General features: G+C 45.3%; 7 protein-coding genes across 11 annotated transcripts in view; 2 read left to right on the top strand and 5 right to left on the bottom strand.

Moving 5' to 3' along the window:
• The window catches only part of SYT17 (synaptotagmin 17), a gene marked incomplete at both ends in the record, with an annotated part of 24,019 nt that extends 13,367 nt beyond the window's left edge, over nt 1-10,652 (bottom strand). Inside the window, 2 exons of one of the 2 annotated variants that reach the window (XM_081337921.1) lie at nt 2,525-2,542; nt 10,623-10,652. In XM_081337921.1, coding sequence (XP_081194047.1) covers nt 2,525-2,542; nt 10,623-10,652 — 48 coding nt within the window. Of the gene's footprint in view, nt 1-2,524; nt 2,543-8,800; nt 8,816-10,622 lie in introns of those variants that run through there. The other variant, XM_081337922.1, reaches the window with a different exon arrangement.
• Nucleotides 10,653-25,431: 14,779 nt separating this feature from the next.
• On the bottom strand, nt 25,432-28,159 carry ITPRIPL2 (ITPRIP like 2). Its single transcript, XM_081337920.1, has one exon. It carries the CDS (start codon nt 27,780-27,782, stop codon nt 26,274-26,276), a length of 1,509 nt encoding a protein of 502 aa, XP_081194046.1. The 5' UTR covers nt 27,783-28,159; the 3' UTR covers nt 25,432-26,273.
• Nucleotides 28,160-30,315: 2,156 nt separating this feature from the next.
• COQ7 (coenzyme Q7, hydroxylase) lies at nt 30,316-37,576 on the bottom strand. Of its 2 annotated transcripts, XM_081338323.1 has the most exons (6): nt 36,401-37,576; nt 34,738-34,937; nt 33,745-33,859; nt 33,519-33,658; nt 32,037-32,105; nt 30,316-30,856 (listed from the first exon to the last, which is right to left on the bottom strand). In XM_081338323.1, exons 1-6 carry the CDS (start codon nt 36,471-36,473, stop codon nt 30,779-30,781), a joined length of 675 nt encoding a protein of 224 aa, XP_081194449.1. In that variant the 5' UTR covers nt 36,474-37,576; the 3' UTR covers nt 30,316-30,778. The 2 variants fall into 2 exon arrangements, with proteins under 2 accessions (XP_081194449.1, XP_081194448.1); XM_081338322.1 differs by lacking the exon at nt 36,401-37,576 and having other exon boundaries at nt 34,738-35,207.
• Nucleotides 36,772-44,736, top strand: LOC308674110 (uncharacterized protein). 2 transcript variants are annotated; one of them, XM_081338324.1, is made up of 4 exons: nt 36,772-36,846; nt 37,649-37,733; nt 38,540-38,744; nt 44,617-44,736. In XM_081338324.1, exons 1-4 carry the CDS (start codon nt 36,779-36,781, stop codon nt 44,619-44,621), a joined length of 363 nt encoding a protein of 120 aa, XP_081194450.1. In that variant the 5' UTR covers nt 36,772-36,778; the 3' UTR covers nt 44,622-44,736. The 2 variants fall into 2 exon arrangements, 1 of the variants encoding a protein (XP_081194450.1); XR_014027806.1 differs by lacking the exons at nt 36,772-36,846; nt 37,649-37,733; nt 38,540-38,744 and adding an exon at nt 42,733-43,379.
• A 794-nt stretch (nt 44,737-45,530) lies between these two features.
• On the bottom strand, nt 45,531-67,679 carry TMC7 (transmembrane channel like 7). 2 transcript variants are annotated; one of them, XM_081338321.1, is made up of 16 exons: nt 67,549-67,679; nt 64,667-64,904; nt 62,694-62,842; nt 60,846-61,010; nt 60,106-60,191; nt 57,715-57,860; nt 55,534-55,681; nt 54,959-55,132; nt 54,545-54,696; nt 53,726-53,840; nt 53,378-53,475; nt 51,327-51,510; nt 50,583-50,713; nt 49,432-49,587; nt 48,192-48,270; nt 45,531-47,431 (listed from the first exon to the last, which is right to left on the bottom strand). In XM_081338321.1, exons 1-16 carry the CDS (start codon nt 67,598-67,600, stop codon nt 47,303-47,305), a joined length of 2,202 nt encoding a protein of 733 aa, XP_081194447.1. In that variant the 5' UTR covers nt 67,601-67,679; the 3' UTR covers nt 45,531-47,302. The 2 variants fall into 2 exon arrangements, 1 of the variants encoding a protein (XP_081194447.1); XR_014027805.1 differs by lacking the exon at nt 45,531-47,431 and adding an exon at nt 50,091-50,161 and having other exon boundaries at nt 48,252-48,270.
• An 8,439-nt stretch (nt 67,680-76,118) lies between these two features.
• Nucleotides 76,119-99,410, top strand: TMC5 (transmembrane channel like 5). The gene is made up of 22 exons (XM_081338402.1): nt 76,119-76,275; nt 76,450-76,649; nt 77,027-77,134; nt 78,145-78,249; nt 78,481-78,580; nt 79,217-79,307; nt 80,676-80,924; nt 82,809-82,960; nt 84,935-85,079; nt 86,455-86,610; nt 88,045-88,211; nt 88,692-88,770; nt 89,202-89,299; nt 90,043-90,138; nt 90,316-90,391; nt 92,190-92,323; nt 93,820-93,993; nt 94,952-95,030; nt 95,995-96,078; nt 96,761-96,856; nt 97,770-97,806; nt 98,827-99,410. The coding sequence occupies exons 1-22, from the start codon at nt 76,202-76,204 to the stop codon at nt 98,940-98,942; spliced, it is 2,616 nt and encodes an 871-aa protein (XP_081194528.1). The 5' UTR covers nt 76,119-76,201; the 3' UTR covers nt 98,943-99,410.
• A 236-nt stretch (nt 99,411-99,646) lies between these two features.
• On the bottom strand, nt 99,647-108,092 carry GDE1 (glycerophosphodiester phosphodiesterase 1). The gene is made up of 6 exons (XM_081338408.1): nt 107,723-108,092; nt 104,891-105,066; nt 103,928-104,033; nt 102,781-102,873; nt 101,355-101,566; nt 99,647-101,015 (listed from the first exon to the last, which is right to left on the bottom strand). Exons 1-6 carry the CDS (start codon nt 107,975-107,977, stop codon nt 100,868-100,870), a joined length of 990 nt encoding a protein of 329 aa, XP_081194534.1. The 5' UTR covers nt 107,978-108,092; the 3' UTR covers nt 99,647-100,867.
• Nucleotides 108,093-108,629: the final 537 nt, after the last annotated feature.

Raw genomic sequence — 108,629 nt, 5'->3', positions numbered from 1 at the left:
CATTCATGATAACTGGAAACTATATCAGCCGGTGTCCAAAATTTCCAGCAAGAGCCAAGTAGAGGGAGATGGATATGAAAACTACAATAGGATTCTTTTTTAAAATTATTTTATCTGGCTCCTAAACCATGGCTTATGGGTCAGCATGACCCCAGCCCCTGTGGCTCATCCCAACCTTGGCTAAAAAACCGTGGTTTGGCATAATGTTTCTTCAAGCTGTAGTCCAAGTTCAAACAACCTGCTAAACTAGGGATGTCCAACCTTGGCAAATTAAAAACTTGTAGACTTCATCTCCCAGAATTCCCCAGCCATCCATGCTGGTCCTTGAGTTTACCTGCAAGCTTACATTCTTGTAAAATTGTAATGCACAAAGCAACATGTTTTCCAAACCCCCTGCTAAGAATGGGAAGATGTAGAAGAGGAATAAAGGGCCATAAATTAAAACAAATCCTAATTATCCAGGATTTGCCCACAAAGAAAAACGTATCGTTTCCACTACACTAACCCAAGCTAATAAAATATATGCCAAGCTGGAAGAATTTCAGTGCTTTACCATGGGCGGAATGGAGGGGATTTCAACCTTGCTGTACATTTTTATAATCCATCGTCTTCAGGGAATGGAACAAGCATTTAAAAAAATGAGGAAAGCTTTCGTGCTTTGAAAGGCAATAGAAGCCGTGCAAGTGAATCAGATCATGAAGGAAAGGTCAACCACTTCTGGACTTTTCAGAGCAAGCACCACATCGGGTAGCGGGGAGGGGAGTAGGGTGTGAGCATCATGCGTCAAGGGATGGTAAAGCAAAGGTGAAGTCCAGGTTTCAAGGAAGCAAATCACAATTGGCCAAACCAGTGTGTGTGTGTGTGTAGGGGGGGGGGGTTTCCAATATTTTTGTTTAATTTTGTTCTGTCTCTGTTCAATTGTCTTCTTTTGGATTTGGGGTGTTAATCTATTGAATAAAAGAAGAAGAAATTGAATAATTCCAATTGGCCAAACCAAATCTGTGAGAGCAGTTGATAATGATTCAGGACCCTGGACAGCTCCAAGAGGACCTCCTCTCTCCCCCCCCCCCCAAATGGAGCCCTGTGGGAGCCACTGAAATAAATGTTGATTCAGCCCCAAACTAAAATTTTAAATTGAGTTGCACCTTAGGGCTCCATTGGTGTTGTTTTTTTTTCCCCAGAAGAAACCTTATCAAGTAAAAGGATGGTACTCGTTCCAAAGCCTTTGGCATCCACAAGACCAAAAACATAACACCTCTCTAGGACAGGGGTCTTCCAACGTGGCCCTTTGATGAGTTGTGGACTTCAACTCCCAGAATTCCTCAGCCAGCATGCCTGGCTGAGGAATTCTGGGAGTTGAAGTCCACAAGTCATCAAAGGGCCAAGTTGGAAGACCCCCTTCTCTAGGACTTCTCCAGTTTGAAGTCAGAGAAGATCAAGAGATCAGAGACGGAAAGATGTATACCAGGGGTGGGTAACTATGTCAGCTTTACAACCTGTGGACTTCAGTTCCCAGAATTCCAGAGCCAGCCATGCTAAGGAATTCTGGGTCTGGACCGTGCTGGCTCAGGAGTTCTGGGAGTTGAAGTCAAGCTGTAAACTTGACTTAGTTGCCCATCCCGATGTACAGTATACTATAATGGTGAAGAAGAAAAACAACTGGACCCAGTGTTAGTTCCTTACTGTCGCAGGGAATAAGCTGAAAATATAAACACAAACCTCTGCTTTATATACAAAATCACTTCCAGTTTATATCTTACATCTACAGCTGGTCAGCTGCAGTTGTGAAATGTAGCCCTTGACTTACAATACAGGCCAGAATTTCCATTGCTAAGCAAGGCAGTTAACTAAGCCATGCCCTGTTTAGCGACCTGTTTTCCCATGATTGTTAATCATGTAGCCACTAAGTGTGTCTGGCATCCCCCATTGACTTTGCCTATTCGGAAGCGGGCTGGGAAGATCGCAGATGGCAATCACGTACGTCTGGGACACCGCAAACATTTTAAATACGTGACAGTTGCCAAACACCCCCATGTTGATCACACGACCTGTGACGGTCATGAGTGCGAGGATTGTCACATTTCCCGGTACTGTTGTAAGTCCGAAATAAGTCAATGATCCTACGAGAGTACGTCAAAGAGATCGTCCCAGCAGAGCAACTGTGGGATTCCCAATTCTCTCCCATAACATGAGGACTAGAAATTTTGTACACCAGTGGACTGACAGCATAGGTAATTATCTGTAGCCAAACCAATAATAATAATAATAATAATAATAAAAAATCCGCCAGCCACAGTTCTCCTTGTTAAAGGAAAAAAAAAGAAAAAGAAAAACCTCGCGCTGTTTAGCCACAGGAAACCAAGGTGTATTTTTACTCACACAATTTTACACCACCAAGCGTAGGAAGCCAGACGAAGGGGCGAAGGGGAAAAACACACACACACACACACACACACACAGAGACACCACCTGATGGTCTCGTTCTGTGTGTCAAGAGAAAGGATGACTCATCAGATTAACTCACCTCATTTATCGGCTCCAACTGTCCTTTTAGATATCCATGATGAAGCAAAGGGACAGAAAATGAAAAAAGACAAGACCAGTTTGGTAAAGGTTTACTGATTTATTTATTTTTTTGACTCCCCACCTGCAAGGCCAAATATGTAACTGTGGGCCTTAGCTTTCCTTTCTAGTGGGGGGAGGGGGGAGCCATACTGAGTTCTATTTTAGGGAAGGTAAAAGAAGGATCTCCAGGAGGGATATTCAACTGCTATTGTGAATTTTCCTCAATTGCTTACTATTTTTGTCCTTTTGCAAAAAAACAGCAACGAAAGAAACAAAGGGGGGTGGGGTGGGGTGGGGGGGAAAGCCTCTTTATAAATCTCTCTGTATTTCGGGCTATTGTATAGGGAGTACGGCCATAACCTGAGCCCAACAGTTCTGTCACTAAATGAGACAGCTGCTAAGTGAGTTTTGCCCCAATTTTACCACCTTTCTTGCCCCAGTTGTTAAGCTGAACCACTGCCGTTGTCAAGTTAGTAACACGGTCGTTAACTCAATCTGGCTTCTCTCTTCACTTTGCTGGTCAGAAGGCCGCCGAACAGGGTCGTGGGACCCCCGTTATAAATATGAACCAGTTTGCCCAGCATCTGAATTTTGATCATGTGACCCCCCCAGGGGCTGCTGCAACGGTCATAAGTATGAAAAACAGTCAAAAGTCACTTTGTTCGGCGCCATCGTAACTTCGAACGGCCACCAAACGATTGATCGATTGGTTGTAAGTCGAGAACTACCTATACGCCCTGAGCCCAAAAACGAATGAAAATCGTCCTGCAAAGTAAGAAATATCCCTCTAAACGTGGGAAAGAAACAAAATGTACGGCTTATTCTCCCAAGGTCCAGCTGTAAATAGACTTTGCGATTGCACTCACGTTCCAAAATTCCAAAAGCATAAATTAGGTTTTCAGTACTGGAGCAAATCTTTCTAATATAGGATAAGCAGGAATTTCATAAGGAATGCACAGACTGATATTGCGGAATTACAGAATAACAGAAGGGACCTTGGTGGTCTTCTAGACAAGAGTAGCCCCCTGCTCAAGCCAGCGCATGCTGGCTGAGGAATTCTGGGAGTTGAAGTCCACGAGTCATAAAAGGGCCACGTTTGAAGACCCCTGCCCTATACCATTTTAGACAAATGGTCGTCCAATCTCTTCTTAAAAGTTTCCAGCGTTGGAGCACCCACAACTTCTGGAGACAGGTCATTCCACTGATTAATAGTTCTCACTGTTAGGAAATTTCTTCTTAGTTCTAGGTTGCTTCTCTCCTTAGTTAGTTTCCATCCATTGCTTCTTGCCTTGCCTTCTGGTGCTTTGGGAAAATAGGTTGACCCAGAATAATAGCATAACTGGAGAACACAGTTGGAAGGGACCCTGGAGGTCTTCTAGTCCAACCCCCTGCTCAAGCAGGAAATCCTATACCATTTCAGACAAATGGAAACACACACACCCCTCTTCTTTGTGGCAGCCCCTCAGATATTGGAAGACTGCTATCATGTCACCCCTGGCCCTTCTTTTCATTAAACTAGACGCACCCAATTCCTGCAATCTTTCTTCATATAAGATGTGTGCAGTGCAATAAAATACAGCCCAGGAGTTGCTTCGTTCAGCCACCGTTCAGCTGGCTTATGGACTCTCTCATTCTGCCCTGGAGACAGCCTTTGCCTATTTAGTTATCCAATTTATATTGAGTATTGCTGAAGGCTCCCACGATCCCAAAAAATCAGTGAAGGCAGAGGCAAAAAGGACTCGCTCAGCTGCTGCTAACCACCTAGCAGTCATTTTCAGAAGCCCTAGCAAACCACGGACGTACAAACCGTCTCTTTGGAAAACAAACTCTGCATTCACAACCGGGCTTGTTTGCATAACATTGGACAAGGATGGAAGGGTTCAGAAGCAGGAGTGTAGTATTAACCCAGGCTGTGAGTCAAGAAAACACTTTGCGTAGAAATGACAAGGGCAGAGGTCGTCCTATTAAAATGATCTGCGTTAATTGTCCTTAATAGAGCTAGCCCAGGAGTAAAATTCCTGTTTTGCATGTAGCAAGTTCCAGCTTCTAATCTCCTTAAGAAGAGGGGAGAAAATGACCTCTTGAAATTCCATCCCAGCCAGCCGCTGGTAGTTAAAGTTAGCAATAGAAGACTAAATACTCTACAGGTAGTCCTCGACTTACGACCACAACGGAGCCCAAAGTTTGTTGCTAAGTGAGACATTTCTTAAGTGAGTTTTGCCCCATTATACGACCTTTCCTGCCACAGCTATTGGGTAAATCACTGCAGTTGTAAAGTTAGTAATTAAGACACTCTGGCTTCCCCAATGACTTTGCTTGTCCGAAGGCCGCAGAAGGGGATCACATGACCCTAAGACACTGTAACCGTCATAAATATGAGTCAGTTGCCAAGAGAGCACCAAGAACAACAACTCCTCCTCCTCCTCCCCCCCCCCTGCAAACCTTCTAGCCCTGATGATGTTCCCTAGTTTGGTAATGAAATGTCTGCAAGAAAAACAAGCTCAGACAAGCACCAAGGACCCCACAATCTTCCTCCTCCTCCTCCTCCTCCTCCTCCTCCTCCTCCTCCTCCTCCTCCTCCTCCTTGCAAACCCCACTCCCTTCTAGCCCTGATGATGTTCCCTAGTTTGGTAATGAAATGTCTGCAAGAAAAACAAGCTCAGACAAGCACCAAGGACCCCACAATCTTCCTCCTCCTCCTCCTCCTCCTCCTCCTCCTCCTCCTCCTCCTTGCAAACCCCACTCCCTTCTAGCCCTGATGATGTTCCCTAGTTTGGTAATGAAATGTCTGCAAGAAAAACAAGCTCAGACAAGCACCAAGGACCCCACAATCTTCCTCCTCCTCCTCCTCCTCCTCCTCCTTGCAAACCCCACTCCCTTCTAGCCCTGATGATGTTCCCTAGTTTGGTAATGAAATGTCTGCAAGAAAAACAAGCTCAGACAAGCACCAAGGACCCCACAATCTTCCTCTTCCTCCTCCTCCTCCTCCTCCTCCTCCTCCTCCTCCTCCTCCTTGCAAACCCCACTCCCTTCTAGCCCTGATGATGTTCCCTAGTTTGGTAATGAAATGTCTGCAAGAAAAACAAGCTCAGACAAGCACCAAGGACCCCACAATCTTCCTCCTCCTCCTCCTCCTCCTCCAACCCCATTCCCTTCTAACCCCGATAACGTTACCTAGTTAGGTAATGAAACGTCTGCAAGAAAACCACCAAGCTCAGAGAGCACCAAGGACCCCTCATTTCAACCCTGAGCTCCAAATGTCCTCTTTTAATTGAGATCACACTTTCCTCTTCAAATGAACAAAGTCAAACGATTCCACTGAGGTTAAGACATCCTTTACTTGCAATCCTTACATTTTCAGAAGAAAAAAAAAACACATCACAGCTGTTCTCAAACTTTGTGGCATCATAAAGGTCCCTGCAGGCAAAAACCCTGTGCCTTTCAAGCTTGCACAAACAGAAAGCGCAACCTGGAACGTGTTTTGATAACATCCCTTGTGCTGCAGGTGTGGCACGTATTAACTTAACCACTGACATTTGCAAACAGGGTTTACAAGCGACTGCGGTTAATTCTCCAGGACTGAATAAACCAGGGTTTCCACTTAGGAAATCCCAGCTATTTCGGGGCTTTGGCCCACTGCACCATATCGTCGTATTAATCCATGGTTACTTTTATCGCTTTCCTGGTTTTTTAAGTTAGCATTCTCTCTGGGGTAGAAATTGCTTCTTTTTTTTTTGCTCTGGAAAATGCCACGCAATTCATTTTGCCCTTCCATGAAGATATATAATACTCAAAACGACAAATCTGAAATATCCATCTAGGTTTCCTTTGAAAGGTTTTGCATGAGTCACTTGAGGAGTTTTCAGAGAACAAGCTGTGAGCAGTTGGAGTACAGGTAGCCCTGGACTCACAAACCACAATTCCTCTCTAAACCTTCTGCCGCTAAACGAGACGGCTGTTAAGTGAGTTTTGCACCCATGTTACGACCTTTCTTGCCACAATTAAGTGAATCACTGCAGTTGTTAAGTTAGCATCACGCTTGTGAATACTATTTATATTTACCTGTTACTTATAGGTAAAGGTGTAGGCCTGTGCGTATTTGGTATATAGGATGCTTTAAATGGGTGTTATGTATGTGTACACTTGGAGAGGAAGCCACTAAATTTCATTTTTAAGGGGTGCCGTTGTGCCCACAGGGGAAAAAATGACAATAAAGGTTATCTAATCTAAAAATCTAATGAATCTTTGACTTCTCCCATTGAGTTTGCTGGTCAGAAGGTTTCAAAAGGGGAAATCACGTGACCCTAGGGATGCTGCAACCGGCATAAATACATGCCAGTTGCCAAGCTTCTGAATTTTGATCACATGACCCTGGGGATGCTGCAACGGTCGTAAATTTGAAAAAACAGCCCCACATAACTTTTTCCAGGGCCACTGTAACTTCGGTCAATAAATGAACGGTTTTAAGGTTGTGATTAGTTTACAGTTCACGTGTTGTGCCTCCAGAAAAGTGCGTGCATGCAGTCAATTATTTAATTAACTGGACTAATTAAGCAGCAAACCATCCTACATCATACTTAACACAAGATCTCAGAAACCGTTCCCCAAACCTTACGAAACCCTTAGAAATGGACTCCCAACCCATCCTCTATTTCCTGCTCAGTCTCCGCATTTATCCCTTTTCTCTTCTCTCCAGCCTGGCCTACCTCGCAGGACTGTTGTGAGGACGACAGAAGAAAATCAAGCTTGCAGCCTTAGGTTCGAGGGCATATATATAAAAAAAAAACAGACAGTGCCCTTAAGACAAATTAAGCTACTGGGGAGGCAAGCTTGTTGCCTTAGATGGGGATGATGGGAACTGAAGTCCAACGCACCTCAAAGTTTTCTCCGGAGTAGCAAGCCAGGCTTGGGCTTCCTTTGCCACTGTCCTTCCTTTTCTTCTCCCGATTGGGCAGCCCCCTCCCCAAATGAGCCTCTGGATTCTCTTTCTATTATTATTATTATTACTACGCCAGCTTCTTCAGTCTCAGAATGACCCTTATATCCTTTAATACAATTTTAATCATCGACAGCCTTCAGAGTCTTTGAAAAGGAAAACTCCATTGGAGCAGAGAGAACCAAGCCCGGGGGGAACGAAAATAAAATCAGATCATATCTACCCAGGAAGGGAGATTTTTATTTTTATTTTTATTTTTTTTTGCGAAAGAAACGTTATCAACCCAGCTAAGCGGCTGGCCTCTGGGTGCAAAATTTGCTATTTGCATTTTCCATTCCCCCCCCCTCTCTCTCTCCCTTCCTCCTCTCCTTCCATCTGCCGGCTTCACACAACAGGCGTGCCAACCTTTCCCCCCCCCCCATCACATCGGCGGGGCCCTGCCACCCACCCACTCACTCACTCCCCTGGCCTTAGCCCGCAAGCCCACTCCCATCTGCCCAGGAAAGGTCAGCAGCAGCCACCGCCGTGCATTGTACACGCATCTGTTGCCAGATGGGTGACCCACCTCCCCCTCCTTCCTTCCTTCCCTTCCTTCCTTCCTTCCTTCCTTCCTTCCTTCCTTCCTTCCTTCCTTCCTTCCTTCCTTCCTTCCTCACGCCCTCTTTGGCAGCCTAACATCAGGGCAAGCCCCTTCCACCCACCGCCCCACCGGCGTCCCCTTTGCCCGCCGCGCTCCGGTGCTCCGAAAGCAAGAAGGTCGTGGGAACCCTGCCCGGAGGCGGCTGGGAGACTCAGAAAGACGAAGGAAGGAAGGAAGGAAGGAAGGAAGGAAGGAAGGAAGGAAGGAAGGAAGGAAGGAAGGAAGGAAGGAAGGAAGGAAGGAAGGAAGGAAGGAAGGGCGTCGAGGGGACCCCCCAGCCCCGGGAGATGGGGCCGAAGCAATGGGGGGGGGAGGGACTCCACCTATTCATGCTACAGGTTGCATTTTCCTCCTGGTCGGAGGGAACTCCGGAGCAGCTCCCGAAACTCCAGTCTGCTCACTCAAGTTTGCTGCGGGGGAGGGGGGGGAGAAAAAAAATATCTCGCTTTTTGCAACGCTGGGGATGCTGGTGTGGGGGACCCCCCCCCAACGCGTCTTCCTTTGCCCCCCCCCTCCCTTCTCTTCTCCACTTGCTCGCTCGGTTCCCAGCAAAGGCAGCCTGGAGGGTGGAGGGTGGGGGGTCTCCAGCCCCTCCCCCGTCTCCTCACCCTTCGCCTTTCCTCCCACCCCCACCCCCACCCCCACCCCTTCAGCCCTACCTGTATATACGCCATCTTCCTCGGGCGCTCACTTAAGCCCCCTTGGCAAGGCGAAGCATGGCGTCTGCCCTCCACAATACGAGTCCGTCCGACGTGCTTCGCTTGCTCAATGAGGACTGACGGAATGACCAGCCCGTTGAACTCTTTGCGCTCGGCAGGCTGGGCTGGCCACCAGGGAGAGGAAAGGATGGCAGAGAAGGACCAGCCTGTCCGGCTTCGCGGGACTCTCTTTGCATCGTAGCTGCCCCTCCCTCCCTCCCTTTGGTCATCCCCCTCTCTTGACCAGCCAGATTGGGGGTGGGGATCACTGGTGGTCAAGAGGAAAGCCACCGGCTATAGGCGAAAATGCCGCAGGCGACCGGCGAGGGAGCGGAGCGGGGGCGCGGGGGGGGGTCTTCCCAGCCTCCAGCAGTTTTGAATCATCTGCCATCGGGAAAGGACCCGCCTAAGCAAATCAGCTGTTTTGCTTTTAGAGGGTGGTGTTCCTCGCTTTGGCCTCCAGGGGGCGCTAACCAGCCGGCCCGCGGGCACAACTGGACTGCGGACAGGCCTGCAGGGGGCGCTCAGATGAACCTTACAGCAGGGGTCCTCAAACCTTGGCAACTCGAAGACTTGTGGACTTCAACTCCCAGCATTATAATTATAATATATATATATATATATGTATCTTTGGTCATTCGGGTTTTTTCCCACGTAGAATTGAAGGTAATATATATGTGTCGAATAAGGTAATATATATGTGTCAAATACTTTGTTAGTAATTTACATTATATATATATATATATATATATATATATATATATATATATATATATATATATATATATATATATATATATATATATATATATATATATATATATATATATATATATATAAATTATAATTATATATTCAGAGGCTTGGCAACTGACTCGTACTTATGATGGTTGCGGTGTCCTGGATCGTGTCATCACTCCTGGCGACCTTCTGACAAGCAAACTCAATGGGGAAGCCAGATTCCCTTGACAACCGTGTCACTAACGCTAACTGAACAACTGCAGTGACTCACTTAAGAAAGTATTAAGTGATTCCCTTAACAAGAATGGTGGTAAAATGGGGCAAAACTCACTTAACGACTGTCTTGCTTAGCAACGGAAATTTGGGGATCAAGTATAGTTGTTAAGTTGAGAACTACCAGTGCATGAAAGTTCCTTCTACCAACATGCAAATCCACCCTGTCTCTCTTTTTTAATTCCACTAATGCCCCCCCCACACACACACATGGGTTACACAATCCCTGACTCACTCCCATCCACTGGGCACGATGGGCTCGGTAGTCCAGCCCTTAAAGTAAGCTGGTTCACACCAGGTTGAGTTCCCTACGGCTCACCAAAATACACTACAATCAGTGGGTTCACACAACACATTAAACCAAAACCTGTTAAACCATGTTCTGGTTTAATGCAACGTGCGAACCCAGCGACTTAGGCAGCAGGATGCCGAACCATCTGCGTGCAAATATCGCAGCCGTCAGCTTTTTCTCGGGGGGCAAAAACAGCATCGCTTCTTCCCTTCCAGGCTGCTAAAAGTCAAGGCTTTAACTAGATTCTCCGATAGCAAACAGCCAAAATCTGCTTTAACGGGCTGTTTGCTGGGGGGGGGGGACCTCTGAGCATAAACAGAGCTCCCCTCTTTTGCCCCAGAGAGCCAAAGGCAGGAGAGAAAAGGAAAGGGGATTTTTGAACAGGTAGCCAAGGAGAAAGTGAAAGTAAACAAGAGAGGCATTGCCCAAATCGTTAGATAAATTGAAACTCCAAAGCTTGGCCAAGTTAGTACTCACAATTCCAGCTCCGTCAAACGCAGCAGACATCTAGAGAGAGATGGCTCCCAGGGAGGAAGAGGAGGAGGAGGAGGAAGGAGGAGGAAGAGGAGGAGGAGGAGGAAGGACAGAAATTGTGGATGGATAAAACACACTGTTCTGGCTCAGGCAAACGCCGCTTGCATGAGTGAGCATGCTCATCCCTCTGCCTTTGCATCCTCTCCCATGCGCTCAGAAGCAACAACACCCGTCAAACAATATTTCTGGGGTGCCTCCTCACAATCCCCCCATGGCAGGCGGGGTGGGGGGTGGGGGGTGGGGGTGGAGAGAGGACTCTCCATTCAGATCACACCTACAGAAAGGAAAAAAAATAACCTCTCCTTGGGCCTGTTCTGCCGTAGCCTTTCCAATCCTCGCTTTAAAAGAAAATTACGGTAAAAGAAGGAAGGAGCGGTGATTTTTGCCCCACGGAAAAGATCACAGCCAGCCCTTGGGGGTGGTGCAGATCCCAGGCCAGGGGCGTGGCCACCCTGCTCGTTGGCTTCAGCAGCTGCCCATCTGCTCCCAGATCCCTGTAGATTTACCACCGGATCCCCCTCTATCCCAGCATGGGAATGTATACTCGGCTAGGCTCCGCTGGTGAAAAGCCAGACATCCATCCGTCAAGTGGCTGAGAGAATTCCAGCTGTCTCAAAGCAACAGCCTCTCCCGTTGTAGGCTTGACGGATGGAGGAGAGAATCTAACGATTGACGTTTCCCTAAGCACCTTCGATACCCCCCCCCACCCCCGTCTCTCATTCCCAACCCCAACCTGGGCAAAAAAGGGTAGTGCTCCATTCGCACGCCGCCTTCCCATAACAGGAAAATCAATCAGCAGTTTCTTTAACCAACCCAACACTTACTCAAGATTTCAGTGTATATCCTTTGATGCTGGGAGCATCCTTCATCCCCCCCCCCCCAGAGAGGCTTAAAACTTACCTGGGCGTATTCTCCAGCTCCGTCTTGAGTTCCTTTTGGTCTCCATCACGGCCTCATCATCGTCGTTTCATCTCCCCCCACCCCCCCCGTCTTTTTTTTTTTTAGTTCTCCTTACAAACGTGGTTGGTTTGTTCAAGGAAGAGGTTACTCATGTCCCTGCTGAGTTGCTCTCGCGCACCCAGAGCTAGGATGAAGACGGTGTCATGAGAATGGGGGGACTTCTCTTGTTGACATGGATTCGAATTCACGCTCTGTTCTTCCAAGATGGATTGCATCCCTTTCTGGAAGCTGGAAAAAGTTCCTTGAATAGGTCGCTTATTGCGTTAACGTTCCTCTTTTCCGCTCTTCTTTTTCACTCAGCAAGTGAGGAATTTTGATTAGCCTGGCTAATTATGGTAGCAATCGAGATCTGTTCCCTTTTTTAATAACTTGGTTTCTTTTCTTTTCTTTTCTTGGCGTACTGCATCTTTTCCTCTTTTTTTTTTCCTTTCCTTTTTTTTCTTTCTTTCTTTTTTTTTTATAAAAAAAAATTAGTTTAAACTCCAGGGATTGTATCTGGAGGAAGCATCTCCTGAAGCGGAAGCATCAATCTGTCGATCGGCAGACGGAGCAGTTGCTAAAGAGCAATCTGTAGGAAGGTCACCGCAACAACCAGCGAGAGAAATTTGGAGCGGATTTGCTCAATTAGTGTGCATCAAAGCGGTTTGAAGGAGTCGGGGCTAAAATCTCTGCAGAGGAAAGCCATATATATACCTGTCTGCAGATCAAACCTGTCCGGTCACACTCAATAAAACACTGAATTTGTACTAGAAGACCTGCAGAGGTAAAAATCTACTGATATGGGGGCCAGCTTTAATGGCACGTAGAAAAGGCCTTGGGAGACTGGATGAAAAGACACTGCTGAAGGAATGGTCAGATAAGAGACAGCACAGCCCTCAGCTGGACGGTGGACAGGACAAGGGCTCAGAAGAGACCATCCCTGTAAAGCAGGGCTCTTCAAACTTGGCCCTTTTATGACACGTGGACTTCAACTCCCAGAATTCTCAGCCTGTAAAGCAGGACTCTTCAAACTTGGCCCTTTTATGACTCGTGGACTTCAACTCCCAGAATTCTCAGCCTGTAAAGCAGGGCTCTTCAAACCTGGCCCTTTTATGACACGTGGACTTCAACTCCCAGAATTCTCAGCCTGTAAAGCAGGACTCTTCAAACTTGGCCCTTTTATGACTCGTGGACTTCAACTCCCAGAATTCCTCAGCCAGGCCGGGATGAGGAATTCTGGGAGTTGAAGTCCACGAGTCATAAAAGGGCCAAGTTTGAAGACCCCTGCTGTAAAGGAGACTGGGCCGTGTTGTGGGGGAGAATTATATTTTCAGACTGGCAAGATTCTGTAAATGTAACTTTACAGTAAACTAGAATTAGCTCATCTGGTTACTATCCTATCCTATCCTTTTATTTTATTCTATTTTATTTTGATTTTCCTGCTTTTATTTTTTTTTACAACTAACTCAAGGTGGCAAACATATCCACCACACCTTCCCCCTCCTATTTTTCCCCACAACAACAACATTGTGATTTGAGTTGGGGTGAGAGAGAATGACTAGCCCAAAGTCTCCCAACTGGCTTTCATGCCTAAGGCAGGACTAGAACTCACAGCCTTCCTGGTGATTGGCCCAAAGCCGCCCAGCTGGCTTTCATGGCTAAGCTGGGACTAGAACTCACCGTCTCCTGGTGATTGGCCCAAAGTCACTCAACTGGTTTTCATGGCTAAGGCAGAACTAGAACTCACCGTCTCCCAGTTTTTAGCCTGGTGCCTTAACCACTACACAAAACTATCACCCCTCCTACCAGATTCTTATCTGGTTAGCTCAGCGAAGGCAACATTAGTCTTGCAAATCTGAAAGTGCCTTTCTCCCCCGTCTCCTTAACAGCCTCTTGCCCCACTCGCTATCTAGCTTCAGGCTATGCTGTCTCTTCTCTGACCACCTTCCCCTACATTGCTCTGTTCACCACCTTGCGTTATTTATCAAAATGAATCCAAAGCGACCTTAAACTACAATAATAACCTAAAGTAACTCTCGGGTTAAACTCATCTTTCGTCACCAGGATTAACTTCCTTGCAGTGTTATAAAAGGGTTTCCTAATGCCTTCTTCTGAGATACGTTTGGGGCTTCCGGGTCAAGCCTGCCGTTCTCAAAAATTCCGGGTGGTCCCTGTCTAAACCAAGGACTAACCAGTTCAACTCTCCTTAGCTTTCTAAGATCCAGCAAGATCAGTGAGATGCTGCCACCTACTTGAGAACTGAAGAGAGACACAGTTGTGCTTGAACTGCTTAGGTGAGAAGGTGGTGTCCGTGGACTGAGAAAGGGGATCTCAAAGAAACGAGTATGAGTTTTGGAGCCAAAACAGCAGGAGGCGGAGAAAACGTGGGAGGAAATGCAGGAAGTTCTAGAGGCAGCTGAAGTCAGCTTGAGGCCTCCTCCGAGGAGAGCTTCTCTTTGGAAGGATCCCAAGCAAAGTGACTTCTGCTAAGCCAGGGGTGTCAAACTCAATTTCATTGAGGGCTGCATTAGCATTGCGGTTGCCCTCAGGGGGCCGGGTGGGTGTGGCCTGGGTGGGCGTGGCCTACTGGGTGGGCATGGCTAGAGTGCGTATGGCCTACTGGGTGGGCGTGGCCAGCTCTACATCATTGGCATCAAGGGTGCCTATGGGGGCCTGGGCAGGAGTGGGACAGATCTGAGGGTCTCTGGCAGAAGGAGGGTCTCTGGGCCAGGGCCAAGGCAGTGGGGGCCGTTCCCTCACTGTTTCCAGGATGGCTTCGCGGGCCGCATGAAACCACTTTGCGGGCCGGATGCGGCCCCCGGGCCTTGTGTTTGACATGTCTGTGCTAAGCATTCCCCCCGCTGTAGAAGCTGGAGACGCTTGAAAAAGCTAAATAAATAATGTTCTTCCAGTTGACGAAAGGGGGAAGGGCCCTGTGAGAAATGAAAAGTGGCAACTCTGTCCAGCTATTTGGCATTGCCTATGATGGAAAATAAAATAATAGAATAATAGTTGGAAGGGGGGGGGGCTTGGAGGTCTTCTAGTTCAACCCTCTGCTGAAGCAGGAAAGCCTATTCCATTTCAGACAAATGGTTGTCCATTTAAAAAAAAAACTTCCAGTGTTGGAGCATTCACCGCTTCTGGAGGCAGGTTGTTCCACTGGTTAATTGTTCTGACTGTCAGGAAATTCGTCCTTAATTCTAGGTTGCTTCTCTCCTTGATTAGTTTCCATCCGTTGCTTCTTGTCCTGCCTTCGGGTGCTTTGGGGAATAGCTTGACTCCCTGTTCTTTGGAGGAGCCCCTGAGATATTGGAAGACAGCTATCGTGTCACCCCTCGTCCTTCTCTTCATTAAATTAGACATACCCAATTCCTAGGGACGCGGTGGCTCAGTGGGTTAGGACGCTGAGCTTGTCGATCGGAAGGTCGGCAGTTTGGCGGGTCGAATCCCGAGTGCCGCATAGCAGAGTGAGCGCCTGTTACTCGTCCCAGCCTCTGCCAACCTAGCAGTTCAAAAGCACGTAAAAAATGCAAGTAGAAAAATAGGGACCACTCCGGTGGGAAGGTAACAGCGTTCCGTGCGCCTTTGGCGTCCACTCATGCCGGCTACATGACCACGGAGACGTCCTTCGGCTTTGAAACAGAGATGAGCACCGGCCCCTAGAGTTGGAAATGACCAGCACGTATGTGCGGGGGAAACTTTACCTTTTTACCCAATTCCTGCAACTCTAGGGAGAAGGTGAGTAAGGAAGGAAGGAGTACCTTCCAGAGGAGTAAGAGGCAACTCAACCTAGATATCATGTGTGAGAGAAAGAGGGTGAAGACAGCCTCTCCTCAATAGTTGCCAGAGTATATTGCAGATGCAGATAGTAGCATCCTCGGTCTGACAGGATTTTTGTCCCTAAAGAATTAGCTTGGAAGAATTGTGGTGTGTCAATCTTGGTTTTGGGCCTGGCAGGGTCTGAATTTTCAGGATGGGGGGGGGAACTAATAAGGAAGAGCTTATGAAGACTGCAGAAAACTCTAAAGCTGCTGGAGGAAGCTATGTTTTGATCTTGTTCCTTCTAGAGAATAGTCCGAATCCCCCATGCTTATGTAAATCAGAAATATTATCCATATGTTGACGTTATATTCCTTGGTAGGCTTCCGAGCCGTGATTTGTGATCTTCTCCCCACCCCGTTCCCTTGGGCAAACCACAGTAAAAATAAACCATCTCCCTTCTCTGTTGCTACTCATAATTTTCCAAACCAGCACTACCCATTCAGGATACCGACGGAGGAGAATATTTGTAGCTCAGGGTTGAACTGTGGATTCTTTGGTGCTTTCTGAGCTTGGGGGGGTTTTCTTGCAGACATTTCACTGATGAGGTTGCCTAGTTTGGCAACAAAACATCTGCAAGAAAACCATCACGACTCCACAAATTCAAGATACTAATCAACCAACGCTGCTTGACAGAATGGCTGCAAACTGGACTTGGCAAACTCAGGATCATCGGAGTAAAAAGCCGATTCTGAGTCTGACTCTTATCTTCAAAGCGATGGCCTTCCCCCCCAAAATTTAGACCACGATATACGAGGCACTAGGATTTCAAGTGCCCTTGGCTCGAATATTTCTGTCTTTCTTCCCTTGCATTCCCTTCTGAGCTTCTCCAATGAGCTGAGCTTCATTAACTATCCATTTCACATCCCCTGCGGTGAGAAAGGAAAGCATTATCTGCCTTTTTTTCTCCGTCTCCTCATTCTTTTACGAGTCCTTTCAAATCCCAGCCCCACCTCGCCCCAGACAATATCTCAGCCAGCTTCCCGTGTGGATCCACTCGCTACCTGATCACCCAGAGAGCTGTAATAGCCAGAATCTGCAAAAAGTTAAGTTTCTCTAACTTTGATTCCCCCACCCACCTTTTTTAAAATTTATTTATTTCATCAATGCAGTTGAACGAGGAAAAAAAAACACAAATCCGTTTGGGTTTTAGTTCTCCAGGCCTCATTTTATTGCCCTGCATAAGCTACCGGTTTCAGCTGACCTTTTCTTAATAAGGATTCCACCTGTCAGGATCAGATCAATTGCTTCATGATTCACATAGGAGAGCCAGCGTGAGCTGCCCAAATTAAAAACGCAAGGAGCTCTTAAACGTCTTCATTCCTCTGGGTGTTCAAAAATTCCATCAGGGATTTTTTTACACGGGGAGAGCAGGCACACAGAAGCCACGACGACGGGACCACAGAGTTGGAAGGGACCCGGGAGGTTGTCTAGTCCAGCCCCCTGCTCAAGCAGAAGGCCTGCTCGCCTGGATTGGTTGGATCCAAAACCTTTTGAGAAATCGTTGCAGATGGTATTTGAAGCTCTTCTCCTTCAGAGATGAAAATTGGCTGGGTCTGTTCAGATGGGGGGGGGGAGGAAGGAGGAGGCTGCCTCCCACGTTTTCTCATCCCCGTAGGAAAGTTGGAGTGACTAATGTGCAAAGTTGGCTCCTTGACAGGATTGTGAATTGCAAGACCATCTGTCAGATTGCTCTACGAACAACCCCCCCCCAGGATGGCTGTTTGGGGGGTGGGGTAGGGGGGGGGCTGTCTCCCGATTCTATGCATCCAGCTAACAGTAACGGTCCAGTTGGCTCACCCGGCTTAGAAAAACACACACATCTCATTTACTGATAATTCTGTTTATCCAGGGAATGGGCATCTTTGCATGAATGTATGCGTCGATAGTCCTCGACTTACAATAGGTCGTTTAGTGACCGTTCAAAGTTACAACAGCACTGAACAAAAAGGACTTATGACCGTTTTGTTTTTTTCATACACATGCCGGTTGGGGGATCCCCTCGCTCAGGTGAACAAAATTTGAATGCTTGGCAACTGGTTTATAGTTTTGATGGTGGTGTGATTCCTCGTCAGCCAGTGGACCCGGCAGCTGAGTCTGAGGACTCAGAGGAGGAGGAGGAGGGTCCTGGAGTGACATTAGAGTTAGAGGAAGGCTCTGAGGAGCTCCAGGGCATACAGTCTGACAAGGAGCCTGGCCCTTCTACTCACGCTCAGGCTGAGACACAGCTGTGCTGGGAGTCTGAATTGGACAGCGACGAAGCACAGCTGGGACAAATCCAGGATGCCCGAAAGCGCTGGCAAGAGAAGCGAGTAGGACAGAGGAACGCAACGGGGCGGCTCCAAAGGCAAAGGAGAAGGCATTAGGAAAGCCACGCCTTGGCTGAATAATAAAAGGGACGGTGTGGGAGGTGCTGGTTGCCCAAGGCAACCGTTCGTGTTGAGGATCGAGTTTCTGTGGACTGTGTTTGTTTGCCTTGGGCATTGACTCAGGTCTGTGACAATAAAAGGGGTTGTTTTTTTTCTTGTGGTTCCTGCCTGTTTCTTGGAAGAGGGGTTTCTCCTTGCGAGCATAACAAGGACTCACCTAGGCTGGGACAGAACCTTTGGTTGCAGCTGTAATGTAGTGGGTCCGACGCAAGGAAGAGACGCCAGCCGGAGTACGAGTTCAGCTCTTTATTGTGTGGGGGGGTTCGTACTGGAGAACAAGGGCTACTTGGCCTCTTTATATAGCTGGCCAGGCAGGCGGCTAGCCAATGGGGTTGGCCCTAGGTTTCCTGCCAAAACTGGGTTTCCTGCCAAAACCGTCCAGGCCAACGCCCCCTGGTGGCTGTTGCTATGCAGATGCCTGCACTTGGATACATAGCAGCGTCCTGGGGTCACTTTTTTTTTTTGGACCTTCTGACAAGCCAAGTCAATGGGGGAAGCCGGATTCACTCAACAACCATGTTACCAACTTAACAACTGCAGTGATTTGCTTAACTGTGGCAAGACAGGTCGCAAAATGAGGCAAAGTTCACGTAACAACTCTCTTGCTTAGAAACAAAAATTTTGGCCTGGGTTGTGGTTGTTAAGTCGAGGGTCCCCTGAGGACTATCTGCACCCAGGGACGTTGTGACAGGTAGTCCTCGACTTACGAGCGCAAGACTGAGTCCCAACATTTCCATTGCTAAGCGAGACAGTGCCCTTTTTTTGACTTCTTCGCTCAGTGAATCGCTGCAGTTTTTCAGTGGTTGTTAAGCAAATCCGGCTTTTTCCATTCGGCTTTGCTTGTCAGAAACCCAGCTGGGAAGGTCAAAAAAGGAGGAATCACACGATCCCAAGGACAATGCAACCATCATAAATACATGCCAGTTTCCGAGCATCCGAATTTTGATCAGCTGATCACAACAGTCGCAAGTGTGTGGAAACCTGCCAGAAGTCTTTTTTTTTCCCCAGTGCCGTTGTAACTTCAGATGGTCACTAAGCAAATAGTTGTAAAGTCGAGGACTCTCCGTACAGAACGGCGAAGGAAGAATTTTCCATTTTTGCCGGAGCAAAGGAGGGAGGGGGAAAAAAAAAGCCATCGAGCTCCACCAGAGGCTGGCTAGCCAGCTTTTTACATGGGAAACAGAAAAATGATTCATTTCCTTTCCAACTGTTGAGCTGCGGCTTCACTTATTCCCAAATTGGAATATTCATGGTTTACGCTGGCAAAAACTGAACAGCTGAACATAAAAGGCACCATATTTGGGGGAGGGGGAAGGGAAGAGACGCCATGCGCAAAAAGGGCTGCTTTCAAAATATGAACTTGGCTGGAACGATGGGCTTTGCAGGAAAAAAACCCCACACATTTTCCTAAATAAAAGATAGGAGGGGGAAGGACCTTGGCAGGCAGAAGAAAGAGTCCCAGACTGGACGATGGTCAGAGAAGAGGCAGATGATCCCACAGAAGGAATCGGGGTATGGACGCCCCAGAAAGGATCTTCCCATCATGTGTGTGTGCAGCCACTGTGTCAGGACCCACCCCAAACCACGTCTTAGGAAGACAAAATTCTTGGAGTCAAATCTATTCCAAAAAGAATCTTTACTATGACATGCTTGGTTGTAGGAAACGAGACAGGACTTATATTATTCCACGAAGTAAACCCTTATAAAGAGTTCCTGGTTTAACCCCCCTTAACCCCATTTGGTCAGTCCCCCATCCTTTCTCTCATATCATCCATCTCATGGGAAAAAGGAACTTAGGACCCTTCATGTTTTATTGCTGTCTTCCGTGACAAAAGCCAGTTGCTAGCCCCCCCTTTTGTTTCCCCATTTCAAAAGGCTTCTCCTTTCCTTTGAAATGCCTAATACCGGTTCAATACACATCTATTCTCTTCTCTTCGGGAGATGGCAGAATCCATGGAATAATGTTTGAAACATTCCATTTACGAATATGATATAAATGGATTCTGACACACTGTCTTAAGTAGCAGATATTAGCAGGGGACTGCAAAACGTTGGAGGAGAAACCTTGCAAAGTGCGGACAGGAAGAATTCCACCGTGGAGTGGAACAAAGATGCACTGTGACTCAGGATTGTTGGATGGAAATTCTCACTTACCACTTGACCTTATTGGCCTTCTGGGGCCAGATTTTATCCTTCAGTCTAGCCTGGACACAGAGGATTGTAATGAAGAAGGATCTTGCCGTTTTACCTCCCCTTAGGGCAGGGGTTCCCAACCGGGTGTGTGTGTGTGTGTGTGCGAGATAATATTCCAGAGGGTGCGAAAACTTGGGCTTTTCAAAATTATAGCGTATATGCATAATTCGTTGCCATTCTTTCAACTTTTGTTAAGGGGTGTGAGAATATATCAGAAGCGTTCTAGGGGTACAGAAAAGGTTGGGAGCCGCTGTCTTAGGGTCTTCTGGAGATACCCATGTTTTCCGAAAAATAAGACCAGGTCTTATATTAAATTTTTGCTCCAAAAGACGCACTAGAGCTTATTTTCCAGTTAAGTCTTAATTTTCGGGGAAATACAGCAGTAAATGCATCCATCTGGCTGACAATCTTATCTGGGGTGGGGCTTATATTACAAGCGTCCTGAAAAATGATGCTAGGGCTTATTTATTTATTTATTTATTTATTTAATCCCATTTATATCCCACCCTTCTCCGAAGACTCAGGGCGGCTTACAATCTAAGAAGCACAAACCAATGTGCTTAGCAATAGCCTTCATTCTATGTATATGCCTGCTTATTAGGGCTTTCGCCCCCCCCAGCGGCATTATTACAAACTCAGCTTATTGCCCCCAACAATCTGGGTCCTCATTTTACCTACCTCGGAAGGATGGAAGGCTGAGTCAACCTTGAGCCTGGTGGGACTCGAACCTGCACTAATTGCAGGCAGCTGGTGTTACTTAAGGAGGCATTAGCCTACTGCTCCACCAAGGCTCTTATTATCCGGTTTGGTCTTATTTTCGAGGAAACGTGGTAAGTAGCTGGCTGCTGCAGGGGTCTTTTGATCTGGTCTGGTGTTCCTTATGTTTCCTCCACTGCAGCCTCAACTTGATCGACCGCCTATCAAATGGGTGCTTAGTGGATATTGAACAATTAGACCAAAAATATCCCTGCAGTAACTCCCAACCTCAAAAGCCAACTTCTTCCGAGAGAAGTTAGATTTTAAAAGAACTTTGGCAGTGTGTCGGTCTAGATTAGAAGATGAGTGGGGTTCTTAGCTGCTTTGCAGAAAATAATCGGGCACAGAAGTCTCCAGAGAGTGTTTTTATTATCAGGGACAAATTTCAAATCAATTTTGTCCTTTTACAAAATCAACAGAAGTGCATTTATATGAAAAAAACATGGCTTGGATAAAATTAAATATGAGTTATCTTTTCAACCAAACTTTAGACAACTGGATCAACTGACAGTGAGAACAATTAACTAGTGGAACAACCTGCCTCCAGAAGTTGTGAATGCTCCAACGCTGACAAATGGACAGCCATTTGTCTGAAATGGTATAGGGTTTCCTGCCTGAGCAGGGGGATGGACTAGATGACCTCCAAGGTCCCTTCCAACTTTATTATTATTATTATTCACCTTGCAAGAATCTTAGAAACATTTTTAAAAGTTTTATTCCTCCTTCATCAATTTACTTCTAGTGGCCCCATCAGGAACGCAAAAACAGGGGTTCCAAAAATCTTAAGTGTGAAAGTCCCCCCCCCCAATTACTCAGTTGTGGTAAGATGGGCCTTTGCTTGTTTGTGTGGACCGGTTGCTGGCATGCCATGGCACAATACCGGTCCACGGACCCGGGGCTGGGGACCCCTGATTTAGCCAATGGAATTGATCTGCTGAGAGAATCAGCTTTTGTGAAAACCTTGTACCTCAATAAAAAAAAATAAAAATCCTCCATCGCCATAGGGGAGCAGGCAATGTTTTGCAAGGGATCTTAACAATGCCATTGTGTGCCATTTTGCTCAGAAGCCGCCTTGTGCTAAGTGCATTTGCTCCTAATGAAATATAGTCATCTAAATGTACTTTATGCCGCTTGGTGGCTATTGAGTCAAAGCTTCACTTCTATTTCAATGTTTCAGAAACACACGGTGCGGGATCAGGCGGAATTTTAAAAAGCCGCACAGCAGCCTCAGCGTCTGAAATCTTGCGTTACCTCGGATGGCTCTTCCAATTAAACAGGGATGCTCTTGTTAGACCCCGGGATAGTTGAATAAAATAAGTCTGTCAGCTCAAAGCTTTGGAAACCTAGCCGTCATAACTCCAAATGATTAATTTCTGCAGAGACTGACGGGTGACTCATCCTGATTAAATTAAATCTGGAGGACTGATAGAAGTGTTTTGGTTTTTTAAAAACAAAACCCCAAACCATAAACATCGCTTGCCAAGGATGAAGCGTGCCGTGAACACGTGCTTTTAAATACTCCCTTCAAAAGCGCTTTTTCTATGCGATTTAAACATTTAGTAAAAATTACACACACACACACAGAGTGAAAGAGAATTTCAAAATTTCTCTGAAAGGGATGTAAGGGTTTTGCAGTGACTTAGTGACCAGGCAGCCAAAATGTGTAGAGGTGTTTTTGTTGCACCACTGCTTTTTCTGTGGCTTCCCACACATCCGTTCCGCCCCGAGGGTGTACAATCACAAAGGAACTTTGCCAAATGGAGAACAACACCAAGAACACACCTCAAAAATAGTGCAACTTCAAAAAAAAAAAAAAGCACCTCCGGAAAAATGCAAAATAAATTCTCGACGCATCGAAGCAGCCACCCAGATGATCTCGGAGAAAACAAGATAGAAGCTAATGAAAAAGGCAAATGTAGAAGAAAATATGAATTAAAAGCCAGCTCGGTTTCCTGAACTGGACTAGAGCTAGTCCTTGACATACAACTGTAACATTGCCTGTCCATTAGTCGTACGTCATAAAAGTTGTAAAGTGGGCTGGTTGTATGACCGATCCAATTTCATACCTTCTTTGTGGCGGATTAATTTATTTTATTTTTTTATTTAAATCCCATTTATATCCCGCCCTTCTCCGAAGACTCAGGGCGGCTTACAATCTAAGAAGCACAAATCAATGTGCTTAGCAGTAGCCTTCATTCTATGTATATGCCTGCTTATTAGGGCTTTCGGCCCCCCGCAAGCAGCATTATTACAAAGTCAGCTTATTGCCCCCAACAATCTGGGTCCTCATTTTACCTACCTCGGAAGGATGGAAGGCTGAGTCAACCTTGAGCCTGGTGGGACTCGAACCTGCACTAATTGCAGGCGGCTGGTGTTACTTAAGGAGGCATTAGCCCACTGCTCCACCAAGGCTCTTGATTAAGCCTATCTTAAAATTGAGACGGAGAGAGGCACTTGTTAGGAACGGCGACCCAGAAATGTGTTACTTTTAGCCAATGTTTCACAAACCGTCCTCCAACGGAGATTTCACGTCTGTTTTTCCTCCATGCCCTCCTTCCTTCAACTGTCTCTTCAAACTCGTTTTGCCATCTCTCTCACGCTCAAAACATTTCTTTCCCAGCTTTCCCACCCGTTCAGCCAACAGTCCCCTTCTTCCCAAGGGTGTGGATTTCATGAGTTCATGCATTCCATACACATCTGCCTGCAACAGCTATTCATAATCTGAGTAATGAGGACCAAACCCGAAACTTATGAAGGAAAAAAAAAGTTAGGGCTCTGGAAACGTACTTCAAAGCAAGTTAAGACTTCCTTGAGATTTGCAGCTGCTGAAAGAAAGCCCATTTCAGATGTGTTCAGTCGTTGTTCCAGGTTCAGGAATTCCATGCTTGGGAAAATAATTCCTTCTTAGCACCTGGTGCCTTCTGCCAAATGTTTGGACCCACAATCAGTGCCAACTCTTCTCATTTCATCAACTGTCTTGTCCCACCGAGATATACCCACCTGTGACCCCTTAAACACCACCTTCCACCTTCTCAACCTCAAGTCGTTTGAGATCGCAAAAACTATCTTAACACTGCACACCACTGGCTTTCCGATTCCATTTCCTTGGCTGAAACCAACGGCACCTCATACAAAAGGAGATTTATCTCTGTCTTTTTTTGAATTCCTCCCCCCCTCCCCATATTTCATACCTAAGCAGGAGGCCTTTGAAATAAAGCTAATTTTGAAAGTCCCGTTGTAGTTCTCCTGCAGTGTGGAACAGGCTGCAGGCTGCAGTGTGGAACACACTTTCAAAATGTCTCCTGGCCCTGTGGAATTTGTGTGTGTGTGTGTGTGTGTGTGTGTATGAGGGGGAGGGGATTTAATCTTTTACACATGAGAGAAAGAGAGAGAGAGAGAGAGAGAGGAAGAAAGAGAGAGAGAAAAAGAGAAAGAGGGAGAGAGGAAGAAAGAAAAAAGAGAAAAAAGACAGAGAGAGAGAGGGAGTAAGAAAGAAAGAGAGAGAGATGATTTTCAACATTTGGCAACTAAATGGTGGCACTACACAAACGAGTAATTGGATTTTATTTTTTTTAAAAAAATGTATTTTGGACATCTCCGCCTGCAGTCTACAAGGCATTGTAAAATAGCCTTTAGAGATCTGATTCGCGACACACAAACTGAATGAAATGGAACTTGCAATGCCAGGACAACATTTTTTACCTACTGAGCAATTTTACATCCTTGCATCTTCAATTTGTCACTACCGATCCTATAGGAAGGATTTAAGACTCCTGTTTCCTGGTTTGTCTTGTTTGTTTTTTAATCTGGGAAAGGTATCGGTGTGGCCAAGTGCCAAGGAAATTCACCGGAATAACGAACAACGGAAGCCTGACTGATCTTTTTCTTTCCAAGCCTTTTCACTGACAGGCTCTGGAGCTCAGCTTTTATTGAAAGACAGCTGTCTGTTAAGGGTAATTACTGCTCTGCAATTGACAATATTGCACTGCGTGTGGAATCAGAGTCTTTTAAAGAAGACGGCCTACGAGCAGGCTGAAGGTCTCCGTTTATCATTATTTTAATTCATGTCCGGAGGCTTCAGAAAATTTCACACAGCCTAAGGCAACGCCAAAAAAAAAAAAAGAACTTTTCATGAACATAAAGTGCTATTAATTTTGGTCTCTGAATACATATTGGTATTAAGTCCCTTAGGACAGGAGTGTCCAACCTTGGCAACTTTTAAGATTTTTGGACTTCAACTCCCAGAATTCCCCAAGTGCCAATTTTGATCACGTGACCCTGGGGATGCTGCAACGGTCGTAAATATGAAAAACAGTCCTAAGTCACTTTTTTTCAGCACCGTTGTAACTTCGAACAGTCACTAAACGAATGGTTGTAAGTCAAGGATCACGGGTACATCTAAAGCAGGGGTCTTCAAACTTGGCCCTTTGATGAGTTGTGGACTTCAACTCCCAGAATTCCTCAGCCAGGAACGCATGCCTGGCTGAGGAATTCTGGGAGTTGATGTCCACAACCAAGGGTCTTCAAACTTGGCCCTTTGATGACTTGTGAACTTCAGCTCCCAGAATTCCTCAGCCAGGCCTGGCTGAGGAATTCTGGGAGCTGAAGTCCACAAGTCATCAAAGGGCCAAGTTTGAAGACGCTTGGCCTAAACCCTAACGAGGCTGTGTTTTCTTCTCTTCTGTTCCAGCCCATAATAAGCAGCCACATTCAGGGCCGCAGTCCCATCTTTTCGTTCTTTGACCCTTCACTCCCGCGCTGAAAAAAAAAATCAAGATTGCTTCCAGACACCGGGCAAAATGCCAAAGCAGGCAACGAACGCCCACTCTGATGCCTAACTTGGCTGGGGAAAAAGGAAAAAAAAGAAAAGAAAAGAAACGAAGGAGCAATGAGTCATAACAGCCTAAGATTTCCCAAATAGGACTCTCAACTTTTCCCTGTCAAGAATTGCCCTTCAAACCCACCAAGGCTTGAACCTTTTGCCCGCCATTGTTTGACCAAGGCAGAAACCCTGAGCAAAAATCAGAAGCAGAGTCTGTCAGATCTGCCCTCTTGAACTTTGGTGAACCCCTCCAAGAAGATGCCCTCTTGAACGTAGGTGAACTTTGGCGCTCCCTCCATCTTCCACACCTCCCTCCTTCATGCAAGCCCCTGAGGAGTCCCACCGGCTGGTAAAAACACCCCAAATCTGATCCACACGCCCCCCTCCCCCCAAGTTCCGCACAGCATCAGAAGGGAACCCACGCGTCCAACGCTAAGCCCTAAAATTCCGATGTAGGCAGTCTTCACGATAAGGTCCTTCAGATGTCCTCACCACTGAATGGAGCTCCCCATTTTTCACCCGACTTAGCACCTGCCCCTCAAATCCCAAGGAAATTGCTCTTGGGGAAATGTGCAGAAATTCCACCTTCCATCTCGGATGCCAAATCCAGGCTGGCGGAGGGGCGAAGAGGGAGCCTCAGGTAAGATGCTGTTTTCGGTACCTGTGGCCGCTGTAGACCCGGATGATCCTGGGCGCCTGTTTCCAGACGCTCAGCAGCTGCAAAGCCACCTTCTCCAAGGTGGGCCGGTCAAAATCAGCCAGCAGGTTCACCGGAGGAGCTTCCTTGACGAATTTGGGCAAGCTCAGCATTTCCGGCAGGTGGGGGTTCCCGAGGAAGAGGTGGGCCAGCCTCCCTCGCTGCAAAACCTGCACCAGGAACAGCACCACGTCCTCCAGCCGGGCCACCAGGAAACGGTCCTCCCAAGCCTGCCACGGGCCACGCAGGAGCACCCAGAAGAGCGCCGTCTTGAGGACGTAGGAGGAGAGGACCCGGTCCCACCGGGTGGCCCAGGGGGGCTCCAGAGCGCGCCCCCCCAGCTCCCTCAACCCTTTGAGGATCTGCAGGCATTTCAGGTGGCAGGAGTCGGCCGGCACTTGGTCCCGCAGCCAGGCCAGCAAGCGCTGCTCCGCTTTGGAGAGGTTGAGGGTCCAAAAAGGGCCCAGCTGGGGACCCCCAGAAGGCTGGGGGCAGACCCAGGGGGTGAGGTACAGCCCCTCGCCCAGCGGGATGGCCGGGGTGAGGTGGACGGTCAGCGAGAGGTGGCAGCAGACGTAGTCCGAGCGGGGCGCGATCTGCAAAGCCAGCGGGGAAGGCGGCCCTCCGATGGCCAGCAGCTGCACCCGGCAGCGTTCCTGCAGGCGGGCGCACACGGCGCCCAGGCAGCGCTGCACTTGCGCCTGGAACCAGCGGGCCACCAGCCCCGCCGACAGCAGGGGCGCCCCGGCCTCCTCGCCCTCGCTGGCGGCCACGCAAAGAGCCCGGCTCGGGGAGCCTTGCGCGCCATCGGCCACGCGCAAGGCGCAGAGGAAGGCACCCCGCGAGCCGGCTTGAATCTCAGGGGTGCAAGGCAGGACGCGCAGCTCCAGACGGGGCGGCAGGCGCAGCGGCAGCAGCAGGTCGAAGGTGTCGGGGCTGCCCACCTTGTGCTGCTCGTAGGCGCTGCCCACTTGGATGAAATCCCCGCGCAGGGCCAGCCGGCCGGCCGCCTTGCCGGCGCGCACCAGCTCGCCCACCACCAGGCTGACGTGGGCTTTGCTGTGGCCCAGCACGTGGGGCGAGAGCCGCAGCCGCGTCTCGTAGAAGCCGTCCAGCAGGGCGCGGCGCCGGGGCTGCCGGCCGCTGCAAGCCCAGCCGGGGCTGCCGATCTGGCCGCCGCCGCTGCTGCTTTTCGGCCGCCGCTGCCGCCGCCCCGTCCACCAGGCCCGCCAGCCCAAGCCCAGCGCGGCCAGCGCGAGCAGCAGGAGCAGCAGCAGCTGCAGTGGCGACGGCAGCCGCTTCAGAAGCGACGGCAGCAGCGACCAGTCCGCTGACTCGCCCGTCGGGCCGGCTTTGCCGCGCAGCGCTTGCAGCAGGCAGACGAGGAGGGTGCAGGCGCAGGTCAGCAGCGGCCAGAAGACGCGCAGGTTGAGGCTGTAGACGGCCATGGAGGGGGGGGTCTTCAGAGCCGGCGGGGCGGCCAGGCCCCTCGGGGAAAGCCGGCTTGGCAGCAGCGCCGCAAGTGCATCGCCCGTCGAGCTCAACGCTGCCGCCGGAGCCCCGTTGCCGCTTCGCTCGGGGCCGGCAAACGCTTCAACCCATCGCCGCGCCTCCGACGGGGCAGGGCGGCCTCCTCTTCCTCTTTCCTCGGCCGCCACAGACGGCCGTCTCCCGGGACGGGCTCGCTCGCAGCTCTGCCACCGCTACTGGCTTAGCTCGCTTGGCCGGGCGCCCGCGGGCGCCCGAAGGAGACTTTCCCCGGGACTCAACGGTGGGGAGGAAAGGACGGCGGCGACTCACGGGTGTAGGGTCGTCGCCCTCGTGGGGTGAGGGAGAGGGCTGCGGCTCGGTCGGCCCGGCTGTCCGTCGTCCTGGAGCCGGAGGCCGCCTTGATTCTGCAAGGCACGGCGTGGCTTGCAGAACCAGCCAAGTTCTGCAAAAAACTTTTTCTTTTTTGACGCTTCCTCTTCCGAGTGGCGAGCGCGGCGCGTCACTTAGGGGATGAGCTCAGAGGAAATGCCAAAGTCTGGGATGGAGGAGGAGGAGGAGGAGGAGGAGGAAGGGGCGGTGGGACCCGAGGGGACGGGCGCTGGGTTGACTCCCCTCCGTTCGGCTCCAGCTCTGCCCGGGCGGGAGAAGCGCATGAGAGGCGTGGAAGGCGGTGGCGGCAAGAGGAGGAGGAAGGAGAGCAAACCGACGGGCCCCACGATGGGTCGTGCCAGGGGCGGTGGCTGGAAGGAGGGAGAGAGAAGCCAGGATGTCCCAACAGACCAGGATTGCCAGCCTCTGAATCTGGGGCCACGTCTCGTTTCCCAAAGGCAGAAATCTGCCAGCAATCGGATCAGAAGAAAAGGGATCAGAGAAGGGGGGTGGAAAGAGTGGGAAGAACTGGATTTTATTTTTTGAATCCCATTTATATCCCGCCCTTCTCCGAAGACTCAGGGCTGCTTACAATTTATTTTTTTATTTTAATTCCATTTATTTCCCGCCCTTCTCCGAAGACTCAGGGCGGCTTACAAGCTTAGCAGTATTTAAGCACAAACCAATGTGCTTAGCAATAGCCTTCATTCTATGTATATGCCTGCTTATTAGGGCTTTCGCCGCCCCCCCCCCAGCGGCATTATTACAAAGTCAGCTTAATTGCCCCCAACAATCTGGGTCCTCATTTTACCTACCTTGGAAGGATGGAAGGCTGAGTCAACCTTGAGCCTGGTGGGACTCGAACCTGCACTAATTGCAGGCAGCTGGTGTTACTTAAGGAGGCATTAGCCCACTGCTCCACCAAGGATTAAGAGGTAGTCCCTGATTTATGACCGCTATTGGTCCTCACATTTTTCTTGCTAGGCAAAGACGGCTGTTAAGTGGATTTTGCCCCGTTTTGCAACCTGCCTCGTCACACTTAAGGGAATCCCTGCAGTTCTTAAGTTTGAGCACAGTACTGATTAGTACAGTACAGTTAGCACAGCTGCTAAGTCAACATGCCTTCCCCCTTTTGACTTTGCTTGCCAAAAGGTCGTAAAAAAAGGGATCGTGTGACCCCGGGGGGACACGGCAGCCGTCCTACATGCGAGTCAGTTGCCAAGCGGCTGAAAATTTGGTCCCGTGATCGTGGGGATGTTGCAACGGCCGCATGAAAAAGTCGTCTTTTTTTTTCCCTCTCCAAGGATGTTGACTTTGAACGGTCACTATAAACCAATGGTCTTAAACCGAGGATTATCTGTATTTTGGGGCTCTGATGCTGGCCGTCTCTGCCCAATGCCATCTCTGGGTGGCAGGCACTGCCAAGGGGAGACTGCCACAAGCAGATACAGAGGTTTGTTGCCTCTGGATCGGAAGGAGAGTGCAGTGCCTGCAGCTCCAGCTGTGAATCTGGGGGAGGACCCAGCGGCTAATTCCTAAATAATGTGGATTAAAAATGCCAAATCCAGTCTAAACATCTGGCTGAGTGTGCGACAAACTGCAATAATAAAACGCTAGGTGTAGTATGCTGCTACTTGCAACATTTAGTGATTGAAGTTACAACTGAAAAATTGACTTATGACCATTTGTCACACTTACAACCGTTAACAACATCCCTAGGGTCACATGATCGAAATTCAGACACTCAGCAACTGCTTCATATTTATGGCGGTTGCAGCGTCCCAGGGTCACGCGATCCCCTTATGACAAGCAAAGTCAATGGAGGAAAGCCAGATTCGCTTAACAACCGTGTTACTGACTTAACAACTGCAGTGGCAAGAAAGGTCATAAAGTGAGGCAAAACTCACTTTAACTGCGGCAAGGTAGGTCGTAAAACTCAAAAGTGTCTCACTGAACAACAATAGACGTTTTGGGCTCAATTGTCATAAGTTGAAGGCTATTGGTAATGCACGTTATGTGTCCAACAGGATTTACAACATCTGGCCCCCGCTAAAGCTGCTTCTTTTTTTTAAAGAAAAGTTAAAAAAAAATAATAAAGTTTAAAATAAAACCTTTGGAATGAAGCACCATTTATTTCAACAACATCTACATCCTGAATCTTCCCATTTGAAAAGACACGTGATTGGTTTTTAAGAAGTGTGACCTGCTTTTCAGTACAAACTTTAATAATAAGTTAACATATCTTGGGAGGGAAGGCTAAATGGCTATTCTACAAGGAATCCCTTTCGTTGGAGAAAAAAAAAAGATGTTTGTAGTTGCCCCTCAAAATCGCGGCAAAACTGCGGTCAGTTTTGCAGGCGGAAAGCGTGTGAAAACACTCGTCCGAACACTCTCCAGCAAGTTTCCGGCAATTTCAGATAAGACAAGCCAAAATGGTAACCCTTCGGCTTTCCCCAACTGTCAGGAAGAACAAAGGAAAGAAAAGATTCCCCATCTAGAGACTTTTCCACAAGGTATAAGGATAGTTTCGCTCTACACAGGAGTAATAACCTCTTAATTCGCAATAAATGTACGGCGACCAAATTTAAATTCTTTCCGATAAAAATATGGCTGCTTTACATCCAAGTTGTATAACATTCTTCAGAACTGAGTATCCCGGAGTCTGTGTAAGAAAAGAAAGAACACTGAATATTAGAACTATTTTATCTTTTCCGTTATCTTCAAAACAGCTACCAGCTGCAACTCAAGGTGGAAACTGCTTTCGCTGTTCCAGTTATCCAGGGCAAAGAAGATGGGGACCTACCTATTCTCCAAAACATTTCAGGGCAGGACGAGAAGGGCTGGAAGATTGTTAAAGAAAGATCCAACCTAAACTAAGGAGTTATTTCCTGAGAACAATCAACCAGTGGCACGGCTCGCCTCCAGAAGTTGCGGGTGCTCCATCCCTGGAGGTTTTTGAGGAAAGATTGGATAGCCACTTGCCCAGAATGATACAGAGTCGTCTCTAGTCCAGAGGGTTGGACTGGAAGATCTCCAAAGGTCCCTTCCAACTCTTTTTATTTTGTTAAATGCTATTTTAAGAAATGGTGTCTTAATTGCCCCATCTCTATAAGGGTTCATGAGAGGGACGCGGTGGCTCAGTGGGTTAGGACGCTGAGCTTGTTGATCAGAAGGTCGGCAGTTTGGCGGGTCGAATCCCCCGAGTGCCGCATAGCAGAGTGAGCACCTGTTACTCGTCCCAGCTTCTGCTAACCTAGCAGTTCGAAAGCACATAAAAAGGCAAGTAGAAAAATAGGGACCGCTATGGTGGGAAGGTAACAGCGTTCCGTGCGCCTTTGGCGTCTAGTCATGCCGGCCACATGACCACGGAGACGTCCTCGGACAAGCGTTGGCTCTTTGGCTTTGAAACGGAGATGAGCACCGGCCCCTAGAGTTGGAAACGACTAGCACGCATGTGCGGGGGAACCTTTACGTTTATAGGGGTTCATGAGATGTTTCTGCAAAGAGTTCCTTGAAAACAGTTCCTCTGTTCCCAAGGAAGAGATCTACCAGTTTCTGGATGTCCAGAAAGGGCAGGAAAGAAGAAAATGAAGAAGGTTAAAAAAAAAAAAAGCACCCTCGGATGCTTTGAGATCTATTCCTACGATTCCCATTGGGGAGATGGCTCAGTTGCTGAAATTCTTGCAACTCACAAACTCTTGCAACTCAATGTGTCTTGACAGAGCATGGGCGGGCAACCGTATCAACTTTACGACCCGTGGACTTCAACTCCCAGAATTCCTGAGCCAGCAAGGGTTATGCTTCTGATTATGCAAATTCTGAGGATGTAGTTGCCAGCTTACCAGTTCAGCATCATAGTCAAGTCCGGTGTCGTGATGCTGCATCTCTTCATCCCGAAATTTCTTGATGATCTGGGGGGGGGGAGGGGAAGGGTTGTATCCCAGAGGCAAGTCAGGTGAGAAAACAAAATCTATGTAACTTGTCAAAAAAAAAAGGCAGAAATACCCAAAGCTTTTGGGAGACATTTTAAATGAAACCCTATAAAGTGTCAAGAGTTAGCATATGACTTCCGAGTCCTGCGTCTCCCTCGGACCCAAAACCGGGACTTGTCATCAGTTCTCAAAACAGGCTTTCCAAAGAGCAAAAACAAGGAATATTCTTTTGGGGGGACTGGCAATCTGGCATTTAGCTTGAAAAGTGATCGACATTATATCACACATGGTTAAGAACATCCTTTGCTTCCACTGGAAAGTTAGGAAATTTCATTCACATGGTGAAATGTGGATAAATGCTGAACTTATGAAATTTGGCCCACCAGATTCCTTCTCAAATCAATCAATCAACCTACCTACCTATCTACTAGCTAGCTAACAATATCTAGCTATTATCTATGAAATAATCTATATCCATCTATCATCTATTATCTGTTAAATAATCTCATCTATCAATCTATATCTTTATCATCTATCTATCATCTAGCTAGCTAGCCATCTCTAGCTAGCTATTATCTATGAAATAATCTATATCCATCTAAAATCTATTATCTGTTAAATAATCTCATCTATCAATCTATATCTTTATCATCTATCATCTAGCTAGCTAGCCATCTCTATCTAGCTATTATCTATGAAATAATCTATATCCATCTGGTATCATATATTATCTGTTAAATAATCTCATCTATCAATCTATCTATAGCTAGCTAGCAATATCTAGCTAGCTATTATCTATTAAATAATCTATAACCATCTACTATCATCTATTAGGTTAAATAATATCTATCTATCTATCTATCTATCTATCTATCTATCTCATAGCTAGCTAGCAATACTATTAGGTTAAATAATATCTATCTATCTATCTATCTATCTATCTATCTATCTATCTATCTATCTGTCTGTCTGTCTATCTTTCTATCTATATCTTATAGCTAGCTAGCAATATCTAACTAGCTATTATCTATTAAATAATCTATAACCATCTACTATCATCTATTAGGTTAAATAATTATCTATCTATCTATCTATCTATCTATCTATCTATCTATCTATCTATCTATCTATCTATCTATCCTCTCAGAATTCCCTAGCCATAATGAAGAACTTTTAATATGTGTGGAGTTCAACTCCCAGAATTCCCCAGCCATACTGAGGAACTTTTAAATGTTTTGGACTTCAATTCCCAGAATTCCCCAGCCAGTATGCTGTGGAGCAGAAAGTCCACACATCTTCAATTTGCCAAGTTTGAAATACACTGCTCTAAATTAAACAAAAATAATATCATATGTTACGTTATATTTGAAAATTTTTAACACACACGGATACCTGCAATAACTCCTTGTATTTCTCGGGATCTTCTTCTACGAGGACCCTGATCTGGTTGTTATAATGGTGAGCGATGGTTTCTTCGACGGCTACCGTGCAGGCCATAGCAGCGTTTTTCCCAAGCAAAGCTGTGCCAGCACCTAGAATGAAAACATCATCACGGCTGTGCAAGGAGGATATATGTCGTATATATATATATTAGGAAAATAAGAACACTGATGCTCACCTAACATATAGCCTGCAATGTCCCACAGAGGTAACAAAATGGTTGGACGGACTCTGTACAAAATCATGAAGTCCTTCATTTGTTTCAAATGGTCCTTCTCTTGTTCCCACATTTGCTGGATTAAAGTAAAAAGATAGTTGTGTTCAAGAAATGTTCTATCTGTATGCTGTCTCAATCTGGAGATACTGCAGTCTCTTCGTTCTGCTAACCTGTCATGAAGCCCATATGAGCCGAGTTCATACAATGCTCTGAGCCACAAGCCACGTTTTCAATAAAGAATGGTTAGATGCAAGCAACAGTCCACGCCAGACCTAATCCAATCATATAGGTAGTCCTTGACTTACGATCACAGTTGGGATCTGAATTTCTGTCAGAAGTCAGTCACCGTGAGACACCCTGTGACCACGACCAATTTTATGACTATTTTTGCTGTGGTTGCTAAGCAAATCGCTGCAGTTGTTAAGGAAATTGTTTGGTGTTTTTTTATAAAGTAAATCCATCTTCCCCCAATTGATTTTTTTTTGTCGGAAACTGGCTGGGAAGCTCTCAGATTGTGATCAGATGATTGCAGGATGCTGCAAACCATGATAAATGTGAGCTGGTTGCCAAACACTTGAATTGCAATCGTATGACCACATGACAGTCATAAATGCGAGGACAGGTTGTAAACCCCCTTCCCCCCCTCTTGAAACTTTGAACTGTCATTAAAACAAACAGTTGTAAGTCAAGGACTACTTGTGTTATGGTTTAATACACAAGGGCTGGCTGAGGAATTCTGGGAGTTGAAGTCTACAAGTCTTAAAGTTGCCAAGTTTGAAGACCCCTGGATAACAAAGGACTGCAGCCAACAAGGGTTTACTTCACAAATCATTGTGGACAATTAACTGCATAAAGTAATTGTAATAAAAATCTATTTTGGTTACCAGTTGAACTTAAGGCACAGAAAAAGAATCAGAACAAGGATGATGAAATCAGTGGGGTAAAAACACTTACACGAATGACTGGTCCAACTGAACTTCGGCCTAACACAGCCATCTGACCGGCGTAAATGCGATTTGCCCCATATTCGCCTGCGTGATCCACTCTGATTATTCGGTCAATAACCGGTTTGTTGATGTCATCCAAAGTTATTCTGGTGCTACAAAATCTGTAAGGGGAGCATAGGAATTGCAAGCCCCATCTTCCTTTTGCACCTGTCAAGCAGACAATCATTGCTTTACTATCAAAGAAGATTGCAGTCATTACTTGAACTTTTTCAGAGCTTTCTAAGCATATGGAATTCATTATTTTTTTTAAAAAAATCAACTTTTTCCCTGGTTGTAGAAGGCTTTTTTTGTGTTTTATCTTCTGAGTCCTCACCATCTTATGATTTTCAATCAAGGCCCAAGTGAACCAATATTAACAAAATAATAGTTGGAAGGGACCTTTGAGGTCTTCTAGTCCAACCCCCTGCTTGGGCAGGAGATCCTATAGCATTTTGTAAAAATGGTTGTCCATTCTCAAAAACCTCTGGTGTGGTTAAATAATTACATAATCACGATGGAATGGAATGGAATGGAATGGAATGGAATAGAATAGAATAAGGAATAGAATAGAATAGAATAGAATAGAATAGAATAGAATAGAATAGAATAGAATAGAATAGAATAGAATAGAATAGAATAGAATAGAATAGAATAGAATAAGGAATAGAATAGAATAGAATAACAGGTCTTCTAGTCCAACCCCCTGCTCAGGCAGGAAATGCTTTAATGATTGGTAGGAAGTCTCAATCAGGAGTAGGATGAGACTGAATTAGTTGCTCTGTCAATCCATCCAACTATGCTATTATGATTAAATAAGAAAACTTTGCATACACTAGATTCAGTTAACCATGGTTCCAGGGAGCGACTCAAGATCTTAAGTCAAGATGATGGCTACAACTAACTAACATCACGAAGCATATAAAAAGAGAGTGCAGCTTGTATTACCCACTTATAGCTGCCATCTTGACTTTGTTGACCTCTATGAACTTCCAGCAAGGGCTGACAAAGCACCACAAACAATCCACATTAGGGTTTCCAAACCCCACCTAAGTCTGGCAATGCATGGTGTTGAATTTGGATGACCTGAGTCCACTGTCTGTCCGTCCTACTAACAGGGTTGTTGTAAGGAGAAAATTAGGAGAGGTGGAACATTTATTAAGTTATTGATTGAATAATCAATACGGTGGCCCATCTCATCTAAGTGGCTAAAGACAGCAATCCAATAAAAGCCACTTGAAAAGCAACAGGCAAACCCATAAAACCACCATAACCACTTTAAAAAATAAAATGCAATGAAGAACAGTAGGGACTATTCTAATAGTAGTAATATTACTACTACTGGTAGGAGGAACAGTAATAGCAGCAATAGGAGCGTGCTGGGTGAACTCAATACCGGCACTTCCTTAGACACCTGCTGAGACTCCCATCCAAGCCACCTCCTCCAGCGGGCTGCACCAAAGTCCCCTTCCAACATGGCTGCCTGCTGGGAATTCTGGGAATCGTAGTTAGAAAGCGCCCGGTAGGGCAGTTAATCCAGGAAGGGCAAAAGAGGCATCCGAGTGAGAGTTCTAAGGGCAGAGAATCACGTGGGGATCCCGAGGGAAGAGGGAGATATCCCGCCCGCGCTCTACCTTCCCTGCGGGCGCTGAGCAAGTACCGCTCACGGATCAGCAGAAAGCCATAGCCCGCGGAGGCCCTCGCCATGCTGCTCGGCGCGGATTGATGATGTAACGGGGCGCCCGCTGCCCCAACCGCTTCGTGGCGCCCTGTGACGTAAGACTTAATCTACTCGTTCGATCCTCCACAAACGGAAGCACGCCGCTCTATTTTACGTCTCTACGTTCTCATTAGGGAACCGCCCCCAGATCGGATACTTTCTCCGATTGGAGGAAACCGCCGCCAGTTCCCCGAGAGGTACTTCCTCCGGCGGTTGTCAGGGGAACCGCAGAACGCGGTCCGGGGTCTGGGTTGGGTGGGCGCTCGCGTCGTTTGGGCTGCGAGCCGGCTCGATGGCGGCGGGGCTGCTGGGCGGCTCGGGGTCGGAGCGAAGGCTGGCCCGCTCGGTAGCTCATCTGCTGTAAGGGCTGGGCCGGGGAGAGAAGCGGGGGGTGGGTTCCTGAGAATGTGCAGAGTGCTTTCCATTCCATCCTCCGGGTGGATGAGTTAATTTATATATGTCTTTTTTTTTCTTTGTCCCCATCCTGTTTTTGGGGTTTTTTTTGGCATTTTCCCCCTTGTTTTTTTACATGTTTTTAAATAGTCTATCTTTGATTTTTTAAATAGACTAAATAGGTTCATATTTGATCTTTGCAATTGTGATGTGTTTTTTAACATTATTGCCATAGGATGGATGGATGGATAGATAGATAGATAATGATGGATGGATAGATGGATGGATAGAGAGAGAGATAATGATGGATGGATAGATAGATAGATAGATAGATAGATAGATAGATAGATAGATAATGATGGATGGATAGGTAATGATGGATGGATAGATGGATGGATGGATAGAGAGAGAGATAATGATGGATGGATAGATGATAGATAGATAGATAATGATGGATGGATAGATAATGATGGATGGATAGATAATGATGGATGGATGGATGGATAGATATAGATAGATAGATAGATAAACTCTGGGTTGCTGGGAATTGGGTGGCATATACATTTATGAACTAGATTAAAAAGTTCTCTAAAAGATAGACTAAATCAAGACCCCTCTTCCCTTTTTTTTCCTGCAAATTGATACAGCCATGCTACATTCACAACAAATTTGGAGCACTAGTCTGAACAAGTAAACACTTTCTGGGCATGAGATTTTAACGTTGGTGGTGGGCAATGATCCGTTGAAAAACCTGCTTTTCTTTCCCTAGAAAGTATTACATTGAGGTGCAAAGAAAGGAAAACTCCTTTCAGTCGTCAGGCCTCTTGTGGGATGAGGCTGAAAACTTCTATTTGGTAAGCCTTCCTACCTATCTTGTAGCTCAGGGGTCTTCAAACCTGGCCCTTTGATGACTTGTGGACTTCAACTCCCAGAATTCCTCAGCCAGGCACGTGTGCCTGGCTGAGGATTTCTGGGAGTTGAAGTCCACAAGTCATCAAAGGGCCAAGTTTGAAGAGCCCTGTTGTAGCTGAATCCCAAATTCCAAATACAGGCATGTTTCCTTTGCAGATGTGTCTGCACAGACTATGCAATTGATGTTTTTTTAAAACCAAATTTGGTTACTGGGGGTTTTTTTGTGATTTTTACTGGGCTGAGAGAAAGGACTAGCCCAAAGTTACCAGGTAGCTTTCATGCCTAAGGGAGGGCTAAAACTCAGTTTCCTGGATTCTAGGCCAGCATCTTTACCACAAGATCCAGCTATGGCAAACTGAGGCAGCCAAGCATGTCCTGAAAAGCCCTATTTTGGAGGATAATCTCTCTAATCACAATTACTTGAATCAATCTGTTAAGGTCATTTCCTATTAAATGGTCAGGACCGTGAAATTTCTTGATTTGTGCCATAATTGTGGCAGACGGAAACTATTGGGTGCTAACATAATACACTTATGCTAGTTTCTGCTCTGAATAAACTTTTAAACGTTTATGCTAAGAACACATATTTCAGATAGGCGGCTACGGAAATTGAATAAGATAGATAGATAGATAGATAGATAGATAGATAGATAGATAGATAGATAGATAGATAGATAGATGATAGATAGATATTTGTCTGTATATTCTTTAATACATTTGTGTGTGTTTTTTTAATTTTTTCTTGCAGCACCCTGCTTACCTGACTGAGCAGAGGAGGAAGGAACATAATTTTGCCAAGATTAAGCTGGAAGCATTCCTCCGAGCCTATATTGGCAATGCTGAAGAATGTAATCGGAAAATCCAGGGAAACCTGGCCAAGCAAAAGGAGGTGGAAAAGCTTATTAAAAAGATGGCCCGAGTAATACTCAGATTCATCATTTTATATATTTCATGTAAGGGGAAAAAAATAGGGGCTATATTTTACTCCAGTTCATATTCATTAGACTAGTGTTTCTCAACCTCAGCAAGTGTTAAGATGTGTGGACTTCCAACGCCCAGAATTCCCCAGCCAGCAAGTCCACATATCTTAAAAGCATGCTGGCTAGGGAATTCTGGGAGTTGAAGTCCCCGCATTTTAAAATTGCTGAGGTTGGAAGACATTGCAACACCATGGCACTTCCAGTATCTGTTATTAGTTGAATTTCCTTTCCGATGAAAGAGGACCAGCTTAAATGGGGAAGAGGTGGATCAAAAGGGCAAGATATAAAAGTTCTGACCGATCTGACAAATACTACTACTAATTATTATTATTAGTTGTTGTTATTGTTGTTGTTGATCATCACACAGTCAGCCAGATGTTCAGACTGGATTTGGCATTTTTGTCTACCTATTGAGTCCTTACCAAGGACCTGGGATAGGCAGATGTGGATGTTTGATGGTATTACAGATCTCGTCGCAGGATGGAAGCAGTTCCCAGTAAGGCTGCCTTTTGCAATTGACTAATGGCGAATTTGTCAATGCCGATGATAGTGTTCAAGTGGTGCTCCAGTTGTTTTGTAATTGCACCCAAGGTGCCTGTTACTACTACTACTACTACTACTACTACTACTATTATTATTATCATCATCTCCAAGCTGCATTAATGCCATAATATTCTTACCATCAGTAGTGGCTCTTTCACTCTTCGTTATTATTATTTTTAAATAAGTCAACCAATAGGCAGCAGAGATACCTTATGTTCCTAACTGGATCATATCCTGAAAGAGAAATATCCTATGTTTTTGTTTATATCTCTGTAAGTTTCTTTACTTTCCCAGAACACTCCAGGTTTATAATACCTGGGACATTCTAGGAAAGTAACTTGTGATTGTAAAGCAGCAATTTGAAAGGAGGTGCTTAACTGGGAACGGAGCAAATGCAAGTTTACCAAGAAAGCAATTCAGTTTCTAGAACTAAGGAGAAACCTCCTGACCGTTAGAACAATTAACCAGAGGAACAACCTGCCTCCAGAAGCGGTGAATGCTCCAACACTGGAAGTTTTTAAGAGGAGACTGGACAGCCATTTGCCCGAAATGGTAGGGTTTCCTGCCTGAGCAGGGGGTTGAACTAGATGACCTCCAAGGTCCCTTCCAACTTCTTCTTCTTCTTCTTCTTCTTCTTCTTCTTCTTCTTCTTCTTCTTCTTCTTCTTCTTCTTATTATTATTATTATTATTATTATTATTATTATTATTATTATTATTATTATTCTCACGATGAAAATGAATGGAGTAACGGAAATGAACAAACAACGTTTGTCCACATTAAGTTTATTGACCTGACCTAGTCCGTAGCCTTTCTCTATTGACAAGTTTATCAACATTTATCAGTTTTGGATGGGATTTTCCTGCATGCTTGCCTACTTTCTGAAAAGAATCTGTATTATGTCTTGGCAGCAAGCAAGCCAACGATGCTCTCTGCCTCTCTGTTTGTAGGATTACGTGCCTGACAGAATAAACGAGATGAAAATGAAGAGCAGGACGAGGTAACGAGTGTGATGGATTCTGTCTATGGAGCGGGAAGCGATGGGAGAGACTGCAGCAAAGAGAGAGCATTCCCCAACTTACGACCACAATTGAGCCCAAAAATTTCTGTTGCTAAGCGAGATATTTGTTAAGTGAAATTTGCCCCATTCTGTGACCTTGCTTGCTTGTCTTGTGGGTTTGGAATAAGCGAGACCCATTTTTACCTTTGCGGATATACTCTGATTAATAGCCATGAATTAAAAAAAACCATTTATGGTCCCTTTGAACTAACCATACTTTCCTCCGCCAGGCCGAACAAGGTGCCAGCCAGCTTCTCCAAACTATATTTGAACGCTGTTCCACACATGTCACCAGAAGAAGTGAAAAGATTGGTTTCGTCAGCATCCAAGCTTATCGTTGCCGCGGTACGTGTCCTCTTCCTAACTCAAACCCGATTCTGATCTGATAGCAAACCAAAACGGGGCAAGTACTCTTGGATTTACAACCACAATTTCCGCCGCTTAAAAAAAAAAGGGCCGTTGTTAAAGGACGCCGTGCCTGATTTTTTTACAAACGTCTATTTAACCCCAGTTGTTAATCCAATCACGTTGGTCGCGTTGTGATCGCACGAGCATGGGGATGTTGCAACGGTCATGAGAAGCGGGTTGTCACTTTTTTCCGAGGGCTGCTGTAACTTCAGACGGCCGCTAAACGAATAGTTGTAAGTCGAGGAGCGCCTGTTAATTTTTTGGGCCACCTTTTTAGCTTACTATTTAAACATAAACAGGGCAGTTGATAAACCGTAGTCTGCACTACAAATCCTGAACCAGGAATAGCTGATCGAAACTACAGCTTAGTCCACTTGGTAAACTCATCCCCTGTCTAATTTGTCTGATCTGCGGGAGAGGAGAATTTACCCTTTATGGCTCAACAGGCTGTGCAAACAAATTGTCCTGCGACCGGGCAGACACCCTTACGAGATTTTATTTGTTGACTATAAAGCAGTTTGCGAAAGCGTTTGTTTCAAAAGGAGGCATTGTAAATTCATAAAGGGTTGAACATTCTGCTAAAAGCGGCTCGCTCTTATTAGATTCTTCCTCCGCTTTGACAGTTCTGCTCCTTTCATCCCCCTCTTATTTTATTATTTGCATACTTAACTGTACTTTTGTCCTGTTTCGTAAGCCCAGAGCGGAGAGAGGTGGGAAGGAAGCTGTGGGACCCTATATAAATTTATGTCTTGATGGCTGAATTTGACCCCTTCCCCTTTCCTGGTAATTAAGTTCTTATTGTGAGGGTAAACTCGAAAGCAGTTTACTTCTGATGAGAAGTCAACCTGAGTAATTTATTGTAAGTACTCAGTAAATGTAAACCAGAAGAGGTCGTCTATATATGGCTGGAATCCAACCTTCAGCATCCTGAGGATCAGTTACGACGGGGAGCTACTGAATCGAATAAGAATTTGCATTTTGAGAAGGATACAGCATTTCTGTCACGGTGTCAGCTTCTGGGTAGATTTGAGCTCCCCTGGATGTATGTCTTGCTTGGGAAAGAGTTTTATTTCTGTTGGTTCTTTTCCTAGACTTCTAAAATGGAAGAAGAAATGGAAACAACTCAAGGACTTAAGAGAAGAGAGACGAAGAGCGTTAAGAGTTTCCGCAAGAAGGATTTTTCCATTTGTCATGAGAATCAAGCGAGAAGGTACAAAAGCCTAGGAGTATCAAGGTTGTTGGCATCTTGTTTTAAGATGAGAACAGCACACTCTAAACTCTCAGTTTACTGATTTGGGTTTAGTGGACTTGAGACACAATAAAAAGAAAACGTTCCCTCTCCCGATTTTGCCCATAGATAAAATTCCATTTGCTGTTTCGCAGACCACCTGATTTAACAGACCTCGAAAGCTCAAGCTGATGGCTCTCGTCTTTTGATCTTTCAGAGGCCAACAGAGCCGAACACGACAAAGCGATAAAGAGATAAACGGAAAAGACAAAGCTTCAAACGCTTCCGGCACCTCTCCGGCTAAAACTAAGAGAATTTTGTCCGTGGCTGCTTGGAATACTCAGCCGAAGAACTCTGTGCCCTCTTCGAAAGCTACAGATAATGTCGGCATGCGTTCTCATACATCATTTAAAATCAGAAGACAGGAGTCTTCTTCCAAACCCGGCGGAAACGTTTCAAGCAAGAACTGCCCATCTAGGAAGCCCCTGGCTTCAAAACCAAGCCAGGCCCTTGGATCCAAAACCCGCGAAGATCGGCTTCAACGCTCGGCCGTCTCGAAAACCAAAGAGCAGCAAATGTCGAAAAGGAACCGCGCTCACCCCTCCGCCAGGTCAACGGCTGAGATTTACAGCAGCCAGCCTTCAACGAGCGGGAAAAAGACAGGAAGGCAATTCAGTCCCGAAATGGTTTCCAGGTCTTCTCTCCCGAAAAGGGCCAGAGATCCTAAACCACACCGGAATGATCCCGGAGAAAAGCTTGTGAAGTGCACGCCAAGGAACGGGTTTAAAGACGATTCGCTATCCCGAACCGCTTCCAAATGCCATCAGGCCAACTTTGCAAATTGGGAATCTCTTGGCTTGGAGAGGGTTAAAGGCAGAGGCCCCCGTGATGATGGGGAGGATGGTGGCACCGCTGCATCTCACCCAGAGACATGTGGGCTGGCAGGATCCATCAAAGGAGGATGTAATTCTGCAGCCCAACAAGGGCCGACATTTCTGCACGAGCTTTGCCAGGCGATGACTCAAGGAGTAGCTGCTGATCACACTGGGAGCGAATCCAACCGGTCCTTCTCTTGGAAGGAGCCACGAGTCGCCCATCCAGCAGAGGATCACGTTAATAGCTTGCGTGTGTTAGGAGAGTCCGGTAAACAAAGGGCCATCTGCATCCCACCCAGGGCTCCAGCTGGTTGCAGATGTTCAGAACTACCAAATTACTGCACGTGTGAAATCAAGGAAGAGCTGGAGATCGGATTTCCCGGGAAAACTACAGCACTTTTGAAAAGTCTGGGCGGGGAACAACCCGATGACAAGTTCAGCGGTTTGTCTCTCTCAAGCAGTGCCAGATCGTCAAGCTGGTTATGCGAACAGAGGGTAAATTGTTTGAAACTGAAGCTTCTCCATGCATTTTGGCTACTGCTTCCGGATGTTAATGGGTTGTATTTATATAGACTGTCGCATTCCAAACAACTGGCCAGTAGTTCCCATTATTTCAAAGGACAGGATAGTTGACTTGGCGTTCCCGTTTTATGCTTTTCAGGAAAAAAATTGAGATAGCCCAGGGTTTCATTAATCTTGGCGACTTTTTTAAAGATAGGTGCCAGAATTCCCCAGCCAGTGTCAGGTGCAGGGAACCAAGAACGACAGGATGAGTTGCTCAGAGTAGTTTATTGCTGTTTGGCTGTAGGCAGGAATCTTGCCAGAATAAACCACACACTGCGTAAGGATCAGTTAAATCTTGGGAAGGTTTTAAAGAGGATCCCTTCTGGGTCTCTTTCTGCATACCAACAAGTCAAGGTTGATTTGTGTTTTACTTCCTTCAGAAAAAGCTCTTCTGTCCTGCAAACCAGCGCCCTGTTGTGATTCAGAGTCAGCCTGTGGGTTCGGCAGTTGGGTCGGACGACTCAGAGGAGGAGGGGGGTGTTGAAGACCTTGCTGAGGGGGTTGAAGATCTTGCTGATGATAGCCCTCAGGCAGGCCCCTCCCACTTGGTCACCATGGAGACCCAGCTGTGTGAGCCTGACAGTGTGGATGAAGATGACCCACAGCTGGCCCTGTTCAAGGACGCCCGACGCAGGAGGCAGTCAAGTAGGAGTAAACAGAGGAAGGCAATGGGGCTTCTCGGAAGGAGGCAGAGAGAAGCCACGCCCTGAACTCTTTATAAAGGGAATGTGTGGGGAGGGCTGGTTTGCTGAAAGCAACCGCTCAGATAGTGTTTCAAAGCTCCTGTATCTTGGTTCGTGTCTTGTTTGTTTTTGTAGTAATAAATTTGGCAGACGTAATCCCAGCCTCTTGCCGTTTGTAAAGGGGTTGCCTTTTCTGCAGGGCCGGTAGCAGGCTGGTACAGAACACGCCCGACGCCATCAGATCCAGCCATGCTGGCTGGGGAATTCTGGGAATTGGAAGCCCCCCCCATCTTAAAAATTGCCAAGGATGAGAAAAAGTGGGCTAGATCATAAGCAGAATGATAAGTCTCTTAAGGAGCCCAAGTTATCTATTAACTAGTTCTTATTTGTTGCCTGCCATTCAGTGGAAGGACAGATTTTTTTGCTTTAAATTTCCAGATGGTGACAAAAAAACCCCAATCTCTTCAAAATTTCTTTCATTGTAGGGTGACAACATGACACCGAAGGAGGGCGTCATCCCCAAGATGGTAACGTTTCTTTAGCAACTTCGGGAGGTTCCCGAAAATGGCACCATCCCACAGGAAGTGTCCCATCCGCGTGAAAAACAGAAGCAAAAATCTTTTGTTAATTTTTCCTTGCCAGCGACTGCTTTGCATTTCATTCGACGCTCGAGAAGTTTCTAAGTTGCACACTTTTACATTATTTTGTAATCATCCAGATTTGCTCAAGGATGTCGCAACAATTTGATAGACCATTAGATGATTTATTGCAGATCTCTTTTAAGACTTCTCTCAAGGCTTTTTCCTGCTATACCTGTTGGATTATAGCTTACACTGCTCCGAGCATTATGCTGGTTTTAAGATTCAGTGTTTATGTAACCTTATAATGAAGTTAGAACTAGTACTTCTAGATGTGCTTCATTTCCGGACAATACTGATCATGAAAATAAGGCCATATTTTCCAGACAAGGAGTTTATTTTTTTCTGTTTCCCCAAATTTTCTCAGCTCAGACCCCTGAACCTAAAGCAGCGTATTTTAAAACTGAGTTGCCTCTAATTCTGTTAATGTTATGGCTGCTACTTCATTTATTGCTCAACCTAATCCAATTTAAACACAGTATTTCAGTGTTCATAGCAGTCAAATAATCAGTATTGTGTTTTTGTGATGTTCTCCCCATATTTGAGCCCAATCCTGGCTAAATGATAATTAAATGATAGGAATTTATTGTAGGTATAAATAACTTACGCGCTGATTATGTAACTGACAATGATGCTACGACATTGCAAAAATTTGATTCTGATGAAGCTGCTTTGAGTATCTTTTCTTATAAAGTGTTTTCTTCAGTTAGCCCAACCATCTTTTAAAATTGTCCAAACACAAATAAAAGCATGTTTCTACAAAGATTTGATGGTATATTTATTGCATTTACATCGTTGCTTAGTTTTCCAAATACATTGAGGGACCGGTTTTAACATACCCTTAACAGGTGCAGTTCTCAAATGCAGATGTGACGTTTCAAGTTTATAACATTAAGCCAGATGTTTGTCCTCTCCCCCAAATAGTCTAGAATAGTCCTCATTTAGTGACCGCAATTGGTACCAGCAACTCAGTGGTTAGGTCAGAGTCACTAAGTGAAACTGCCATTGTGCTTATAATCTTATTTCAGCTTTCCTTTTGCGACCCACGAGGGCCATAAATGCGAGAATTGGTCATAAAGTTACTTTTTCATCACCCTCGTAACTGCAAAGCGTTGCTAAACGAGGCAGTTGCTAAACCAAGACTACCTGGGTGATTTCTAGGATTCTATAACAAAAGTTAACGTGGTCAAGTTGCTGACGAAGCTTTTAGACCCCCGCCGTCGTTAACATTTTCAGCTTTTCTGCCTTAAGATTTGTGGCTGTTTTCTGACTTGCCGGCAGCCCAGATTGGTGTGCACTGAACAGGGGGATCAAAGTGGTTTGGACCCAAGGCCAGGGATCCGGAGGCTGGCAGCTCGGAAATCTCAAGGGCTGCGATTATTCAGTGCTGACCGGCAGTCCCTGACCTTTTTAAGCTTTCTTTACTGATTGGGTTTGTAATCTAAGCCAACTCCATAAAATTTTTATCTCCATCAAACAAGAATAGTAATAATACAAAAAACCCAGTAAAACACCATGGAGCTAAATCTGGAAATGACTGTCCCTCTAACAAATTAAATGCCACAGGGGCTCAGTGTCCAAAGGTTGAAAGAATAAGAAGAAACAGAATATTTTCAAACTTGGGACCTCTTTTATCAACGGTTAGAGAAAAGATTTAGGGATTAGGAATTTAATTTGTATTGGTGAATAAGATACTCAGACAACGCGCTTTTGCTGAAGAATTAAAAAAAAAAAACTTTTAAAAAGAAAAGGGATGCTTCCCAAGTCCCAACAGGTAGTCCTCGACTTACGACTACAAGGGAGCCCGCCCGCTACGGTCATAAGTTGTGACGGTTAAAAAGCAGGTCATCATGTGACTGACCCGATTTTACCTTTTATTATTATTTTATTTTTGGGGTAGGTTGGTAAGCAAATTAGCATGGTCATTAAGCAAAACCCTTTGTTTGCTATGGGGTGTTTTTGCCAAAAATAAAATAAAATAATAAAATAAAACAAAATAAAACCTGCAATTAAACGGCAGTTTTCGGCAAAAACAGGGTAAATCAGTCGTGGGACTTCAGGACACTGCAAATGGCCATAAATGCAGGCTGGTTGCCGAGTGCCTGGATTGTGCTCACGAGACCTCGGGGGGGGGGGGGGGCTGTGGGAATTTCAGAACTGGGTTGTAACTACTTTTGGGGGGGTCCGCAGGAACGTTGGAACAGGCAAAGTTCCTAAATCAAGGACTGCCTCTGCAGTTTAAGAAGCACTAAATACCCTTGTGTCCTGATGCTGTACACATCAACGTTAAGTCACAGTTTGTGCTGCAGTGTTCTTCGTCACCATGCACCCCCCCATCTCCCATGACACACACACACACACACCTCTTTTTTAGGAAGAGTTTGTCGTTACTCTTGTGTGGTGCTATCACAGCAGTCGGGCACTCTTAACACGACCGAGGACAGCGCTGCAGACAATCCTCCTTCTACAGCAAACTGAACATGTCCATCCCAGTTTGTGATGATGATGATGATGATGATGATGAAGACTCCAGTTATTTGCTGAAGCCGGCACCTCCTTGCTTGGACTTGACGTTCCCTTCGAGGGGATCGAAAATGTTATCCCAGCGAAGCATCTGGGCTTTTGTCAACTGCTGGATCAGGAAGAGCTTGTCCCGACTCTCCTGTGGACATAAACAGACAGAAACCAAGTCAGCTCTGATTTGGACAGGTCCTGGCTAACAATGGCTTAGCGGATAAACTGCGGTTGGCCTGGACCGCATGCCGAACCAGCCAAACTTAAGCTAACAAACCCATCCGTCAGTGTAGTGAGCCCAAACGAAATAGATCACACTGTCATGTCACAAAGCGTGAATCCAGCACAATACAAACACGCAGTGCTTAGAATCACAAGCCGACCAGATCTAAAATCTAACACAGTTGGAAGATGAATTATTAAGATCTTTTTTCAACAGAAGACGCTTCTGTCAGAGATGACAACCTCCCAAACAAATAAATGCTCAAACTTGTAAGCAGCTAATGAGATCCTAGAACAGGGGTCTTCAAACCTGGCCCTTTGATGACTTGTGGACTTCAACTCCCAGAAGTTGAAGTTGAAGTCCACAAGTCATCAAAGGGCCAAGTTTGAAGACCCTTGCTTCTGGACTTCAACTCCCAGAATTCCTTAGCCAGCATGCCTGGCTGAGGAATTTTGGGAGTTGAAGCCCACAAGTCATCAAAGGGCCAAGTTTGAAGACCCCTGCACTAGAGCCAAAGTTTAAACATAAATTTGACATGTACGAAAATTTGCATGGTATTTCTATCTGTGCTTCCGGGCAAGACAACCAGCAAAGCCACGTCTCACTCAGGTGCGTATCTGATGAATAAAATCATGCATTCATTAAGAGCGAAGCAAGAGGGACAGCATTAAGATTAAAAACTTACCACAGCTAATTGTTCCCTCAGTTGATTAATCACTCTTTTGTGTGCGCCAGCCAAGGCAACGAAACAAAACACAATAAAGCTATAAAACAAGGTGATAAAAAAAATACACATAATGGGAGACTCTGGCATGGCATACGTTTGTAAAAGACCATTTTTTCTGAAGACAGAAGAGCAAATGTGAGACTAGTAATGCATGGAGAACAATCAGGTTTTCTATGTGGCCACCAACAGCTGACACCACTTGATGGAATATTTATCAATCAGTCAAATCGATCAAGGATCATTGGGGTCTGCAGTAAGCCACCAAAATGACACCAAAATGACCTTCCGTACACCATGAAGTCATGAATGTGTAAGGTAAAGGATTCCCCTGCGTAGTAGCGTCCGATTTTAAGGCCTGGTGCTTATCGGTTTCTTAACCGAGGGAGCCAGCATTGTCTGAAGACATTTTCCTGTTCTGTCCCAGCTTACCTGAGTACTTGCACAACTGCTTTTACTCGCGAGAAGAAACCCCTTTTCGTGGAATCAGGCAGGGCCCACGAGAAAAAACAGACCCCTTTTATTTTTACACACCTGACTCAGTGTCCCAAGACTTCAGAGGCAAGCAACACAATCCACAAAGACAGCACACTCCTCAGCACGAATGCTTGCCTTCAGCCACCAGCACCTCCCACGCTTTCCCCCTTTATAATCCAGCTGGGGAGTGGCTTCTTAATGGCTTCTCCTTTGTCTCTGGAGCCGCCCCACTGCCTCCCTCCGTCTTGCTCGTCTCTCCTCTCTGCGCGTCCGCGCCTCCGGGATTGGCCCCAAGCTGTTCCTCTTCGTCGCCCAACTCAGGCTCCCAAAACAGCTGTGTCTCTGCCCGAGCGTGAGTAGAGGGGCCGGGCTCCTCATCCGACTGTGAGTCTTGATGTTCATCAGACCCTTCCTCTGACTCCCAATGTCTCTCCAGGCCCCTCCTCCACCTCCTCTGAGTCCTCAGACTCAACTGCCCGATCCACTGGCTGGCGAGGAATCACAACATTTCCCTAGTTTATGCGGCCAGCCGGGCTACAGGCCAAAGGAGCACGGAATGCCGTCACCTCCCCATCGAAAGGGGTACCTATTGATCTACTCGCATTCTCACGCATTTCCAACTGCTTAGGTGGGCAGGAGGCGAGGCAAGGAACGGGAGCGCAACCCACCCACCCACCCCCGATGTGAATTCCCCCCCCCCATGGGTCTGTCAGCAAAAGCTCACCAGGTAACCATGAAGAAAGGCACGGCGAAAGTTTCAGAAGAGATGCCGTTCAGGATTCTTTGCAACGTGAGGGGGAATCTCTGGATGGTGTGCCCGATAACATCCCACGACCGGTTGAAATTCACGAAAGGCCCGCAGGCTTTAGAGGAAGGGATGCTGTTTGGGAGGGGGCAGACGAGGAAGCACAACGTATGATCAAGCACCTGTTATGTCCTAAAATGGATTCGTTTGCGTAATCTGGTTATTGGTATCCCGCCTTTTCTCGTTTTTTACAAAGAGTTCAAGGTAGCAAATATATCCTACATGCCTTCCTCCTCCTGCTCCTCCTCCCACAACCACCCGGTGAGATGGGTTGGGCTGAGAGAGAGTGACTGGTGGAGAGTGCAACTAGAACTCCCCATCTCCTGGCGATCGGCCCCCCAATCATCCAGCTGGCTTTCATGGCTAAGGCAGGACTTGAACCCATGGCCACTTGCTTTCTAGCCTCCTGCCTTAAGTTTGGCCTCGTAAGGTCAAAACTCTGCTCTGCCATCTAGGACAAACACTACAGCAAATTCCTGCACTCAATGGCTGCTAGATGTAGACTACAACCTTCAAGGTCTCCAGCCTACCGAGGCTGGAGACGTTGGCTGAGATTCAACCCATGCGCAGGAACGTACCTCAGGGAAGGCTACGTGGTTCCTCTGCTTCTCCGAGCAGAGGCCATGCTTTTGGGCTACTTCTCCAAGAGCTGCAATTGAGACATGGGGAGGGGGCAAGGAAGAGCCTTGGTGGAGCAGTGGGCTAATGCCTCCTTAAGGAACACCAGCTGCCTGCAATTAGTGCAGGTTCGCATCCCACCAGGCTCAAGGTTGACTCAGCCTTCCATCCTTCCCAAGTAGGTAAAATGAGGACCCAGATTGTTGGGGGCAATTAAGCTGACTTTGTAATAATGCCGCTGGGGGTGTGTGTGAAAGCCCTAACAAGCAGGCATATACATAGAATGAAGGCTACTGCTAAGCTTGTAAGCTGCCCTGAGTCTTCGGAGAAGGGCGGGATATAAATGGAATTTTAAAAAAACCACAAAAAACTCGACTACACTATGTGGGGTGACAGCCCAAAGGCACGTTAAGGAACGCCTGTCAATCGTCAGCAACATGAAAGCAACTGACCGTGTCATGCTGAGTCCCAGAGGAATGAAGGCCAAAAGGAGACCAATCAGGAGCATCACCAGAAAGAAAAAGGTGGAGCTGGAGGCTCTAAAAGGCCGGGCCGAAGGTTTACACGTGTGCATCAAGCTTAACTGGAAAGTGAAAAAGAGTTCTGTTGACTTCGGTTTACCCTCCCTTAATTCGCTTGTCAGAAAGTTAAGAGCTGCTCCTGAAGCAACTCAGGAGAAAAAAAACACGGACTCTTTGTTTTTTAACTTTATGGAAAGGCAGGTACAGGTAGTCCTCAATTTACGACCACAACCGAGCCCCAACCTTTCTGTTGCTAAGTGAGATGCTTGTTAAGTGAACTCTGCCTCGTTTTGCGACCTTTCCTGTTGTTAAGTGACTCGCTGCACTTGTTCAGTTAGCAACCTGGTTTGTTAAATTTAATCTGGCTTCCCCGGGGACTTGGGCTTATCGGAAAGTCGCAAAGGGTGATGCTGCGACTCTGCAACCGTCGTAAATATGAGTCAAGTTGCCAAGCGCCTGAATTTCGATCGCACGGGATGCTGGAAAGGTCGACAGCGTGAAAAAAAGGCTCCTAAATCACTTTTGGTTACTTCTGACGGTCACTTAAGTGAACTGCTGCTGCGTGTCGTGGACCACCTGTACTTCTCTAAATAGTCACGCCGGATCCAGGACGGAGAAGGACAGAACTTCCTAGACAATTTTAAGGCACACACAAAAAAAGGACCATCCAGTTACCTTTTTAACATAAAAGACAATGAAGTATTTTACGGCTGCAATTGCCGGGAGAAGGGGACAGTAGAAAGTTCCGATCCAGCAGATGGTTTGTCCGTAAACTATTTCCAAGACGTTGTCCGGGATGGCAAACTCCTGCAGTCCAAGCCACCGGAAGGCCTTGACGGGACAATGAGTGACCATCAACCTAAGAGCACAAACATCTGTTGGCTTTGAACCCTGACCGTGTCTCCAGAGAAACCCCAAAGTTGTGCTGTTTAAGTTCTCCCTGTAGCAGCTTAATAACAAGGCTAACTAGGGTTATTATTAATGATGGGGATTAAAAAAATAAAAAAAACCCTGATGGACAGCTACCGTAGAGAAAGCCGACTGAATATGGAATTCCAGAAGGATCTCTCGCAAAAGGCAGAAATGGCCCTGCAACGGCAAAGGGGCTTGGACGTTAGCAAGTGGAGTGGACTCAAAGTCAAAATGATCTTTGCCACTTCGCACCAAGCGCTTGACACAAAGGCAGTTTCTTCTTCCTTTTTTTCCCATCTACAGGCCTTCCAAAGTTTGGAAGGCTGAGTAAAAATGATTGCCGGTTTTATTTATTTATTTATATTTAAATTTATATACCGCCCTATTCCCGTAGGACTCAGGGCGGTTTACAGGGAAAATTAAAAGTTAAAATACATCATATACAATTAAAAACGATTAAAACTAAGATTAAATTAATCCCTGAACTTAGCTAAAACCCCATTAATTAAAAATTAAAACCCCTCAGTCTGGGCCAGACAACTCAACCAACTTTTCAAGTCCCTACGAAATGAGCGAAGGTTGGGGGCGGTCCTAAGCTCCGTGGGAAGCTGGTTCCAAAGGGCCGGCGCGCCCACAGAGAACGCCCTTCCCCTGGGGATAACCCGCCGGCATTCCTTAACCCGCGGTACCCTAAGAAGGCCCTCCCTGTGGGAGCGCATAGGACGATGGGAAGTTGATGCCGGCAGCAGGTGTTCCCTTAGATTATCCGGACCCAAGCCATTTAGAGCTTTATAGGTCATTACCAGCACCTTGAATCTCACCCGGAGGGCAACCGGAAGCCAATGCAGCTCACGGAGTAGAGGTGTTACATGGGAGTATCGGGAAACTCCCGTAACAACTCGCGCAGCTGCATTCTGCACCAGCTGAAGCCTCCGAGTGGTCCTCAAGGGCAGCCCCATGTAGAGAGCGTTACAGTAATCTAGCCGGGAGGTCACAAGCGCATGGGTGACTGTGCGTAGGGCATCTCGGTCCAGATAGGGCCGCAACTGGCGCACCAGACGAAGCTGGGCAAAAGCCCCCCTGGTCACGGCTCCTATATGATCTTCAAAATTGAGCCGTGAATCCAAGAGGACGCCCAAGTTGCGAGCCCTATCGACGGGGGGGGGGGGGGTAACACCTCACCCCCCATCATTAGTGGTGGAACAACCTGGTTTATCCGAGATGCCGATATGCACAGCCACTCAGTCTTGGATTAACAGCGTACAGCGGTATTTGTCAACCTTAATGATTTTTAAGGTGGCCGTTATAAGTTTTAAACTGGTCCGGGGAATTCTGGGACTTGGAAGGCCAGCCATCGGATAGTTGCCAAGGTTGAGTAACACAGAGCCGTGGTATTCTAGCTCTTGACTGCTCAAAATTGGGTGGGTTTGTATGCGGTGTTCTCCTGACTAGGAAAGCTTGGGCGGCATTGTCATGATCAACAACGAGGTGTTGGGAAAAAGCAAGCAGAAAGTTCCTCTCCTTGGTTGCAACACAGGGTTGACAGCAATGATCTAATCTGAACCTGAGGGTGAGACAGAAGTAAGATTGTGACTTTACAAGCGGTGGTAAGTAAAAGTAAAAGCTTCGGATGAGTTGATTTATTCATTCAATTCTTAAATCTGTCTTTCTTCAATGCCTGGGCTGCCCATCTCACTATCCAGCGGCCCTCCAGCTTGGAGTCAAGTATGTGACAGATTATAGCTTGTTGCGACTCTCCGATCCTCAGTCCGAAAAAAAGCCACTTTGACCCCCTCCTGGAATTTTATACTCACTTCCTAGGAAAGTCGATGAAGACGATAATAGCACAGATGATGATCAAGTCAAAGATCATCAGCTTGTACATTTCCTGGCCAACTCGAGATTCCCAGCACTTGAAAGAAGAGACAAGAGGATTCTCAGATTATAGACAGCAACGGTTGAACAAAAAAAAAAATCACCAAAGCAGCCTAAAACAAAAGTTTAAACTATTGTCATCTTGGTGAATTATTTATATCAAGACAAAGCATCTCAGTGAAGGAGCCGAAATTCTTCACCGTTGAGTATTGTTCAAGGAGAGCCACAGAGACAGACATTTTTGGTTCATGTGCCTCATTTTATGACTTGTAGGTAAATCTACTTACTGGATAAAGGTTGTAATTATATCCACACGTCTTGCACTTGTCAGGACAGGACGTGATCCGAGTCCACAGCGAAAACAAAAGGACAACGATGTTGGCCAAGCGTACAAAGACACACCTTCAAGACACAATGGAGGTACAGGAAGGGTTATCGCACTGCTAAGTGGTTTGTTCTCTGTTCACATATAGTGGCTTGCCCTGTCAATGTCGCTGGGAGTGTTCTTGGTGGTTCCTTGAATATAAACAGACCATATAAACACAGACCAAAACCCCGCTATCTTCTAGCATTAGTTGGGTAATGAAACGACTGCAAGAAAACTACGAAGCTCGGAGATCATCAAGGACCTCATAGTTTCTTCCTCCTCCTCTTCCTCCCCACTCCACAAACTCCGTTCCCTTCTAACACTGATGATGTTACCTAGTTGGGTAGTGAAATGTCTGCAAGAAAACTACGAAACTCGGAGATTACCAAGGACCTCATAGTTTCCTCCTCCTCCTCCTCCTCCTCCTCCCAGCACTGATGATGTTAGCTAGTTGGGTAATGAAATGTCTGCAAGAAAACCAAGCTGAGAGAGGACCAAGGACCACACAGTTCTACCTAGAGCTACAAACATTCTCGTTTATTGGGACCACATGACCCTGGGTCCCATTTCCTAGGTGCAAAATTAAGCTCCTCTAATTATTTTCCTGCTGAAAACTGCTCCTTCTGAATCCTATTTAATTTCAGGACCCACAAAAGGAGCTTAGGCGGTTTCCTTGGCTCTAGAGACAGTCCCACCCATTCACCCCACGAGAAAAGAAAGCAAACAAGCCACCAGTTACCTGATCAGAGTTAACCGTATCTCAAAGACGGGCGAATAGTCTTCATATTTGATGAGAAATGAAAAAATCAGCGGGGCAAAAAAGTTGGCGACCGTGATCACCATAGAAGGCAAATACTGCACAAAGAGGTCATCCAATTTGACGTTGTTTTCCTGCAGGGGAAAAACGTTATTTCAATTGGTTCAGGATTCCTAGTTTATATACACACAAAGACAATGGCTGGATTCAACAAATCGTGGTTAAAAGAAGAACCAGTGTAGCCCAATGTGTGAAGCAACTATCATTCTAAAGCCAATTCCCCCCCCCCCCAGAGCTGTTGAGAAAATACAACTGATTGAAAGAATAAAATGACACAGGCTTTCCCAGAGATAAGTCAGGATCAGAACGTAATTTCAAACCTTGCTTGCTACTCACGGGGAAAGCGTGTTCTTGTGAATAGACAGTGACTCTATAGATGGAATAAAAACAAGCCGACAGGACAGCCAAAACGACACAGTTTAAGAAGATCCTCAAACAATAAATACGGGTTTTCTCTTTGAGGCTTCTGCTTGCTGCCCTCTGTCTGGATCTTTCATCTTCCAAATCCGTCTGTGAACAGAAATATATTTATAGGCTAAACGTTTAAATCAATCAATCGAAATAATTTTTAAACAAGTCTCTGGGTCGAAAGAAGAGACCACTATCATCTGAGACAAAGCAGTTACTTATTCCTGGTGAGAAGACAAGAGAAATGTTGTGTAATTTAACAATCAAGTTCTCTCTCCAGTTGACTGGTCTCTCTCTCTCTCTCTTTTTTTTTTTTTTACCTTTACTGCTGATTTTTCTAACGGAATTTCTGACAAATGCCAGGAGGGAGGGAAAACCCACGTGTATTTTTCTGCCGCTATTGTCTTGTACTTATTGCAAGATTACTCAGTTGTTTGCTACGAGGGATGTTTGGTTAAGACAGCAGGGTTCAGTACATTCTTGGGGAAAAAATATATACATACTTTAAGTTCATAAAGTAAATTTCTGTGTTTCAGCCGCGCAGCGTTTACGTCCGTAATGCAAAAATCCCAGCCAGCAAGAATTTTGTTGCAGTAGCTCTGAAACGGATCTTCATTGTATATCAAGCTTCGCTTAAAACCTTCCACTGAGCTGTTAATAACATTGCCAGGGTTTGTTTGTTTGTTTAAAAAAAGAGAAAAAAAGCAGTGTTAGAAATTTCAGGCTGCGGTGTAAAAATTCTACACAAACTTCCATGCTGGCTGGGGAACTCTGGGATTTGAAATCCACCCATCTTAAAAGTCACCATAGTTGAGAACCCCTGCCTCTAGAAGATAATAAAAGTTACTGTTCAAACGAATACCGGAACGACGAGATAACGCTGGTCGGAATAACGCGAGATGTCAGATTTGGGGAATTGACATTACAGCCACAGCTGAGCCCAAAATGAGACAGTCGTTCGGTGACATTTTGCCCCATTTTACAAACTTTCTTGGGGCCATCAAGTAATTCATGGTTAAATTCCCTTTTCTGACTTTGTCAGGTCGCAAAAGGGGATCAGGTGACGCCGGGACCCCCGCAACTGTCAGAAATATGAACCAGTTGCCAAGCATCCGAATTGTGATCACGTGACCACGGGGATGAGGCAATGGCTGAAACTGTGAACAACAGTCATAATGTTGACCCGGAATTAGCAGACAGCACAGGAAGTATCAATTGTGAATACGTGCAGATGGCCCTACTGTGTTTGGACACCCAAGAAAAACACCCCATGTCCTAACCCACCTGGGAACGTACGATGTTCCCCCAAAGGGAACATTTTTAGCTACTTCTGCTTTCTCCCTTCTTACCTACAAGTGTGCCAGGCTTACTGGGTGAAATCTTTATCTTACTTGTGGCCAGCTTTGCTGGGTGGATTGCTTATTTAATCGGAAGGAAGAAATACAAGGATTTCTTGCCATTCGGGGATTCTATCAGAGGAGCCCGTCTTTGTTCAGCTGAATAAAAACATTAAAAAGCTTAAAAGGCAACTTCTGGTTTACTGTATTTTTTTTTTATCAAGCAAAACCTCAGAACCTGCCCAGCAATCAGTCACTTTTTTTTCAGTGCCTCGGTAACTTCGAAGAGTCACTCCATGAACTGTTGTAATTCGAGTAGCTGTGCCCTCGTGCGGTCAGGCTATCTAGGTACTCCCATGTTACACCACTCTTGCGCGAGCTTGCATTGGCTTCCGGTTGCTCTCCGGGTGCGTTTCAAGGTGCTGGTAATTACCTTTAAAGCCCTACGTGGCTTAGGCCCGGGGTACTTGCGAGACCACCTGCTGCCATTGTCAACCTCCCTTCGCCCGGTTCGCTCCCACAGAGTCGGCCTCCTCAGGGTGCCGTCGGCCAGGCAATGCCGGCCGGCGACCCCCAGGAGGAGAGCCTTCTCTGTGGGCGCGCCGACCCTCTGGAATGAACTGCCTCCGGAGCTGCGGATGGCCCCTGACCTTCGGTCCTTCCACCGTGACCTGAAGACCTGGATGTTCCAACAAGCGGGCCTGGACTGACTACGGTTTTTAATTAGGCTTTTTACTGGGTTAAATTGTCTTGTATTTATTGCATCTATTGTTTAATTCTTTTTCAAAAAATTTACTTTATGTTTTTTTAATTTTTATGGTTGTGAGCCGCCCTGAGTCCTCAGCGAGAAGGGCGGCATATAAATTTAATCAAATCAAATCAAATCAAATCTACCCATGTCTTTTAAGTTCACAAAGGCCCGTAAGAGTTCTTCAACCCCCAACTCAGAAGGGTCCTTTTGTATGGCCCTGGCTTGGCAAAGGGAAGGTCCATTTTCACAGTGGGATTTACCGTTTGATAATCCAGACGAAGCTCACCGAAAGGTAAGCCAGCGTGATCAGCAAATATGCCAGGGGCACGTGGTATTCCGGCAGACCCAAAGGCACGTTCTCCACTGAGTAATAGCCATAAAAGAGACTGGTCATTTCAAGAATGGTTGTGAGCCGCCCTGAGTCCTCAGCGAGAAGGGCGGCATATAAATTTAATCAAATCAAATCAAATCAAATCTACCCATGTCTTTTAAGTTCACAAAGGCCCGTAAGAGTTCTTCAACCCCCAACTCAGAAGGGTCCTTTTGTATGGCCCTGGCTTGGCAAAGGGAAGGTCCATTTTCACAGTGGGATTTACCGTTTGATAATCCAGACGAAGCTCACCGAAAGGTAAGCCAGCGTGATCAGCAAATATGCCAGGGGCACGTGGTATTCCGGCAGACCCAAAGGCACGTTCTCCACTGAGTAATAGCCATAAAAGAGACTGGTCATTTCAAGAAAACCCTGCAAACAAGAATTCAACAAAGGAAGGTCAATCTAGTTCAGACATGTCAAACACAAGGCCCGGGGGGGCCAGATCCGGCCCGCGAAGTGGTTTCATGTGGCCCGCAAAGCCATCCTGGAAACAGTGAGGGAACGGCCTCCACTGCCTTGGCCCTCAATGCTTATTAGGTTGCAGCCAACACAAGCCATTTTTGCTCCCCCTCTACCTTTGCCTTATTCAGAAATCCAACAGCAACAGATTGTTTGTGCATTGAATTAAGCCAGTAGTGTCAAACTCCCAACCCGCAGGCCGGTCATGTCACATGGAAGCCGCCCCCACCCCCGCCCCCATTGCTGGCAATGGCAAAACTGTCCTGATATGTTGCGCGACGTCACGTGACATCGCGAGTTTGACATGTCTGAATTAAGCCATAGTCTGATTTCTTAGCATGTTGTCTGGAAAAAACAACAACCACCGCTGGCTGCAAACTTAGTGGCTAGTCAATATAACTGTATTACGATCACCGACCAGCCTACAGGCATAAAATCCATCTTAATTCTTATATACAACCACAGCGAAGGATCCAAGAGGAAGAAGGAGTGATCTGTAAGCTAATGGCTTATAAACTAGGGTTAGTATAGCACGTTGTGCAAATCCAGCGTTTGGCCACGCTGAAAACAGCAGGTTCTTTAGGATTCAGAGACGGCAGGCTCAATCTAGGATGAAATGTGTAAAAGGAAGAAATTAAAGAGTTACAGAGGAAAAAAAGATCTACAAATTCGCATCTTTCTAGCTTGCCAAGAACTCTTAAGAAGATCAGCCATCGACCACTGGCTGTGCAGCATCTTCCTAGGATTTGGGGCCTACGCCAAGATTGAAATTCTGTTAGGAGCTTCTATCACCTTTCAATATATATTTTTTTCATTCTTAAGCACAAAGTATAAATTCTTTTCTTTCTTAAATAAATAAATAAAAAATAACACCTGGTCATAACTTCAGATGGCAGACCATCTGCCACAGGCATTTTTTCTTTTTCTTTTTTTTAATATGATAGGGTCCCTAGCAAATTATACTTCAGGATGATCTGATGATCTCGGGTTAAAAAAAAATGGGGTTGCAGAGAAGTGATCTATCTTTTACAATTTATCTATCAGAAGACTGCTTGTGGTGTGCTGTCATTGCCCCGTGCCTTTCGCAGGGGTTAAGATTAGGGAGCTGGCGTCATCCTCTTTATCTTAAGGACTTCAGGCAGGAATCAAGATAAAAGATTCGCAAGTGAAGCCTGACGCGATTCACTTTTTCTACCTGCAGGAGGAATTGACAAAAAATTTAGCCAGGTGGCTAAATACCACTTTTGACACACTCTAGTGGCGCAATCATGTGTTAATCTCTGAAAGCAAAAAAAAAAAATGAGTGTGATTGCATCTTTTCCGACTCCCAACGTTTACTAGTAAAATGTTTCACGAGCTGCAAGTTTCTGTTTGCTAATTTTGCAAATTGGTTACAGAGAAAAGACACCACGGAACCCGATTTTTTTTTCCCCTCCTCTGATTTGTGGAAAGGGAAAAAGGATTCCCGATCCCTGTTGTCCCACAATCTTACGATGGCAAGACACTTAGCTGAGAGTGGTTCATGAACTAAGTCCCAATATGGTTTAATGTCTATTCATGTGAGCCAGACCGGAGAAGGTCAAAGAATGTCGCAGAGATGTGGAGAAGAATTGGGGCTGGTCCCTGCCTCAATGAAAACCGATCTCTCTTTGTTTTAGCAATAGAGGTAGAGGTAGAATTTTTTTTCCAACCCTGGAAATGAAAGGGATAACACACATAGATATGCTACCACAAACAGACTTCTGAAAAGGAATGCCTTTTTCATCAGAATGGACTAGGAACTTGGCTAGAGAGAAGTTCCCTGAAGTTGGGCTCCAGCACAAATCTGAAACCGCAGAAGACCAAAACTCTGGTCCCAGTGACCCACCCAGATTGGATCCAGGGTTGTTTTTTTTAAAAAAGCAAAAAGTTGTAGAAAAGTTATATTTATATATTTATATTTATATTTATATTTATTAGATTTTTATACCGCCCTTCTCCTGAAGGACTCAGGGCGGTGTACAGGCAATAAATATCAAAATACGAAATACAAAAGTTAAAAAACATTAAATAATTATGCCCGATGTAGTACATTGGTTAAAATCCATGTTAAAACCCCAGACCCAAAACCCATCAGACCAGGCCGGCTTGTTCAAATAAATAGTCAAGTACTCACTGTGCCAGACAGCAGATCTATAATATAACTGTAGAAGTAGACCAGTCCCTTGGTGTTGCTGATCGCATAAACGGTACACCCTGGCTCTAAAGAACGACACGCGGAGCAAAAATAGAAACATCAGAAGGAACAAAAAACTTGAAATATTCTGCCTGAGAGCTTTTATCGAGCATCGCCTGTTTCTCCACAGTCAAGTACAGGCAGTCCTCGACTTACGACAACTGGGATCGGAAATGTCCATTGCTAAGCAAGACAGTTGTTAAGTGATTTTGCTCCCTTTTTTTTTTTGGCCCCAGTTGTTAAGCAAGTCAGTGAAGTGATTATCTGGCTTGATTTTGCTTCGTCGGAAGCTGGCTGGGAAGGTCGCAAACGGGGGATAACATGGACCTGGGACGCTGCAACCTTCAAATTTGATCACATGGCCATGGAGATGCTGCGACGGTCGTAACGCGAGGACCAATCCTAAGTCGTCCTTTTTGTGTGTTTTTTTGTATTGCTGTTCTTAAGTTCAAATGGTCGCTAAATGAATGCTTGTAAATTGAGGACTACGGCTAATCATGTGTTGGAAAGGGGTTCAGACAGTGGTGGGATTCAGCCGGTTTGCACCAGTTTGGCAAAACCGGTAGCTGATTTTTTTGATGCCCAGGCCCAAAATGGACTTCCGGAAGCGGCATCCACGCAGACAACCGGTTGTTCACCTATCTGAATCCCACCACTGGGTTCAGAGAAGGGTGAGTTACCTGTTGCTGCGGGAACCTTCACGTAGCTGCCGTTAACAACTCCGTGCCTAACGAGAGCAGTGGGGAGGGTGATAAAGATGAACAGGAGAAGGAAAATGACAACATTTAACACCACCAGGAAACGCAGGAAAGAGAAATAGGACTTGATCCCAGTGCCAAATTTCTCTAAGAGAGAGACAGAGAGAAAGATTTTAGCTTTGCACAAATTAATCATTTAAGGACAGCATTCAGTGGGAAGACAGTCAACCGTTCACTTCACGTGACTCTCGTAGCCTCCCTTAGTTGATTTGCCTTTTGGGGCAGCTTTGCCTGCCAATTGTGGCCTGCCCCATCACGGTTTGTGCCTTAACCTAACTCCACGAACCAACTGATTACGGTTAATTAAATAAATGTTGGTCAAACCAGCCCTCTTTTAGGGTTGTCTCCTCTAAATTTTATTTATTTTTTATTTATTTTAATTCCATTTATATCCCGCCCTTCTCCGAAGACTCAGGGCGGCTTGCAAGCTTAGCAGTAGCCTTCATTCTATGTATATGCCTGCTTATTAGGGCTTTCACACACACCCCAAGCGGCATTATTACAAAGTCAGCTTAATTGCCCCCAACAATCTGGGTCCTCATTTTACCTACCTCGGAAGGATGGAAGGCTGAGTCAACCTTGAGCCTGGTGGGATGCGAACCTGCACTATTACTTAAGGAGGCATTAGCCCACTGCTCCACCAAGGCTCTAAATGACACCCAGAAAATAAAATATTGTTCACTGGGGCCCCCTGATTTTAGGATGTTCTTTCTGGAGATACTCAAGAGGCATCGTTAATCTTTGATGCTGAGTAACTGCACTTTTATTGTCATCTTTTAATAAAGAAGCAACCTCTTGTGTGTGAAATGATCAGTTATTCCTATTTTGGGGAGAGGCCCCTTCCGTTATTCCAGATTCAGCATCCAAATAGGATCACAGTAAACGATCTGGGAAATCTTCCTTCAGATACCAAAATATCTTCCCAGTATTTATAAAAGAGAATATTTGTAGCTCAGGATGGAACTGTGGAGTCCTTGGTGCTCTCTGAGCTTGTCTGTTTGTACTGCAACGCTCTCTACATGGGGCTTCCCTTGAAGACCACTCGGAGGCTCCAGCTGGTACAGAATGCAGCCGCGAGAGTTGTCTTGGGAGTTTCCCGGTACTCCCATGTTACACCTTTGCTCCGCGAGCTGCATTGGCTACCAGTTGTCTTCCGGGTGAGGTTCAAGGTTTTGGTAATGGTTTTCAAGGCCCTACATGGCATGGGTCCGGAGTACCTCGGGGATCACCTGCTGCCGGCGTCAACTTCCCTCCACCCTGTGCGTTCCCACAGAGAGGGCCTCCTCAGGGTGCCACCGGTCAGAGAATGTCGGCTGGTGGCCCCCAGGGGGAGGGCCTTCTCTGTGGGCGCCCCGGCTTTATGGAATCAACTGCCGGTTGAGCTCCGGATGGCACCTGACCTTCACTCCTTCTGACGCGGTCTGAAGACCTACCTATTTGAACAAGCCGGCCTGGCCTGATGGGGGATGTGCTGGGGTTTTTATTGGGGATTTTTATATTATTCTACTGTTTTTAGCTCGGGCTCTTATTTTAATTCTTTTTTTAATTTTTGTATTCTGTATTTTTTATGTGCCCTGTTCACCGCCCTAAGTCCTTCGGGAGAAGGGCGGTATACAAATATAATGAAATGAAATGAAATGAAATAACATCATCAGTGCTTCTTAGCTAAGACTGCAAGGAAATAATCAGCCTCAGAGGACCCCACGTATCTTTCTATATGGCAACATCTGCCAGATGTAACAAAGTGCAAAAACCATAAATAAGACCTACCCTCAATGCGATGGATGTCATATCTCCACAATTCCAGATAAGAGATTAGTTCTTTGACATTCTCTATCATTTTTTTTAGTGATTTTTCAGTTGCTTTCTTCCACTGATTCCACTTTGACTGGGCTTGTATGTGTTTTTCCTCAAGCTCCCTGCTCAGACAAACAAACACGTTACAGGCATCTCATCTTTCACTTTGGAATGAGCAAAATACAGGTTATATGCTAATTTCTTGATTTCTTTGGTTTTACAGAATTATATGAATGCAGCAGCAGCAGCAGCTATTTTATCAAGGTTTATGGTTCAGCCAGTTCCCGGAATCTCCCCAACTGTTTCATTTCCATAAAGCATATTTTTTTAAAAAAAAAATACGGGGCACCATTCAGATATGCTGCCAACTCCCAAATTGCAGTTTGCAACAAAACTGTGACGTCTTAAAGCCCCCTTATGCGAATTATATGACCCCTGCTCCTTCCGATTATGAAACCTAAATATTAAAAGCTCTTCTAAAGCACGATGTGCGAATGCGTTCCTGAACTTTTCAACCATTTGCTAGGCTGGCAAACACATCCCTTATACCAGCGGTGGGATTCAAATAGGCGAACCACCGGTTCTCTGCGTGGATGCCGCTTCTGGAAGTCCATTCTGAGCCTGGGCAACAAAAAACTAGCTACTGGTCTTGCCGAACTGGATGAATCTCACCACTGCCATAAACCCTTTTTGTGGGAAACAGCTTGAAACACAGCATGCAGCTCTGGAAAATATCAATACTCCTCCTCCAAGCAAAGGCACATTTAAAGAGAGCTGCAAGCTTAAAGCAATCCATCACGACACACTGTGGATTACTCTTTTTACAAATGGCACTTAAGGTAAAGGTTTCCCCCGTCCATGTGTCTAGGGACAGTGCTCACCTCCGTTTCCTAGCCAAGGGAGCCAGCATTGTCCGAAGACACTGACTATCCCAAGGGTAGGCAATCTTGGCTCTTTTATGACACGTGGACTTCAACTCCCAGAATTCCTGACCCAGCATGGGGGAACTATGGCCCCTTCATGACTCGTGGACTTCAACTCCCAGAATTCCTGAGCCAGCATGGCTTTGCTTGGAAACCTCTCCATTTTTATTTATTTATTTTATTTTAATTCCATTTATATCCCGCCCTTCTCCGAAGACTCAGGGCGGCTTACAAGCTTAGCAGTAGCCTTCATTCTATGTATATGCCTGCTTATTAGGGCTTTCGCCCCCCCCAAGCGGCATTATTACAAAGTCAGCTTATTGCCCCCAACAATCTGGGTCCTCATTTTACCTACCTCGGAAGGATGGAAGGCTGAGTCAACCTTGAGCCTGGTGGGATGCGAACCTGCACTAATTGCAGGCAGCTGGTGTTACTTAAGGAGGCATTAGCCCACTGCTCCACCAAGGCTCAGCGTGGCTGGCTCAGGAATTCTGGGAGTTGAAGTCCATGAGCCATAAAAGAGCCAAGGTTGCCTAGCCCTGGACTATCCGCTGAGGCACACAGCGTGCTGCTACCTTCCCACTGAAGTGCTACCTATTTATCTACTCGCATTTGCTTGCTTTTGGACTGCTAGGTGGACAAGAGCTGGGGAAGGAAGAATAGCTCATCTCGTTGTGCGGCAACTCACTTCTGGAAGCCAGGCAGTCAGCTCTTTCCAGCTGGCAAGCTCAGCGTCTCTAACCACTCAGCCAGGACACCCCTTCAATGGCACTTAGATCTCCCCTATAATCCATGGCCAAATATCTGAATATTTTTTTTTGTTTTTAACAAATAGAAAGGGACCCCAGGCCAGTGGTGGGATTTAGCCAGTTCGCACGAGTTCGGCAGAACCAGTAGCTAATTTTTTTGTGGCTCGGGCTCAGAATGGACTTCCGGAAGCGGCATCCACACCAGAGAATATCTGAATCCCACCACAGCCCCGGGCCCACTCCGTTCTACAGTTTGCAGTGTTTCCACATAAACCTTAAACGTCTCTTCTCCGCAATTGGCAAGGCACATTCTCTCAGCGGACGTTCCGGGTTGATATTTCTCGATTCCATTCCTTGGATGAGATTCCTGGCCTCTCCAGAAGCCGATGGTGTTAAACTGCGGTAGCTGCTTACGTTTCCGGTTACTAATCTTCTTCTCCGCATAGATTGGTAACTGGGCAGTTCTTGGAGGAAAGTTACCGCTGGCACATGGGGGTCAGGAAGAAAAACATCTGCCAGAATAATAATAATAATCAGGAAGAAAAACATCTGCCAGAATAATAATAATAATAATAATAATAATAATAATAATAATAATAATAATAATAATAATAATAATAAAAAAATGACCTTTATCATTCGGTAGCATGAAACCTTCCTCCAGGTGCCCAATTGCTCACCATGAAAAGGTCTGCCTTTTTTTTTTTAACTTGCTTTCCAATTACAACAGAGGTGCCCACAGAACTGGGCTACAGATTTAACATTTCATAGAAACTGTGTATTTAATTTTTTTTAAACTCCTCAAACCGCATCAGTGCAAGGCATAAACAAACACCAATTACTGGTAGAGTATCTGTAGCTTAGGGTTGAACTGTGGGGTCCTTGGTGCTCTCTGAGCTGGGTGGTTTTCTTGCAGACGTTGCATGACCCAACTAGGCAACGTCATCAGTGCACTAGTTAGGGTAATGAAACATTGGCAAGAAACCCACCAAGCTCAGAGAGCACCAAGGACCTCACAAACTCCAATTATTTTAGATACACCTCTCCCCATGAAGAGTAAAAAGAAATCAAGAGAAACCCTTGGGAAAGTATTGAAGGAAGGACGAGAAAGATAGGCGACAAACCCCATTTGACCGGTGTCATTTTTTGGCTGTTTTAAGCATGTTAAGCCAAGTTTGTTTAGTCACAATTTCTTGAACAAGCCCTACAGGTTTGCTTCACACAGAACAGTGATTCATATAAACTCACCCTTGCGGTTTAGCAGTAGGTCTAACTTAGACCAATTAAATGCCGGATCTCTAATGATAATTTTTAAAGGTTTGTTTCAGCATCTCCAAGGAATTCTAAAAGGTTTTGCATTTACCATGCTGATAATGCTAGCTGGAGCTTATCCAAGTTGGAATCCCTCCCTGGAGGGCATCCGGTTAGTTATCTTTACCGAAGATTATCCTTGTCACTGTTTAAACCCTGTCTTGCAACAGCTAAAGAGCAAGTGCCTGTCATTTTGGGACTCAACTGCAAACAGCCAGAGCATGAATCCCACCCAGTTAGGTTTCAAAGAGGTAAGTATTAACTCTAACCATCTTGATCTGAATTCAGATTCCTGAGTCCTGCTGTGTAAATTCAGAATTAAAAATAAAAAATTCTTTGCAGGGGAGCTAGACTCCAGATGGCTCCAGGGCTCAAGCCTGGAAACTAGGTTTGGAATGAAAGCCCACCAAGGAGTTGGGTTGGGGTGCAATTTCACCAGGAATCTGGGTCAGGAATGTAAGACCACCAGGAACCTGAGTTGGGGATGGGAGACCACCAAGAACCTGGGGATGGGAGACCACTAGAATCTGGGTTAAGGATGGGAGACTACCGGGTATCTGAATTAGATGGGAGACCACTGGGAACCTGGATTGGAAAGGAGAGACCAGCAACCTGAATTGGGGATGGCAGACCACTAGGAATCTGAGTTGGGGATTGAAGACCCCTGGGAACCTGGGCTGGGGATGGCAGACCATCAGGAATTGGGGATGGGAGACTCATGGGAACCTGGATTGGAAATGGGAGACCACCAGCAACCTGAATGGGGGATAGGAGATCCCTGGGAACCTGGATTGGAAATGGGAGACCACCAGGAACTTGGTTTGGGGTTGGGAGACCACCAGGAATCTGGATTGTGGTGGAAGATCCACGGGACCCTGGATTGGAAATGGGAGACCACCAGGAATTTGATTTGGGATGGGAGACCACCAGGAATCTGGGTTGTGGTGGGAGATCCATGGGAACCTGGATTGGAAATGGGAGACCACCAGGAATCTGGGTTGTGGTGGGAGATCCACGGGACCCTGGATTGGAAATGGGAGACCACCAGGAATTTGATTTGGGATGGGAGACCACCAGGAATCTGGGTTGTGGTGGGAGATCCATGGGAACCTGGTTTGGAAATGGGAGACCACCAGGAATTTGATTTGGGATGGGAGACCACCAGGAATCTGGGTTGTGGTGGGAGATCCATGGGAACCTGGATTGGAAATGGGAGACTACCAGGAACTTGGTTTGGGGTTGGGAGACCACCAGGAATCTGGGTTGTGGTGGAAGATCCACGAGACCCTGGATTGTAAATGGGAGACCACCAGGAATTTGATTTGGGATGGGAGACCACCAGGAATCTGGGTTGTGGTGGAAGATCCACGAGACCCTGGATTGTAAATGGGAGACCACCAGGAATTTGATTTGGGATGGGAGACCACCAGGAATCTGGGTTGTGGTGGGAGATCCCTGGGAACCTGGATTGGAAATGGGAGACCACCAGCAACCTGAATGGGGGATGGGAGACCCCAGGGAACCTGGATTGCAAAGTAGAGAACACCAACAACCTGAATTGGGGATGGCAGACCACCAGGAATCTGAGTTGGGGATGGGAGACCCTTGGGAATCTGGGTTGGGGATAGGAGACCACCAGCAACCTAAATGGGAGGTAGGAGACCCCTGTGAACCTGAGTTGGGGATGAGGACCACCAGAACTGGGGACGGGAGACCCCTGGGGAAAAGGGCCAGGGCCTTCGATGCCTGCGACCCCCCTCCCCTCCACCCAAGCGGGCTCCTTCTGAGGAAAGTGCCGCCTCCCTCGGGCCCCCCAAGCCTCCCCTCCCGGCAGCCCCGACCCACCGTCTCTGCTGCTGCCCTCGCCCGGGTTCTCCGAGCCCCGCTGCCCGCTCATGGCCTCCGCCAGCCGGCTCCCGCCGCGCCTCCCCACGCTTTCCTGCCGGCCCGGCCCGGCCTGGCCTGGCCCGCCCCGTTGCCGCGCTTCCGGGCCGGGGAGGCCTTCGGGGCGGGACGGGGCGGATCCGTCTCGGGGTTCGGGCCCTGCGCCAGGCCGGGGATCCTGCCTGGGCCCCTTCCTTTCCCCCCCTTTTTTTCGTCTGGAAATTTCTTTTTTGTTTCTCGTCCCCATGAATAAATAGATCCCCTCTTCTAGACACGCGAGGTTATTCCGTGATAAATGGCATTCTCTGCTATAAATATGATTTTTAAAAAAAAACACTTTCCCATGAATAGAATAGAATAGAATAGAAGCAATGTAGAATAGAATAGAAATATAGAATAGAATAGAAATACAGAATAGAATAGAAGCAATGTAGAATAGAATAGAATAGAAATATAGAATATAGAATAGAATAGAAATACAGAATAGAATAGAATAGAAATACAGAATAGAATAGAATAGAAATACAGAATAGAATAGAAGCAATGTAGAATAGAATAGAATAGAAATATAGAATATAGAATAGAATAGAAATACAGAATAGAATAGAATAGAAATACAGAATAGAATAGAATAGAAATATAGAATAGAATAGAGTAGAATAGAATAGAAATACAGAATAGAATAGAATAGAAGCAATGTAGAATAGAATACAATAGAAATATAGAATAGAATAGAATAGAATAGAATAGAATAGAATAGAATAGAATAGAATAGAATAGAATAGAAATATAGAATAGAATAGAAGCTGGAAGGGATCTTGGAGGTCTTCTAGTCCAGCCCCCTCCTCAAGTAGGAGACCTTATATCATTTTAGACAAGATTATAGTCCTTAGTGAAATAAGATCCTTTTTCTTAGTAAATTCAGTTTTGTTTATTTTTGTATTTATTTGTTAAATTTATTTGCCACCCATCTCACCTTGGGGAATTATTTCTTTATTTTGCTTTTTCCGTTTTATTTCGCTTCACCTTTTGAGGAATAAGATCTTGTGGAAATTCGACTTCCTTTCATCCAGTGATCCGGTTAATAGCATTTGTTTTAAGTCAAGGCACACCTTTCTCTTCTTTGAACTTATTTTTTTCCTTCTCAGTTTAATTTTTTCCCCCCTTCTGTAAATTCAGTTTTACTTTTCTTGATTGTTAGATGAAGAGAAAACCTTTTCTGTAAATTCTGGTTTATTTCATGGTGAATGAAAATCTCATTTCTACATTTGATTTTTTTTTTAATCTGATGATTGCCATCTCCTATCTGAATTTGATACTGTTCCCTTTCCTCCTGAAACGAATGCCTTTTTCATCTGTAAATTCAATTTACAGTTTATTCACATTTATTATTCCCTTTCTGCTACTGAATGAATAACTTTTTGTGAAATTGATTTTATTCCCTTTTGATCATCGTCATTACTAAAGGAAGGCCTTTATAGGATAGATTCCATTACTAAAGGCCTTTATAGGATAATGAGAATTATCATCTTTTCCATTTGTATTCAGCGAAATATTTCACAGGGTTTTCAAGAATAATCTCAGTCGTGGTGTTGCTATCCTTTAATTGCATAGGTGCTCTAACAGCAGGAACTGTTAATTTGGGCAATTTCCCCCCCCCCCCATCCACATTTGCATTCTCAAGGTTTCATTCTTTGAAAAACAATACTTGTACAGTTGCATTTTCCACTTGCCCTTCATCACAACTGTTTTATATTTGCTAAAGGTAAACGTGAGCTTTGAATATTTTAAGAAAAGTTCAGTTCAGAGCACTCTAGTCAGTGTCTCTATTATCTGATCTTATCAATTGGCCAGTGTTTTCAAGCACTTGGCTTTCTGGCTGTGATCTTTGAAAAGTTTCGAAAGAAACGAGAAGGACTGCTTGAACTAAAAGCAGCGGAGAATGCAAAAGCAGAGTTTCTCCTTCTGATTTTAAAAGTTTTTGTGCAGGTGATCCTCAACTTACAACCATTTGCTTACCGACTGTCCGACGTTACAGCAGGACTGAAAAAAGTGACTTGTGAATGGCTTTGCGCTTAAAACTGTTGCGGCATCGCCAGAGTTGGGTGATCAAAACTGGAGCACTTGGTAAATGACATGTATTTTATTTTGACTCTAGCATCGCCTTAGCAATGCTTGTCTTAGCATAAGACAAGGGACTGCATGCGTTCACTGTGTTGGGCTTCCAGGAAGGAATTGAAGCCAGTTATGCCATTAAGACAGAGTTGGCCTTGCAGACACTGGAACTACAGTACGGCTTCCAGTATCCTTTACATCAAATAAGGTAACCAAGATTGTCCGGAGTCTCAGACAGAAGCTATCCAAGCTTTCATCCTTTTGAATCTGTACCTAGAAAATTGTAATTTCTTGTATGGTTATGTAATGGTCTTCTCTAGGTTTAAACCAGGCTTGCGTCATCCATTGCACTACTAAGCAAAATGTGGGTTGTTTGTGGTGACCTCAATAAACTAGGGTTAGCCAAAGTAGGGTTTATTGGGATGTGGGAGGCAGGCCATTATAGTCTGTAACTGCAAATTGTAGAGACAGGATTAGGGCATTTTAGAGATTTGCTGATTTATGATAAGGTCTTATCGTACGAAAATCAAGTGTTCATTGAATGGCAAGATTTTTCTGTTCCAAAGTGGACAAACACATTCAGCTTCTACTTTCCCTAGAAACTTAATTGCCAGTAATACACACATTGTTAGCTTCCTGTAACAATATGGACAATTGAAATGTGATGAGTAATACAAAAAAGTACTTTCGGTGAGGCCTCCGTGATTTAATGTGTTGCTTTTCTGGTAATTCAGGCCTTCTTTAAGATTTAAAACATCCTTTGGACTTAAGGCAGCGAAGGCTAAAACTGTCCAGTTAAAAGACCCTCTTATTGGCGTATTTGCCTCTCCTTAGGTACAACGTTAAGTGAAAGGCTGAAAGTGAACAGGTGCCAAAACCTGTTAACAACAGTAACGCTCCCTTCTCTAATTGCAGTAGTACACCAGTGTAGAAAAAACTCCAAAGTGAATCAAAATAATATGGTGACGCAAGCAAAAAGCCCACGGCAGGGTAATTTATGATCAGAAGAATCTACTTCATTTGATCTCAGGTTGGCTGCCTAGGACTGGTTGCAGCAAGGTGAGTTAACTCTCCCCCCCCCCCCGCCACCGCCACACACCTCTATGTAAACTGCCAATGAGTGTGTGCTTCCCTGCAGGGCAAAGATTGAATTTCTGAGACTTTGGGTGAGTTGGCAACTGCAGTTCAGGTACTAGCATTTCCTCCAGCACAGTTGCAAAGATAGTTGTGGACGAAGAAGAAAGTGTTCTTCCTCGTCTCTCTCCCCCCCCCATCCCAGGATCTTATGCCAACCTTTCCCAAGAAAACGAGGAAGTGCAAAGATGAGATGATCTGAACAAATCTTGAGGGTGGTGCCAGCCAAGGAATCGTAAAATTATACTGATCCTGTGAGGGGTAAGTAACTTTTAAGACTTCCTACCAGGATACCACAGAATAACAGTGTTGGAAGTCACTTTCTAGTGATCCAACTCCCTACTCAAGCAACAAAAAACCTTAAGCCATCTCAGGCAAATGGTTGTCCGATCTCTTTTTAAAAACCTCCAATGACGGAGCACCTACAACTTCTGGAAACAGGTCGTTCCATTGATTGATTGTTCTGACGGTCAGGAAATTCCTCCTTAGTTCTAGGTTGCTTCTCTCCTTGATGAGTTTCCATCCAGTTGATTCTTGTCCTGCCCTCGGGCGCTTTGGAGAATAGCTTGACTCCCTCTTCTTTGGGGCAGCCCCTGAGATACTGGAACACTGCTATCAAGTCACCCCTAGTCCTTCCCAGCACTGTTGTTTTGTAACGGACATTATTTTCTCTTCTGTTAATTCCTTGCTTTGCCAAATCCAGAGACCAACATTTCTCTCTGCAGGGATACCGTTTCCTGCATTTCTTCATTCTGTTCCTCCATTTCTAGGATATCCTTTTTAATAATAATAATAATAATAATAATAATAATAATAATAATAATAATAATAATAATAATAATAAGAAGAAGAAGAAGAAGAAGAAGAAGAAGAAGAAGAAGTTGTTGGAAGGGACCTTGGAGGTCATCTAGTCCAACCCCCTGCTCAGGCAGGAAACCCTATACCATTTCAGACAAATGGCTGTCCAGTCTCTTCTGAAAAACTTCCAGTGTTGGAGCATTCACCGCTTCTGGAGGCAGGTTGTTCCACTGGTTAGTTTTATTCTTCCTCCAGGGATAGACAATATTTTCTCTTCTTTCTCACCTATTTCATTTTTTATCTCCCAATTTTTCTCCAGGCAGTTCTAGGGGATATTGATGCGTCATCCCTTGGTGTTGTTTTCTCTGCTTGACAGTGTTGCAAGGTAGGTTAGGCTGTGAGAATTCCTAATGGTGTGCAATTTGTGTAAAACCACTTGACTTACCTTAGTGTACCAACCTAGACACTGATTGCAAATCATTGTTTTAGCATGAACTAAAGTATGTCATATGTTAATTGTTAAAATTTATTCAGTGAATTAGGGTTAAAACAAGCCATGATTTTACAAGAATTCAGTCAATACGTACCCTAAGATTCTCCTGAAAATCCTAATTTCCCAAGTCCAGTTCTTAAAACCATATACAAGCTAAATCTGTATCATGCAAACTCTGTCCTTGTGTTCATGTAATAAATAATCCCCCAAACTCAGTTGTTCAAACTATAAGCATGTTGTGCGACTATGACAGCTATCAGTTGAAGTGTTGGCCTTTTTAAGTTAGCTATTTATTTATTTTTCTTTTAAAAAAGATTCTTGAAGCTTTTCTCTTGTTCTCCATTGTAAAGTCTTGGTACTGCATAATAATTTTACAAGGAACTTTCAAGGGTTTTGTTAATAAGGAAGTAAATGCAATTTATTGGACCAGGGAAGATCAGGGGGAAAAGTGATCTGACAAGTTGGATTAATCATCATTACTGCCAAAAGATTTGCTGAAGTTCTTGAAAATATAGGGTACTCTTTTTGATAATTTCCACCAGTAATTCCTGATTGTCTCACAAGCTAGTAACGGGTTGATTTTTTTTCCTATTGAGACTACTGTACAGGAATTTCCTAGTGTATTTGGGTAACTTTTACCAGCAAGAACATTCATTCATTTCCTCCTGGTGCTTTCAGATGTAAACGGATGTAAAATACAAATAAAACTCTAAGGGTCATACACACACACACACACACACACACACACTGTATATATATACATATAAAGGTAAAGGTAAAGGTTCCCCCGCACACGCGTGCTAGTCGTTTCCGACTCTAGGGGCCGGTGCTCATCTCCGTTTCAAAGCCGAAGAGCCAGCGCTTGTCCGAGGACGTCTCCGTGGTCATGTGGCCGGCATGACTAGACGCCAAAGGCGCACGGAACGCTGTTGCCTTCCCACGGTAGTGGTCCCTATTTTTCTACTTGCATTTTTACGCGCTTTCGAACTGCTAGGTTGGCAGAAGCTGGGACGAGTAACAGGCGCTCACTCTGTTACGCGGCACTCGGGATTCGACCCGCCAAACTGCCAACCATCTGATCGACAAGCTCAGCGTCCTAACCCACTGAGCCACCGCGTCCCTATACATACATATACATATATACACATACACACACACACACACACACACACACACACACAAACACACTGAGCGGTAACTCTTATCAACATTATTTTATTACAGTAACCTTTCAAAAACACAGAGGGCTTTATCAGTTAGTTGCAATGTTTACATCCCAGGTGCGGCACCTAAATAAATAACTGGGCTTAATTTCTATAGAAATGGAAGGGATTTAAATGCACTTCAGTATGCAAATCTCTATCTGTGTGTTTTCAAGTGATCTCCATGGAGTTTAGTTCATGGATGTCCAACCTTTCGGCTTGCCTGGGCTGTGTTGAGTGAAGACGAATTCTCTTGGGTAGCATATACAAGATATAATATAGTTAATGCACATAATATAATCCCATAATCAAAGTTTATGAATTTGTGGGGCCGCATTCTTAGCTATCCCGGGCAATGAGTTGGACACACTTTGTTTAATATACAGGGGCACACCTGTGTTTCTTATCTGTACTCATCACAGGATCATTATTGATAAACATCAAACATCAGGTGAGAACATTTCTTTCTTTTTGACTGACTTTGGACCTGGCAGTGTTCCAGTCCTATCAATGATTTGTTTGTTGGGTTCCTTAGTAAGACATAAGCCGTGACATACGACTGTAATTGAGCCCAGTGTTCTGGTCGTAAGTCGTTCTGGTTGTTAAGCAGGTTATCGTGTGACCACGCCTGTTTTTATGACTTTTTTGGTAGCAGTCGACAATTGGGTGTTTTTTTTTTGCTGGAAATCGCAACTAAAGGCTGGTTTCCAGCAAAAAAATGTCATTAATTGGGATCCTGTGCCCATGAGATTGTGCAAATGGTGGTAAATGTTGGCTGGTTGCCAAGCACCCCAAATGCAAATCGCTTGGGGGGGAGCTGGCAGTTGGAACTTTGAATCTGGGTGTATCCAACATGCTGCTTCTCCCTCTCTCTCTCTCTCTCTCTCTCTCTCTCTCTCTCTCTGTGTGTGTGTGTGTGTGTGTGTGTGTGTGTGTATCTCTGTCTCCCTCTCTCTAAATATGCAGCTCATTTGAAACCGTACAATCCAAATTTACTAATCAGTGAGAAGTAAGAGTTTCTGCTCTTGAAGTGGCATCAGCCGTATACAGCTTTTTGCAAAGATTGCTTTCCATTTTTTTTTTTGCAAAATATAAACTTGATGCAGGGGGCAGTGAGCCAGTGTGCATTACTATTTTTAAGGCTACTTGAGTTTCTTTCTCTTGTGCTATAAAGGCGCTTGTGAATAAGTGTTGTGAAAACGATATGTCTCATTAAATTATAAAGTGGAACTGGTACCAAAGCCAGATCAGTTTTACCTTTCCACCTGAGGGTCATCTGAGAAGCTATTGCAAGAATGGTGGAAGTTGTGAGTGCTTTTTAAAATATACGGGTACGATACCTCTTAACATTTATACAATTGGGGTAGAATTTTAAGAACCTTACATGGTGTTTTTTTCAGACTTCTGCAACAATTTGTCCTCCTTTTCAACCTCGATAGAATTTCAAAGCACTTTAATGTAGTCTATGAAAACATGATCTCAGTGACAAGATCAATCTAAACAAAATCTCTACCCTCAGAATAGATAAAAGTCACTAGGTGTGAGTTGAGCAGCCAAATAATAATAATAATAATAATAATAATAATAATAATAATAATAATAATAATAATAAGAAGAAGAAGAAGAAGAAGAAGAAGAAGAAGTAGTTGGAAGGGACCTTGGAGGTCATCTAGTCCAACCCCCTGCTTAGGCAGGAAACCTTATACCATTTCATGCAAATGGCTGTCCAGTCTCTTCTTAAAAACCTCCAGTGTTGGAGCATTCACCACCTCTGGAGGCAGGTTGTTCCATTGCTTAATTGTTGTAACTGTCAGGAAGTTTCTCCTTAAATTTGTTTAACGTAAATAATTACAGTTCTACAGGAAAGCCAAGAAAGAACATTTGTAAAAAGCCCCAAAGCTTGATGAAACAAAGTAAAATGTCACATGCAGTCTCTAAACTTTAGTTTATTTTAACATGGTATGTTAGATAAATCACAGTGGTGGCTTCTTATGGAACATAAAATAGCACTTGCTGCATTAAAGTCCAATAAATTTATATCATAGAAATGTAATAGTAAATAAATAAAATGCAATAATAAAAATAACATCAAGCTGTTGCAGAGAAGCATGAAAACAATCACAGTTGTTTTTTCTATGATGGGATGTAAGTAGTTGTAAAGTACTTAGTTGTAAAGTTGAGAGAAGTACCTTGAAATCAGATCAAAGTAGAGTACATTTTATTATGCTCAGCGTAATAAATTCTGTATCATGACTGCCAGCTATTTCTAGATGACTGTCTAGAAATATGCGGTTTATGTAGCTAACATAAGCATTTTTTTTCCAGCATGCAAACAACCGACCTTTGTCTCTTAATGCCAGGGTGAAAAAATCACAAAGGCCTTCGCATTTCCCTGATCCATTGAACGAATTCAGTGCCTCTCTGAGTTTTCAAGAATTCTTTGTGATATTTGAGCGGTGCAGAAGTCACCGGAGGTGATTGGTTTCTGGATAAGTTGAAGCACATCACTTGGTGAGAATAATATTCTTACGACTAGATTACAGGATGTGATCAGGAGAAAAGCCTGCAAACAGAGACCTGTGATGCTGATATGATATGGTGCATACCAGCAAAAGGAATCTCTGAGCCGACGGGTGACGTGGTAGTGTAATAATTAATTGATACGATACTGCTAATCAGTTATCTAGTGTTTTATACCGTCAGATGAATTTTCTTGGGTAGGGCAAAATACCCAACTCTCCAGCTATAACATCCGTGTTTGTTTCTTTCTTTCTTTTAAAAATAGTTTCGAGATGAGATTGGCAGCACTTGAGTTGATCTAAGTAAATCTCCAAGGGCTCTTTTCCTACAAAGACCAGGATCTGGATCCGTCATGTCGTTTCCTTACAACGATATCATTGAAAATCCTGACTACCACTATTCCGAAACATTGGAAATCGACAAGTTGTAAGTTTACAGTCGGCGTACAGCATGTGCCTAGAAGGAATCTGGATGGAGATTTTTAAACTATTTTTTTTAAAAAAATCCAGCCTTTATTATTTTTAAAAATAACTCAAGACGGCCCACCGACCCTAACATTCCTTCCTCTTCCTATTTTTCCCTTTTTTGTTGGTTCTGCAGAAGACCTTCTCAAAGAAGTACTCACCGTTCAGACAATCCTTACACCCCCTTTGGGGAAGACCACAAGGAAGGAGGACAAGGCCAGAATTCACCAGTTCTGATACCTCTGAGTTTAGTCCAGAGTCCAGAGGAGACCAAATATCCACCAACCGATTATGGGTTTGAATTGCCCGGCACAAACCCACATGGAAAGGCATATGGTATGCAGTGCCAATGGATTCGGAGGCCGTGGGTATGGTTAAGAGGGTATATATTATCTGAGCCTGCCTTAATGCCGTTCCCTGGCAAAATGCATGGGAGAATACCACTTGGGGATGGGGGAGAGATCATTTTTGGTGGCTGGGTTCATATGTTACGCTGTGATAAAATGTGATGAGCTTCTTTGTGGTTTAGCATGTTTTACGAAGCCAGCCGTTTGGCCTTGCTAACCGTAGCTTACGATTTAGCCTGGCCCGCTGTGGCTTACATACTAAGTCTATCGTGGATTAAGAAGATACACGATTCCAGTTTGTATGCAATACAAGAGGAGGAAACACTTCGTTCTCTATTTTTCTTTTCCTTATTTTTTCTTCATCAGTTAATCCTTCTTTTGAGTATGAACCAGAACCTGAAGGGATAGTACCAACTACCAGCCCTGCTCTCAGTATTCAGGATGCAGACAGTTATTCGGATGCATCAGAGAGAGGTAAGATTTAAGGCAATTCATGTACTAGTTGTCAGGCACAGAACCGACTGGGCAATTCTAGATTAAAAAAGGGTAAAGGTTCCCCCGCACATGCGTGCTAGTCGTTTCCGATTCTAGGGGCCGGTGCTCATCTCCGTTTCAAAGCCGAAGAGCCGGCGCTTGTCCGAGGACGTCTCCGTGGTCCTGTGGCCGGCATGACTAGACGCCAAAGGCGCACGGAACGCTGTTCTCTTCCCACCGTAGTGGTCCCTATTTTTCTACTTGCATTTTTTACGTGCTTTCGAACTGCTAGGTTGGCAGAAGCTGGGACGAGTAACAGGCGCTCACTCTGCTACGCGGCACTCAGGATTCAACCCACCAAACTGCCGATCTTCTGATCGACAAGCTCAGCGTCCTAACCCACTGAGCCACCACGTCCCTTAATTCTAGATTAGGAAGGCATAAATTTCTGCTTACGCATGTAGGGTTGGCATCCTTCAGTCTCGAGAGGCTGTGGTATCGTGCTCTGGAAAGAGGTCCTAAAGCAGCATCTGGTGTGGCTAAAAAAAGGCCAATTTGAGAGTGGCGGTCCCTTCCACACTGAGGGCAGATACAATCTGTCCCCTGTCCAGCCCCCAGGTTTCGCTGGTTTGCCGCAGCCTGCCGCACAAATGTCTCTTCGAATTGGAGAAGACCATGCTGCATCTTTAGCCTCCAAGCTGAGCGATCAGAGGTCAAGATTTCCCAGCTGTTAATGTCCATTCCCGAGGCCTTTAGATCCTTCTTGCAGATGTCCTTATATCGCAACTCTGGTCTCCCTCTGGGGCGCTTTCCCTGCACTAATTCTCCATACAGGAGATCTTTCGGAATCCGACCGTCAGCCATTCTCACGACATGCCCTTAGCCAGCGTAGACGTCGCTATTTCAAGAGTGTAAACATGCTAGAAATTCCAGGACATTCCAGGACACGTGCATGTAATGACTGTGCATTATTCATTGAAGCTTGCATACGCTGAACTCTTTTATTACAGTTAATATTGTCCAGAGGCGTAGCAGGCGACACAATTATGCGACTTTTGCAAGGCCCAACTTGCTTCATCTAGACCCAGACTATATGGAAGCAAAGAGGAAAGAAGGTCAGTTACTTATTTGATTTAGCTCTGCTGTCTTCCGTCGACTTTTTCAAATTTTAGAGGCTCGTTATAATTATGGCTTGTTATAATTATGGACTATTGTGGTTTGGTGGGGCTCTGTTGCCTCCTGCTTATGGGATGGCTCACCCAAAGCAACTTACCTGAAATCAACAGAATCATAATGGCTTCAATCCCATCACTCTCCTGATTTTATTGCCATCTTTATTTTTGCAGAAGAAAAATTAATCCGCGATCTGTCCAGCATGTCCACCCATGAAAGAGTTAAAGCAATCCAGAAGATTCCCAAATCAATGAAAGAAAAACGTGAAATTAGGTAGCAGGCATATATTTGTATTCTGAGGGTACTTAACTAACGTGGAAGGGTTAAACAGGCCTCATTTTAAGTGTCAATATTTCACCTCTTCTTTTTCTTCTCTGCATCTAGGAAGAGAATAAAATATATAAAACACCTGTCCTGTATATTTGCATTCAGACGTTATACCTAGCATTTGCATACAGACATTTGTATTAAGACATAGAAAAAGATAGTTTAGTTGAAATGCTGGGGAAAAAAATTTTTTTTTATACCGTCTGGTTCTCACTTTAATTTTCTCTCAGGATTAAAGTAGAACTGTTTGTTTTGTCTTTGTTTTGTAAACTGTAAGTGGTTATAGATACAAAATTCCTAAATAGTCTATATTTAGGTGACAAAAGGCTTTAAACATTTAAATAAGCACGTTGTCCACATAGTTTCATTTTGCTAGCGGACAAGTCAGTCTTATCTTGAAAGGAGGAGAATGAAATAGTGGGGGGAGGGGGGAAAGTGATTCAAAACAACTCCTGGAGTTTTATAGTTGTTAGTTAAGCTAGTATTTTGGACGTGCTAATTCAGAAGGAGGTAATAAAAGTCACTGAAGATCTTGCTTCCCTCCCTCTGCCTTATATTATTTTGCTGTGTGATATTTGACAGGAACCGTGTCCTAACGGAAAAAAAGAAGAAACCTTACAAACAGGATGCTCATCTGAATTGCTGTACCCAGTGCTTTTACAACACAGCTTTGGTAAGGAGTGAGGTTGTTCAGTAAGGGCCTCTTGTTGAGAGGAAGAAGAATGTTACCTATTGCAAAGGCGAACAGGCTGTACTCACCTGTTGTTTTAGGCTTCGGTCTCTCAACAGCCCCAACCAAATACAGGCGGTTCTCGATTAACGAGTGAGCCCCCAATTTGTGTTGCTCGGTGCGACGTTTGTTAAGTGATTTTGGCCCCATTTTACAACTCTTCTCGCTGCCGTTGTGAAGTTGGTAACCCGGAGGTGAAGCGAATCTGGTTCTCCCAATAACTTTGCCTGCCAGAAGGCCACAGGACCCTGGGACACCCCAACCGTCATCAGTACGAGTCAGTTGCCAAGCGTCTGAATTTTGAACACGTGACCACGAGGATGCCACAACAGTCCCCAGTGTGAAAGATGGCCAGAAGCCACTTTTTTTCCCCCAGTGCCGTTGTAACTTCGAACGGTCACTGAACAAACCGTCGTAAGTCAAGAACGATCCGTAGCCTGTCACTGCCAGCATGCTGCAGTGACTTTAGAACAGGAGGTCACCAAACTTGGCGCCTTTAAGACTTTTGGGCTTGCAAGAACCTGGAATTCCTCAGCCAGCATTCTGGGAGTTAAAAATCCGCACGTTTTCAGGTTGCCAAGTTTGGAAAACCTCTGACTTTAGAAGGAGGAAGCCTCAAAGTTGGCCTGGGGGGTTTGCTCTTCGTATGGATCTCCAGGTGCTTTTCCTTGCCTTGTGAGTCAGAGTATATATCGTGAAGCCTGATTGAGTTATTTTTCAATGAGAAACTTGATTGAACCAGTAAGGAATTGGATGGTATTTAGCTTATTGCAGAGTGTGTACCCGAGCAGTTAGGGTTTCTTCATTAAATTGGGTTAAGCAAACCACGTGAAGGTTTTGGCAGGGTAATAATAATAATAACAACAACAACAACGACAATAACAATAATGTTTGAAGGGACCTTGGAGGTCATCTAGTCCAACCCCCTGCTCAGGCAGGAAACCCTATACCATTTCAGACAAATGGTTGTCCAGTCTCTTCTTAAGAACTTCCAGTGTTGGAGCATTCACCGCTTCTGGAGAGGCAGGCTGTTCCACTGGTTAATTGTTCTCACTCTCAGGAAGTTTCTCCTTAGTTCTAGGTTGCTTCTCTCCTTGACTAGTTTCCATCTGTTGCTTCTTCTCCTGCCTTCAGGTGCTTTGGAGAATAGCTTGACTCCCTCTTCTTTGGGGCAACCCCTGAGATACTGGATCACTGCTATCATGTCCCCCCTCACCCTTCATAGAAAAGATGATCAACTGCCATTGAAAACAGAAACGGATGCTGTATTTAACCAAGTCTCCTGTTTGTTATTTGGTTTCCCTCTCCTAGTCCTTCCGTCAGTTAAAGAGCAGCGTTGTCGACTGCCTTCAGCTCTTCCAGTTTTGGCAGAAAACGCTCAAGGACATTGGCAGCCAATTTGGGACCAGCATCCATTCCTACTTTGTGTTCCTGACGTGGCTTCTCATGTTCAACATTTTCTCATTCCTCGTCAACTTCAGCTTTCTTGCAGTCCCTCAGCTCGTCGCAGCCCAGCCAAATCACCTTTCCTTCACCAGTCTGGAGTTTTTGACCGGAGCTGTACGTTTATAATATATATATATATATAGATATATGTAATTTTTTTTTTGATTGCTAACAAAGAATTAAAGGGAGACTGATATGCATTTCAAACTTATTTGTTCTCATCAGTCAGCCACACCCTTCTGAGATTCGAACCTGGGCTGATTGCACATTAGGCAGTAATACTTAATAAACATTTAACATATATATATATATATATATATATATATATATATATTTATATATATATATATATATATATATATGTATATATATATATATATATATATATATATATATGTATATATATATATATATATATATATATATATATATATATATATATATATATATATATATATATATATATATATATATATATATATATATATATATATATATATATTTATATATATAAAGGTAAAGGTAACGTTTCCCCCGCACATGTGTGCTAGTCGTTTCCGACTCTAGGGGCCGGTGCTCATCTCCGTTTCAAAGCCGAAGAGCCAGCGCTTGTCCGAGGACGTCTCCGTGGTCATGTGGCCGGCATGACTAGACGCCAAAGGCGCACGGAACGCTGTCACCTTCCCACCGTAGTGGTCCCTATTTTTCTACTTGCATTTTTACGTGCTTTCGAACTGCTAGGTTGGCAGAAGCTGGGACGAGTAACAGGCGCTCACTCTGTTACGCGGCACTTGGGATTCAACCCGCCAAACTGCCGACCTTCCGATCGACAAGCTCAGCGTCCTAACCCACTGAGCCACCGCGTCCCTTTCATATATATATATATATATATAGAGAGAGAGAGAGAGAGAGAGAGAGAGAGTGAGTGAGAGAGAGAGAGAGAGAGAGAGAGAGAGAGATGGGCTTTCCGTTTTTTTCTTTCATAAACCAATTGGATTGGTGGTTTATTTGTGGTTTATTGATTCAGCCACTGTTGGCTGGATGCATTTGACTTGCTAAGCCGTGAATCATGGTTTTCGTAGACTTCAGCTTTAGCAATAGAGGAAAAACTTTGGAGCTGAGGGTTGGTTGTTTGCTTGTAGCTGTTTCCTTACTCTCTGAGCTTGGTTGTTTGCTTGTAGCTGTTTCCTTACCCAAACCAGGTAACAACATCAGTCCTAGCAGTGAGGACGATACCTACCGGTAGTTTGGGTAATGAAACGTCTGCAAGAAAGCAAACATTTCTCAGAGAGCGCCAAGCGGCCCTCCCTTCAGTGTTTGGATTCAGACAACATGCTAAACCCAGCATGCAAACCACTGCATGTTTTAGTATGATTTGTGACTCTTATTTGCCTGTTAAAGAAAGACGGTTTAAAGCAGGGGTGTCAAACTCAATTTCATTGAGGGCCGCATCAGCATTGTGGTTGACCTCAGGGGGCCAGGTGGGTATGGCCAGGGTGGGCGTGGCCTACTGGGTGGGCGTGGCTAGAGTGTGTGTAGCCTACTGGGTGGGCATGGCCAGCTCTACATCACTGGCATCAAGGGTGCCAGTGGCAGGAGTGGGACAGATCTGAGGGTCTCTGGCAGAAGGAGGGTCTCTGGGCCAGGGCCAAGGCAGTGGGGGCCGTTCCCTCACTGTTTCCAGGATGGATTCGCGGGCCACATGAAACCACTTCGCGGGCCGGATCCGGCCCCCGGGCCTTGTGTTTGACATGTCTGGTTTAAAAGGAAGTGTCCCAAAATGAGGTTCCTTTTACTTTAAGGCAAGATGGGCAGCAAATTAGTCAGTCAATCAAATACATAAATAAATTTACAAAATAAGATCAGTGTGAAACGCTAAATACCCATGAAATCTTCTCTGCCTCTATGGGGAGGGAAGAGTATTAGACAAGGGATGCTGTCAGTAAGAATCTTTTGCTGACCTCTTGAATTCTGATCCTTTCTCTTTTATCATCCTAGGGTTATTTCACAAACACGGTGCTCTACGGTGGCTTTTATACCAACGGCACAATAGCAAAAATTGAGAACGCCTCACCGTATTACATGCAACTGGCTTACATTTTCACAATTGGGATTTATTTTATCATCTGCTTTCTGAGCTTGATCTACAGGTATGTTGATTAAAGCGGGGGTCCCCAACCCCCGCGGCATGCCAGCAACCGGTCCGCACAAAACAAGCAAAGCCCCGTCCGCGGGATACAGGCAGCACACAAAACCACACACTCTCCGGTCCGCGGAAAAACCTTTCTCCGCAGAACCGGTCCCTGGTGCCCAAAAGGTTGGGGACTTCTGGTTTATGGCACAAAATGTTGGATAAAATTTGCCGAATTTCAGTTACATAGGAGTCCCGGATTTTGGATGCCTTCTGTAAGGAAGCCCATCTGAGGCATCTAAATTCAAAAATTGCTAACCTACCGTGCAGCGTTTCACTCAGTTAAAGGTTGATTTTATTTATTTTATTTATTTAATTGATTTTATATACCGCCCTATTCCCGAAGGACTCAGGGCGGTTTACAGGGCGAATTAAAACAAAACAAATAAATACAATTAAAATAGAATTAAATTAAAACTAGCCCACAATTAAAACAAATTAAAATTTAAAATTTAAAGTTAAATTAAAACCCCCTCAGTCCAGGCCGGAAAGATCAAATAACCAAGTTTTCAGGTTACAGACACAAGAGGTTTAGTAGATTATCGCCTCCAAATAATCTCTCCTAAAATGGATGCTCTTTTTTTCTTTTCTTTTTTTTTTAAAGAATGAAAAGCAAAAAAGGAACAGCCAGGGCAACTTACAGCTTCATGTATTGTGAAACGATTTACTTTTTTCAAATAAACGTCATTAGGCCCTTCCTTTAATTCTCTTCCTTGTTTCATTATTGTGTTGCTTGTAATTGGACCCGGACACAGAGCCTGTCCCTAGCAGTTGCCTTGGAGACAGAATGGGCCCTAAGAATGCTGGTTTGCCACAATGGCAGTGCAGGCAGAGACCTGCGTACAAGCTAGAGTGCCTTGACATAAGCTGCAATACAGCTAATCCAAACAATTTATGTTTTCAGCTTAGTGGAGTAGTTTTCAGTGGAACACACACACACACACACACGCACACACACACACACACGTCATTGGCTATCTAATCCAAGGCTTTTCAACCTTTTCACAGATTGTACCACTTTTAGGACATGACAATATTCGAGTACCGCCAGTGCTTAGCAAGGTGTCAAAAACTTGATGGCTAAAAAAAAAAAAAGAAGGGGTGGGGATTTGGGGCTTTACTGGTTAGATTCACTTGTTGTTATAGAAATGGCTAGTTTGTAATACTATGGAAAAGTAAAAAGTTGAGGTTCATTGTTAATCCTCCTGCAACAGTGGAACTCTCTTGCTCCATTCACTCACACGTTGCTCGCAAAAGCTTCTCTCTTGCTCCATTCACACCCCCTTCGCTCGCAAAGGCTGCTCGCTCGCTCTCTCCTCACTGCTTCGCTAACAAAAGCCTCTTTTTTTCTCTCTTTCTCCGTGTGTTTTTTCCCCCTCTCCCGCCAAAACCTCCTTTTATAGCTTCTCCTCTCTCTTCTTCCTTTTCTCTTCCGATTGTGCCAGAAGCTCCAATCAGCATTCATATCACCTGTTGAAAAGCCCTGATCTAATCTACCAAGGCATTAGCCAATACTGCCGAATCCCATTAAATTGAAAAAAAGTATGTACATTATTCCATAAGGAATAATGTAGTGAGTCACAAGGCAGTTGACACCGACAAGTTCTAGTTTGTGCCCTGAGTACCAAAGAAACAATGGTTCCCGGGACAAAATGTTCGTGTCAAAATTAATTCGGTACCAAATTTGACAAGGTTCAAAGCAATTGAGTGACAAGACATCACGCCTTTGCATATTAACTTTTAGGGCCCCTGCCAAGGACCGTCCGCTGCCAGCCGGCCAGCAATTCGCAGAGCAAATTATAAACCAGATTGAAAGGATAACATTCCAAATGACATTTATGCAATTTTTTTCCCCATTGCGGCTGTGCAAAGCGTACTTCAAGTTGTGTGCCACCCTTTCTCTTTCCCCCTTGCCCCTCTCATGTCACTGCAGCATGGCGAAATCCTTCCGTAATAACATTGTGATGCCTCAAGCGCATTCGGGAAACGCCGCCAAGCTTCTTTGCATCTGGGACTTCAGTGTGATGGGCGAGAAAGCCGTACAGATGAATCAGAAAAACATCTGCACGCAGATCAAGGTAAAGATGGTGGCAGTCCGGCTGAAATTGAGTTGACAGAGCAGAAAATAATTGCTTGTGCGGTCCATGGCTTTCTCACCATTCCTTGGGGTCTCCTCCTTTGATCGTCTCCTTTCAGGAAGTAAAAAAAGGAGAAATCTTTGATTCATAAGATGATATCCATACACAGTCCCCCAAACTATCTTTTAATCTTACCTCTCGGTTTTGCTAATTAATTCCCAGTCGGATCTTTGGTGCTCTCTGAGCTTGGTTGCTTTCTTGCCGACATTCCATTACCCAAATTAGGTAACATCATCAGTGTCTGGGTAATGAAATGTCGGCAAGAAAACAACCAAGCTCAGAGTGCAGCTGCAACCTACAACCCCTCGTTTCAACCCCGAGCTACAAATACTCTCTTTTAGTAATTCCAAGTCAGGAACCACTGAGGCTTAGCAATAGCAATAGCCCTTAGACTTAAATACCGCTTCACAGTGCTTTACAGCCATCTCTCAGCAGTTTAAAGAGTCAGCCTCTTGCCCCCAACAATCTGGGTCCTCATTTTACCCACCTCGGAAGGATGGAAAGCTGAGCCAACCTTGAGCTGGTCAGGATTGAACTCCTGGCATTGGGCAGAGTCGGCCTGCATTGTAACAACTGTGCCACTATGCCTGCCTTCCTTCCTTCCTTCCTTCCTTCCTTCCTTCCTTCCTTCCTTCCTTCCTTCCTTCCTTCCTTCCTTCCTTCCTTCCTTCCTTCCTTTTTAGCAATAGACTTATCTACCGCTTCACGGTGCTTTACAACCCCTTTCTAAGCGGTGTAGAGAGTCAGCCTCTTGCCCCCAACAATCTGGGTCCTCATTTTACCCACCTTGGAAGAATGGAAGGCTGAGCCAACCTTGAGCTGGTCAGGATTGAACTCCTGGCATTGGGCAGAGTCAGCCTGCATTGTAACAACTGTGCCACTATGGCTTCCTTCCTTCCTTCCTTCCTTCCATCCTTCCTTCCATCCTTCCTTCCTTCCTTCCTTCCTTCCTTCCTTCCTTCCTTCCTTCCTTCCTTCCTTCCTTTTTAGCAATAGACTTATATACCGCTTCACAGTGTTTTACAACCCCTCTCTAAGCGGTGTAGAGAGTCAGCCTCTTGCCCCCAACAAATTGGGTCCTCATTTTCCCAACCTCGGAAGGATGGAAGGCTGAGTCAACTTTGAGCCGCTCAGGATTGAACTGCTGGCAGTGGGCAGAGTTAGCCTGCAATACTGCATTTGAATCACTGCACCACCGAGGCTCTTACAGCAGCTGAGGGCCGCGATTGAATGCAAAGCCAGACCTGAATTCCTGCCTCCTGCTTCGAACTTACCTAACCTCTCTTTCTCTCTCTCTCTTTTTTTTTCATCCTAGGAGACCCTTTCTGAAATGCGTGTTGAATCTCTGAAGCTGTCTCTGCGGCAAAGGATTCTTCGCTTCTCGATTCACCTGGCCTTCTGGTTTCTCTCACTGGGCTTCACGGTGGCTTCGTGTGCTGGCATTTACTTCTTTTGCCTGGTTAATTTAGAGGTCAGCTGCAATTCTTTGCTTTCATTGTTTGCTCTCTCGTGCCTTCATTAAATCGCGAGTAAATAAATACACACCGTTTCTGGGAATGGGTTTTAACAACATGACAGTGTATCCTTGACAAGGTGTTGATGTGGAAGGACGGATTCCTGAGGATGCTATATTTCTCTCCCACCCAGCTTGGGTGTAGCCCTTAAAAGCCTCTCCAAACCTTGCTGCAAGGTTTTATAAAAAATAAAATAAAATAAAGTTGTCATTTTTATAATGAAGCAGAATGGAAGGATAGAGAAATACTGACAATCCCGGAGGAGTCATCGTTGCAATGTAATTAATTAATTAGGTGCAACTCTATTTACATTTATGAAATTAAAAAGGAAATTAAGTCTAGATGGGGGGAAGGGGGGGGGCTATCCAGTTCTTTGTCCTGGATTTGCTTCCTTTTATCAGAGTTTACTGGCGGTCTCAGCCTATCCATCCTTCATCTAGGAAGCTTTGCCCTGATTCCAAGTATTGAGCTGAGAACTGCTTTGCAAATTCAAGAGAGGTGGATGGACTGAGATATTGCAATCGCCAACTTTCTTAAAAAAAAAGTCCAGGAACTGTAAAATAAGTGTTCGCTTGAGATCCCTTCCAAAGTGGCTGGTTTAACATCCTCCTCCTCCTCCTCCTCCCTGCAAACCCCACTCCATTCTAGCACTGATGATGTTCCCTAGTTTGGTAATGAAATGTCTCCAAGAAAAACAAGCTCAGAGAGCACCAAGGACCTAATCATCATCATCTTCTTCTTCTTCTTCTTCTTCTTCTTCTTCTTCTTCTTCTTCTTCTTCTTCTTCTTCTTCTTCTTCTTCTTCTTCTTCTTCTTCTTCTTCTTCTTCTTCTTCTTCTTCTTCTTCTTCTTCTTCTCCTTCTCCTTCTCCTTCTCCTCCTCCTCCTCCTCCTCCTCCTCCTCCTCCCTCCAAACCCCACTCCACTCTAGCACTGTTGATGTTCCCTAGTTTGGTAATGAAATGTCTCCAAGAAAAACAAGCTCAGAGAGCACCAAGGACCTAATCATCTTCTTCTTCTTCTTCTTCTTCTTCTTCTTCTTCTTCTTCTTCTTCTTCTTCTTCTTCTTCTTCTTCTTCTTCTTCTTCTTCTTCTTCTTCTTCCTCCTCCTCCTCCTCCTCCTCCTCCTCCTCCTCCTCCATCTCCTCCCTCCAAACCTCCCTCCACTCTAGCACTGATGATGTTACCTAGTTTGGTAATGAAATATCTGCAAGAAAACAACCCAGCTCAAAGAGCACCCAGGATCCTTCAGTCCTCGTCCTCCTTCCCCTCCTCCTTTTTTTTCGCCCCAATCTTGCAATACATTTGTAAATATAGCATGACTAAGACTCCAGGAAATTACTCTGAGCTCTTAACAAAGGTTCTCTCTCTCTCTCTTCACTCCTTTTCGAGTTATTTCTGAATGAGGAAAACACCCAGCTGGAAAACGAAGCTGCCATGCTGACCTTGCCTATCGTGGTGAGCCTCTTCAACCACGTGATGCCGTTCCTGTACTCCTTCTCCGGCTTGGTTGAAAAGTTTGCCTATCCTAGGCACCAGGTCTACACTGCTATTATCAGGTACATTGGGCTTGGTTTTGCCCTCCTTTGGAGAGAAACGGACCCTAACAAGCCATCTAAATCAAGGGTCCCCAACCCCCAGTCCGTGGACCGGTACCGGGCCGCAGCATGCCAGCAACCAGGCCGCACAAACAAGCAAAGCCCTATCTATGAGATGCAGGCAGCACATGAAACCACGCACTCTCCGTTCTGCGGAAAAACCTTTCTGCAAGGAACTGGTCTCTGGTGCCCCCAAAGGTTGGAGGCCTCTGATCTACATAGTATTTACTGCACGAGTCTCCACCCCCTGGGGCTCTGGCCCACTACCAGACCGTGGCTCATTTGGAACCGGGCTGCATGAGCTATAATCCAGTGCGCACATACACAGCTCAACATGTGCAAGCGGCCAGCCGGTTATCCCTGCTCAGAGCAGATTTTGAGCAAGCAGTTGTGAGCATCCCGTTCTTCTAAACCCTGAGAGCTGTTGCTTCCACTTTGCAGGAACGTCATCTTGAAAATATCCATCGTTGGAGTCCTCTGCTACTACTGGCTCAACATAGTAGCTCTATCCAAAGTGGAGGTAGATTTTTTTTTCCCCCAAGCATCTTTTGGTACGGGTGCAAAATGCCTTCTTAAGTGATGCGAGGCCTTCTTTAACTTAAGCTGGATTCACAGATTGTGCTAAAACATGGTTTAGCTACCTAGGGTTCCTTGATCAAGCTGGTTTTTGCACAATCCATTAAGACATAAACTAAGATTATTAAAAGATAGCTGCTGACTTCACAAAGCACTTTAGGTGAAAACTAAATAAACTCTTTGAGGGTGTAGCTCAACCTTCTCTGACCTGGATATCTTCCAGGCATTGTCGATGGTTTTACCCAGAATTTCCCAGCCAGCACAGCCACTGCTGAGAATTCTTGGAGTTGATGTCCGCAAATCTGGAATTTAGCTTTAACATGTTCCATGAATAAATGACTTTTATTAAAAAAAAATTCTCGTTCTCCCCATTAGTGCTGGGAAACCTTCATTGGCCAAGATATATACAGGCTGCTTATAGCAGATTTTGTCTGCTGCCTCCTGGGTTCATTCTTCAGTGAATTTCTGCTACGGTACGTGCATTAGCCCGTTATTTGATCCAGATCAAACTTCAATACTGATAGTCCTCAGCTTAATTCGTCGGGCACCGTTTAAAGTTAAAATAGCCCTGAAAAAAGACAACGACCAGTCCTTCCACTTACAATTGACACATAGCATCCCCACAGTCACATGATCAAAACGTGGGTGCTTGCTCTTTGGCATATATTTACAACATTGCCATATTCTGGGGGGAGAGTGTCACGTGATCACCATTTGCGAACTTCCCAGCTGGCTTCCGACAAGCAAAATCAAAAGGGGAAGGCAGATCTGCTTAATGACGGCAGTTCACTTAAAACTGCAATGATCTGCTTAACAACCGGAGCGAAAAAGGTTGTAAAATCAGGCATGACTCTGCTTGGCCCCAGGACTTGTGGTCCCGATTCTGGTGGTAAGTTGAGAGAACTATTTGTATTTCCACATCTGGATTGGAAATTCCTAGATTGGAATAAGCAGGTTTGGAGGCATCTCTGCTAGGCCAGAGTTATATCAGCAGAAACACCCCCGCCCCAATCCAGAACCAGGAGCAAACGACATTCATTTAAAAGCAGGAAAAAAAAGTTTATTTATATCCCAGGGAGTTGTGCTTCTGATGATCTTCCATTGATCAAAAGAACAACTTCCCTTTTGGAAAAAGATTCCTTACAAATGGTGACGCATCCAGAACGTCTTTCAGCAGAACTGCTGCATAATCTAAACGACAAATCTGCCATTTCAGACTTATTGGCACCGAATGCTGTAAAAAACTTGGCGTGCCAGAATTCGATATTGCTCGAAATGTTTTGGATTTGATCTACGCTCAGACTTTGACATGGTGAGTGTGTGTGTGTGGGGGGGGGGGGGAAATCACATTCTGAAGAATTCACAGGCTGCGCTACAAATCCAGATCGATAAAAACTCTTATCCAAGCACAAAAAAAAATACTCTCTGCTTACGTTGAAGAATGTCCTGTCCTTGAATCTCTCTCTCTCTTTTTTTTTCTTTTCTTCAGGATTGGGATCTTCTTCGCCCCTCTGCTTCCTGCCATCCAGATGATAACATTTTTCATAATATTTTGTGTGAAAAAGGTGCGGCGGCTTTTTGTGACTTTTTCCCCCTTGCCAGCCTTAATTGCATTGTTCTTCCTCAAGCCTGTTTGCTGTTACGGATCATACGTGGACCCCCAGATCAGTTGCCTTTTACTCAGTTTGGTGATCAGTAGCACTCTGGGGGCACGGCACAAGGATGAGGCATAAGTAACACCAGCTGCCTGCAATTAGTGCAGGTTCGAGTCCCACCAGGCTCAAGGTTGACTCAGCCTTCCATCCTTCCGAGGTAGGTAAAATGAGGACCCAGATTGTTGGGGGCAATAAGCTGACTTTGTAATAATGCTGCTTGGGGTGGGTGTGTGAAAGTCCTAATAAGCAGGCATATACATAGAATGAAGGCTATTGCTAAGCACATTGGTTTGTGCTTCTTAGATTGTAAGCTGCCCTGAGTCTTCGGAGAAGGGCGGGATATAAATGGGATTAAAATAAAAATAAAAATAAATGATCAGGACTTCTGCAATTTGCTAAGCCAGCTCTGCTTCGTACTTGTTGCTAAGCTGTAAACTGAGTTACAGGGACGATGGGGGTGCTTGGGGTCACCAAGAATTGACCATGATTGATAGCATGTAATAGCAATAGCACTTAGACTTAAATACCGCTTCACTATGGCTTCCTTCCTTCCTTCCTTCCTTCCTTCCTTCCTTCCTTCCTTCCTTCCTTCCTTCCTTCCTTCTTTTGTTGTTAGTTGCAAAGTCGTGTCTGACCCATCACAACCCCACAGACAGCATTCCTCCAGGCCTTCCTGTCCTCTACCATCTTCTGGAGTCCATTTAAGCTCACGCCTACTGCTTCAGGGACTCCATCCAGCCACCTCCTTCTCTGTCGTCCGCTTCTTCTTCTCTTGCCCTCAACCTTTCCCAGCATTAGGCTCTTCTCCAGTGAGTCCTTCCTTCTCATTAGGTGGCCAAAGGATTTGAGTTTTAGCTTCAGGATCTGGCCTTCTAAAGAGCAGTCAGGGTGGATCTCCTCTAGGACTGACCGGTTTGATCGCCTTGCAGTCCAAGGGACTTCCTTCTTAGCAATAGACTTATATACCGCTTCACAGTGCTTTCACAGCCCTCTCTAAGCGGTTTACAGAGTCAGCCTGTCGCCCCCAACAATCTGGCTCCTCATTTTACCGACCTTGGAAGGATGGAAGGCTGAATCCATCTTGAGCCAGTCAGGATCGAACTCCTGGAGTGAGCAGTGAGTTAGCCTGCAGTGCTGCATTCTAACCACTACGCCACCACGGCTGCCCTAATGCATGGGTGTCAAACTCGCCGCATCGCATGACGTGTGGCAGTGCATCATGACTTTTTTTCCGCATTGCTGGAGCTGGGGTGGGCCTTGCCTCTGCATGATGCAACCGGCCGGGGGGGGGCATTTTGACACCCCTGCCATAATGCATGAGCTATGTATGGTATTGAGCAAACCTACCCCGTGCTAGAGCTTTTCCAGGTGTGCCTGTGCCCCACTGCTCCTTTTGGTGACCCCCCCAAGTTGACACCATCAACCGTTGATGCCAAGTTACCGATTGTAAGTCAGGGTGGCAAACGTCTGTTTCTGCCTTTGCTCCTCCCTCTTCCATCTTTCCCCGTAGAGCCTAAAAAATGGGAGGACTGGTTGCCTCCTCCCACGTGAGCTGTCTCTTTGCGTCGGCCACTGCTTTGCTCCCGTTAGCTTCGGGGCTGAATATTTTGCTGCTGGCGACGCCAAAAGACTGCCTCTCTCCGATTCGGTCTTGTGTGTGCGCGTCAAGCTGTTGGCCTGCCTGTGTCCTCTTTGCTTGCCCCTCCAGGTCAGCCTGCTGAAGAACTGCCAGCCGCCGCGCAAAGCTTGGCGAGGGTCCCAGATGAACACGATATTCGTCTTCCTGCTCTTTTTCCCGTCTTTCACCGGCGTCCTCTCGGTCGTGGCGGTCACTGTCTGGAGGTCAGAAGCTCTTTGGGTTCCCCCCACCCCCAGCTCAAGTAGCTGCAAGCCCTTATTGGACGTTTCGGCCCAGGTTCTGGAGAAAACCTTGGCAAGAGGCGTCTGGTCGCAAGTTTAATTTGCTTCTCCTGGAGCCATTGGTTCCTTTGGAAGGAAATGGAGGGCTAGCTTTGGGCACGGGGGAGGAATGAGCCAATCAATAAAGAGGGAAACTCCCAGTAAGCCCACTTGGATTAGGTTTATGGGTAATCCTCAACTTAACAAACCACAGTTTGTTAAGTTGAGCTCAACGTTTCTGTTGCCAAGCCAGATGGTTGTGAAATGAGCTTTGCCCCATTCTACGACCTTTCCTGCCACGGTTGTTAAGGGGATCACTCCGGTTCTTAATTAAGCAACTCGGTTGTCCAGCGAAGCTGGCTTTTTCCCGGTGACTTTGCTTGTCGGAAAGTCGCCAAAGGGGATCACGTGTCCCCCGGGGACACTGCAACTGTCACAAGCCTGAGTCAGTTGCCAAGTGTCTGAATTCGGATCACGTGGCCGTGGGGCTGCTGCAATGGGCGTGAAGGGCGAAAAGTGGTCATAAGTCCCTTTTTACGGTGCCATTGCAACTTTGGTCGCTAAATGAATGGTTTTAAGTCAAGGACTACCTGTACTATAACGTGAGGCAGAGAAAAACTTGGATAGAGTTTCAAGGTTTTTGTTAGTCTACCTACAGCATGTGTCCTCAAAGTTGGCCGCTTTAAGACTTGTGGACTTCAACTCCCAGAATTCCCCAGTCCACGAGTCTTAAAGCGGCCAACATTGAGGACCCCTCACCTACAACAATAAAAGCATGCATCTTCTTGACCTAGCCTACCTCAAAGGTCTGGCAGTTCCTCCGTTCACGTGGCGTTCCTCTTTGCTCTTCTCCCTAGCCCAGGGGTAGGCAACCTTGGCTCTTCTATGACTTGTGGACTTCAACTCCCAGAATTCCTGAGCCAGCATGGGGAACTGTGGCCCCTTCATGACTCGTGGACTTCAACTCCCAGAATTCCTGAGCCAGCATGGGGGACCTATGGCCCCTTCATGACTCGTGGACTTCAACTCCCAGAATTCCTGAGCCAGCATGGGGGAACTATGGCCCCTTCATGACTCGTGGACTTCAACTCCCAGAATTCCTGAGCTAGCCTGGCTCAGCTTGGAAACCTCTCCCTTTCCCCTCAGCGTGGCTGGCTCAGGAATTCTGGGAGTTGAAGTCCACGAGTCATAAAAGAGCCAAGGTTGCCTGCCCCTGCCCTAGTCTCACCCGTCATGGTAATCCTTATCAACAAGGTCAGAGATCTCAAGATTTGTAGATCTCCTCAGGGACCTGGTCCCAGCCAATATCCAGTGATCTCTCTGATGCTGCCTACCGTCTATGAGTGTTTCCTTCAACAAACTTCTAAACTGACTATGTTGGTGTGAAAAGAACCTGTCCTTTTTTCCCCCACCCCCCACCCCTCTCTTTATTTTCCAAGACGGAAACCTTCCGAAGCGTGTGGCCCTTTCCGAGGTCTAACGGCTCCTTTTGAAGCTATCTCTGGCTGGATTTCAGTCTTGACTTCTTCCCCAAGCTCAGGATGGGTAGTGTGGATCTACCGTAACTTAATCGAGAGCACCCATTTCTTCTTCATCCTTTCAATCATCGTGCTGTAAGTTTTCCACGAAAGGGTGGGGGGAAAGGTGGGATGGGGAAGGAAGGTGACCCGTTTGTTAAAGGGACTCTTTAACAATGCAGGACATCTATAAATGACGCGCCTTATAAATTATGGGCTTTTTCTGTCTGAGGAGTCGATTGTTGCCTTCTTGGTGACATTTTGGTGACATTCTTGCAGACATTTCGTTACCCATCTAGCTAATACCTGGCTAGCTAATGGAAAAAAAAGTTGTTCCTTGGGGGAACCGTACTGACAGGCACAGTTTTTCCCGTCTGACTTCTTTCTAAAATCTTTGATAGCCATAAAGGCAAAGGTAAAGGTTCCCCCGCACATGCGTGCTAGTCATTTCTGACTCTAGGGGCCGGTGCTCATCTCCGTTTCAAAGCCGAAGAGCCAGCGCTTGTCCAAGGACATCTCCGCGGTCATGTGGCCGGCATGACTAGACGCCAAAGGCACACGGAACGTTGTTACCTTCCCACCGTAGCGGTCCCTATTTTTCTACTTGCATTTTTTACGTGCTTTCGAACTGCTAGGTTGGCAGAAGCTGGGACGAGTAACAGGCGCTCGCTCTGCTATGCGGCACTCGGGATTCGACCCGCCAAACTGCCGACCTTCTGATCGATAAGCTCAGCGTCCCAACCCACGAAGCCACACCGCATCCCTTTAATCCACCGCGTCCCTTTAATTTGATAGCCATATGTGGTACCAATATAGGAGAATGTTTATAGCTTGTGGGTTGAAGGAGGAATCATTATCTACTTTGGGTAACGAAACGTCCGGAAGAAAACAATGAAGCTCAGAGAATCCTGAGGACACTTCCTTTTAACCCTGAGCTGCAAATATTCTCCTTTGTTGGTTTATTCGGTCTGGTACCATAGTTTGGAATCTTGGCTGGTCTTGGCTCCATAGTTTACGGGCCAGCGGTAATTTGACATTCCGAATTCTGTTTTAGGATGCTCATATACCTTTTCTGGCAAATCATCCGTGGACGAAAAACAATGGTTAAACTGCTACAAGAGCAGATTGTTAATGTAAGTATTTTCTCACGAGAAATCCTGTCACTCTAGATCAGGGAGTCTTGTAAATTTGGCCCTTTTATGACTCGTGGACTTCAACTCCCAAAATTCCTCAGCCAGCGACAGCTGTCTGAGGAATTCTGGGAGTTGAAGTCCACGAGTCATAAAAGAGCCACGGTCGCCTACCCCTGGGCTAGGCCAATGTTTCTCAAAATTTCTGCAACTAAGGTCACTAAATAGAAAACTTTGGAAATATCAGGGACCACCCAGTTAACAAACACCTCCTTCCTATGTTTTTTATCTTTAAGAACATGGCAGTTTAGGCTTTTTTTTGGCAAATGAAATAATCCTTTAGCTGCGTATCTTTATTCCTTCCTATTTCCTCCATTTTAAAAAAAAAGGTCTTTAAACCGATTATATGTTTTAATACCAAACGTATAATCTAAACTTAATATGTGTTGATCACTCGAGAGAAGCGCTAAGCAAGCAGCTAAACCCTGCCCAGTGAATGTCAGGAAATGTAGATCACTTGGTGATCTACAGATCACACTTTGAAGATGATAGGGCTAGACAGCGAACTCTCAGGAAAGTTTAGTTTTGGGTTAAAAGGCTCCCTAATATCTTGATCTAAGATACGCATTTACTCTGTTGAACGGATTGCAATATATCTGTAATTTTATTTTTTTTATCACATTGCTTGATGTTTTGGGGTATCACTGTTTTTATGGTTACTTATGAAGTTTTAATCAAATTTCAGATTATATTGTGGAAGCCTAGGAGTCTATGTAAGCCACCAAGAGTATTTTTGACTGTAGCGGAATAGAAATGTATTTAATTGATTTTTTTTTTTTTGCAAAAGGAAAGGTTACTTTTCAAGCAAAGCACTTGACTGTTGCTGCTAGCTTTCTAAAATGAAATATTAAGATTAATTCCTCTAACGCGCCATCCCTTTTTATCGAACTGTGTCTTGATTTTGTAGGCCGGCAAAGATAAAATGTTCCTACTGAAGAAATTACGTGGGCTGCAAGCATCTCAGCTGCCCTCTTTGAGAAGGCAACCGGAGGTGAGTTTGCAGAGTTGGACCTTTTAAAGACCAGGTGTTTCCATTGCATACGCTGGTTGTTTAATAACGGTTTGCTGAAAAAGTACAATTGGCTGAACTCCACCAACATGCTAAGCTGGTAAGCCGTGCCTCATAAGCCTTAGTAAAGGTAAAGGTAAAGGTTCCCCCGCACACGCGTGCTAGTCGTTTCCAACTCTAGGGGCCGGTGCTCATCTCCGTTTCAAAGCCGAAGAGCCAGCGCTTGTCCGAGGACGTCTCTGTGGTCATGTGGCCAGCATGACTAGACGCCAAAGGCGCACGGAACGCTGTTACCTTCCCACCAGAGTGGTCCCTATTTTTCTACTTGCATTTTTACGTGCTTTTGAACTGCTAGGTTGGCAGAAGCTGGGACGAGTAACAGGCGCTCACTCTGTTACACGGCACTCGGGATTCGACCCGCCAAACTGCCGACCTTCTGATCGATAAGCTCAGCGTCCTAACCCACTGAGCCACCAAGCCCAAATCAAGCAAACTGCGTTAACAGCTTAGCGTGTGTGAATCGGCCCAGGATATTATTATTTGGAAAATAGCAGATTGGGAAAAAACCCCAACAATTGGGGGGGGGGTTTGGGGGGGAAAGAAAGAACATATGCATACATTCATATGTATACATTGTGCTTGAGTCTTTTCGTTGGTCTTCCAGTGGGACTCATCTCTCAGCCAGCTGCCTAAGGAGCAACGCTCCGTTTTGCTGCCCAGCTGCGTGGAGCCCTTTCTCTGGAGAGAGTCTTCTACTGAGGTAATAGCAGGTGCAGTTGAGGGTGTGGTATGACCACTTTCCTTTACACAAAAAGCTTTTTAGTTGCAGATGCTAACCCTTCCACGCTGCCTTGTAGTCAGGTTGGATTTCACCTCCCGTCATACTTCACCAACCTTGGCCGTGTTGATGTTTGGAGAAGATGGGAAATGATCATCTGAAGGATACCTCTCTAAAGATGGTTAACCATAAAGGGCCTTAGCAGGATCTCCGCCACGTAGAAAGCTTATTTCTTCACAATATTGGGCTTCGGCTAGCTCTTGGCCCAGCCTTCTCCAGTTTGGCACTTTCTAGATGGGCTGGCTCACAACTTCCGTAATTTTCATCCCGTGGCCTTGCCGCCAACCCACCTAAAGAGCAAGACTAGGGAAGGGGGCAAGCCAGAGAAGGAACACAAGAAAAAAAAGATGTTTACAGGAATTCTTTTTGCTCTCCTTCCCTTTTATAGGACAGCAACCCCCCTGAAAGTTTAGAGTGGTTTTTTTAATTAAAAAAATGAACCTATTTGTGTCTTTATGTATTGCCGTGTATATGAACTTTATTCTCCGTCCCTCCAAATTGCTCAGCAATTGTGATCATTGCCTTAGTTGCCTGCACATCCTTAGCCTCATTCTTTTAACTGATTTGACAAGTCAACTAGTTGGATGTAGAACAAAGGTGGCCCTTTTATGACTTGTGGACTTCAGCTCTCAGTATTCCTCAGCCAGCGTGCCACTAAGGTAGAAAAATATCAACATGTTGGGTTTTTATGAATAACTATTTAAATTTAAATCAGTAGGATGAATGAGTCATATCAGGATACAGTTGCAGAATACGTTTGATGAATTCGCTGCTTTATAATGGTTAAAAATTGGTTGGTATGTCAAATCTAAGTTTATGTTTGTCTCCTTTATAGTCTGCTAGACACCCTGCAATGGCCACCTTTAATCCTGGTAAGTACTAAATATTAGGCAGGACAGTTCAGTAAACTATAATTAGTACTAGTATTATGACTCCAGGCTAGATTGGGAAGTCAAAACACGTCTAGGAGAAAGGAACTCGGTGAAGTAACTCTGTAATCATCGGAAGTCAAGCTTGACTCAAGGTTTCTCTCTAGTTCTGTCTGGAAGGGGAAGTGACACAATCAAATGGGCCAAGTGTGTAGAAAGAGGCTGTAGGGAAGTCCCAATAAAGCTTCTCCTGGTACTTGGTTTGTGGGACAGGAAGAGCAAACCTACGCAGGTAGCCTTCCATAAAAGGTTGAGATAACCCTCAGAGCATCCCAAATTGTCCTTCTGAAATTTGATGGCAAACCCAAAGTTTGGTGGTAATTTAAAAACACCACCACCACCAACCTCTGTAAGAAATCAGGGTGATTTCACTGACCATGTGGCCACAAGTCCATGGACATCTGAGGCAAGGGAATCGGGTGTTCAGTGCGGGTGGCGTTTTGGTGTGCTTTGGGAGAAAAAAAAATCCTAAAGGGACTGTTAGGAACATGGCTACGCTGCCACAAAGGCGAGGGGGCGATTAACCTATTTTCCAAAGCACCAGAAGACAAGAAATGATGGAAACTAACCAAGGAGAGAGAAGCAACCTAGAACTAAGGAGAAATTTCCTGACAGTTAGAACAATTAACCAGTGGGACGGCTTGCCTCCAGAAGTTGTGGGTGCTCCAAGACTGGAGGCTCTGAAGAAAAGATTGGACAGTCACTTGTCTGAAATGGTATAGGGCAGGGGTAGGCAACCTCGGCTCTTTTATGACTCGTGGACTTCATCTCCCAGAATTCCTGAGTCAGCATAGCTGACTCAGGAATTCTGGGAGTTGAAGTCCATGAGTCATAAAAGAGCAGAGGTTGCCTACCCCTGGTATAGCTTGAGCAGGGGGTTGGACTAGAAGACCCCCAAGGTCCCTTCCAACTCTGTTATTCTGAACTAACACTACACCTTTTTCTTCCATTTGCTTGTAACAGAGGCTGGTGAAATAACCCAGAATGCTGGAGTGTCTGATGCCCTGGTTTTGGCTTTGAGAGCCAGACAAGAGGCTGAATGGGAAACGGAAGATGAAGAAAACTCGAAGTGGAAGTAGAGAATTAAGTAATATGCACACCCCAACAAGCACTTTTTATCGATAACTTTGCTGTTTGCACAAATAAAAGTATTTGTAGGAACCTACTAGAACTGTAAAAATGAGAAATTTTCAATTAAAGCGACTGGGCAATTTGACATTTGTTGAGGTTTTTCCTTTATTATGACTTCAGAAAATGCAGGTGCCAAACGATTCTTTGTGACAGCAATCTCTTCCCCAGGTCTCCACAGAACTTACTGTACATTTGAGGAAAAGGGCTACGTTAATTTATTTTATCGTGGAAATCTGACAGTTTTGGTAATATAACCACCAGGAATAATCCCTTAAACATCATCATTATTCTCTCTCCAAATTTATTTCTTTTAACTGTCAGGATTTTTGTTTTACAGAAATTATAGAGAGATTTGTACAGTACAGAGAATAATAAAGGAAACATTATTTTTTTTTAAAAAAAAACATGTATCGCAGCATGGCAAAAAAAAAAAAAAGGCAGAAACAGATTTACATTCCTTTCAGTTTAAACAGTGGTTAGTGATGCATCGGGGAAATGAATCTTGGAATGTTATAACCGCATATTTTGTCTGACTTAGCAGTTGCATTTTATATATCAACTGATAAATCACCTTTTATTTGGCAACAAAATTAATGGCGGTCGCCTAGTGCCCGTTTCAGCTTCATCCAAATTATCCAAGTGAGAAGACTGCTTAAGAAATATGAAGAATTTTATTTGTACCTGGACTGCAAAACTTTTAAGGCACCAGCTTTTGCACTAGTGTTGCGCATCTTCTTAATGTCACATTTTCAGACGATCGCATAACCTGCCTACGTGAGATAATTTATTCCCAGTTTTCTCTTTTTTTTTCTAGCGGTGGTTTCCATTACAACCGTTCTCTGGAATTATTTTAAAAACCTTTAATGCTGTACTCTTTTTAACACAAGTGATGCTTTATAAGGGGACATTTTCAATCCTGATGCAAGCAATCCTGACAAATGACCAGCATCCTTTCGATTTTGAGCAAGTCTCAATTCTGAAAAGAACTGGGGGAAAAAAAGAAGCAATCTAGAGAGGACCATCTCAGGTTTACACGAACAATTGCGAGGTAAATATTTCTTTCAAGTTTGAAATGCAGCCTTCGACAAGAGCTAACTTTCAAAATCCGCAATAAATGCACCCCACTTGGATCATCCTAGCCCCGGCAGCTGTGAAAAGCCCCCACTCCTAGCTTCCGTGAAGTGCCCGATCACCCCAAAATATATTGCATTTTGCCTTGCTACATATCGATGAGAGAGTAAATCGCATTATCAAAACTGCACCTTGAATTTACGGTCAGGAGAGAGAAAATACTCGCACGCTAGCCACAGTTGGAAGTGTTGTCCCCAGATTCACTACAGGCAGTCCTCAGCTTATGACAGCAACTGGGGCCAGAATTTCTGTTGCTCAATGATGCAGCTGGGGTAATTGGCCATTTTTCTGAACCGGATAAAATCAAGCTGTTTGGGGGCAAGGAGACCCCTCCCCTGGAACATCTTGAAACCATTTCTACTTTGGAGGATTTACTTCTGAGAAACTGCCCAGCCAGGGATGGCCCAGGGGAAAAATGGGAGCATTCATGAGTTTCCCAAGAAGTTCACTTCCCAACCCGCTTAATTTGGCCTACCTTGTAGCATAGCGTGGTGGTTTTTCCCCCCCACCATTTGAGCTGCACGTTATCTATTTGACTAAAAATGCTGATTCTTTCTGGGAGGAAAAGTGATAATCACGAGAAATCTCAATCCAAGCAAAAAGGAAGGAGTTTGGGTGCAACCTGAAATGTAATCATTCCCCCCCCCCGAGGGAAGCGATGCAGCCTTCGCGAAATAAAATCATCAAAGTCCCACTGAACTCCAGTCTGATTAATGAAGCCAATCGGCAGTTGAAGATCAAGCTAGTAATGAGGGTCGCAATCCTCTAGTAAGCTGTCGGTCATATAGGTGGTCTGGAGAACATTTTCATAATACATTTTTTCAGCAAGTGTGTTGACGGTCCAAGCGACAACGTGCACCCCTTTAGAGGACCATCTGTTTATATAGTCCCTAAAAGAAAGATGGCAAAAAAATGATGTGAGAGGAGAAGCAGTCGTACTCTGGCTTATTTTAAAAATGTTTCTAAAACCTCTCCGCTGTTCTGATACAGTTTATTCCTCCTTTAAAAACCCCAGAAAGGCAATTAGGAGCCATTTAAATTCGGGATTCATCCAGAAAGAGGCTCGTTATAGATTCAATCTTCCTCGGGATTAAAAGCCATTTATATTTGGGATTCACCCAGAGAAAGCTTTCTATAGATCTGGTCGTTCCCCGGGTCTCCCGTTTCATAAACGTGAGACCAACTTGCCGTCTTTTCTCCAGGCAATCCCTGTCAAGGAATCAACTTACGGTGAAATGTAATTTTTCTGGATCAGGAAAACAGAAACGCCACATAAATGCCATAGGAAGTTGTGCATGCTCCAGTCCATGACAACGTCAAGGGCCATAGACAAGTAGTGTTTCCAAAAAGCTGCGTAGCGAGGCTTCCCATCCCCGTAGTGACTGAAGCTCCACGGCCGGTGGGTCAGAGCCGTTATGACATTTCTGTCAGCTTGTTTCATCTAAAAGAACCAAACAACACAGAGCTAAGTGCTTGCCTCCTGGTAGCTAAATGAGGTTATGATACAAGAGATTTAATGAAAAAGCAGAGATATTACCCTGTCAACAAAAGTGCACATAGTCAAGGCTATGGTCTTCCCAGTTGCAATGTATGGCTGCGAAAGTTGGACCATAAAAAAAGGCCGAGCGCCAAAGAATTGATGCCTTTGAACTATGGTGCTGGAGAAGACTCCTGCGAGTCCCTTGGACTGCAAGGCGATCAAACCGGTCAGTCCTAGAGGAGATCAACCCTGACTGCTCTTTAGAAGGCCAGATCCTGAAGCTGAAACTCAAATACTTTGGCCACCTAATGAGAAGGAAGGACTCACTGGAGAAGAGCCTAACGCTGGGAAAGATGGAGGGCAAGAGAAGAAGGGGACGACAGAGAATGAGGTGGCTGGATGGAGTCACTGAAGCAGTAGGCCTGAGCTTAAATGGACTCCAGAAGATGGTAGAGGACAGGAAGGCCTGGAGGAACGTTGTCCATAGGGTCGCGATGGGTCGGACACGACTTCACAGCTAACAACAACAACAACAACAACTTTCTGGCAGTGTGGGAAGAACTGTGAGAATCAAACTGCAAATCGTGCATGGTAGGGAAGTTCCACCTTGCTTTGCATTACCATCCAAAATTTAGGAGAATATCCCACTGATTCCCCCCTCCCCCCCGTGAGTGTTAACTTCGAAGTTGAACAGATCTTGTTCAGAAATGCTTCAGCATTTGATAGGACATCTGAAGATGAGCAGTTGAGTCAATGCGTACATGCCTTAAAACACAAATATACTACCTATTGCATACAGAAAGTTATCTACTGCTCACTCTTTCCTCAGGGAGATGAATTTTAGGGCATTAGTGTTACAAACTGAACACACAAGCATTAAAAAGCACTGAGGAAAACACATTTTTCCACCCCTCAGCCAAACACCAATATGATCAACCCTTAGGCTTAACCCAACAAACTCTTCTTATACTGACTTTCCAATATAGGGAAGGCCCACAATTTATTGATCATGTTAAAATAAACTAGATTATGTTAAGGTTCTACAAAATAGGTAGCATATGCTTCCGTTATTTAGATAGCATTTTGTGCGCCTTGTATTAACACCACTTACTCAGAAACATCCTAACATCATGTCACAGAATTATGAAATATTAATAGCACTTCGAAATCTTCACCTTATAGACAACATCTGGCATAAATGAGCAAACCACACTGGTGTTGTACAGCCGTGGATATTCTAGGTAGAGCTGGGTCAGGGCTGCAACTGCCTGCCAGTAAAAAGAAAAATGGCATTTTTTTAAATGGACAAAGGCAGGTGGGTTTTTTTTCTTTTTTCTTGTGCACTTCAGCTACCGGAAGGAATTCTTGTATAGGAGACGTTACTGATTAAAGTGGCATTGTGCAGAGTGGACGGTGCAAAATAATTTGTGCTCTGGAAAACAGTACACACCAAGACAGGTGAACGGAGCAGAATGTGCTAATGTAGATGGAAAAGCTGCTTTCAAAAACAGCAGCTCGGTTTAATTTCAAGGACACGGATTCCGGGAAAGAGTCAGAATTCAGCCCTTAAAGTCAGTGAACAAATTTCCAACCTCTCTCTTTGGGATTATTTCAAATAACAAGACTGAGAAAGAGCCTTGTCGGAGGCACGGGTTTTACTTGCTGGTGCTAGGTGAGAGTACTCTTGATACTGTATACCAGGGGTGTCAAACTCAATTTCATTGAGGGCCGCATCAGCGTTGCAGTTGCCCTCAAGGGGCTGGGTGGGTGTGGCCAGGGTGGGCGTGGCCTACTGGGTGGGCGTGGCTATAGTGGGTGTGGCCTGCTGGGTGGGCATGGCCAGGTCTACATGGTTCGCATCAAGGATGCCTATGGGGGCCTGGGCAGGAGTGGGAGAGATCTGAGGGTCTCTGGCAGGAGGAGGGTCTCTGGGCCAGGGCCAAGGCAGTGGGGGCCGTTTCCTCACTGTTTCCAGGATGGCTTCGCGGGCCACATGAAACCACTTTGCGGGCCGGATCTGGCCCCTGGGCCTTGTGTTCAACATGTCTGATCTATACTAGCATCAGAAAAGTTTTGCTGTTTATCGGTGCCTTAAAAAAAAAAAAAGTCCACCAACCTCTCTGTCCCTTCCTTGCCACAAGCTCTGTGAATTAGAGAAGAAGCAAGTCTGAGAAAACCTTCACCTAATCGTTACTTTAGTGCCGTGAATAAAGAAATAGTAGCATTAAAAAAAAAGCACTTCGTTTGTTTCAGCATGTTATCGTCAGAACGTTTGGTCAAAGGAAAAGGAAAAGGAAAGGAAAAGCGGTTACAAGCTGATACCTGATCTGCGTGTCCCTTGACATCAAAGTAGATGATGAGTTCATGATGCAAACTTTCCAAAACAGCTTCTTTGAGGGTCGGTATTTTTTCCCCACGGTAATCCCTCCTGGAGAAAAATCAACGTTTCAAACAGAAAAGTATCCAATTTTTTTTTAAAAAAGGAATTATTTCCCCCTTCATACCGTACCACCCCTAAAATACAAGGACGTTATTCCACTAAAATACAAATCCTTCAAAGCTCTTTAAAGATTCTCGAACAATTAAAGTCATTTAAACACCAGAAGACGCGACTATCTGTTCGCGAGTTGCAAACCCATAAAAAGTACAGATACAGGTAGCCCTTGACTTATAACTGTTTAATGACTGTTCAGAATTAATCACTTGCAACTGACCCTCACATTTAGCGTTTAACGACTGTTCAAAATTAATTACTTGCAACCGACCCTCACACTTACCACTTTCACAGCATCCCCATGGGCACTTGATCAAAATGTGGGCACTTGGCAACTAGCATATATTTATGTAAACCACTCAGAGCAGGGGTCCCCAAACCCCGGGCCGTGGACTGGTACCGGGCCGTGGCATGCCAGCAACTGGTCTGCACAAACAAGCAAAGCCCCATCTGTGGGAGGCAGGCAGTACACAAAACCACACACTCTTAGGTCCGTGGAAAAACCTTTCTCCACGGAACCGGCCCCTGGTGCCCAAAAGGTTGGGGTTCTCTGACTTAGAGTGTGCTGTAAAGCACTATGGAGCAGTATATAAGTCTAAGTGCTATTTGCTATTGCTATTCTGGGATCATAGGATTGCCATTTGTGACCTTCCCAACCAGTTTCCAACAAGCAAAGTCAAGGAAGCTGGATCCGCTGAAGGGTACCACGTGTGACAGGCTTAACTCCCGTGGCAACCCAGGTCATAAAATTGGGCCTGACTCAGTGGGTGAACTATGGGTTGTTCCCTTACCATAATCTATGTTTAGCAGCTGGATTAAATTGTTGGATATCAGCAAATGTCAATTCACGTAAACTTCCCGAGCCATCAGTGGTCCTGTCCACCGTTTCGTCATGCATCAGGATAGGAACCCCATCTGCGGTGAATTCAAGGTCCAGTTCCACTCCTGTGGCTCCATTCTCAGCTGCCTTAAGAAACAAAGTCAACATTTTCAGAATATAGTAAGGGGTGGCTTTTGATTCAATGCATTTGGATCTCTTTTCCTTTGGAAATTATACAACCAGCTATAGCTGGCTGGCTGAGCAAATGTGAGAACGGAAGTGTGCGCATCTTAAAAGTTGCTGAGGTTGAGAAACAAGGACCCAAGCTATGAAGCCTAAGTAAAATTGCTACTGACAAATCCATGTTATTTAAACAGGGACAACCAAAAACAAATGCTCAAGCTAGAGTGTTTCAACCTTTGAATATAAAAGTTGCGACCCCAGACTTAAAAGGGACTCAGTGAGGCAAGATTGGCAGATTTTCCCTGGCTTCATCCTTGACATCACTCAGATGGGTTGGATGTCTCCTTTGTGGCTCATTGGTTCCCCCGCACATGCATGCTAGTCATTTCCAACTCTAGGGGCCAGTGCTCATCTCCGTTTCAAAGCCGAAGAGCCAGCGCTTGTCCAAGGACGTCTCCGTGATCATGTGGCCGGCATGACTAGACGCCAAAGGCGCACGGAGCACTGTTACTTTCCCACCAGAGTGGTCCCTATTTTTCTACTTGTATTTTTACGTGCTTTCGAACTGCTAGGTTGGCAGAAGTTGGGACGAGTAACAGGCGCTCACTCTGTTAGGCGGCACTTGGGATTCAACCCGCCAAACTGCCGACCTTCTGATCGACAAGCTCAGTGTCCTAACCCACTGAGCCACCGCATCCCTTGTGGCTCATTAGAGACTATCAAAATAGTTGTTTTTCGTCTGACAGAACATTTATGACCAGGTGCTGCATGGGTGTACAAACACAACAAAAGAATGGGACACCTTATGATTGCATATTAGGCAATTAAGTGGTACAATAAGCAGTGCAAAAGAAGGCAGAGATCGCATTCAGAAATCAGCAAAGGCTGCCCCAAAAGTATTAGGATCTGGTTTCTACCAACCATTAGGAAAAGAAACAGTGTAAACAGCTTCTGTCATAAATTCCCTTCTGATCCAGGTCTACTGTACATTATCTTGGGAAACAGACAGTTACTATAATTATTTTTAATGACTCACAAATATCACCAGTTAATCTCCCATGCTAAAGGTTCTTTGATGTTTTAATCACTTTTGTTTGCCAACCAAACAAACCCGGCCTTTTCTTTGTTGATCGTACATTTAATTGCAATCACTTGCTTCTAATGGTTTTCAATTCATCAAGGCCCTCTTCAATCACAAGATTCATCTTATTCAATAAATGTATGAGTGGGAGACCCATTTCATTTTTCTAACAGCTACTATCCCCTCAAATCTTTCAGGAACGAGAAGCAAATATTGTAAATTAAGTAACTTTCTGAAATCCATGCTGTTGCGCTATTTAAATCTCTCTAAAGTTCGATCGGTGACTTATACATATCAGTAGGATTTCTATGGTTCAGTTATTCACAACGCCTGTGAATAAATAATCATACACATACACACACGTATGTATGTATATAGATACTGATATATATAAATAGGTGTTATATATATATATATATATATATATATATATATATATATACAGATTTTATGTATGTATGTCGATCAGAAGGTCTGCAGCTTGGCGGGTCGAATCCCGAGTGCTGCGTAACAGAGTGAGCACCTGTTACTCATCCCAGCTTCTGCCATCCTAGCAGTACGAAAGCACGTAAAAATGCAAGTAGAAAAACAGGGACCACTATGGTAGGAAGGTAACAGTGTTCCGTGCGCCTTTGGCATCCAGTCATGCCGGCCACATGACCATGGAGACGTCCTCGGACAAGCGCTGGCTCTTTGGCTTTGAAACGGAGATGAGCACTGGCCCCTAGAGTCAGAAACGACTAGCACGCGTGTGCGGGGGAACCTTTACCTTTAGCTTATGTATGTACGTATGTATAGATCAGGGGTAGGCAACCTTGGCTCTTTTATGACTCGTGGACTTCAACTCCCAGAATTCCTGAGCCAGCATTCTGGGAGTTGAAGTCCATGAGTCATAAAAGAGCCAAGGTTGCCTACCCCTGGTATAGAGATAGATAGATAGATAGATAGATAGATAGATAGATAGATAGATAGATAGATAGATAGATAAGATAGATTAGATAGATAAGTTAGATAAGATAGATAGATAGATAAGATAGATAGATTAGATAGATAGATAAGTTAGGTAGATAACAGGGCTTTTTTCCTCATAGAACGCTCAGAACGGAGTTCCGGCACCTTTTTTGGATGGAACCTTGTAGGATAGGCAAGGCAGGTTGTATGACATGTGTGAGTTCCGGCACCTTTTTCTTTTACAAAAAAAGCACTGGATAGATAGATAGATAGATAGATAGATAGATAGATAGATAGATAGATAGATAGATAGATAGATAGATAGATAGATAGATAGATAGATAGATGATTTTCATGGGGAGAAGAACCAGCTGTCAACAAGGACTGCCTGTTCGCTGCCATCCAGATGTTTGCAGCCCAGATAGCCTATGCCTATACACCCACGCTACACCCACCCAGCAAATATTATGCACAGACGATCGCGTGTAACTCACAAGGTAACCCCTCGCCCACCTACTCCTCCTCCCCCCCCCCTCTTTACAGGCTCCCAACGCCAGGTCCAGAGAGCCACGCGCCACCCACGCCGACCTGCCGGATGGCGGCCAGCGTGTTCTCGGGCGCGTCGTGGCCGCCGCCGCGGTGGGCGATGCGGGCGGGGTTGCCGCGGGGCTGCACCACCAGCCGGGCGCGCTGCGGGGCGACGGGCTCCAGGCTGAAGAGGCGCAGCGCCAGGTAGGAGCCGCCCGAGAGCGCGCAGGCCAGAGCGGCGCTCCGGCTCAGCACCAGCGTCGCCAGCACCACCGCCGAGAAGGCCACCAGCAGCCCCTCCGAGTAGCAGAACATGGCGGCGGCGGCGGCGCCGGCCGCCGTGCCTCAGGAGGAGCCGGGCGGAGGGCGGAGGGCCCCGCGCCGGCCGCCGCGGCTTCGCCCTTCTCCCCTCGCCATGGTGACAACACAATCCGCCATCCGGCCAATCGCCGCCCGCGCCTGCCCGCCGCCTCAGCCAATCGCGTTAGAGAAGAAGGCGGAGGGCGTGAAGGGGAGGGTTTGGGGGGGGGGTTTGTGGCCGGACGTGCTCAGGATTGGCTTGGCCGTCCGGAATGGCATGGCGTGATAAGAATAGAATAGAATGGAATGGAATGGAATAGAATAGAGTGGAATGGAATGGAATAGAAATAATGAAGTGGAGTGGAGTGGAGTGGAGTGGAGTGGAGTGGAGTGGAGAATGGAATGGAATGGAATGGAATGGGATGGGATGGAATAGAATAAATGCAATGGAGAATAGAATAGAATAGAACAGAATAGAATAGATGTAATGGAATAGAATAGAATAGAACAGAATAGAATAGAGAATGGAATAGAATAGAATAGAATAGAAATAATGAAGTGGAGTGGAGAGGAGTGGAGTGGAGTGGGGAATAGAATGGAATAGAATAGAATAGAATAGAATAATAGAATAGAATAGAATAGAATAGAATAGAATAGAATAGAATAG

The sequence above is a fragment of the Vipera berus genome (assembly GCF_964194415.1).
Source record: "Vipera berus genome assembly, chromosome: 13".
NCBI classification, from domain to species: domain Eukaryota; kingdom Metazoa; phylum Chordata; class Lepidosauria; order Squamata; family Viperidae; genus Vipera; species Vipera berus.
This window is presented reverse-complemented; position numbering and strand designations above follow the sequence as displayed.

Bases quoted from the DNA above. Each gene is read 5' to 3' on its own strand.
- TMC7 (XM_081338321.1), bottom strand. From the start codon at position 67,600: ATGAGCGGGCAGCGGGGCTCGGAGAACCCGGGCGAGGGCAGCAGCAGA. The intron at 62,843-64,666 runs GTTTATGTGGAA...TTGTCTGAGCAG, and splicing joins GCGGAGAAGAGACGTTTAAG to GGAGCTTGAGGAAAAACACA. The intron at 51,511-53,377 runs GTGAGTATAAAA...TTGTGCTCTTAG, and splicing joins TTCATCGACTTTCCTAGGAA to GTTGATGGTCACTCATTGTC.
- GDE1 (XM_081338408.1), bottom strand. From the start codon at position 107,977: ATGTTCTGCTACTCGGAGGGGCTGCTGGTGGCCTTCTCGGCGGTGGTG. The intron at 105,067-107,722 runs GTCGGCGTGGGT...TTGTTTCTTAAG, and splicing joins CGCTGGCCGCCATCCGGCAG to GCAGCTGAGAATGGAGCCAC. The intron at 104,034-104,890 runs GTAAGGGAACAA...ATTTTTCTCCAG, and splicing joins GCTGCTAAACATAGATTATG to GAGGGATTACCGTGGGGAAA.
- ITPRIPL2 (XM_081337920.1), bottom strand. From the start codon at position 27,782: ATGGCCGTCTACAGCCTCAACCTGCGCGTCTTCTGGCCGCTGCTGACC.
- LOC308674110 (XM_081338324.1), top strand. From the start codon at position 36,779: ATGGCGGCGGGGCTGCTGGGCGGCTCGGGGTCGGAGCGAAGGCTGGCC. The intron at 36,847-37,648 runs GTAAGGGCTGGG...TTCTTTCCCTAG, and splicing joins CGCTCGGTAGCTCATCTGCT to AAAGTATTACATTGAGGTGC. The intron at 37,734-38,539 runs GTAAGCCTTCCT...TTTTTCTTGCAG, and splicing joins AGGCTGAAAACTTCTATTTG to CACCCTGCTTACCTGACTGA.
- TMC5 (XM_081338402.1), top strand. From the start codon at position 76,202: ATGTCGTTTCCTTACAACGATATCATTGAAAATCCTGACTACCACTAT. The intron at 80,925-82,808 runs GTACGTTTATAA...TTATCATCCTAG, and splicing joins TGGAGTTTTTGACCGGAGCT to GGTTATTTCACAAACACGGT. The intron at 88,212-88,691 runs GTACATTGGGCT...TCCACTTTGCAG, and splicing joins GTCTACACTGCTATTATCAG to GAACGTCATCTTGAAAATAT.
- COQ7 (XM_081338322.1), bottom strand. From the start codon at position 35,106: ATGGTGAGGACTCAGAAGATAAAACACAAAAAAAGCCTTCTACAACCA. The intron at 33,860-34,737 runs GTAAGTGTTTTT...ACTTTAATCCAG, and splicing joins CAGTTGGACCAGTCATTCGT to CAAATGTGGGAACAAGAGAA. The intron at 32,106-33,518 runs GTATCCGTGTGT...CCCCCCCCCCAG, and splicing joins AATACAAGGAGTTATTGCAG to ATCATCAAGAAATTTCGGGA.